At 45.0% G+C, this 144179-nt stretch overlaps 1 protein-coding gene across 3 annotated transcripts; it reads right to left on the bottom strand.

Moving 5' to 3' along the window:
* Positions 1-26578: 26578 nt before the first annotated feature.
* HNRNPA3 (heterogeneous nuclear ribonucleoprotein A3) lies at positions 26579-97895 on the bottom strand. Of its 3 annotated transcripts, XM_029605872.1 has the most exons (11): positions 97740-97895; positions 96682-96804; positions 92744-92890; positions 81667-81877; positions 74515-74601; positions 44303-44377; positions 44081-44170; positions 29322-29465; positions 27184-27324; positions 27034-27103; positions 26579-26941 (listed from the first exon to the last, which is right to left on the bottom strand). In XM_029605872.1, exons 1-10 carry the CDS (start codon positions 97743-97745, stop codon positions 27051-27053), a joined length of 1077 nt encoding a protein of 358 aa, XP_029461732.1. In that variant the 5' UTR covers positions 97746-97895; the 3' UTR covers positions 26579-26941; positions 27034-27050. The 3 variants fall into 3 exon arrangements, with proteins under 3 accessions (XP_029461732.1, XP_029461734.1, XP_029461735.1); XM_029605874.1 differs by lacking the exon at positions 44303-44377; XM_029605875.1 differs by lacking the exons at positions 44081-44170; positions 44303-44377.
* Between the last annotated feature and the right edge of the window lie 46284 nt (positions 97896-144179).

Below are 144179 nucleotides of genomic sequence, written 5' to 3'. Positions count from 1 at the left end.
CAAGGGCCAAACTAAGACAGAATAGAGTCAGATCCTCATGAAGAGCTGGTCCCTGCTTAAGCAGATCCATGTGCAGCAGAAGACGAATAAGGTGGGCCTTCACCAGGAGTCGTAAATCCACACACCATGGACACCTGGGCCAGTTTGGCACCACCAGGAGTACTAACCCCCTGTGGCCTTCAATCTTGCAAGTTATCCTTCCCTTTAGTGCATGAGCTTGGTTGGGTGGTGAACCTGACCAAGAGCAATCTTCAACCAGCCCAGTCAGAGTAATAGTACGAAATAGGGCCTGTTCTTCAAATATGACAAGCTGAACAAACAGCAACAAAAAAATTATTGCCTTTAGTGTCATATCCTTTATAGCTGCTCTAATTGGTTCAAAATGGAGCTTTGCACAATGCCCAGGAAACCAAATTAAGATTCCATGAAGAACATCTTTCCAGAGTGGCGAAGATGTTTCACTCCACTCAGAAAAACAAACAATCACCCCACCAGGTCTTAGAAACATCTTTAAGTCCTGGGGCACCGGCAACAGCTCCCCCTCCTGGTAATGAAGAAATAATTCCCTTAGAAATTCCAGGAAAAATACAAGAACCCCTTAGTGGCACTGAGACATTTGAGGAAGAACAAATATTTAATGGAAGTTCTGCAATTAAAGGGAAAATAATTTTAGATGATAAAAGTCAAGACTCTAATGATACATCTGTCTTGGAAGCATTAGGAGATACCCCTTTGATGCCTGAAAAAGAAAGTACTCCGAAGTCTGATAAATCTAGAATACTTAAACAGCAAGATTTAGTGCTAGCTTCAAAACCTACCACTGTTAAAGTGGCTATTCGAAAACCAGTAAATAACACACTAAAATCCTTGTGGACCTATATAGCAAAATTGGACTCCGCAATCACAAATTTAACTGAAGCTGTTCTGGTAATTAATAACTCCATAAAGGAAAATTCTGGAAAGTTAGAATATCAACAAAAAGAAATGTGAGAGATGGAAAATCGTATAATACAAGTAGAAAAAATTCAGAGCCAGCAGTTAAAAACAGAAAGAGTACCAGAAAACATTTGAAAATCTAGAAAATTCAATAAGAGCTTTAAACTTGAGTTACTAATTTTCCTGTAATAAGACAGATAAGTCCTTTGGAGTTATTTAAAATCTATATAACTCAAATTTTAAAAATTCCAGAACAGTGCCAACCAGTAATTGTTAGAGCCTTTTATATTGGCCCAAGGAAAACCGTTTTAGAGCAGATGGTAGTTCCACAAGAGGAAAAAGAACAAGAAAAGTCAGAAAACAAGATATTAGAATCTTCGATTAATATCTCAGATATATTACAGAAATCAAAAGAAGAACTTCAAGTTATAGATAAAAGGACTTTATTGATCCAATTTGCTTTCATCTCAGACAAGGATAATGTAATGAAATTCTTTTTTCAAATTAGATTGAAAGAATTTTATGGGCAGAGAATCTGGATATTTCCGGATGTGATTCAGAGTACTCTGGAGAAAATTTTTTTTTAGCTCTGAGGAAAGAAGAAATAGATAAGAGGTTACTTAAATACTCATGCCGGTGTGCTATAGATTATAAAGGGAAAAAATCTCTTTACTGATCCTGACCATCTTAAGGGTCTTCTTGTAGATTAAAACTCCGGTTAGATAGTAAAGTAGGAGTAAATTGTACATTTTTTTTCTTATAAATGATTTCCATATATTAAATATAAATCGCTCTATATTGTGGTTATCATTTAGATTTATCTTCGGTTTTGGTAAAAGACTTGCATATGAGAATATTATTATTCAATTAAAAGGTGATTGTATGTATTACAAAACCCCAAAAACAAACAGAATAAGCAATTCAAGATAAACCTTGAAGTTTCCCTCTAACAGGCTATGGCTAATACATAAACCTTCAGAGAATTTAAGACTATGCCTTTTAAACCCAATCTGCAAAAAAGAAAGAACACAGGCATTGAAGCCTTAAAGGGGGAAGCCCCTGCTTCTGATCACCACACCTCAATCACCTTCCACACTCAAATGTATGCTAATGATAGATTTTTCTCACCTGCAAGAGTTTCCACCACCATGTCAATATAACCTTTGCTTAAACTTTCTCCTTTCAATAGCCAGGCCACTAGACAGAAGGAAACTAAATTCTCCAGTATAACCAACCCTTAATGAAGCAGATCTGGAAAATGTTTTAATGTTAAAGGACTGCTTATTTTGAGTCTGATGAGATCTGCATATGATGGACACTTGGACCAATCTTGGGCTATCAGAACAACCTATGCTAGATGCCTCTCTATTTTCTGAATGACTTGACCTATCATGGGCCAAGAAGAAACACTTTAAGAACCAGAGTTGGCCACTGAATCATCAATATGTTTACTCCTGCTAAACTTGATTATCTTCAACTGAAGAAGAATTTAGCTGCCTTAGGTGTTCTTTCATGTGGTCATGAGGTCCCAGGTAGGATGTCCTTTCCTGTGGGTAAGTTGAAGGCAGTCTTTGATAATTCCCATTCTTCCGGATCTTGAGTGTGATGTCAGATAATCCAACTGAATGTCTTGTGCTCCCACTATGAGAGACATTGAGAGCACTTGAAGATGCTTCTCAGTTCACTCAACTAGATCCCTGCTTCCAATGCTTTTAGATGACTTTTTGTGTCTTCTTGGCCATTCACATATGCCACTACTGTGACATTATCTGAAAATATCTGATGGATGTGCCCTGAATCACAGGACAAAAAGGCTTAAGGCTTTTCTTATGGTTCTTGTCTTGAGATAACTGATGATCCATGAACACACTGCTTGAAACCAGAGTCCCTGAGCTGACTGGCCCTAACATGCACTGCAACCAGTTATATTGGCATTTATCTCTACCCAGTCTGACGATTCCACAGACAGTAGCCTTCATCAGGTTCTGCTCTCAAAGTCCCTACTCCAGACTCCGGTAGCCATTCACAATTCCACTCTCATCTTGATATCCTGAGACGGCACGTGCTACAGAGTCAGGAGATCTCTCTATAAACAGTCACATGTGAGACCTCTCTCATGGAACTAGATCCAATGACACTGCCATGGAACCCAGGATCTGCAGATAATTCCAAACCCTGGACTACTTGTACTTTGATTCTTAATTTTTGATGCAAGTTTGGCAACCCTAACAGATATCATCACAGGCCTTCTGCATATCAAAGGCACCTCCAAGTACTCCATGATTTAAAATGGAAATCAACCTGCTCTTTTGAAGGTTTATTAAAAATCCCACAACTACCACCACTCTGGAGGTTGCACTTCTGGCCTCTGACTTTGCTTGCATCAACAGTTGTCCAAATAAGCATGAATAAGAACATAAGAAATTGCCATGCTGGGTCAGACCAAGGGTCCATCAAGCCCAGCATCCTGTTTCCAACAGAGGCCAAACCAGGCCACAGGAACCTGGCAATTATCCAAACACTAAGAAGATCCCATGCTACTGTTGCAATTAATAGCAGTGGCTATTCCCTAAGTAAACTTGATTAATAGCTGTTAATGGACTTCTCCAAGAACTTATCCAAACCTTTTTTGAACCCAGTTATACTAACTGCACTAACCACTTCCTCTAGCAACAAATTCCAGAGTTTTATTGTGCGTTGAGTGAAAAATAATTTTCTCCGATTAGTCTTAAATGTGCTACTTGCTAACTTCATGGAATGCCCCCTAGTCCTTCTATTATTTGAAAGTGTAAATAACAGAGTCACATCTACTCGTTCAAGACCTCTCATGATCTTAAAGACCTCTATCATATCACCCCTCAGCCGTCTGTTCTCCAAGCTAAACAGCCCTAACCTCTTCAGCCTTTCCTCATAGGGGAACTGTTCCATCCCCTTTATCATTTTGGTTGCCCTTCTCTGTACCTTCTCCATTGCAACTATATCTTTTTTGAGATGCAGCGACCAGAATTGTACACAGTATTCAAGGTGTGGTCTCACCATGGAGCGATATAGAGGCATTATGACATTTTCCGTTTTATTAACCATTCCCTTCCTAATAATTCCTAACACTCTGTTTGCTTTTTTGGCTGCTGCAGCACACTGAGCCGACAATTTTAAAGTATTATCCACTATGATGCCTAGATCTTTTTCCTGGGTGGTAGCTCCTAACATGGAACCTAACATCGTGTAATGTATCACAGTCAGCTTGTGATTTAACTACTCTGAATAATTTTGAATCATCCGCAAATTTGATAACGTCACTCATCGTATTCCTTTCCAGATCATTTATATATATATTGAAAAAGCACCGGTCCAAGTACAGATCCCTGAGGCACTCCATTGTTTACCCTTTTCCAATGAGAAAATTGACCATTTAGTCCTACTCTGTTTCCTGTCTTTTAACCAGTTTGTAATCCACGAAAGGACATCGCCTCCTATCCCATGACTTTTTAGTTTTCGTAGAAGCCTCTCATGAGGGTCTTTGTCAAACGCCTTCTGAAAATCCAAATACACTACATCTACCGGTTCACCTTTATCCACATATTTATTAACCCCTTCAAAAAAATGAAGCAGATTTGTTAGGCAAGACTTCCCTTGGGTAAATCCGTGTTGACTGTGTTCCATTAAATCATATCTTTCTATATGCTCTACAATTTTGATCTTGAGAATAGTTTCCATTAATTTTCCCGGCACTGAAGTTAGGCTCACTGGTCTATAGTTACCTGGATCGCCCCTGGAGCCTTTTTTAAATATTGGGGTTACATTGGCCATGCTCCAGTCTTCAGGTACAAAGGATGATTTTAATGATAGGTTACAAATTTTAACTAATAGATCAGAAATTTCATTTTTTAGTTCCTTTAGTATCCTAGGATGCATACCATCCGGTTCAGGTGATTTGCTACTCTTTAGTTTGTCAATCTGGCCTACTACATCTTCCAGGTTCACAGTGATTTCGTTCAGTTTGTCTGACTCATCACCCCTGAAAACCATCTCCGGAACTGGTATTTCCCCAACATCCTCATTAGTAAACATGGAAGCAAAGAATTCATTTAGTGTTTCTGCAATGGCCTTATCTTCCCTAAGAGCCCCTTTAACCCCTCGGTCATCTAATGGTCTAACAGACTCCCTCACAGGTTTCTTTGCACAGATACTCCATAAAACAGAGGCCATATTTTGAATAAGACATATGCTTATATTAATTCTTCCCAACCCCTGAAACAAAACATGTAAGCATCATCACACTGATATAGGATTATCCTTGGATGGTGACAGAAGTTTAAGTGGCAGATACCACAAAATATGATACCAGACACAGCTAGTTAGGCATTCTAGCTCCTTGGTGGCACAGCAGTACTAGGACTACCATTTCCTTGAAAAAGATTCTTTGAATTGCAGCCAAGCCAAAAGGGCAGCAGTTGAAGCTGATAACCCTCAAGTACTGAGACCCTGAGATACATCTAATGGGAAAGAGGAATCTTAATGTGGAGATCCACAGACTGGTCCAAAGATATGAGAAACTCCCCTCTTCTCGCCATCACAATTATGGAGAAAAGAGTGTATCTGAAAATGTGGAACCCTTAAGGCTGTATTTACATGTTTCAGGTTCAGGATGGGTGAATGTGTCTTCCTTTTTTGAAGTCACAAAATACATGCATGCCTTGGCTCCTTTCCTCCCACAGCATTGGGACCACTGCTTTCAATTGAAGGAGATCTGACAAGTTAACATCTTTTCCCAAGAGAAACAAAGGGACTCTACAACGACCTCCATTAATTGGCATGCAAATTCTAAGGCATAACTCTCTAAAGAACAAAATTGCTGAACAAATATACCCAGTTTAAATAAGACAAAGACAACATGAATTTAACTACAGTAAGTCTTGCCTCACCCATGTTACATTTGAAGATGTGAATAAACATGTAGATAAAGGTGAGCTAGTTGCTATAGTGTATCTGGACTTTCAGAAAGTGTTTGATAGAGCACCTCATAAGCGACTCATGAGGAAATTAAGTTATGGATGGGGAAATTTTCTATTGTGGATTGAGAACTGGTTAAGAGATAGAAAACAGTAGGGCTAAATGGTCAATTTTCACAATGGAAAAAGGCGAATAATGGAATGCCTGAGGGATCTCCACTATATGTGACCAAATTTGCTGATACAAAATTTAATGAGAACAAGTGCAAAGTGATGCATATAGGGAACAGCAACCCAACTTATAGATGAGAATTAGAAGCCAAAATGTCCCAATTTTTGGATTCTTTATTGTGAAAATAAATATCTTTAAAAAGCCCGACTCAGGCCCTCTCACAATGGGGCTGCGGCAGGGGCTACAACACACAAACAACTATATAAACAATTTAAATAAAATAAATCATAAAAACACATGAACATCAGACATATAAAATGTTAACATATAAATGTGAAAAATGTGAAAGATGTGTGCAATGTATATCTAGAAAACAACTGTGCAAATATATAAGGACATTACCTCTGCTTCATATAATTGGAATTCTCAATTGATTTCATACAGTGTATTGAGAAGTATCACATGGTCTGGAAGTATAAAAAAAATAAAAAATGAAAATTTTTTTGAATTAAAAAATTAAAAAACTAATTAAAGTAGAGCATAGGGAGATAAAAATGTATAAAAAAATTGTAAATTAAATGCAATAGCAAATACCTCTGGATCAAGACTCCAATAAGTGTAGTGCTGTAGTGAATATTGTTGAGATTGATTACCATACAATAATGGACAATTCAACAGCACACAGTATCTGAAACATGATTGAAATAATAATTTTAAAAAAATGCAACACGAGCAATGTTTCTGCTGAATAGTGGTAAATGTGCTAACTAAAAACTACAATAAATGTATTTCAGTCAAATCCAAACATATACTAGCAACCAAGACCTCCGGAGATAGAAATTCATAACAAAAATTAGATCTCATAATTCATACATATGAAACTTTACTATTGCTAACATTTAAACTACAATGTATCTATATATAACACTGATTCAAGAGTGCAGTGTATCAGTTAACAACGAAGACCTCCGGAGTTGCATGTTTACAAAACTGTACTATCGCTAAATATACATGTGATATCATCTTTAAAGAAAAAATGAAATACTGTTGACTCTTTAAATATACACGCTAGTGGAACCGTGTAAGCATTGTAATCCAAATAAGAAACTCCGATATCACACTATATTAAAACTACTCACAGTGCATACAATTTCCGCCCAAAAAATCTCTTACCATTCAGTGCGTCTTAGAACGTGTTTTCACAAACTGTTCACACTCGAAAAAGGAAACAAAACTTAAAGGTATTTAAACGCTGAAAAGTGCGCCAACAGAAATGTCAATCAAGCAAAAAGAGGGCGTGTCATCAAAATCCCCATATGTGACAGCAGCCGGTGCTCACTGACAGGAACAACAGTCTATCAATCAAATAATTATTTTAGCGATCTTTAAAATAATAAATGGGGGATAAATAACTATTTACATATAAAACCGGAGCAATTTAAACAATTTAAAAAGACTGCCTGACCGGCACTTAAAAACCACAATCAAAACCAAAAAATATATCAATACTGAAACAATACTAACTTGAAAACTACTCGCAGTACATACGACTTCCGCCTAAAAATATCTTACCATCCGGTGCATATCTAGATATGTTTTCCACAATCTGTTCAAGCTCTAGCACACTCGAAAAAAACAACAAACTCAAAAAAGCTCCAGGTATTTAAATGCTGAACAGAAATGTCAATCAAGCAACAAGGGGGTGTGTCATCAGAATCCCCGTATGTGACAGCAACTGGTGCTCACTGACAGGAGCATCAGTCTATCAATCAAATAATTATTTTAGCGATCTTCAAACAAATATATAGGGGATAATAATCATTTATTTATAAAACCGGAGCGATTATAAAACCTGCCTGACCGGCATTTGAAAGTCTGATATTTCACTTTCAATGCAAAGCCAGCATAGCTCTCTGCTTCAATGGCGGGGGGAATGAAGAAAGGTGGATCTATATTCAGGCAACAATCAACAAGGACTGAATTACATAGTCTGAATAAAACAGATAAGCATGGGTGTAGCTTGCTTATTGCGGTGGTTAATACCCCTAATTAAATTAAGCTATTTCACTTAGATGCAGGTCCAGCACTGCTCTCTACATTAATGGCGGGGGTGGAAGGGAAATAGAATAAAAAAAGGTTACTAAGAGCCAATAGAAACATAAGTATGTGAGAGAAAAAAAGTGCGAAAGCTTGCTGGGCAGACTGGATGGGCCGTTTAGTCTTCTGCCGTCATTTCTATGTTTCTATGAAAATTACAATCATACCCAAACAATATGTCAGTACCAAAAAATGCTAACAGATATCAATCAAACAAAAAACAAAGATGTCTAAAAATTTAAAAACAAGTGGCTCTCACTATGGAGAGAAACAGTCTATCGATCAAGTAATTATTATGGTGATCTGGAGAAAAGAAATGACATTTAGAACTCAAATACAGATGGTATGTAACTACTGTCTATGTACTGAATAATGCCAATCTGTGTTGTAAGGTCCACCTATATCAAATATGTGCTGAAAAATAAATAAGTGAAAAAACTAATCATGTACAGGGAAAATTGTAAAAAATATAAAAAAATGAAAAAATAATAAAAATTAGTAGGAAACAATGCTATAAAACTCAAAGCAAATCCAAAAATTAAAAATAAAAAATCTAAACTCCCTAATAAATATAAAATAAATTAAAATATCAAAAACTCCCAGACCATGAACACTGATATTTATAGGAACACAGTATAGTCAATATCTAAATTTAAACCATATGGTTCCACAGTATTGAATTAAAAAATGTATTTTTGTTCCAATTGTAATAAAAGATTATCTAAATTGCCACCTCACCAATTCAGAACCGGCTGTTGTAAAACACAAAATTTATAATCTTCAAATTTGTGATTTTTTTCTAGTGTATGTGAAACCAAAGGTTTAGATTCATTTTTTCTATTCATACTACTTTTATGTTCAATAATTCTTTTATTCAATTGTCTAATAGTTTTACCAATATACATTTTTTTGCATGGACAGAATACTATATAGATAACACCTTTGCTTTTACAATTTGTAAAAGTGAGTTTAAAAACTTTCTCTCTACCTGGAATATTCAAAACAGTTGTTTTCATATTGACATTGCAGATGGAACAATGTCCACATGGACGATGACATGCAGGTCTTATATCTTTCAATCTATTATCTGGTAATGCTGACGGTGAAATATATTCTTTAATATTTTTCTCTTTTATTTGCAATCATCAAGTTCTTGTCTTTAAAGCAAGGTACAATTTGTAATATTGACCAATATTTTTTTTAAATTTTAGTAATTTGGAATGACATGAGTGAAAGTAATAGGACAAACAATGCAATCATTACTTTTTTTGTCTTTAGATTGTAAAAGCTCATTTCTATCATATTTGGCTGCTTTTTAAAAACTTGCTGAAGTATATTTCTTAGGATAAGATTTTGCTAAAAATCGGTCATTTCTGCGGACCTTTTTTGGAAAATTATATCGTCACCACACAAACGTTTGAGCCTTAAAAATTGCGAATAAGGCAAATTCCTTTGTAATGATTTGTTATGGTAACTTTCATAATGTAATAACTTATTAGTATCTGTTGGTTTCCTAAAAATATCTGTTATAAAAGATTAATTCTTAAAATTAACTAAAACATCTAAAAACAAAATGCTGCTGGAATTAAAAACCAAAGGGGCAGATTTTTAAAAAATACGCGAGCGCGTACTTTTGTTCACGCACCAGGCGCGAACAAAACTACGCTGGATTTTATAAGATACGCGCGTATCTTATAAAATCCGGAGTCGGCGCGCGCAAGGGGGTGCACATTTGTGCAACCTGTGCACGCCGAGCCCAGCGCGGCCTGTCTGTTCCCTCCGAGGCCGCTCCGATTTCGGAGCGGCCTCGGAGGGAACTTTTTTTCACCCACCCCCCGGCCCTATCTAAACCCCCCCTTACCTTTGTCGGCTAAGTTACGCCTGCTGAAAGCAGGCGTAACTTTGCGCGCATCGCCAGCAGCCCCACTCCATCCTCCGGTCCCAGGGGCTGGTCCGGAGGCCTCGACCACACCCCCGGGCTGGCATCACTCCCCCGGGCCCGCCCCCAAAACGCCACAGCACGCCCCCAAAACGCCACCTTGTTTCGGGAACACCCCCGGACACACCCCCTCCCTCCCCTTTTCGAAAGCCCCGGGACTTACGCGCGTCCCGGGGCTTTAGGCGCGCCGGTGCAGGGGTTTTAAATTCCACCCCAAAGTGAATTTCAAATTGGGATCTAGAGTTTTCAACCATGTATGAAACATCTGTAACAACTCCCTGCTGCCCTTCCATATTAAAAAGATGTCATCAATATATGGTTTCCAGAAAAGGATATGTTTAAAATCATGGTCAATTAAAAAAGATTCTTCGAACCTTGCTACATATAAGTTGGCTACAGAGGGAGCCATACGAGAGCCCATAGCTACACCTTTTTGCTGCTTATAAAACTTTCTATTAAAAGCAAAAAAATTTGATTTCAACAGAAATTGTGCCAATTCCATCAAAAAATGATTAGGTATTCTTGTGTATTTGTTGTGTTAAGTGTTGATGTAAAATAATATCCAAAGCTGCATCCTGTGGAATATTAGTATACAATGACTCAATATCCATAGTTACCATTAAAATGTCATTAAGATTATTAAAACCATTTAAAAAATTGATAAAATATGTGGAATTTCTTAAAAATGACGGAATCTTCTCTATTTGTGGTTTTAAAAACTTGTCTAAAAAAAAATGGAGAGTGGTTCAAGGAGAGATCCATTTGCAGAGATAATAGGTCAGCCAGGCGGATCGATCTTGGATTTATGAATCTTCGGGAGAATATATATCATAGGTGTGATAGAATGGGTAACTGTTAAAAAGTCAAGTTCCTTATTCGTAAGAAAACCCCCTTCTTTGGCTGTAGATAAAAGATTATCAATGTCCTTTTTAATGCCATTAGTGGGGTCTTTATCTAAGGTTTGATAAAAAGTCCTATCTGCCAATTGTCGGTCAATTTCTTTTATATATTTATCCCTATCCATGATTACTATACTCCCACCTTTGTCTGTAGCTTTGATTACTATTACGATCTTCAAACAAATATACAGGGGATAATAACCATTTATTTATAAAACCAGAGCAATTATAAAAACTGCCTGACCGGCATTTGAAAATTACAATCATACCCAAACAATATGTCAATACCAAAAAATGCTAACAGAGATATCAATCAAACAAAAAACAAAGATGTCTAAAAATTTAAAAACAAGTGGCTCTCACTATGGAGAGAAACAGTCTATCAAATAATTATTATGGCGATCTGGAGAAAAGAAATGACATTTAGAACTCAAATACAGACGGTATGTAACCACTGTCTATGTACTGAAAAATGCCAATCGGTATTGTAAGGTCTTTTTGCATTTTTTAAAATTATTTCAATCATGTTTCAGATACTGTAATGTCCTTATATATTTGCACAGTTGTTTTCCAGATATACATTGCACACATCTATTCCCATTTATGTTACCATTTTATATGTCTGCTGTTCATGTGTTTTTATGATTTATTTTATTTAAATTGTTTATATATTTGTTTGTGTGTTGTAGCCCCTGATGCAGCCCCATTGTGAGAGGGCGAAACTCGGCCTGAGTCGGGCTTTTTAAAGATATTTATTTTCATAATAAAGAATCCAAAAATTGGGACATTTTGGCTTCTAATTCTCATCTTGTTGCCTCCACGGCTTTGTTAGACAGCCTTCCTTGTTGCTTTCTCAACCCAACTTATAGATACACAATGCAAGGTTCCTTATTGGGAATCACCACCCAGGGAAAAGGATATATGTGTTATTATGAATATGTTGAAATCCTCTGCTCAGTGTGCACTGGCAGCCAAGAAAGAAGATAGAATGCTAGGAACTAAGAAAGGAATTGAAAATAAGACAGACTATAATGCCTCTATCACTTCATGATATGACCACACTTCAAGTATTGTATGCAGTTCTAGTCACCACATTAAAAAAAAAAAAAAAAAAAAAAAAAAGATTTCTGATATATAATATCAGAAATAGAAAAGGACAGGGGACAACCAAAATGATAAAGGAGATAGAATAAATTTCTTTATGAGGAATGATTAAAGAGGTTAGGACTCTTCAGTTTAGAGAAGTGATGGCCAAGGGTGAGATATGATGGAAGTTTATAAAATTATTTTTAGGTAAGAGTGTAATGGGTAAACATGACTCTGATGTCTACTTTTTCAAAAAAGTACAAAGACTAGGGGACATTCAATTAAGGTACTAGGTGATACATTTTCTCCTATTTGTCTTAAATGTATTTTTTAATTAACACAAACTCTAGCATTCATTGCTGGAGGATGTGGTGAAAGGCTTTAGTGTAGCTGGGTTTATAAAAAGTTTGATACGCTCCAGTAAGAAAAAACATCCATAAATTATTACAATGGATTTGGGGAAATCCACTGCTTATCCTAGGGTAAGCAGCATGAAATTATCAACCTTTTGGGATCCTGCCAGGTACTTGTGACCTGGATTAGCCCTTGTTGGAAATAGGATACTGGGCTCAAACTTTTGCTCTGACTCAGTATTACAAATCTTATGTTCTTACTATTGACAGCACCTACTGCTTTGCTTTGTAGTAATAGAAACAAGAAACATGACAGCAGAAGACCATATGAATCATCCAGTCTGCCCATCCATCCAATTTACCATTACAGCTCATGCTTTCTTGAACTCAGATACTGTTTTTGTCTTCACTACTGCCACTGGGAGGCTGTTCCATGCATTTACCACCCTTTCTGTAAAGACATTTTCTATTATTCCTCATCACATGACTCCTTGTTCTAGAGCCTCCTTTCCATTGAAAGAGACGCATGGCCTGGGCACGGAAACCTTTGAGGTAAAATTGGGACACATGCCTCCTATTGGAAGAACTAGGGAGTGAGGCCCCTGAATCTCATTGGGAACCTTTAGGAGTGACTCCACTAGAAACACGACCATCCTTAGAGAGAGTTCTTTTCCCTAAACAAAAAGGACAGATTTTCATTTCTACTGTTTTTCTGTAAAGAAAGTCTTACCAAGATGGTAGCAACTTGCTTCTCTAAAATTTGACCTACTGGGATCCCCCTTTTTGGGAACCCCTGGGTCTATCTTCTGGCAACTTCAGACTGGTCACCAAAATGCTTTACCAGCTTCTCCAAAATTCTCAAACACACATTTTCCTTTAAAAATTAACATACTGAACCTTGTCTTTGAAGAAATGCCGCTGCTCAGTTTCACAACCACAAACATTAAGCAGCTGAATCCATGTCTCTAGCTGAAATTTAAATGAGATCAGAAAGAGCAGCCGCCTCAAAAACTACACCAGCCTGCAGGGTTTCTGGCTCCTTCAAACACCAGCAGAAACCCCCACCAGAATCTGCTGTCCTCAACATAAGCAAACCCTGGACATGGACATAAAACTACTACAAACTGCAGCTTGAAGAGCATGAGCAGTTACTTCAAAGAACTGCTTCAAGACCATCTATCCATAGCATCCATTCAGGGTGCACTTACTTCCACTGGAAGGGCGGCTGGCTTTGTAACAGCCAAAACACTCACATCTTCAGAGGGCAATGGATATAAGTTTGACCAGGACTCTGCCCACATGCATACCAACCTCTGGCAAATCCCATTCAGCATTCACCAGGGCTCTAACCATCCTGTGGAAAGGAAGTGTCCTAGTCAGCCTATAGCAGCCCTCTAAAATGGTATTCCCTCCTTCCTCCACAGGCTCTAAGGGCACTTCGTTAATATCCAATCTACAAAGGACTGAGTAAGGAAGGACACTCTTTGCTCCTGCACTACCAGATTACTTGGGGGATCATCCCCTTTCAGTTGGAGGACTTACATCCTCTACAATTGAAAAAAAACCCCAGAAGCCTTATCCAGATTTTCAGGATTTAAATTTAAGTCTCTTGCCCATTCTTTGGTCAAGACCATCTCTCCCCCAAGTGAATAGATCTGTTCCCCCCCCCCCCCCGAGACAAAAAGATGTTTCACAACAAATTCAGAAGAGTGAAGAATGCTCAGGATCCCAATCCAAACCCCATTTCCTCCGATTCTATGTTTAGATTACAAACCTTTTCCGTATGAAAAATTAGTAGAACTAGGGGTTACAAAATGAAACTCCAGGGAGGAAGACTCAGAACTAAGATCAGGAGAGGGTGGTGGATGCCTGAAATGCCTTTCCAGAGGAGGTGGTGAAGAAATGGTGAAAGATTTCAAAGGGGCATGGGATAAACACTGGATCCCTAAAGGATGGAAATATTAAAAAAAAAAAAAAAAAAAAAAGGGGGGGGGGCATAGGGGTAGCTTGCTGGTGTGGTGGTTACTACCCTTAACCAATAAACCTTCATATTATTGATACAACTCCAATATTGTTCCGGCTGCTTTAATTGGGGGGGGGGGGGGGGGAATCATTCAGCCAGCTACCAACAAGGACACTAAATTTTAACATCTGGGAAAACAAAAGATTTGGGTAACTTGCTGATGTGGCTCTAATGACCCTTAACCAATAAGCCCGATATCTTTCATGCTACCATAAGCTTGCTGGGCAGACTGGATGGACTGTTTGGTCCTTTTCTGCCGTTATTTCTGTTTCTATATCTCAAGGTGTAGTCTAGACCCAGCTCTCGCAATCGGCAAGATGGATTAGCTTTGGCTAGTGGTATTTGAAAATCCAAAAATGTCCACCACCATCTTAGATGGTTTCACTCCTTCAGAAGAACCTAATACAGGAGCTACTACCCTTTTGGATCCCACATCCCATCTCCTGGTAGGATAATTGCCAATGGAGACACTCACGCTCTAGATGACTTTCCCTGTAAACAGGCCCAGAACACTCCAGCAACAGATGTGCTCCCGTGTCAAGCCCCAGCATGTCCTGTATTCCATCATTGCAGAGACCTGCTAAGAATATGAACCTGCTGTGATTACTTACCCTGCTAGCAATATTAAAATAAAAACAATTACTGCCCAACACATTGGCTGCCCCCACCCAAAACCTTTTCTCTCTCAAAGGGTAGAGACAAGGTCTCCACTGAGGGAAAGAGGGAACAACCACATGACACCCCCCCCCCCCCCCCTTGCTTGTCCGTACTAGACCAGAAATATAGGTGAAACCTACTGGAAGCAATTTTTCTCTTAATAAATCCAGGCTACAGGATTCAACACCTCTACCATCTGCTGGAGAAAATAGAAATAATGCAGGCTTCACTAAGCCCTACAAGTAACATCAGCAAATCAGTATCTTGTCTCATTTTGCTGGTAGTGGGGTGGAAGCAAGACATGCATACTGGATTGGTCTAGTGAGAGCACAAAGCTCTAAATATTTTGTATTTACAGCACAATCCATTCTATTTTTTATTTTTAATTCACAATGCACAAAGGTAAAAAATCTTTAAAAATTTGGGCACTAACCATTCTTTTAAAATAGCTATTTATAAAAATCAAAAAAGATGGCCCAAGTTCAATGGACAGAGCAGGAAGGCTTACAATCCCTGCTCCCAGTATGTAAGGAAAGTCAGGTAGGAAGCTTTGTAAATCATTTTCTTATATAGAAGCTGAAATGTATAAACTGAGTAGATGAATGGTGGGGGAGGGGGTGTCCTCAAATGATCAACTGAAAATGGGTCACTCAGAACTGAATATTCACTTACCTTTTTAGTAGGCAGTGCAGTCACTGCTACAGGAAAAGATTAAAAGTAGTGCTTTGGTTTTCATGAATTTCAGAAAGAAACCAACCACATCAGATTTTATGCTAGAACTCAAATCCAAAACCAGATGCTTTTTATATTATATCCTGATCTAAAGTTATGCGCTTTCCCTTCTACCAGTTGGAGCTGAGTTTGAAAAAGAAAGAAAAACTGGTTCTTACCTGCTAAGTTTCTTTCCTGTAGTACCACAGAGATTAGTCCAGACTCCTGGGTTTATACCTCCCCTTCCAGCAGATGGAGACACAAAGTTTAACTGACACTGCCATATAGCCTAGCATACCTCCTGCAGTCCCTCAGTATTGACCTGTACCCAAAGCCAAGATAGTACAACATGAATCCATCTCCCCCTAAACGATAGGGGGCAGAGGACAACCTAGAAAACAGACAAACTTGTCCCAATTAAAACATGAAGGACCAAACAAAACCTGTGCCATTCTTCAAACTAAGTACCACAACAGATTGAGCAGAATCTCCAAGACTCCCTTCCTCCACTGGGCAGGACTCTGGGCTGAACTGTTGTACTACAGGAATGAAAATTAGCAGGTAAGACCCAAATTTTCCTTTCCCTGTACGTATCCAGATCAGTCCAGACTCCTGGGATATACCAAGGCTTCCCTAAATGGGCTGGGACCTCAATCCCTAAATGGGCTGGGACCTCAAGAGTCCCACTCAAAATACACTCAAACCCACCAGCTTAAGGGGCCTGGACATCCAAATAATAAGCGTCTGGTGAAAGTGTGCAGAGACTTCCAAGTGGCTGCCCGGCAAATCTCCTGTGGCAACACTCGGCCCAGGACACTGCCTGGGAATGAGTTCGTAAGCCCTCCGGTACTGGACGCCCCTGACAGATATACATGGATCCAATAGTTTCCTTCAACCACTCCGCAATCGTGGCTTTCGACGCCTTATGGCCTTTCTTCGCACCATTCCACAACACAAAAAGGTGATCTGATAACCAGAAGTTGTTAGTAACTAAGATACTGCAATAATGTGTGCTTGATCTCCAAGAGCCGTAACTCTCTAGCATAAGTCACTGTAGCCTCCAAGTTCAAGTCGGAAGCACCACCAACCGATTTACATGAAACAAAGCCACCTTTAGAAGAAAGGCTGGAACCATTAGGTACCCCCCTCCAAGACCAAAATTCTCAAAAAAGGCTCCCTACATGACAAGGCTTGAAGTTCTGAGATCCATTTGGAGGAACAAATCACCACCAAGAAAATCATTTTCAATGTAAGGTCCTTTATGATAGTTCTTTTGAGAGGCTCGAATGGCTCTGCACACACCTTTCAAAACCACATCAAGACTCCAGGAGGGACAGAGCTTCTGAACTGGAAGCAAATGCTTTACTCTATGGAGAAAACGCATTACATCCAGGTGTGAGGACAGCGTTGTTCCATGCACCTTGTGTCCCAGATACACCCCAGAGCTGGCACTTGTACTCTGAGGGAATTGAAGGACAACCCCTTCACCAAATCTTTTTGCAAGAAAATAAGAATATGTGCTACAGAGACTTGCATAGGAACACCACCTTGCTCCTAGCACCAATCCTCAAACACCTTCCAGACTCTCACATACACCAAGGAGGTGGAAGCCTTCCTAGCTTGCAAAAGTAGTAACTACCTCCTCAGAGTAGCCCTCTCTCAAGCACTTCCTCTCAAAAGCCAAGCCACGAGACAGAAGCAATCTGCCTGATCTGAAAATATGGGACCTTGTCACAAGACATTCAGCAGATAAGCAAGCCGAAACAGGCCATCTATTGCCAGATTTACCAGGTCTGCAAACCAGGTTCTCCGAGGCCACTCCAGTGCCACTGGAATCACATCCCCTTGATAGTCCTCCACAAGCCGCAATATCTTGCCCACCAGCAGCCACAGCAGAAACATCGCAGGATGTCCATAGTCCAGGGAATAACCAAGTCATCGACGACTCCTGCACCATGCTCTCTTCTGAGACTAAAGAAACTGACCATCTTGGTATTTTCTATTGCTATCAGGTCCACGTGTGGCACACCCCATCTGGCACTGATGAGAGCCATTGCCTTCTAACAGCTCCCACTCCCTGGGATCCAATTTGACAGCTGAGGAAGTCCGCCTGCACATTGTCGGACCCCGCTTGTGAGAAGCTGCAAGCAATGTCAGGTGTTCTGCCCAGCAAATCAGCTCCTGAGCCACCATTAAAGACTCTTCGTACCACTCTGCCAAGATGATTTAAACCATAGTCGCAATGTCAGTCAAGATCCTGACCAGACAGCTGCGCACAAGAGGAAGAAAAGCAGACAGTGCCAACTGTACTGCCCTTATCTCTAGGCAACTGATTGACCAAGACATCTCTCCTCTGGCGACCTCTGTCCTTGTACAGACCAAACTTAGCAAACAGCTCCCCAGCCAGAGAGACTGGCATATGTGGTGACCATTGTCCACTCTGGGACATCCAAGTCCACCCTGGGACATCCAAGTCCACCCCTCTACACAACTGGTCTCGACCAAGCCACCATGAGAGACTGGACCTGGCAAAATCTGTCACAGGAAGATGAAAATTGTTCTAACTGATCCCACTGGGAAAGAAGCACCATTTGCAGAGGCCTCATATGGGCAAATGCCCAAGGCACAAGCTCCAGTGTGGACCCCATGGAGCCAAGCACTTGTGACTGCAACTTGAGAACTTTCTCCCAGAAACTCCAACTGTTGAGATGGGACAAGATGACTCTTGGCCCAATTTACTATCCAGCCAAGGGATCGTAAACACTGTGGTACGAGATCCACCGCTTGCTTGCAGTGGTCTTCCAATTTCACCCGAATGAGCCAGTCTAGATATGGGTATACCAGTACCCCCTCCTTCCGGAGGGCTGCTACAAACACCACCATCACCAATCCAAACGGCAGAGTGCAAAATTGAAAATGTAGGCCTAGAATTGAGAACCTCAAACCTCTGATGGCGGGGCTGGATGCCTATATACAAGTACACCTTGGTCAGCCTAGGGATACCAAGAACTCCTTGTGCAACACTGTGATCATAGAGCAGAGAGTTTCCATGCGAAAAACTAGGAACTTTGAGGTCCTTGTAATGCTCTTCAAATCCAGAATTGGACAAAAAGTTCCCCGATTGACCCATCCCTTGTTCATTCACAGGAACAATGGCTCCAAGCATCTGCAGACAATTGAGAGTCTGCTTTACCATACGCTTTTCCACATATGTGCAAGGGGAGACCATGAACCAGTCCTGAAGTGAATGAGCAAATTCTAAAGCATAACCTTGTTCCTTCAATGCTTAAGACCCACAGGTCAGTAGTGATTCTGGCCAACTCCATGTAAAACAGGGTCAGACAACCCCCTTTAAGCGGGATGGAGGAGCGGACCGGCCTCGTTTCATTGTGCCGACTTGCCTCCAGAACTGCCTTGTCTGGAGCAATCTTGACTGGTTCCAGGACTGCTGCCTCCCCGAGGCCTGCTCTCTACTCACCATAGGAGTATCTGCCAGGATGAAACCGCCTATTTCCTTGGAATTGCACAAGCCCAGAAGAGGAATACCTCGCCCCTCTGGGCTTATCCTCAGGCAGCTTGTGAACCTTATTGTCCCCAAGATGCTTTACCAGCTCCTCCAACACCTCTCCGAAGAGCAGTTTCCCCTTAAAAGGGTAACACTCCTGAGACTTAGACAAGATATCCGTCGACCAATTTTGTAACTACAGCAGCCTTCTTGCTGAGTCTGCCAACATCATGGTCCTACAGATTGTCCGGATGACATCATACAGCACATCTGCACCATAGGTCACTTTGGCTTCCAGCTGCTCCGCCTCCTGAGAGGACATGGACCTGTTGGGATTGCAGCTGTTGGACCTAACGCAGCCGTGCTCAAAGCATGAAATTGCTGCAAACCGCAGCCTGAATGCTGAGTGCAAACACCTAAAAAAATCTTTTTCAGATGGACCTCAAGCCTCCTGTCCTGCAAGTCCTTCAAAGCTGCAGCCCCAGCCACTGGAAGTCTTTAGTTACTGCCGACACAGCATCTAACCTTGGCAACCTTAATAGCTCCAAGTATCCTCAGGTAAAGGATAATTTATCAGTTGCCTGGCCCACCTTCAGTCTGGACTCCGGAGTATCCTACTTACAAACCACCAAATGCTTAATGACTTATGAAAAGTCCCTCCCTGGGTCCCATAAACCAGGTCCACATCCTCTTGATCGGACTCCTCCAGAAATTTGATCCCCAACTTCTCTAAAACATGGGGAATCATGGGCCCTAACTCTTCCCTACAGAAGAGCTGCACCATCTTCGGATCATCACTGGACAACAGGCTGGCCTTTGTCTTCCCCGGATTTCTGCCCCCCACCAAGGGAAGGATCCATCCAAAGGGCTGGACCAAACCAGGATGTCACCATCAGAACCCTCTGAAAATTCATCTCCTACAGCATGCAGCACAGACTCCCCCAGGACTCACTGAACCCTAGTAGCCTCCAGTCTGCCTGCAGTTCTGGATCTCTTCTTGGGCTGAGGCTCATTGGAAACATCAAGCTTGGGCCCATGATGCCCCGCAGACTTTCAGGCCTCATAAGCATCAATAATTTAAAATCCAAAGAAAAGGAGGCCGAACTGTCAGAATCCTCCCCTGCGAGGTCCTCTGCCAACCCCCCCCCCCCCCGCCATGATGGAATCACCCTCTGCCCCAGGAAGGCAGCAGTGGCCGCTGCACACACAAATGCAGACACCTTTCAAGCTACACAGCATGCTCCCCCAGCAACTGTGCACAGGAAGACAGATGGAGAGAAGCACAAGGGAAAATGTTCAGTGCTGAGCTGTGCTCTATGAAAAAACCTCCTGCCCTGGACAGAAGGCAGATCCTTTCCCCAGCAAGTCCTGCAAACTTTTTTTTTTTTTAACTTACTCCTTCAATCCTCCTGGGGCAGAGGGAGCTGGGTCAACCAGCTTTCTACCCCTGGCTATTGGGACAGAGCAAATAAGGGTCCCCAATCCCCTGCTCATCCACCTTAAGATCAGGAGGTATTGCCTCACCCAGGCTTGCCAACCTCCTGGGAGAAATTAAAAACAAACAAAAACTAAAGTTTAGTCGAGACTGCAGGTATGCACATTACCATCTGCTGGAGACAGAGAAATACTGATGGACTGCAGGAGGCACACTAGGCTATATGGCAGTGTCAGTTAAACTTTCTCTGTCTCCATCTGTTGGAAAGGAGGCATAAACCCAGGAGTCTGGACTGATCTGGGTATGTACAGGGAACCAACCTTAAATGATGGGCTCATGTAGGTACAATTCCCTTGCTGTTCCTGTTTTTCATGTCTGTCCAGATGTAAAAAAAAACCCCAAAAACTTCATGAAATTGCTGTAAGATCCAACAACTGCATGACTATACTATAGTACTCAATTTTTGCAGATTTCAGTTTGATTGCCTAGTGTTGGATGCCATTCAACATTGGGCAACCAAAAAACTGAAATCTGCAAAAATTGAGTACTATAGTATAGTCATGCCGTTGTTGGCTCTTACAGCAATCTCATGGAGTTGTTTTTTTTTTTTACATCTGGACAGACATGAAAAACAGGAACAGCAAGGGAATGTACCTACATGAGCCCACCATTTAAGGTTTGTTATTTTTCAAAGTCAGCTCAGCTGATGGAAGGGAAAGCACATAACTTTAGATCAGGGTATAATACAAAGGAGCATGTTTTTCCTTCAACAGAACTGTTTTATGGGCAATATAGACCAATTACAATAATCCTTTCATCTTTTAATTAGGAATCAAGTTTACTATTTAATGCAACACATGTACATCTTTGATTTCAGCATGTTATATTGTCATGAGTAGCATGCAACAGTCCTCGTCCACTCTCATAAGATATTTCCATTAATGGCAGTGGTCAGGTAGTCCTGAATCTTGGCTACATCTCCCTCTAACAATCTTATCCCAATTGTTTCATCAAAAGTTATACATATTTAGAATAAAAGGGTGTCTCTTGTAAACAGTTTAACCCATATATTTTTTACCCAGTTTCCTCCTGCTCTTATATGTAAGAGCTCAAATATTTCAGTATTTGTGTTTTTATGGATGTGACCTTTAAAGCCCCCTAGAAGTGTCAATAGTGCAGGTTTCAAATTTTTAAATAAAGTAAACAGGACTGGGATCTGGTGCAATGAGCCTTCCTTTTCAATTATCTGGATATTTCTTCTGTCCTCCCAACTTGTTTAGCAGTAACAGTCCCTGGCCAGGAGCCAAGCAACAGGGCTCCTTCTGGAACTCTACAATGGACACTAGTTATCCTTTTGTATGGCAATTTACCATCAGAATTTAAGTAAAAACACTGTCTGAAGCATGGTATAGAAGACCTGTGCGAATATTTGACCTCAAGTGCCTCCACATGGCAATGCTTGGCCACTAAGATGCAACTTACTGTACTCTATTCAGTTGTCTTATCCTAAAATATCAAGCTAGTACTGGAATACAGTTGTTTTTAGGATACCCACAATACATGTAATGGAAGCAGTACATGCAAACCTTACATTCATTGTGGATATCCTAAAAACCAGACTAGGGGTTAACTCTAGTACTAGTTTGAGATATACAGATTTAGACAGCCCTAAACAATTTTCCCATTTCTTTATTTTTGATTTTCACATCTTTTGTCCCATATTTCTTTCATGGATTTTAACATCTTAGAATGCCCCTTCTCTAACCAATTTTATACATTGGAAATATCAATATGCCTACAAGAGTAATTTACGGAGTTATAATGGTAATATTTTATCTGAATGAATATTCACATGAACTAGTAAGAACTAAAAAGGAAAATGCTAGCGATTGTTTTTCCATTTGCTTGTCCTGCTGAACAGTTGCTAATTGCACTTGGTCAAAGCTATGGATGGGCAGCTATACTCAGGTTTAGTCTAAATGGGGTAACTGATTGTGTGGTTAAATATTTCAATTGTTAAACTATTTGGGGTATTTTAATTACATCAAGGGTTCTCAAACCAATCTTCGTGACACCTAGTCAATCAGGTTTTCATGATATCCAAGACAAATATGCATGAGATCTGCATGCAGTGGAGACAGTGAATGCAAATATATATCATGCATATTAATTGTGGATCTCCTAAAAAGCTGTGTCCCAAGGACTAAGAATCACTGAATTACAAGGATACAGATTTGCTTTGATAGGTACAAGAGTTTATGAAAACAGAACCCTAGTGTCAAAGACAGACATGGTTTGGTTTACTGACATTAACAGTGCACTTAACCAGATATGATGGAAAAATTCAGATCCTGCATACACCAAATATGTAACAAACATGGTAGAATTCTGAACAGCAACGTGCACAATTTGAAGTTTCCTCAAGTACTGGAAGACTTAAGTATTTCTAGAAATGAAACCTAGAATCTCGTTTTCACTATTGATATCATCTAAAAATCTTGTACACGTTACTGTTTGTCAAAGCAGAAAACGTTTTAGAGGCCTAAGAAATGTAACTTTTACTCAAGATGGAAAATGTCCAAGGTACTCATTTCCTTAAGGAAAAGTACAAGACTTGAAAGGTTTACTCCATGGAGTACAATTTCCAAAAGCATTTACATGAGCTCAGATTTCCAGAATGTTTGCAAGACATAGGGAGTCTGCATTTGTGTATGTAAGACAAGTGAAAAAAAGATTGTATACCTAAGAGATGGAGGCAAGAGTGGATGGTTCTTTGTGAGAGAAATTGAGGTTGGGTATTTGAAAACTTGAATTTGTTTGTATGCTTTTGCTGGTGACAAACTTCTATTTAAAAAGTATCTAAAAATCAGCATTTCATGACTTTAGTAATAAATTCCAAGGACATTTGCAAGCAGAACTAGAGTTCTTGTATGTTAGTTGAGTATTTTGTTGCTTGCTGTACCATTCCTATTCTGCATTTCCAATCCTAGATCAAGGACTACTCCAGAAATGTGGCTGCCATGTTAGTGCACTTCAAAGCAGATATAAAAAGGACCCCCCCCCCCCCCAAATACCTTTTTATTGGACTAATAATGAATGTATTCACTGGCTTTTGGGAAGTATTTGCCATCATGAGGTCAAAACAAATGAACAGGTCAGAGAAACCTCCCCCTACCATGGAAGTCTGAGAGTCACTTATACATGCAGGCAATTTCTCTTGCTCTGATCTGCTCGCTTTGCTTTGACTGAGAGTAGCTAGTGAACATACGTATTAAACTTAATCCAATAGAAAAGGTATTGTTTTATGTATTTCAGTCTCATTTATTTCTGTTACTACGGCTTAGGTAATGAATCCAAATATGGAATAATCTTGGCTACCGAAATCACTGTTCTTGACTCCCCTCCCTTTTGTTTACCAATACCTACACAGCCTGCACAGAAATGACAATCACATGCCAACATTTATGAAATATTTGAATATATATACTCTGTATGGAATTTTGCTTCTCTACAAAAAGTAGCAAGTCAAATCAAACTTCAAATACTCTCTTCAGACATACAGTATTTAAACTGTAGCTTTAGCACCTGAAGCCCTTTATATTAAAGCCCACAGCCAAGTATATTAACGAACTAAATACTGGGAACTGGGAGGGGGGGGGGGGGTTCAGTGTTTACTCTGCCTCAAATTTGAGATTGTCTGGTGCTGTTTTGGAACTATACACTCTGCTATAAAAATATAGCAAACTAGCTGCCACATACCAAAAAATGAATATGCCTTAGTTATGAAGCCAGCACAGATACTAGGACTGAGCACTAAATTAGTTTCTAAGTAATTAAATATTTTGAAACAGATGCAGAACTGGCATGAGCCATTCTAGCATCGCATATAACAGACATGGCCCATATGACATCCTATAGACTCCACTAGATTATCTATTCCAATCCTGTTCAGCTGGCACTTCCACAAGCAACTTCTACCAAAAGCAGCTTTTCCTTTGCTAAAATATCTTTGCAACAATGTTTCCTCCAAAGGCAGGTTCTGCTGTCTGTAGGACATGCTGTTTTGTCTAGTCTATTGGTATGCCCAATTAAAAAATGTTGGGTGTACTCAATGTGGCATATTAAATAAGTAACTGCTGCCATAAATCTACCTAAAGACCGATTTAAGTGTTATTTGGGCACCTTTACAAAAAAAAAAAAAAGGCTTAGCCACAAAAGCCTAGATCATCTCACCTTTTCCTAGGTAAATACTCACATGACCTGGCAATAAATGCTCAAAGTTATACTGAAAGTGTTACATATAATCTAAAATAGTAAATAATACTCATTACTTGATCTGACATTTACTTACTGTTCAAGTTTGAAAGAAAAACATGAAGGGTAAAAAGGATATTTCCCTATTGGCAATTTGACTGGAAATCAGACAGGTTAAAAATGCTAAGTGCTATGCTCTGATCCAGACCCAATGTAGAGAACCATTGGCAGCACAAACGTAGAAAGGCAAATCTACTTTGGCTATGGATGCTTCACTTAACAGCAACCACAACTAAGCGCATTAAAAAAAAAAAAAAAAAAAAAAAAAAAAGCTACAATAGTGGCTTTTACAGAGAAAAAAAAGTTTTGCAGAACCAGAGAAAGCTCTTTGTGTCAAAGTAGAGACTACTCTGGAGACACCAACTGAGCACATTATCCTGAATTACTGGTTGCTGGGATTAAGACAGCAGATATGTTTTTTGTTATCTCCAGTTGCTTCAATTTTATTATTGGATTCTTTAAACAATTTTAGAATCTCAATTTTTTTTTTTTTAAAGGGGGTTCGGGAGATGGCAGCAGAGCTACCTTTAATTCACTTTTCAATGCATGCTAATAACCAGCACAGCAGCTCCCCATTTTATTTAGGCTCAAAAAAAGTATGGAGATAACAAAGGTGAAGCTTAAAATACCACCCCAGTATGTCTTCAAACCAAAAACAAAAGGAATTTAAAATTGTGCTCAACTGAACTGCAGTACTAGAAAATGTTCTAGTACTGCCTATCAAAAAACATGTTCTATTTATAAAGAACCCTGCCAATACACTAAAACTGGATCTACTAATATTCATTTCATAATCAGTGATGCAGGATACTGTGCTGAATGGAGTGGCACCAATTCCCTGTATTAACAATATTTAAGTTATCTGAAACAAGGAATTAGGAGCATGTTTCCCTATTTAAATACCTAAAAATGGATGGCAGAAATCATGGGACTCCATACATACACTGAAGCTCCGAGTTTCAAACCAATCAGTGTAGATGAAGAAAGTACATTTACTCTGAGTATATTTACTGTTACATCCTTCAATAAAGGGGAAGACAAATTTAATCTCCAGGTACCACTACTGAGTTTTGTTTCTTCTTTAGCACATACATCTTGATTATTCACCCATTTTACCCAGTGAGTTATGAAGTTGCTTCACTCAAAGACTGAATGTGCTATATCCATGCATGGTAATTTTGATAAATTCAGGACCAAGAAACTTTGTACTTGAGCAGTTTTCCTGCTACAATTTTAAAGCTACACTTCACAAAGAGAAATGGAAGTTTAATTGTATACATATTTGAAGAACTCATAGCACAGCAAGAATGACTTAAGACTGTAGGCTTTTCCTCAAATATCTAGCCTTAGAGAAATGAAATTACTACTTTATAAAATAAAAGTATAACTTGCAATATTGGACTATCATGAATATACACTTTCAAAACTACATTTTATTCTTGTCAATCCAGGTTCTCTGTTACTTGAAAACGTGGAAAAACTGAACTACACAAAAAAGCTTAAAAGTTAAAAATTCCTTAATTTTTTATTCCTGGTATCACTAGCACAATTTACAGGGCAATATACCTGATGTAATGGAAAATAAAATGAGACAAAGCTACAACAGATAAAAGACCTCAGGAATGTACATCTAATCAACACTACATTGCATTAATTAACAGCTGCACTTTTCGCAAACTGTGGCTATGACCGTCTGAACAAGAAAGGTTTTTCTGTTTAAGCTGCAGTAACTTTTCTGACTATGGATCCTCGCTCCTTCTGTGGTAGATTTTACAGCTCCTCTAATGCACATGGACGACTGTCTCAAAGTAACCTGCAGCTTTCCTGACAACTCCTCGCACTCTCCTGCTAAGAACTGTAGCCTGTTGAATAATACAGGATAAGAAAATTATTATATAGTTTTAGCAGTAATATATTCTACATTATGATGTTATGCATGTCTAAAAATACATACCCTGTTCTGCTGGATTCTTAAAACCTTCTGCTGCTATATCCACCACTTCCACCACCAGATCCATAACCACCTACAACGTAAACATAACATGTTCAGAGCTTTGACAACGCACTTGAATTTATTCAATTAGTATGCTGCAGTTATAATTACCACCATAGGGGCCACTGCCACCTGAGCTTCTTCCGCCAAAACTACCACCTCCTCCACCTCCTTTCATGGGTCCGTAATTTGACTGCTGCTGCCCACCATAGTTTCCAAAGTCATTATAGTTTCCACTGCCACCATAGTTTCCTATAAACAAACAATTCAGTTTTAGACAGTCAAGATGAAAGAAAATAAGTAGTCCAATTTATCCATTTAAGTCCTACATTTTACAAACTCCAAGATACAAGTGGACATTAAGCTAGTCTAATAATAGTAGTTATTAGCACCTTGTCTCTTATGTTATGCAATTAATCACTTCTAGTGCAAGTCTCTTGGGAAAGAGAACTTATTTGGATTGCACACAAATGTTTTAAAGTTATCTGAATTTTTAAACTCGTATTTAATCAGTTTTACATGATAAAGAACATGTGCTAAAGTAAATGAACCCTTCAATGAACCTTGTGTCCATTAACATGCATCTTCTCAAAGTTGCATATTAGTATGCAATAGTATTATTGCATCCTATTGCAAAAACTGTTATAGTTTGATTTTGTTAGCCTAGGCAGGATAAAGCAAGCTGTGATGGGGTCCACAATTCTTTCCTACTGATGTTTTGGGACATCCTGCACCCTCCCCCCACCCAAATCAAAGTGCCAATGGCCTCAAATTCCTCCACAAGCCTCCCCAATACATCAGGACACAGTATGGCACACCACCAGCCAGCATCATTTTCATCTGGGACTGGGGTAGGAAGGTGCCATACTCCCTCCCCACTTTGATCTTCCTGTGGATGATAACAGAAGGATGAGTGATGAAGGAGAAGGGAAGTGGAACTAGCCATACATCAATGATCAACTTAATGCCTGATGCATTTGGGCCTTGTAATGCATGCAACATAACATACATAATATGGCCTTAGACAGGTAAGAAACCTATTTGTATGGAGGTTTAGTACATCAGGTGTTATGCCAGATGTTAAATGCAGCTTAGTAAATCATGAGAATCTCTTATGCTGCTCTACTGGATCTAAATCTACTGAACAAAATTTAGTTTTTTTGACTACTACCAACAGCCACATGAAACTCCAAGGAGGTAGAATACCTCTTTTGGAAAGTGCTATGTTCAAATTGTATGTTAGTTTTAAGAATACTGATGGAACAACTGTAGGCTAGCAGAGTAATGCAAGAAATCCAATCCCATTTTCTTTCTGTGGGGGGAAGGTCTATTTTTCTGACACAAAACTACAGTTCCCAGTTACAGTAAAGAATTCTGCAAGGCAGGGGTTGGTGTCCAGTCAGTTTTTCGGGATATGTGCAATGAATAAGCTTGAGAAAACATACATGCCCTGTCTCCATTATATGCAAGCCCATCTTAAGCATTTTCACTGTGGATATCCTGACAACCTAACTAGCTAAATGTGTCCCAAGGACTGGGCTCAGATCCAATGCTCCAAGGTATTCCATATTAAATTTGCTTATGCCTATGTCACAGGAATGCTATCACCTATCTGGTCAATGAATTGTTAATTTGACAGTTTGGTGAAAACACCTCCCACAAGCACCACCTCACCCTTGCAATCATAGATCAAGGGTGAGCAACTCCACTCCTCAAGAGTCACTAAACAGGCCTGGTTTCACGATAGCTACAACAAATAAGTATGGGAGATTTATAAAGAGTGCACATAAAAATGCATATTGTGTGGATAGCCTGAAAATTCAGCCAGTCTGCGACTCTTGAGGATCAGTGGGTCACCCCTGAACTACAGATTCAGAACTGAAGTTTTACCTCCTTATAAAATGATTAACTTGGTGTTGAAAAGTTCAGTTACATAACTGAGGGGACCCCAAACTTGATTCTCAAAAGGCCATAATCTAGTCAGGTTTTGAGGATGTCCATAATGAACATGCAAAAGGTCTATTTGCATTATGATGGAGGCAGTGCATAAAAAATATTTCATGCATACTCACTGTGAAATTCTGAAAACCTGACCAATTGTGTCCCTCGAGGACAGAGTTTGGGAACCCCTGCACTAAAGTATGAACACTGAAGACTTCAAAATTGACAGTTAATGTATTAAAACCGGCATTTACTGGCAAATATAAAAATGGTAATACACAAAAATCTCCAAATAGACCAAGTCTTACCACCACCAAAGTTTCCTCCTTCACTGTAGCCATCATATCCACCACTTCCACCACCACCATATCCACTGCCTTGGTTCCCATATCCAGGGCTACTACCGTAACCACCTCGACCACCATAGCCAGAACTACTTCCATAGTTCCCACCTAGCAAGAAATATTCAGGAGAAGGCATGATTTATTGAAGTAGAACTATACAGAATACATAAAGGAATTCTTACCAGACCAAGCATTCTTAAAAAGTATTGTAATCTTATAACCAACACACTAGATTCAGAAGACAACATGTCATACGTTCTTCCAAGAAATCCATTATCTCAACTACTGGAGAAATTACTTACCTGATAATTTCATTTTCCTCAGTGTAGACAGATGGACTCAGGACCAAAGGAAAATTGGTTCTTATCTACTAATTTTTGTTCATGTAATACCACAGATCAGTCCAGACAAGGGGGGTTTATTCATCCCTACCAGCAAATGGAGACAGAACAAAAAAAACAACAACTTTGGGCACTGCTACTTATCCGAGTGTGCCACCTGCAGTCCCTCAGTATTGACTTGTACCCAAGATAATTTAACAAGGCAAATTAAATCCCCTGGGATGGATACCCCTAAACCGGATAGCCAAAGTAAACACCACTTCCAGTAAAACTTTGAAACTTCCAGAAAAAAAAAAAAAAGAACATCCTAACAGATTTTAAAAACCTTTATGAGCTCACAGGCCCAGCAGCAAAACAAGCAGTCTTTTGGCAGAAACACTGAGGGTGGGCTTCTGGACTGATCTGTGGTATTATAGGAACGAAAATTAGCAGGTAAGAACCAAATTTTCCTTTCCTGAACATACTCAGATCAGTCCAGACAAATGGGATGTACCAAAGCCCCCCCCCCATACTGGGCAGGAACCCGAAAGACCCGCTCTCAGCACTCTCAAAGGACGTCACCTCCGGCGCGTGCACATCCAAACGGCAACACTTAGTGAAAGTGTGAAGTGAGGACCAAACAGCGGCCCTAAATATCTCCTGAGGAGACACCAGCCAACATTTGGTCCACGACGCCGCCTGAGCAGGGTAGAATGAGCTTTAAGACCCACTGGAACCACTTGGCCCTTAGCAATGTAGACAAAGGTAACAGTCTCCTTCAACCAGCAAAGCGTTTGACACTCTCTCTGCCTTCTTAGCTTCAAACAAAAACAGATAATCAGATCGTCTGAAAGAATTGGTGACCTTCAAATAGCACAACAGGCACACTGTACATCCAACAGCTGGAGATTCCTACCCATAGAGGGATCATGAGACCAGTCCGGAAACCCGACAACCCATCTGATTCACATGAAAGGCAGAAGAAGGCACTGTACGAAAAGACACCTCGTCGGGAGAAATCCGCAGGAAAGGATCGCAGCAAGAAAGGGCCTGTAATTCTGAGATTTGCCTGGCCGAGCAAATGGCAACCAAAACGTCTTCAAGCTAAGGACCTTTAAAAATGTGCGACTCAAAGGGAGCCTCACAGAGAACTCAACACCAAATTGAGATTCTACTCCGGACACACGTTCCGTAGAGGGGGACGCAAATGTTTGTCGCCCTTCAGGAAACGCACAATGTCTGGATAGGAGACCAAAGGCCTGCCTTGCACCTTCCATCTGAGACAAAGTAGGGCTGAGACCTGGACTCCAAGCGAGCTATAAGCCAACCGGACAAGCCCTGCTGTAAAAAGGACAAAATGTGAAGGGAAGACAGCAGCTGATCCACATTCTGCTGACCACACCAGGTCTCAAAAACCTTCCACACCCTAGAATAAGCAATGAAAGTAGCCAGGTGTTGAGCCTGAAAGAGGGTAGCAATAACTGGCTCCAAATAACCCTTCAGATGCAACCTCTACCTCTCAAAAGCCAGGCTGCGAGACAGAAGCGATCCAGCCAAACTGAAAATATGGGACCTTGACATAGCAGATCCTGCAAATGAGCCAGCCACAACGATTCGTCCACTGCCAGATGTATCAGATCGGAGAACTACAGATGTTGTAGCCACTCCGCCCTACCAGAACCACTGAACCTGAATGCACTTCTATCCGTCTGAGCACTCGCACTATGAGTTGCCACGGAGGGGAAAACGTAGAGGAGAAGCCATGTTGGCCATGGGCATACTAAGCATAGAGGCCCACTGCTCCGGGCCTCTCACCTGCGACTGAAAAACCTTTCAGTCTTGGCACTGGCCCGTGTCGCCATGAGGTCCAGTTGAGGAGTCCTTCAATGGGCACAAATGTGATTCCAGGCTTCTGGGGAGAGTTCCCACTCCCCCAGATCCAACTGTTGCTAGCTGAGAATCTGCTTGAACATTACGTCTGTGATACAAGAGGCTGCGATGCCCCCGAGATAAGGCTCCACCCACAAAAGAGCAGAGCCTTGCAAGCTACAGCGAGACTCTTGGTTCCTCCCTAGCGATTTATGTATGCCACTGTCCAAAAACACTCACCATCTGAAGGGCTCTGCGCACCGCCTGTGTCTCCAACCGATTGATGGACCAGGCCTGTTCTGACACTGACCATCTGGCCCAGACACACTGCAGCTCAGCCCCTGAGACTGGCATCCGTGGTGACCACCACCCATTCCAGGACTTCGAAAGGCATTCCTTTCTCCAAATTGGCAGACATCCACCACGTTAGACTGGATCTGGCCTCCTTCAGCAGAAGGAGAAAAGTACTGCTCCAGCATAGGATTCCAACAGGACAGCAATGCCTTCTATAGCGGGCACATATGAGCGAACGCCCAAGGTACCAGCTCCAGTGTAGAGACCACTGAACCCAGGACCTGCAAGTAATCCCAGACCCCTCGGAACAGAGAAGCTGAGCAAGCAAGCTATCTGATCTTTGATCTTGATCACCTTCAGCTGTGAGGAACACTCTGCCCAGCTGAGTATCAAATCGGGCCCCCAAGTGAGACTGAGAAGGTACCAGGTGACTTCGTCAGGTTGATGATCCAGCGCAGCAACTCCAATAGAGATCATACCTGAACACTGAGTGCAAGCACTCCTCCTGCGACTTCACCTGGATGAGCCAGTCATCCAGATAGGGGTGCAACACCCTATCCTCTCTTAGGGTTGCCGTGACCAGCACCATCACCTTTGTGAAGGTTCGAGGAGCTGTGGCTAGACCGAAAGAAAGGGCCAGAAACAGAAAATGCTTATCCAGCACTCTGAACCGGAGAAACTTCTGATGGTCCTGCCGAATGGGAATGTGAAGGCAGGTCTCAGATCCAGCGAAGCCAAAAATTAGCTTTTCGGATTGCCGAAATCACGGAATGCAAAGTCTTCATCCGGAAGTGCAGAACCTTCAAACTCAGATTCACCTTTTACAGATCTAAAATGGAGCAAAAGGTGTCCTTTGGAACCACAAAATAAGTGGAGTACCTTTCCCTGTCCCTGCTCAGACAACAGAACCGGGAGTATAGACTCTAGGCTTATCAATCTTTGCAGCGTCTCCCCTATGGCTGCACGCTTGCTTTGGGAAAGACAGCGCAACTCCAGAAAGACCGGTCTGGGTGGATGAGTAAACTAAGGCATAACCATCCCTGTCAACCTCCAGAACCTACTGATCGGAGGTGATCTTGGTCCACTCCTTGTAAAAACAAAACACCCTGTCTCAGATTGCTGCTTGCAAGGAGCGGACTAGCCTGACTTCATTGGGAAGATGCGTTTCCGCCTGCTCCTTGAGCAGGCCCTCCTCAAGAAGACTTTCCTGAGCCTCCAAAGGACTGTTATCTACCAGAGGACTGCCTTGGCTCTGTGGATCCAGTACCCCTCACGGAGCGAAACCTGGATCAGGCTGGAAGGGGCTTAAGACGTTTTCTCGTCCTCCGGAAGCCTATTACCTTTGGTCTCTAAGAACTTCATACGCTGATCGAGGTCCTCCCTAAACAGAAGCTTGCCCTTGAAAGGCAGATTACATAGTTGAGACTTGGAAGAGAGATCTGCCGACCAATTATGCAGCCAAAATAGCTATCTTGTCACCACCACAGAAACCATACTTCACGCCATGGTGTGCACGAGATCATATAAGGCGTCTGCCACATACGTGACCCCCGCTTCCAGACATGCAGCTTGGGCAGGTGACAGTGTGTCCGAGGCAGACTGCTCCTGTAGCTTCTGGATCCAACATAAACAGGCCCTCTGCATAGAGACCCAGCGCAGACACCTCAAAGGTCTGCTTAAGCTGAATCTCCAACTTGCGGTCCTGCACATCCTTCAGGGTGGCTGCCCTGGCTAGTGGATGGTGGCCTTCTTAGTGACTACCAACACGGCGGCATCCACCTTCGGTGTCTTAAAATCGGTTCAAATGCTCCTGCAGCAAAGGATAAAGCTTTACCATCGCTCTCCCCCCTTTCAAACCTGAATCTGGGGAGTCTCACTCCTGGCTAATCAGCTTCTGGATTTTCTTCGGGGTGGGGAAAGCGCTGGGGGGCCCTCGCTGGCTGTCTAGCACTAGATTGATGCCCTCACTATACGATTCCTTCAAGGAGAACTTAACCCCCAACTCTTCCAACACACAGGGGCCGATGCAATAAAATTGCATAGAAAGCAGGCGCTGAACAGTCAGTGCCCACCTTCTTAATGTGCCCCAGGTGCCCCCAAGGGTCGCGTTAGCGAGGAAGCGCTAGGGTCGCTTGCGCATGAGACCCTAGCGCCTCTGATCTGTTTTCGTGACCGCTGTACGCCGTTCACGCAAACAGATGCTGAGTTTATCGGCATTGGTTTTCCTTACCAGTAGACAGCCACAAAAACAGACGCTGATAAACCTGGCGTTTGTTTTCATGACTGCCGTTCACCATTAAGGAAAACCAATGCCAGGTTTATCGGCGTTGGTTTGTGGCTGTCTGCCGGCAAGGAAAACAGACTCCAATAAACTCAGCGTCTGTTTTCATGATGGGTCAGGCTGTCAAATTTTTACTTTTATTTTTCATCCAACTTAACATCACAACGATATTAAGTAGGAGGCAGTACAGAAAAGTAGTTTTTTCTGCTTTTCAGTTTGTTTTTTTGATGCGCACACCTATTAAACACCTACTCCAGGCAGGCGTTAATTGATGAAAGTTAAATGTGCGTCCAAGATGCACTTTTTTTTTTTGCATCAGGAGTGAATGCCTAATAGCCTCATTCACATGCATTTGCAGGTGATGAGAGCTATTAGATTCACTCCATGTTGGACGCGCGTTGAATAATGCGCTAATCCCCTTATTGCATTACGGGATTGACTAGCGCCTATTCTATCAGCGTCCTATTGCAGGTTAGTGTGCTCGGCTCAGCACACCATATTGCATTGGTACCCTAGGAGATAAGAGGTCTCAATTCCTCCCTCTTAAAAAGGCATAGCACCCTAGGGTCATTGAACTCAGCCTCAGGGCCCTCTATCGAGACCTGATCGTCCCTAGGGCCATCAGGATCCTAGGGATGCGTTTTGTCCGGGTCCACTGCTGGAGAGAGGTCACCCTCATCCTGAGGGTCAGAGTCCCTCAGGTCCCTTGGATCCAACTCCATGTGTGCAGGATGGGGAACCAGAGGTCACTCCCACTGTCCCATGGACCCCGGTGGCCTTTAAATGGGATCTAAAGGACTATCTTTAAACCTCTGTTTTCCTCCTCATTTTTATTTATTTATCTAACATTTTTTTATATACCGAGGTTCTAGAGATAGAATCACTAAGCACTTCGGTTTACAGACAACAGATGAAATGACTGACTAGAGTCTTACAAAGAACAGGAGATAAGAACTGGGATATAAACAATAAATTCGTAATGAATTAAAATCCTCATGGACCAGGAAAGCCTTGTGTAGAAGGATAAATTCGGGAGAAACCCCCCCCCCCCTCGGGTCCCTCTGGACTACTGGGTCCTGATCCAGGACCCTCCTCGAGCTGCAGAATCATAGGAGAGGAGGGGAAAGGTGCCCGGGAAGACTGTGCCCCCTTACTCAAGTCCCCATCAAATGGCAAAGAACCGTGCCCCTGGGGACCCTGAGACTTAGAACCTTTAGAGCAGGGGTGGGCAAGTCCGGTCCTCGAGGGCTGCAAACCAGTCGGGTTTTTAGGATACCCCTAATGAATATGCATGAAATAGATTTGCATACAACTAAGGCAGTGTGTATGCAGGTCTCATGCATATGTCTTGTTATGAACGCCTTATGCCTGCTGATTTTGTATTGTGCACTATCATGTATATATGTATAGTTACAGTTCATTGCATCTACCCATTGATGTTCGTTATTTGTAAGGGCTCCTCCCAAAAGTTAATTATATTATTCCTAGTTCACTAATTTATCTGTTATATGTAAGGGCTCTGCCCAAAAGTTTTCATTTTATTGTAAACCGATGCGATGTGCGAACGGACATCGGTATAGAAGAGATGTTAAATAAATAAAATAAATAAATGCATATTCATTAAGGATATCCTGAAAACCCGACTGGTTTGCAGCCCTGGAGGACCGGAATTGCCCACCCCTGCTTTAGAGGAAGCCTCCTCCCCCCTAGCACACAAGATGTGCAGAGGGAGAGGGAAGTGAGGAAAGCTGACCAGACACCGCAGGCCCAAAAATGGAACGCCCGTAAAGCAAAGGCGCTGAAATCACAGGTGAGGGGAAGGAGACGACCTCACCAGGCCACAGAGACGCACACGCCATACAGAGTTCCTGCAGGCACGAAAGAACAGTTAGCCTCCGCGGGAAATGCACGTGCCGTCCCTCGTGGCAAAAAAACCAGGCTCCCAAGAAGACCCCCCCCTCCCCAGGGACCCTCTGGTGCCGTGGCCGAAACCGGCACCCCCTCGATCCTCCGGAGCCGATCTCTGTCAGTCCTGATGCGCCGGTCGCTTGTCTGGCTGCTGAACACAGTCCCTGTGCTCTGCTACAAACTCGCCCCTGTTCTTTGACTTTATTTTTTGTTTTAAAACAAACTTTACAGTCAAAAGCACAAGGGCAGAAAAAGGCCCCAAAGAGGGGATACTTTCTGACTCAGCCAAGAGGACAGGTGGGAACTTCGGGCTCCCCTGAGTGAACCAGCACCCTATCACCAAGGGTATTCAACCCCCTGTTCACCCGGCTCGACCTGAGGGATGGCCCTTGATAGGAACCTGGCACCTCGGGTAGCACTAGTCCTCAGATCACTCAGGACCTCAGGTTTTCACTTCTACCATCTGCTGGAGGCAGAGAAATACAGAGGGGCTGCAGATGGCACTCTGATAAGTAGCAGTGCCCAAAGTTTTGTCCTCTGCCTCCATATGCTGGTAGGGATGAATAAACCCACTTGACTGATCTGGATATGTTCAGGAATGGGTTATGCTCCCCTGCCAGCAGATGGAGCCAGAGTAAGGCTGTAAAGCTGATGTCACAATACATATACCCATGCTGTGACCCCAGCCCTCCAGTATTCTCTTCAAAAACCACTGGACATACTAGTGAAAGGACTCGATTAAAAATATGATTCAAAATAGATCATAATTGTACGCAACCATAAATACTGAACTCCAGTAAGAATATAGGTACCCAAATCTATGGACCGGATGAACAAGTCTCTCTAATCCCTTGGCTTTGAGGCCCACTCCACGGAAGAACCCTTGGCACTGTCCTTTGGCAGGATACTGAGTCCATCTCTCTACACTAAAAAACCAAAATCATCAGGCAAGTAGTTTCTCCATTTCCTGGTGTGTAGCCAGATGGACTCAGGACCAATGGGATGTACAAAAGCAACTGAACGGGGTGGGAGGCTGCTCACGGTCCAGTTAACATCTCCCTCGCAAAGGCTGCATCCTCTCGGGCCCCGGACATCCAGGCAATAGAACCTGGAGAAGGTGTGCAAGGAAGACCACATCACTGCTCGGCAGATGTCAATGGAGGACAGTAGCTTAGCTGCCGCCCAGGATACTGCCTGGGCCCTAGTTGAATGAGCTTTAACCTGAAAGGGTAATAGCTTCCTCCCTGCCTCTACATAAGTTCTTGTGATCACTTCCTTGAACCAGCGAGCTATGGTAGCTTGCAAAGCTGCTTTGCCTTGTTTCCTTCCACCATGAAGGACAAACAAGCGGTCCGTCTTGCGCACCAGTTCTGAGATTTCCAGATATGGTACTAAAAGCCTGCTGTGTCTATCTAGGGACGGTAAGGAAACTGATTGATTCAAGTGAAACTCAGACTACCTTGGGCAAGAATGAAGGACCAGTGTGAAGCTGTAATGCTCCTGGAGTCAACCGGAGGAATGGTTCCTGACAACATCTGAATTTCCGAGATGCAACGAGTCGAGCATATCGCCACCAAGAGCAGTCTTCAGCGTTAACAGGTATAGGGATAGACTGTGCAGCAGTCGAAAAGAAGGCCCTGCTATAAAGTCCAATACTGGATTAAGAAAGGGTGGTCAAAGATGTTTAATCCCTTTTAGGAAACAGGCCAAGACCAGATGTGCCGAGAGAAGTGCTCTGTTCACCTCACCTCTAAAAACAAGAGAGCACTGCTACCTGGACCTTCAAGGAGTTGAGGGACAGCCCTTTATTCGGTCTGTCCTGTAAAAATTCCAGAACCATAGGGATTTTGGTCGCCCGAGGGGACACTCTGCGTTCCCCGCACTAGGCCTCAAATATTCTCCAGATCTGCCTGTATACTAAGGACGTAGAGAACTTCCAGGTGTGGAGCAAGGTGGGAAATAAATGCCACCGAATATCCACACTTCATCAGGCGAGCCTTCTCAAGGGCCAGACAGTAAGACAAAACAGATGGGTCCTCGTGAAGGATCGAACCTTGTTGGAGCAGGTCCATGTGCGGTGGGAGGCATAGGAGGCTCTCCACCAGAAGTCTCCGCAGGTCTGCATACCACGAGAGTCCGGGCCAATCCCGGGCTACTAGAAGGGCTAATATTCTGTGGCGTTCGATCATGCGAATGACCTTGCCCAGCATAGATCATGTCTCCCTCTAGTCAAGTTTGAACAAGGGCGTTGATCCCTTGGGAACATTGATCTCTTCTGCGAGTGAAGAATCTGGAGACCTTTACATTGTGAGATGTGGTCAGCAGGCCCCTTCGATCTACGAGGAGCTGAAAGGTTCTGGCCGACAATGCCCATTCTCCTGGATCCAGACTCATCCTGCTGAGAAAGTATGCTTTGACATTGTCTTTTCCCATGATGTGGGAGGCCAAGATCCTCTGTAGATTCAATTCTGCCCATTCCATAAGGGGGGGGTCTATCTCCAGAGACACTTGCTGGCTTTCTGGTTCCTCCCTGGCGGTTGATGTAGACTACTGTTGTCACAGACACCATGCTGACCACCTGGCCCTGGAGTCTGTGGCTGAATTGCAGACACTAATCTGATGGCTTGGGCTTCCGGGTGCTTTATGTTCCAGCTCTCCTCTTCCTTGGTCCAACACCCCTGGGTTGTCAATTCCTGATAGCGAGCTCCCCATCCTCGGAGGCTTGCGATCGTCGTGAGGACTAGCCAGTTGGGTGGGGACAAGCTTACTTCCTTGCTTAGGTGAACTTCCTGTAGCCACCACTGGAACAGAGAACATACTTCTATCGGTAGGTGGAGGCAAATTTAGTAGTCTTGAGACAATGGGTTCCAACTTGACAGCAGGGAGAGCTGAAGTGGATGCATGTGTGCCCTTGCCCATGGTACTACCTCCAGGGTTGATGCCATCGGACCGAGGACCTGAAGATAGTTCCACAACCTGGGGCGCATTGTGCTCGTCAGACGCACTTGGCACATCAGCTTCCTAAGCCTCGAGGGTGGGAGGAAGACTTTGTCCTATCTGGTGTCGAACCAGACTCCCAGATACTCCAAAGACTGGGAGGGCTTAAGACTGCTTTTGTCTATGTTCACAATCCAACCAAGCTCCTGAAGCAGGGACTTCACCCTGCTGGTCACCTGGAGGCTCTCTTCCAATGACTGCCCAGATCAGCCAGTTGTCCAAGTAAGGGTGCCCTAGGATCCCTTCTTTCCTTAGTGCCACCGCCACGACCATCATAATTTTGGAAAATGTTCTGGGAGTGGCAGCCAGGCCGAAGGGCAATGCCTGGAACGTATAATGGCAGCACAATACTTTAAAAGGGTAGGAAACGCTGGTGGTCTTGTCAGATTGGAACATGAAGGTAGGCCTCAGAGGTCCAGGGAAGTTAAGAACTCTCCCGCTTGTACGGCCATGACGACGGAATGTAGAGTTTTCCATGCGGAAAAGAATTCTGTAAACGATTGACGCTCTTGAGGCCAGATGGGGCAAAAGGAACAGTCCTTCTTGGGTACAATGAAATAGATGGAATAATGCCCTGTGCGGAGGTACTGGAATTATAGCCCTCAAATTGAAGAGCCTTATCAAGGTGGATTCCACTGCCAGTTTCATGTGCTGGGAGGGGCAAGGTGATCTCAAATACATCCTGAGAGATGCTGTGAAACTCCAGATTATATCCTTCTTGAATGATCTCCAGTACCCATTTTGTCAGATGTGATCGCGACACCTATCCCTCTATCTCCTTGACCCGTGGATGGGTCAGCAAAACTTCATTGGGAAGTTTGGGCTGAACCTGAACCAGCCCCTCTTTTTGGTTGTCTGCTCCAAAAGGACTAAGACAACCAAGATGTCTGAAATGACAAGTTTCTGTAGGGCCGAAAGTGTTGGGAGCCCGTGGCTTGACCCCTTGTAGGTGATGGGCGCTGTGACCTCATCTTACGGTAGCTGCGGCACTGAGGATTCACCCCACTTACTGGCTAACTTTTCCCAATTTGCTTCTGAATAGGATGGATCTCTTAAAGGGCATCTTTGTGAGGTTTGCCTTAGAGCAGAGCTTCCCAAATGGGGTAAAAAATGCCTCAAAGGGCAGTCCTCTCCAGACATCACCAGCAGCAGTAGTAGTGGAAATCAGCATGGGATCTTTGAGCTAGCATGCTCTCTCAGGTCCTGCCCTAACTTGAGTTTCCACGTTAACAGGAAACCATGTGAGGAGAGACTGGGGCCACTGCAGGGCCTGTGAGCTTTTACTTGCACTCAGATCCTGTGCTGACTTTCATTACTAATGCTGCTGCCAGATGCAGATCAACATGAGGCATTGGACCAGCCATCACTGAACTTACCTAAGAGAAAAATGTTGCCCGTCAGCCTACCCTCTCTTCCCACTAGTTGTCATCCATCCACTTATCGCCTGAGGCCCAAAGGAAAATGTCACTGCTGATCTTAGTCAAGGGGATGTTTGGATGGGGGCTGTTTGAAGGGAGAGATCACATACAGGAACAGTTTGATGGTTGGATCAGTAGAAGAGGGATGCAAAAGAGGAGCTAGGGGTGAGTATCAACTTGGGAAAAGAGGAAGGGGATAAATTGGGGTTACAAAAATGGCATAGAGGAGAGGTTCAGCGGGGATGATGTAAAAAGCTGGAGTAGGTGAGAGGCTAGGCTGGGAAGAGGAGAGGAACTGGGGGATGTAAGAGGGGATCAGCTGGAGTGCAGGAATTGTTCGAAGGTGAATTACAGCCCCGCTAATTAGGTTTGGTTGTCCTCTGGGGTCATGTGAATTTTCAAGTGCTAAAATGGGGTCAAAATGGCTAAAAGTTTGGGAAGCCCTGCCTTAGAGGTCACGTCTGCTGACAGTTTCACGACCATAATTGTCTTCTGGCCGCTACCACTAAGCCCACTCCACTGGCTGAGGTACAAACTAGGTCAGAGCTCGTGTCTGCTAGAAAGGACACGGAAGGCTCCATCGCCTCTCTGGAATGCGCCCCTGAGCTATCTGCCTCTCTCAAGAAACGCAGGCATGAGAGTCACCAGGGCACAACAGGAAACAATCTGTAGTGTTATTGCTGTCTCGTCAAAGGCTCGCTTAAGGATGGACTCCAACTGCCTTTCATGTGCATCCTTCAAAGCTGCACCTCCCTCCACTGGGATAGTTGCTCGCTTCGAAACGGCACAGACCAGTGTGCCCACTTTGGGGAAATGCAGGCGCTCTCTGGCTGTTGGGTCCAGGGCCTCCAATGCTCGACCTCCTTGGCATCCCGTTCCAGGTCAATCAACTCCTGGATGGCTTCCAGCATTGGAAAATAGCAAGAGGCTTTCCGAAGAGACACAAGGATGCGATTCTTCTTTGGTTCTGTCATTGGGTCTGTGCTGGGAACTCAGTCTTCAGGGTCTGGGAGACCAGGGCCGGCAATTCATCTTTATGGAAAAACCGTAACATGGTCTGGTATGGCTCCAAGCCTGGAGGGATTTCCCCATCTTCAGAGTCTGCATCCCCTTTGTCGTCTGTGGTATCTGGGTCCCTGTCAGGGATACCCTTGGTGATACGAGGAATGCTGATAGGACAGAGAAGACAAGGCCTTCCCGGCTGGGGCTCTGTCTGGGCAGGGGCAGCAGCTGACTGCGCCTGAACAAAGGCTTGAAGGCCCTGAAAGAATTCCATCCAACAAAAGGGCGCCAGGTCCATACACAGAACAGGAAGAAATGGGGTAGGTGCTGTTAAAACTGCCTTCTCCAGAGGCAGACGCAGCATTGCTCAGATCAGGGGTGCTACCTGATAAGGTCGTGGCTAACCCATCTTCTGAAGGGGAGGGACCAGACCATGTTACGTGGCTGTGGGTGGAGAAGTTCTGAGTCCAGCCCTCCCTGGGCCTCCTCAAAAGTGCTGACACAGGAAGGATTCTTGGTCAGACTGTGTAGCCCTAATATGGCAGGCAGCACAAAGTGTTGCGTGTGCTTCTTTCCTGCCAGAGCCATAGTTAACTTGTGCGTTCAGCCGGCTAGCGCAATGCATGTAAATATAAGCATCCGGTTGTGCGCAAGTGTACGCGTGCAGGTATGTGCACAGGAAGGGCAGACCCGCACTGCACGTGCCAACAGTCTATAGGGAAAAATGGTACCGCACAAAACCACAAGCAAGATGGCGTGCTGCGCCCTGCCATGGGGCGTGCCCACTGAGCACGAAGCAGGGCCTAGCCCATCCTGGGGGGGGGGGCCCCCACTACCAGCTCGGAAACCCCTTCCCTTGCCAACAGGATTGGGAATGTTGTCTGTATGGCGTGCCGAACAAGAGACCAGAGGAAAGACTTACCGAAGCCCTTTCACGTGTCTGAATCTGAGGAATCCTCTCACTTACCTAGGCTTAGCGCTTACTGGTTGAGTACAGAGGCGGTCTCTGGCTGTGGGGGGGGGGGGTAGAGGGCTTTGGCCATCACTGCTGCAATCAGCTTCCTGTACCTGCTGCCTTTCAGCTGTTTCAGCAGTAAACTGACACCTCTGAGGGATCTTCTAAATCTCCTCAGGAATTCTCAACTGGGGGAAGAGACTTTTAGGTATCACTACAGGAGAGCGGAGCTCAATCTTTCTCCAATTTAAAAGCAAGTTTTCCTTCTAATGAGGACTGCAAGCCCGCTAAACCACCAATGCTGGTGTAGTGAAAGTACATTCACATCTGCTAGGAGACAGAGAGATACTAAATGGCTGAGGTCACTGCAGTAGTATATCTAAGGTGACATCAACTTTGAAACTTGTCTCCATCTGCTAGCAGGGGAGCACATAACCCATTGGTCCTGAGTCCATTTGGCTACATGCTAGGAAATGCAGGATAACAACGAAGGAGGAAGATGTATTAGCTCATTTTTATATTGTGTGTGTGATGGATCAATTTTACGTTAGACCGCTTTTAATTTTATATGTTTTATGTGATGTATATTATAGATAACCACGGAACTGCTTAGATATTCTGATTTGTGGCATAAAATTTTAAAATAAAATATACAAGTTAAATGCTGAATTACTGTGCTCTTCACATTACTGAAGCCAACAGTATGTGATTACACATGCTTAATTTGGGCTACATTATGCAGATTAGTTTTGTTTTAAATGCATGCTGGTCAGGTCAACCCATCTCAAAAAGAAGTATGGTAGAACAAGAGGTACAGAGAAGGGTGCCCAAAACAATAAAAGAAATAGAACAGCTTCCCTTTATGGAAAGGGGAAACAGGTTAGAGCTCTTTAGCCTGGAGACAAGATGGCTGAAATGAAATGTGATCAAGGTCTATAAAATCCTGAGTAGAGTGGAATGAGTAAATAAGGAATTATTTACCTACTGTACTATGGGGACCCTCCATGAAACTAAAAGAACAGTACATTTATCAAAGAAAGCATAACTGTTTAAGAAAGGGTATGGTTAAATTCCTGGAGGAAACTCCATAAGCCAGGGGTAGGCAGCTCCAGGCCATCCATATTGAATATGAAACTAGGTATATTTCTATGCACTGCCTCCATTGTTGCATATATATCTTGCTCATATTCATAATGTATATCCTGAAAACCAGACCTGTTTGTTGCATTGCAGGATGGGCGTTGTCTACCCAAGTCATAAACCACTAGCAGCCATGTATATACTCTGGAAAGCCACTGCTTATTCCTGGTCATGAGCAAGAAAGGCCATCTATTCTGGTGGATTCACCCAAGTACTTGCAACCTGAGACAGGATGTTTGGCTTTATGGATCTTTGAACTTTTTTTTTTTGTATAAGAACCAGAGTTATTAGATTTATTCATGGAGTGCCTGGATTTCACATATGCTGTAGCATATATAAAGCTAAAAATTCCCATTCACCAATGAAATCTCTCCAGATGTATGTGGCACACTATTAGCAATTAAACCTTTATATTCCTTCCATTAAAAAATAATTAGAAAGCTGGATTACAAGAATACCAATAACCCAAAACAGGCAACATTCTGGACCTGTTTTAGGGGGATCAAAAATCCCAAAACAAGTGACTGGTTTATACTCACCATCTCCACCAAATCCATTGTACCCACCATCACCGCTGCCATAGCCCCCTCTGCTGCCACCTCCACTGCCACCTCCACTTCCAAAGCTTCCTGAAGGAGAGCAAAAAATGAACTCATGCATCACTTGTGGTTAATGTCTACACATTCAGCTGCTTAGGTTTGTACACAGACACCATGCTGTTTTTTTGCTAATTTTACATCTATAATTAAAAAATTTCTAACCTCTGCTAAAATTTCCTCCACCACTTCCGAAGTTTCCGCCACGACCCATGAAGCTGCCTGAACCACCTCCACGACCTTTAACACAATTGGAAGTTTTAATTAACTATCAACAAATATTAAAATATATTAGAGCTAGGTTAAAAAACCATATCAAATACAATCCAAATCCCTACCTATGATCACCGTTTCGGAAAAAGGAGTTTTAGATTCCCCCTACCCCAACACAAAAAGGAGAAATTACCTGTTAAATTTTCTTTCCATGAGTCCTGCTATACCAGTCCAATAGAAACAAGTGGGTTATGTCCCCCTACTAGCAGATGGAGACAGAACAGTTTTCCTTGGTGGCATTTCCACTACTTAGAGGTGGTGCAACACAGGAGCAAACTCAGTATTTCTATAACAAAGCACTGAACAGAAACTTTCAAATAGAGAAAACAAGATTCAAAAGCCTCAAAAAAGTGTTTATTGGAGAAGAGATACTCTTATTGTGCACTATTTGTCTGTATCCTGTAAGAAACAGGAATGACACCTAACAAAAGGACAGGTGAATAAAAACCAAAAAGGCTGCCTGCAAGATTTGCTCCTTTGTAAAACATCTTCCTTCTCAATGTGCTCCAGCTTTCCAGAGGATTCTGCACTGGTGCAGGATTAATGGAAAGCCAATTAACAGATACATTTTCTCCTTCCATATCTTCTTCCTACACCAGTCCAGTTGAGGCAAGGGGGAAGGAAGTACAAAGCCCAACTAGCTCTGAAGGCAGCCAAGGCTACATTGAGAATTCTAGCTCCAAAGGCTGCATTCTCCTTGGCAAACGCATCCAATCTAATGTTTATTAGCAAGGACCACCAAGTAGCTACCTTACCAATGTCCACTGGCGCAATAGCAATTACTTCTGGCCAGGAAGCTATAGAATGGTGAAATTACTTACCTGATAAATTTGGAGAATGTTCTGGGGGCGATTGACAGGCCGAAGGGCAATGCCCGGAACTGGTAATGGCAGCCCAGTACCACAAAGCACAGAAAAATACTGGTGGTCTTGAAGGACTGGAATATGAAGGAAGGCCTCCAAGTGGTCCAGAACTCTCCTGGTTGCATTGCCATGACGGAGCAAAGAGTTTCCATGCGGAAGTGGACTGCAGGTGACTTGACGCTCGTAAGATCCAGGATGGGTCGGAAAGAACCCTCTTTCTTGGGTTCACTGAAATAGATGGAACAACACCCTGTATTTACTTGGGGTGTAGGTACCAGAGTTATAGCCCTCAGAGTGATGAGCCTTAGTGTGGATTCCACTGCCAGTTTCTTGTGCTGGGAGTGGCAAGGTGGCATGAACTTGTCCCGAGGAATACTGTGAAATTCCAGAGCATAACCTCCTCGTATGATGTCCAGCATTCATTTGTCAGACATGATCTCGACCCACTGCTGATAGAAGAGGGATAGTCAGCTGACCCTTCTTCTGAATGGGAGGGACTGGACTTGGAGAAGTTCTGGGAGTCCAGCCCTCCCTGGGCCTCCTCACAGTGCTTACAGACAGGATTCCAGGTCAGACTGTGCAATCCTAATATGGCAGGCAAGCAGCACAAAGGGAGTGTTGTCTAAGCTTCTTTGCCACAGAGGCCATAACTTCTGTAGGTTGTGTGCGTAGAACTAAAAATTGGCAGGTTGCACGCCAAGGAGTGCGCACAATTACATACACGTTAGGTGCACAGAGGGCCGGCCCAAGGGGGAAAATGGCGCCGCCATGCATAGCAATGTGGAGAGTCCACCAAGGTGGAAGTGGGGCCTAGCCCATCGGGGCCGCTGAACCTGCTCAGAAACCCCCTTCCCTCGCCGAACAGGATCAGGAACGATGTCTATACGGTGCCCCTAGATTCTCCAATGATTGGGCTAGGACCAGGTGATTTTGCCAAATTGATCACCCACCCCAGAAAACTGAGGGTGTTCATCACATGCTGCACCTACCGACCGCAATACTCTGTTTTTGCTCGAATAAGCCAATCGCCAAGATATGGATGTACCAGAATCCCTTCCTTTTTCAGGGCTGCTGCCACGACCATCACCTTTGTGAAGATTCAGGGGGCTGCAGCCAACCCGAAGGTAAGAGCCCGAAACTGGAAGTGTCATCCCAGCATCATAAATCTGAGAAACTTCAGATGGTCTTTTCAAATGGAAATATGAAGATAGGCTTCGGTCAGATCCAGGGACGCGAGGAATTCTCCTTTGCGGACTACTGCTATTAAGGTACACAGTGTTCTCCATCCAGAAACGTGGTACTCACAAGGCTACATTTACCTTTTGCAAATTCAAAATGGGCCAGAAAGTGCCCTCCTTCTTTGGTACCATGAAATAAATGGCATACCTCCCCTGTTTGCTCAGCAGAACCGGCGTGATGGCCTCTAAGCTTAGCAACCTTTGTAGAGTGTTCTACTGCACCCCTTTTTCTGCGAGACTAGCAGCGGGACTCCGGAAAGGCCTCTGACCAGGCACGAAAATTATAAGGCATAGCCCTCTTACGACCTCCAGCACCCACCGGTCTGCAGTGATCTTGGTTCACTCCTCGTAAAAAAACAGGACAGCCTGCCCCCTACCACTTCCAGCAAGGAGAAGACAGGCCTGGCTTCATTGCAAGGCCTTACCTCCTCTGGTCCCCTAACTGGAGTCTCCTCTGGAGAATCTGCCAGTACCCTGAAAGGGCTGCTGACATCCTGACAACTGTTTCGACCCCAAGGCTGTGGTCCTTCTTCCAGGACAAAACCTCCTTGACTCTGGAAACCAGGATCGGGGTGGGAAGAACTCATCCTTGGGCAGCCTGTTTCCCTTGGATTCCTCAAGGGACTTCATCAGCTGATTCAGCTCCTTCCCGATCAGTAATTTCCCCTTAAAGGGGAGATTGTACAGCTGAGCCTTGGACGACATGTCTGCCGACCAATTGTGTAACCACAGAAGCCGGCGTGACAACCACCAAGACCATACTCCTGGCAGAGATATGCACCAAATTGTACAGTGCATCAGCCACATAGGCCTCACCAGCTTCCAGCCGAGCAGACTGAACGGCAATGATCTTCCCGCTAGACACCTGCTCCTGCGCCTTCTGAATCCAGCATAAGCAGGCCCACTGCATCATGCTGGCACACACTGCGGCTCGAAGGCATAACGCAGACACTTCAAACATGCACTTCAACTGAATCTCCTTCTTGCAATCCTGAACATCCTTAAGCGCAGTGGAACCTGCAACTGGGTTCTTGGTCACTGCCAAGACTGCATCTCCCATAGGCATCTTTAGGCAATCCAAATGTTTCTCCATCCAAGGATACAGCTTTGCCATAGCCCTACTGACCTTCAAGTATGCCTCTGAGAAATCCCACTCCCGGCTGATCAGCTTCTGTACCTTCTTAGACAATGGAAAGGCCATAGGCAGACCATGCAGTCCATCCAAGACCAGATTCACACCTTCATTATCCGACTACTCCTGAATCCGCTTAACCCCCAATTCCTCTAACACCTGAGAACAAGGCTGCAGCTCTTCCTTCTTAAATAGCCGGACTCCTGAGGGGCAGCCCCCCCTCTGGTACGGTCTCATTAAGACCTGGATCATCCTTATTCAAATCAGGAATCTTTCCACCATTGGATCCAACCCCTCCCCCTGCAGCAACACAGGATCCATCATCTCATCAGAATCATTCAGGTCCCTGGAATTTTCATCTGCTCTGGCACAGCGCAGTCCTGGGCGCTTCATAAAATCCCCAGAACTGCCAGATGCCATCCTCTGTCTTTTGGGCAGAATGATGTACCCTGGATCTTGACTCTTGCACGTGGTCGAACAGTCGCATGGCCAAAAACGCTCCGCCAGAAGGCCACACACGAGGGAGCTCTTCAGTACTGCTCGCTCAGGAGCTGTGGCAGGTTGACAGTGCCAAATAAATAAAAAAATCAAGCCACAGCCCATGGTTTCTCCACTGGGGGAAAAAACAAATCGCAGCACTTGCCCCTCCTGCAGTCCGACAGCTCACATTCACTGCGCTGCCGACCAAATCTCCTGGCTGCATGCACTGCTGACACTATTTCTACTTTCTTTTTAAACAAACTTAAAACAAAGTTAAGCAGAACAAAAAAAAGGGTACTTCCCTTTACTGAGGCAGCAGCAGGAAAGAGGAGCCTATGGAGACTAAGAGGGAGCCAGTCCCCTGGCTAACAGTCTCTGGGCACAGACGGCTACCACAGCCAGGGGTGTGCAAGCCACTGTTTGCCCAGCTCCACTCAAGGGATGGCCCACAAAAGAAACCAACAACTCGAGGAGCTGTTGTAACATCTAAGGTCCAGACTCCAACTTTCAGTCAGAACTGCAGGTGGCACTCTTATGTAATAGTGTCCCAGAATTTTCTATGCCTCCATCTGCTGAGACAAGCCACAAAAACTGAGAAGATTCTTGGGCCTCCAAAGGATGAAAGGTCTCATCCAATCCATATCATCATGGCTTTCTCAGCCAATCTGGCACCAATAGGACCATGAAAGAGCTCAGACCCTATTCGCTTTAGAATTCTATTAGTGGCCAGGAGTAAAGTAAATCTCCCAACCCCCCTCTTGGCCAGGGTTGAAACTAGGACGTCTTTGGCTCCGCTCTGACGTACTTGGGCATTCTCGTGAGTTGCCATCAGATCTACCTGACCTAAGTGAGGAACCAGAGAGAGTCAGCCTGCAACAGTTGGAAACTTGAGACAGTATCCTGAATCAACCTTTGGTGGCTGAGCCACATGGAGATACTACAAAGGTATCAGGAATTGCCATAGTGAGCCCCAGAGTCTAACCGAAGGGGATGACACGCCTACCGAAGAAAGCAAGGAGTGAACCTGCCATGCTTCATTGTGAAGAGCTAGCTGTATCAGGCCTTGGATTCTGGGCCCTTGAAAAAGGGCCAGTCCTTTTGCCTGGACCTGAAAGAATAAGAAAATGACAGTTTTCCAGACCAAAAACTATAGAAGGATTGATCTTTTTATCTTCAGAGAGCTTCTACAGATGTCCAAGGATTAATTAGTTGTTCCAATGTCTAAATAAATAGCCCTGCCAAGACTTGGACCACAAATCTGTTGCCCAGTCATGGAGCCAGAGAAGTTGTCTAGTCCCTAAGGATGAAGCCACAATCTAAAAAAAATTGAGGAAATTACATGGGACAGCAGGTAAGAATACAGTGTTCGATTCAATGTTTCTTTATTTTCTAGAAGCTGCTGAATCCATGGTTAGAGTACTCATGCTACCAAACTGCCATGAACAGAAATTCAAACAGAAGGGGCCAGGAAAATAAACATGCTTTAAGTGCAGTTCCATCTGCCTATCCAGAGGACCTATTACAAAGTACAACCTTCTACTGGCATATGGTTCTACTATTAACTGCCGAGGTCAGACTGCCTACTCAAGGCAACTGAAATCAATGCTTCTTGGGATACAATTTAATAAACTTTTTGCACTACTCTGAGGGTACTTCAGGGGAATCCCCTCCAGAAGTTACTTTTGAGAAAAGGAAAGAACTTTAAGACTTATGGACCTGATGTGTGCCTGAGCTTGAGAACATGGAGATGGCAACAGACCCAGAATCCTCTGCTATCTTAGCCTTTCTGGCTATGTGAACTTTAAATGCCCTACTGAGCCTGACCTAGAGGAATTCCAAGGACACCTGGACAGCATTTGACCCTGGTGACAATTTGTGATGCCTAATTATAGGGTGACAAGAGCAGAAGGCAATAGTCAGAACCTCAGGCTAGAATGTAGATTACAGGGGCTTCTGTAGACACAGTCTAAGATAGGATTGCCCTGAGCAGAAAGATTTTAACAGAACAAAGGATTATCTAAAGAGCAATAGTAAATGGGCCCCAACTTGGAGAACTGGTCAGGGTAATGGAGAAATTACGTACCTGATAATTTCGTTTTCCTTAGTGTAGACAGATGGACTCAGGACCAATGGGTATTATGCTCGCCAGATAGCAGCCAGATTTCAAAGCTGATGTCAGCCTACATATACCTGTACAGCATGCTTAGCTCTTCATTGTCTTCGAAAAGCCAGTGTGTTTATATATTGCTTAATCCTTGATAACACTTGATTAACATTGAACTGGTTCAAATGATATATTTAAAACTTTTTGGAACTGGAGACCGCCAGTGCATTGAAACAATAAACGCCGACACCTGGGCAACTGCTGGTGTCGAATTAAAGGGTGGCTGTGGCTTACCCGTACTTGCTCAGTCTCGAGATTTGATATCTGATGTTCTCTATTTCTGGAACAGCTGTGGGCAGGATTGCTGAGTCCACCTGTCTACACTAAGGAAAATGAAGTCATCAGGTATGTAATTTCTCCATTTCCTAGCGTGTAGCCAGATGGACACAGGACCAATGGAATGTACAAAAGCTACTCCCCTGCAGGGTGGGAGGTTGCCCTTGCAAAGCCTGTATCCTCCCTAGCCTGAACATCCAGGCGGTAGAACCTGGATGTTCAGGAACCGACGAGAGGGGGAGCAATTTTAGATCTAATTCTCAGTGGAGCACAGGACTTGGTGAGAGAGGTAACTGTGGTGGGGCCGCTTGGCAATAGTGATCATAATATGATCAAATTTGATTTAATGACTGGAAAAGGAACAGTGTGCAAATCCAAGGCTCTCGTGCTAAACTTTCAAAAGGGAAACTTTGATAAAATGAGAAAAATTGTTAGAAAAAAACTGAAAGGAGCAGCTACAAAAGTAAAAAATGTCCAAGAGGCGTGGTCATTGTTAAAAAATACCATCCTAGAAGCACAGTCCAGATATATTCCACACATTAAGAAAGGTGGAAAGAAGGCAAAACAATTACCGGCATAGTTAAAAGGGGAGGTGAAAGAAGCTATTTTAGCCAAAAGATCTTCATTCAAAAATTGGAAGAAGGAACCAACAGAAGAAAATAGGGTAAAGCATAAACATTGGCAAGTTAAATGTAAGACATTGATAAGACAGGCTAAGAGAGAATTTGAAAAGAAGTTGGCTGTAGAGGCAAAAACTCACAGTAAAAACTTTTTTAAATATATCCGAAGCAGAAAAAGCCTGTGAGGGAGTCAGTTGGACCGTTAGATGATCGAGGGGTTAAAGGGGCACTTAGAGAAGATAAGGCCATCGCGGAAAGATTAAATGATTTCTTTGCTTCGGTGTTTACTGAAGAGGATGTTGGGGAGGTACCCGTAATGGAGAAGGTTTTCATGGGTAATGATTCAGATGGACTGAATCAAATCACGGTGAACCTAGAAGATGTGGTAGGCCTGATTGACAAACTGAAGAGTAGTAAATCACCTGGACCGGATGGTATACACCCCCAGAGTTCTGAAGGAACTAAAAAATGAAATTTCAGACCTATTAGTAAAAATTTGTAACATCATTAAAATCATCCATTGTACCTGAAGACTGGAGGATAGCAAATGTAACCCCAATATTTAAAAAGGGCTCCAGGGGCGATCCGGGAAACTACAGACCGGTTAGCCTGACTTCAGTGCCAGGAAAAATAGTGGAAAGTGTTCTAAACATCAAAATCACAGAACATATAGAAAGACATGGTTTAATGGAACAAAGTCAGCATGGCTTTACCCAGGGCAAGTCTTGCCTCACAAATCTGCTTCACTTTTTTGAAGGAGTTAATAAACATGTGGATAAAGGTGAACCGGTAGATATAGTATACTTGGATTTTCAGAAGGTGTTTGACAAAGTTCCTCATGAGAGGCTTCTAGGAAAAGTAAAGTCATGGGATAGGTGGCGATGTCCTTTCGTGGATTGCAAACTGGCTAAAAGACATGAAACAGAGAGTAGGATTAAATGGGCAATTTTCTCAGTGGAAGGGAGTGGACAGTGGAGTGCCTCAGGGATCTGTATTGGGACCCTTACTTTTCAATATATTTATAAATGATCTGGAAAGAAATACGACGAGTGAGATAATCAAATTTGCAGATGACACAAAATTGTTCAGAGTAGTTAAATCACAAGCAGATTGTGATAAATTGCAGGAAGACCTTGTGAGACTGGAAAATTGGGCATCCAAATGGCAGATGAAATTTAATGTGGACAAGTGCAAGGTGATGCATATAGGGAAAAATAACCCATGCTATAATTACACAATGTTGGGTTCCATATTAGGTGCTACAACCCAAGAAAGAGATCTAGGCGTCATAGTGGATAACACATTGAAATAGTCGGTACAGTGTGCTGCGGCAGTCAAAAAAGCAAACAGAATGTTGGGAATTATTAGAAAGGGAATGGTGAATAAAACGGAAAATGTCATAATGCCTCTATCGCTCCATGGTGAGACCGCACCTTGAATACTGTGTACAATTCTGGTCGCCGCATCTCAAAAAAGATTTAATTGCGATGGAGAAGGTACAGAGAAGGGCTACCAAAATGATAAGGGGAATGGAACAACTCTCCTATGAGGAAAGACTAAAGAGGTTAGGACTTTTCAGCTTGGAGAAGAGACGACTGAGGGGGGGATATGATAGAGGTGTTTAAAATCATGAGAGGTCTAGAACGGGTAGATGTGAATCGGTTATTTACTCTTTCGGATAGTAGAAAGACTAGGGGGCACTCCATGAAGTTAGCATGGGGCACATTTAAAACTAATCTGAGAAAGTTTTTTTACTCAACGCACAATTAGACTCTGGAATTTGTTGCCGGAGGATGTGGTTAGTGCAGTTAATTTAGCTGTGTTTCACTTAGAGAATAGCCACTGCCATTAGCAATGGTTACATGGAATAGACTTAGTTTTTGGGTACTTGCCAGGTTCGTATGGCCTGGATTGGCCACTGTTGGAAACAGGATGCTGGGCTTGATGGACCCTTGGTCTGACCCAGTATGGCATTTTCTTATGTTTCTTAACCTGGAGAAAGTGCATAGGGAGGACCATGTCGCCACCCGACAGATCTCAGCTGGCGAAAGTAGCATGCCTGGGCCCTTGTAGAATGCGCCTTGACCTATAGAGGTAATGGTTTTCCTGCCTCTATGTAGGCTGCATTAATTACTACTTTGATCCAGCGGGCTATGGTCGCTCGCTGGGCCACTTCCCCTTGTTTCTTGCCGCTGTGAAGAATGAACAGGTGTTCAGTTTTGTGCAAGGATTCCGATCTCTTCGGGTATTGGACTAGGATTCTGCCGACATTCAGGTGGTGAAGGAGGTGCGAGTCTTCCGAATCCCGGTGCTCATCTGGTGATGGTAAGGATACGGTTTGGTTCATATGGAACTGGGAAACCACTTTCGGAAGGAAGGATGGTACCGCACGCAGCTGTATGGTTCCTGGGGTGAACCTGAGGAACGGTTTCCGACAGGATAATGCTTTAAGTTCGGAGATGTGCCGAGCTGAGCATATAGCGATCAAAAAAGTTGATAGTCTGATGCCGTCCACTTCGGACCTGAACAGGCCAGTGCTGTGACTTGAGGGACAACCTCTTCTGCATGCCGTCCTGTAGGAATTCTAGGATTGTGGGAATCTTGGCTGTCCTCGGGAGGAGGCTACAGTCTTCACACCAAGCTTCGAATACTCTCCAGATCTGTATGTAAGACAGATATTGAGAACTTGCGTGCCCGAAGCAGGTTGTCAATCACGGCTTTTGAGTAGCTGCGCTTCTTTAGGCTTGTCCCCTCAAGGGCCATACCGTAAGAGAGCTGGGTCTTCGTGTGAGATCGGTCCCTGATTAAGGTCCCTGTATGGCGGAAGACGTAGAGGATTGCCCGCCAATAGTCTTCGCATGTCCACGTACCATGGTCTTGGCCAATCCAGGGCAACTAGTAGGACTAGTCCCCGGTGGTGTTCTATCTTGTGCATGACCCTGCCCAGTAGTGGTCAGGGTGGGAAGGCGTACAGGAGGCTTTCCTCTGGCCAGTTCTGGACGAGAGCGTCAATTCCCTGAGATTGTGTTCTCGTCTGCGGCTGAAGAATCTGGGGACTTGGGCATTGTGACAAGTTGCTAGTAGGTCCATGGCTGGGAGACCCCATCGATTTACTATTAGCTGGAAGGCTGAAAGGCTGTGTCCACCAGCAACCATTCCCCCGGGTCTAGGCTCTCTGAGGTAGTCCGCAGAGATGTTGTCTTTTCCCACGATGTGGGAGGCTGAAATCCCTTGTAGATTTATTTCTGCCCACTCAATGATTGGGTCTATTTCCAGAGACACCTGCTGGCTTTTGGTTCCTCCCTGTCGGTTGATGTAGGCAACGGTAGTTGGTTTGTCCGACATGACTGACGGACTCACCTCAGAGTCTGTGGCTGAATCGTAGGCAGGCTAGCCTGACCGCTCGAGCTTCCAGGTGGTTTGTGTTTCATCCCGCCTCTTCCTTATTCCATTGTCCCTGGGCTGTCAGTTCCTGACAGTGGGCTCCCCACCCTCGCAGGTTTGCATCCGCGGTGAGCAAGATCCACTTCAGTGCGGATAGGTTTACACCTCTGCTTAGGTGTTTTTCCTGTAGCCACCATTGAAGCCGCTCCCGAACATGTCGGTAGCTGGAGGCGAATTGAGTAGTTCTGGGACACTGGATTCCGTCGTGACAGTAGGGAATGTTGTAGCGGCCGCATATGGGCCCTTGCCCACAGAATGTCCAGAGTTAATGTCATGAAGCTGAGGACTTGAAGGTAGTCCCATACCTTGGGGCGGACAGAGGTCAAAAGCTTTTGCTATTGACCCATCAGCTTCCTTCTCCGTGGTGGGGGAAGGTAGACCTTGTTCTGTTTGGTATAGAACTGGACTCCCAGGTATTTTAGTGACTGGGAGGGCTGTAGACATCTCTTGGTTGTGTTCACGACCCACCCTAGTTCTTGTACTGGATTCTTGACTCTGGTGGTTGCATGGCGATTCTCCTCTGGAGACTTTGCCCTGATCAGCCAATCGTCCAAGTAAGGATGTACCAGGACTCATTTCCTCAGTGCTGCTGCCACTACCACCATGATTTTGGTAAAGGTTCTGGGGGCCGGTAGCTAGTCCAAAGGGTAGCTCTCTGAATTGATAATGATGTCCCAGTATCGCAAAGCGCAGGAAGCGCTGGTGGTTCTGATGGACCGGGATGTGAAGGTAGGCTTCGGATAGGTCCAGGGAGGTTAAGAATTCTCCCGGTTGTCCCGCCGTAACGGAGCAAAGGGTTTCCATGTGAAGTGTGAAACCTTCAAGTAACTGTTGACGGCCTGAGGTCCAGGATAGGCCGGAATGTTCCTTCTTTCTTGGGAACGAAAAAAATAGATGGAATAGTGGCCAGTATTTTGTTGAGGGGTGGGCACTGGGGCTATTGCCTTCAGGCTGAGTAGTCTTGCTAGCGTGGTTTCCACTGCCAGTCTCTTGGAGTGGGAGTGGCACGGCGATTTCATAAATTTGTCTGGAGGGATGCTTTGGAATTCCAGCGAGTACCCCTCTCGAATGATTAGGTCCCACTTGCCCGAAATTCTCTCGACCCATCTTTGGTAGAAGAGGGTAAGTCTGCCCCCTATGTCTTCTTCCTGTGGATGGGTCTGTCTCTTCATTGTGGGGTATGGCTAGGGCCTGCTCCTAAGCTTGCTCCTCTTAATATGCCTGTTCCGAAAGGACTGAGACCTTCCTGAAGGACGAGGTGCTTGGGACTGTGTATTCTTGTAAGGTTTAAAGCGCTGCAATCCTCTACCCTTGGATCTTCTGGGGGAGGAGCGCTGACATGTTCTTTTGTTCCTGTTCTCAGATAATCAGGGTACTGGAGATTCACCCCATTTGTTGGCTAATTTCTCCAGTTCGCTCCCGAACAGAAGGGATCCTTTAAAAGGCATTTTGTGAGGTTCGCTTTGGAAGTCGCGTCAGCCGACCAATTTCGGAGCCATAATTGTCTTCTTGCCGCCACTGCAGCAGCGACACCCCTGGAGGAGGTGTGCATGAGGTCTGTGGTAGCATCGCTCTCTGGGCGTGGTTGCGTCTCTGGCGAGGATCAAACAGGAATGTTCCACTAATGAGTAGCAGGAAGCAACTTGTAGCGTCATTGCTGAAACAAAGGACTGCTTAAGGATGGCTTCCAGCCTTTTATCCTGGGTGTCCTTCAGTACTGCTCCCCCCTCCTCTGGGATCGTAGTGTGTTTTGAGACTGCACAGATCATAGCATCCACTTTAGGGAAATGTAGAAGTTCCTTAGCCATGGGTTCCAGTGGGTATAGGGCTTCTAGTGCCTGCCCCCCTTTGAAAGTGGCCTCTGGAGCATTCCATTCCAGGGCAATCAGTTCCTTGATGGGCTCTAACATACGAAAATAGCATGAGGCCTAACAGAGGTACACCAGCATCGGATTCTTCTTTGGTTCCGATGTAGGTTCCGTGCCTGGAAGACCCAGCATCTTCACAGTCTGGGACACTAGGGCTGGTAATTCGTCCTTGTGGAAGAGTCTGAGCATAGTCTGGGTATAGCTCCATCCCTCTGGGAATTTCTCCTTCTTCCAGGGAGTCAGTATCCTCTTTTGAGGTGTCTGGATCCTCATCAGGGATGCTCTTGGCTAGAAGAGGCATGTCTTGAGGAACCCGGGAGGGGCCAGGAAGTGCTTGAGCTTCTGGCAGGGTTTGAGTTAGGTGGGTAGTAGGGGTTGGTTGTTCCTGGACAAAGGTTTGCAGCCCTTTAAAAAATTCCACCCAGGAGAAGGTTCCTGGGTCCATGCTGAACCCAGAGGGGATTGTAGTGGTCATCCCAGAGGAATTTTCCTGTGGAGGCGCAGAGTTGGAAATACTTAGGTCTGAGGTGCCATCAGTGGTTCCAGATCCCTCTCCTGGCTGTAGAGTCTTGATTTGGTTCTCCCTGGGTCTGTTCACACTGCAGGCACAGGAGGGATTCCAATTCAGGCGCTTAAGTGGCAGTCTGGGCAAAGAAAGTGTCCCTTGGCTTTCATTGATGGCGGTGCCATTGTGCGTGCACGTGTAGGTCTTAAAAACTCATCCGTGTGTGGCGTTATGCGCGCAGATGCGCTTAGTTGTGTGCGTCGGGTGTGCGGAAGTTATGGGTACGAAGTGCATGCGCAAGTTGTGCGTGCGGGCAACGGAGCTTGTGTGCACAGCACCGTTATGCGCACAGTTGTGCGAGTCGCTGTGCACTCACCTCGTAGATGAGTGTTTAAGTTAGGCGCTTCGAGCCTCCGGCCTGCCCCACGCATACCGCTGGTCAAGAGAGGAAAATGGCACCAATGACCCTGAAGGCAAATCCCCTGGAGGGTCTCCACGTGTGTGGACCCTCACACTGAACTGGGGCCTGAGTCTTGGAGACCGGAGACTTAGAAGTCAAGGTTTCTTCCTTAGCTGGTCTCGGCGCGTACCGGTCGCGTGCCGGGCAGTCTCCAGTTGCGGGCGGGCGGGGGGGGGGGGGGGGTAGAAGAGGGAAATACCTTCACCACTGCACTTGAATCTGCACCCGCTGCCTTTCAGCCACCCTGGGGGCTAAGTCCATGCCGGGAATCAGCCGTCTGACCAAGGCTCACTTCAGGAAAGTCTCGACTGGGGGAGGGACAGTTAGGTTTCACCGCAGGAGAAGCGGGGCTCTCTTAAGGTAAATTTTCTCTCTTCTTTCTTGCTGCAAATGTTACACTATTCTTGTTTGGGATAGTATCCGCATCTGCTATGGAGACTGAGAAATACTGAAGAGCTAAGCATGCTGCACGGGTATATGTAGGCTGACATCAGCTTTGAAATCTGACTCAGTCTCCATCTGCTATCAGGAGAGCACAATACCTATTGGTCTTGAGTCCATCTGGCTACATGCTAGGAAATGTAGGGATACTCTATCATGCTGTTGACATGACAACCTACGTAAGTGATACTCCAGGTAGTCACACAACTTAAGAATTTCTAACCTAGTACTGAATTGTATTTTACCTATAAATGAAGGATCAGTTCATGTATAGATGATATGCAGGTTAGTCAATTTGTCAGAGAAATGGCATCCAGCATCTCCCAAGAATACTTATATTGCTCAAAGTATAGTATTCTTGTGAACATGGAGAAGCGCCATAAGTGTTTGGTGCATAACAGACCCTAGTCATTAATCCCCTAAATGCTGAGAACAGCAATTCACAGCAATGAAAACTTGTTAGAATAGTGCTCCAATCTTGCCCCTGTGGAAAAGAAACAGCCATGTTGTCGTCCTTTTCCCAAGGGCACTGCTCCCTCCTCAAAGGCAGCTTAGCTAGATTTATATAAGTGCCTTCTCAGTAAAAGAGAAGGGATCCTCTGAATATTTTTTCCTGAACAGTTTACAGGGCACTTAACTCTGGCTAAGGCCTGTAACAATGCCCTAGATGTGCAAATCTCCCTCCACCCCAAGGTTTATAAAAAAAACAAACAAAAAAAAACCCAGAGATCTGGTGCAGAAACCTCCAAAAAAAAAAGATTCAGGAGAAAGATCTGGAGAATGCACACTAAAGGAGATTTGATTTAACATTCATGGAGGGCAACACTTGGGGACTCCCAAAAGAACCAAACCAGGCTGAATCATCCTCAGTGTTAGGAGACCAGGAGACTCACCAAGAAAGAATCCAATAGTGTCCGAATCTACCAAAACTGGCAATTCTGAAGTCTCTCCAGCCTGCACTCTGACCACAGCATGGCTAGAGTCATTCCCCACTGCTTCCACAGCAGCAGCATACAGCTTCAAGGACCAAGAAATGTCTCCGAGCACCTCCCCATTTTGGAGATACATAGCGCAAAATTGGCCTATGACACAGCAGTACACCTGTAGCTACAGGCACCTCACTCGTGGCCATGCTCCACTTTGCTCATGAAGAGGCAGATGACCACCCCCCATAACAAGAGGCTGATGAACAAACTGGAGCTGACTGAAATATCTCCAGTAAATCGCTTACTGAAAACAGGTAGGCCACCTCTTTTTTTTTTTTTTTTAATACAGGGGTTACGCAAAAGTATTCAACCCCACAAAAGTCAGGTGTGTGGATTACAAGAAAGAGATAGTTCGTTATTTCTCTGCATTTTTTGTCAAAATTGAAAACTGGAAAATGCTGCTTGCAGACGTATTCTAACTCTGTGCTTTGGAAATCCTCACAGATATAATACTGCCCTAGCAATTGTGTATAATTGACCACCTGTGAATCATTATAAAGAGTCAGCTATTCTGGATAAAAAAAATTCCTAATTCAGGTAGTCTGATAATCTGAAGGAAAGCAGTGAAAAAGAAGACCAAAGAACATTCAAAGGACATCAAATAAAGTTATAGACCTGGACAAGACAGGAAAAGGCTACATAATAATTTCCAAGTGCTTGGATATCCCAGTGAACAAGTGGATCAATTTTGAGGAAATGGAAGCTGCATTATACCACCCAGACACTGCCTAGACAAGGCCATGCCTCAAAACTCAGTGTTACAGCAAGATGACTTGTGAGAGAAACCACAGAGGTTAACAATCACTTTGAAAGAGCTACAGAGTTCAATAGCTGAGACTGGAAAGGAGGTGCACCAGTCAACCATATCAAGAGTTCTGCATATCAAAGTAGCTAGAAAGAAGCCATTACTGATGAAAAAGCACACCACAAAGCATGTCTGGAGTTTGCCACAGAGTGATCCAGCTAATACCTGGGATAAGGTTTTATGGTCAGATGTAACAAATGGAGTAATTACTTACCTGATAATTTCGTTTTCCTTAGTGTAGACAGATGGACTCAGGACCAATGGGTAATATGCTCCCCTGCTAGCAGATGAAGACTGAGTCAGGTTTCAAAGCTGTCACCACCCTAGATACAACCCTGCAGTGACCTAAGCCCTTCAATATTTTCTTCAAAAGCCACTGTAGGTATACTACTGAAATACCAAAATGACTGAAAACATAACCGTAACTATACTCAACCAAACTAATCCCAGAAAGATTATAGATGCCCTAATCTAGGGACTGGGCGACAGCTTACTCAAACTCTTGGAATCTATATTATTTCAAGGGCAATTCCTTAGTATTGTTCTTGGGCAGGAGGTTGAGTCCATCTGTCTACACTAAGGAAAATGAAATTCAGGTAATTTCTCCATTTCCTAGCGTTTAGCCCAGTTAGCAACGCCCTTGCAAAGGCTGTGACATCTCAGGCCTGAACATCCAGGAAATAGAACCTGGAGAAGGTGCGTAAGGACGACCACATCACCACTCAGATGTTAACGGGAGATAGTCTAGCTTCCGTCCAGAAGACTACCTGAGCCTTAGTGGAATGAGCTTTAAGTAATTGCTTTCCTGCCTTTACATAGGCTCCCGTGACCATCTCCTTGATCCAGTGAGCTATGGTAGCCTGCGAAGCTGGTTTGCCCTGCCTCCTTCCACCGTGAAGAACAAACAGTTCTTGTGGACCGGTTCTGAAACTTCCAGATACGACACCAAAAGCCTACTGACATTTAAATGGCGGAGGAGGTGGTATTCTTCCTTGTGCCTATCTAGGGATGGCAACGAAATGGACTGATTCAAATGAAACTCGAGAGACTACCTTGGGCAAGAAGGGTGGAATGGTATGAAGTTGCAACACTCCTGGAGTCATCCGGAGGAATGGCTCCGGACACAATGCCTGCAGTTGAGATGTGACAAGTCTAGCATATTGCCACCAGGAACTTTCAGGGTTAACAAGCACAATGAAAGACTGCAAAGCAGCTGAAAGGAGGGCCTTGCAAAAAAACTAGATTAAGATTCCACAAGGGAACCGGCCACCCAGTAGCGGTGGCTGGAGGTGCTTTACCCCTTTCAGAAAACAGGCCATGTTCAGATAAGTCGATAGGTGGGTTCCATTCACCTCACCCCTGAAACAGGACCGCACTGCTACCTGGACTTTCAAGGAGTTGAGGGTCAATCCTTTATGCAAGCCGTGTTAAAACTGCAGAACCAGTGGGATTTTGACCGTCCAAGGGGGAAACACTGCATTCCTTGCACCAAGCCTCAAATACTTTCCAGTCCCGCACATACACTAAGGATGTAGAGAACTTCATTGTGCAGAGCAAGCTGATAATTACTGCCGAATATCCACGCTTCATCAGGAGAGCCCTCTCAAGGACCAAACCGTAAGACAGACTAGAGTCGGATCCTCATGAAAGACTGGTCCTTGCTGAAGTAGGTCCCTGTGCAGTGAGAGTGACAGGGGGTCTCCACAAGGAGACTCCACATATCTGCATAACATGGACAGCTGGGCCAATCTGGAGCTACCAGTAGGACTAACCCTGCCCAACAGGGGCCACGGAAGAAAGGCGTATTAGTAAGTCCTTTTCTGGCCAGGTCTGAATGAGTGTTGATCCCCAGGGACCATTGATCTCTTCTGCGACAGAAAAATCAGGGAAACTTCACATTGAGAGATGCGGCTAGCAGGTCGATGGACAGGAGGCCCCAGTGATCCACCACCAACTGAAAGGCTTTGGCCAACAGCCCATCTCCTGGATCCAGATTTGATTTAACATTCATGGAGGACAACACTTGGGGACTCCCAAAAGAACCAAACCAGACTGAATCATCCTCAGTGTTAGGAGACTCACCAAGAAAGAATCCAATAGTGTCCGAATCTACCAAAACTGGCAATTCTGAAGTCTCTCCAGCCTACACTCTGACCGCAGCATGGCTAGAGTCATTCCCCACTGCTTCCACAGCAGCAGCTTACAGCTTCAAGGACCAAGAAATGTCTCCAGGCACCTCCCCATTTTGGAGATACATAGCGCAAAATTGGCCTATGCCACATCAGTACACCTGTGGCTACAGGCACCTCACTTGTGGCCATGCTCCACTTTGCTCATGAAGAGGCAGATGACCATTCCCCAAAACAAGTGGCTGATGAACAAACTGGAGCTGGCTGAAATATCTCCAGTAAATCACTGACTGAAAAACAGGTAGGCCACCTCTTTTTTCCCTGCTTAGAAAAAAAAAAACTGCTCTGTCGTCTTTTCCTGCGATGTGGGAGGCCAAGGTTGATGTAGGCTACCATTGTTACATAGTCAGATATTACGCGGACCGCCTATCCCTGGAGAATGTGGCTGAACTGTAATCATGCCAATCTGACTGCCCGGGCTTCCAGGCGTTTTATGTTCCAGAGTGCCTCTTCCTTGGTCCAATGGCCCTGGGCCGTCAGTTCCTGACAGTGAGCTCCCCAGCCCCAGAGGCTCGCATCTGTCATGAGGACCAGCCAGTTTGGTGGGGGACAGGGTTACACCCTTGCCCAGGTGAGCTTCCTGCAGCCATCACTGGAGCCGAGAACATATTTCCATTGGAAGGTGGAGGCGAATCAAATAGTCTTGAGGCAACAGGGAGCGCTGAAGTGGTCACATATGTGCCCTTGCCTATGGTACTACCTCCAGGGTTGACGCCAAAGAGGACCTGAAGACAGCTCCACCATCTTGGGGCATCTCTCATTTGTCAACTGACACACTTAGGACATCAACTTCCTTATCCACATGAGCGAGAGGAAGATCTTGCCCTACTTGGTATCAAACTGGACTCCCAGATATTCCAAGAACTGGGAGGGCTTGAGACTGCTTTTGTCCATGTTTATGACCCAGCCAAGCTCCTGAAGAGGGATATAACCCTGCTGGGCACCCGGGGACTCTCTTGCACTGACTTCGCCCAGATCAAGCAGGTCATCCAAGTACAGGTGCACCAGGACTCCCCCTTTCCTCAGTGCTGCTGCTACAACCACCATAATTCTTGGAAAATGTTCTGGGGATGGTGGCCAGGCCGAAGGGCAGCACCCGGAACTGATAATAGTGGCCCAGTACCACAAAGTGTAGGAAATGCCGTTCTTGCTGGACTAAAATATGAAGGTAGGCCTCTGAAATGTCCATGGAGGTTTTTTTCTACGGCAGTTATCACGGAGTTTCCATGCAGAAATGAATTACTCTATTGACACTCAGGAGGTCCAGGATGGGGCGAAAGAAACCCTCCTTTTTGGGTACAATGAAATAGATGCCATCTAACACTCCATATTTTCCTGGGGCACAGGTATTGGAATTATACCCCTCAATCTGAGGAACCTTATCAGACTCCACTGCCTGCTTATGCTGAGAATGGCAAGGAGACTACATGAACATGTTCTGAGGATTGCTGCGAAACTCCAGTGCATATCCTCATATAACAACCAGTACCCATTTGATGACATGATCTTGACCCACCACTAGTAGAAGAGGGATAAGTCTACCCCCATCTCCTTGTTCTATAGGTGGGTTGGCAAAACTTCACTGCGGAGATCGGGCCCAACCTGAACCTCTCTTGGGCTGTCGACTCCAAAAGGACTGAGACCTCCGCAAGGACCAAGACCTCTGAAATGTCAAGTTTCTATAGGGCTGAAAACATTGGGAGCCCCTGGATAGACTCCTCATGGGCGAGGGCACTGTAACTGCTCTCTCATATCTTCTGGTAGCCGGGGCACTGGAGATTCACCCTATTTCACTTCCGAAGAGGAGTGATTCCTTAAAGGGTATCTTTGTGATGTTTGCCTTAGAGGTTGCACCTGCTAGCCAGTTTCACAGCCATAGCTGTCTTCTGGCTGCTATTACAGAGGCCACCCCTCTGTCCGAGGTACAGCTAGGTCAGAGCCCATGTTGGCCAAAGGCAGTGGCAGGCTCCATAGCTTCTCTGGAATACGCTCGAGTCATCCACCTCTCTAAACAGGGGCAGGCATGAGCGAGCCCACTAGGGAACGAAACAGGAAGCAATCTGTAGTCTCTGCTGTTGCATCAAAGGCTTGCTTAAGGATGGACTCCCAACCACCTATCACGCGCATCCTTTAGGGCCGCTCCTCCCTCCACTGGGATAGTTGTTCGCTTTGAAACAGCACAGACCAGTGCGTCCACTTTAGGGAAACGCAGGCATTCTCTCACCGCCAGATCCAGTGGATAGAGAGTTCCTAATGCTAGACCACCCTTAAAACTCGCTTCAGGGGCATCCCATTCCAGGTCAATTAACTCCTGGATGGCTTCTAGCACCGGAAAATAGCAAGAGGTTTTCCCATATAGACCAGATTGGGATTCTTCTTTGGTGCGACATACAGTCTCTGCCCCAGGAACTCCCACTGTGATGGTATGGGAAAACAGGGCCAGCAATTCAACTCTACACGTGGCTCCAAACATCTTCCAAGGAATCTGGATCCCCTTCTTAGTCTGTGCTGCCAGGGTCCCTGCCAGGGATAACCTTGGTGAGACTAAGCATGTCTCGAGGCCCATTCAAGGGAAAGTGAAGCAGACTGCAGGCTTGAAGACCTTGAAAACAATTCCACCCAAGAGAAGGCCACCAGGATCATGTCTAGCCCAGGAGGTACTGGGGTAGATGCTGCTGAATTTCCCTCTCATATGGAAGACCCAGCCCCGGGATTAATCAGATCTGGGGTACTTCCAGTTAAGGTTGAGGCCGACCCATCCTCAGAGTGGGAGGATCCAGACTTAAATTCTGGGGAGGACTACTCACCATGCTGGCAAAGAATCAAGGTCAGACTGTGCAGCCCTAATATGACAGGCAGCAGAGAGAGAATGGTGCTTATGTTTTTTTGCTGCCAGAGCCATTAGGAATGGTAGAAGCGTGTTCAGCTGGCTCATGCTTAAAATTTTATGCTCACAGATTTTGGGTACCTATGCGGGTTGCGGCGTGATGCATGCACAGCCCGAGCCCTCGACTTTACCTCAATTCTGCGCTTAGAGGATGCGCTCTACGTTGTGCGGCCAAGTATGCACGCACGGCCCAGTTGTGCGTGTGTAAGTCAGGCGCATCGGCTGACCAGCCTGCCCAGTGCGTACCTCCGGTCAAGAAGGGAAAACGGCGCCGAAGACCCCCGCGTGTAAGATGGAACCTCCCGCTCCCGAGGGTCTCCACGTGTGGACCCTTGCACCAGATCAGGGCCTATCCCAACCAAGGTTGCTCAACCCGATCGGTGCTCCCTTTTAACCTCGCTAGAAAAAGAATTCGGTAAGGCAATCTGAGTTCTGGAGACCGGAGACCTGAATTCAAAGATTTTTTTTCTTACCTGGTCTGCTGATTATCTGGCTAAACACTAGAAAAATGCGAATGAAATTGCGTGCAAAGTTATGCGCACAGGGTGCGTGCAGAACCGGCAGGCACTGCGTGTACCGACATTCTATGGAGGGCAATACAAGGCCCTAAAAAATGCGTGCAAGATGGTGCCGCCGGCCTACCATGCAGTGTGCCTACTGAGCCTAAAGTGGGGCCTGCTCAGCCAGCTCAAAAGCCCACTTCCCCTTACCCCAACAGGACCGGAAAAGACGATACAGCGTGCTAAGCACAGAAACCGGAGAAGTCTCACCGAAACCCCTCCAAAGATTAAATCAGAAGGAATGGAGAAATTACATACCTGATAATTTTGTTTCCTTAGTGTAGGCAGATGGACTCAGGACCAATGGGTTATGTGCTCCCCTGCTAGTAGATGGAGTCAGGTTTCAAAAGTTGTCACCCTAGATTTATCCCTGCAGTGACTTCAGCCATTCAGTTTTCTCTTCAAAAATCATTGTGGACATATTGGAAAATGGAGCTTTCTGGCTAAAATTCAAAATGTGTGTGGTGCAAACCTAACACTGCCCATTTCTTCAAACACCACCCCAACAGTAAAGTATAGGGATGCTTTTCCTCAGCAGGGACTGGGCATCTTGTTAAAATTGCAGGATACATGGATGATGCAACATACAAGGAGGAAGTTCACCTTTCATCAGGACAATGATCCCAAGCACAAGGCCAAAGCAACACAGGAGTGGCTGAACATAAAGGTGAATCTTCTACAATGGCCAAGAAAGTCCAGATCTCAATGCAATTGAGAATCTGATACTATTTGAAAATTTTAGTCCATAAGCATCATCCAGCCAAACTGAACAACCTGAGCAAATTTGCCAGTAAGAATGGGCAATAATCACTCCCAACAATGTGCAGAGCTGATAGAAACTTAACCCACAGATTTAAAGCTCTTATTGCAGCGAAAGGTGGTTCTAACAATTAATAGTTTGAAGGGGTTGAATAGTTATGCATTTCAGTTTTAAATTGTATTTTATGAAAAATGCAGAGAAATTGTGACTGAAGATTTAAGAGCATACAGGTTTGCAACATACTATCTGGAACAATCTTTGTAAATCACACAAATGGAGAAGTTACTTGAAAAATTTCATTTTCCTTAGTGTAGCAAGATGGACTCAGGACTAGTGGGTTATGTGCTCTTCTGCTAGCAGATGCGGAGTAAGATTTCAAAGCTGACATCACTCTAGATATAGCCCTGCAGTAACCTCAGTTCTTCAGTATTCTCTTCGAAAAGCCAATGCTGATATATCTTGCTTAAATAACTTGATTAAAACTGACGATGAGTCAGAAGAACTGAACAAAATCACTGTGAACCTGGAAGATGTAGTAGGCCAGACTGACAAACTAAAGAGTGGCAATTCACCTGAACTAGATGGTATGCATCCTAGGGTACTGAAGGAACTCAAAAATGAAGTTTCAGATCTATTAGTAAAAATTTGTAACCTATCATTAAAATAATCCATTGTACCTGAAGACTGGAGGGTAGCCAATGTAACCCCAATATTTAAAAAAAGCACCAGGGGCGATCCGGGTAACTATAAACCAGTAAGCCTGACTTCAGTGCTGGGAAAAATAGTGGAAACTATTCTCATGACCAAAATCGTAGAGCATATAGAAAGACATTGTTTAATGGGACACAGTCAACACGGATTTACCCAAGGGAAGTCTTGCCTAACAAATCTGCTTCATTTTTTTTGAAGGGGTTAATAAACATGTGGATAAAGGTGTACCAGTAGACTTAGTGTATTTGTCAAATGCCTTCTGAAAATCCAAAGTCCCTCATGAGAGGCTTTTAAGAAAACTAAAAAGTCATGGGATAGGAGATGTCCTTTCGTGGATTACAAACTGGTTAAAAGACAGGAAACAGAGTAGGGTTAAATGGTAAATTTTCTCAGTGGAAAAGGGTAAACAGCGGAGTGCCTCAGGGATCTGTACTTGGACCAGTGCTTTTCTATATATCTCTCTCTCTCTCCATCTCTCTATATATGATCTGGAAAGGAATACGACGAGTGAGGTTATCAAATTTGCAGATGATACAAAATTATTCAGAGTAGTTAAATCACAAGTGGATTGTGATACATTACAGGAGGACCTTGCAAGACTGGAAGATTGGGCATCCAAATGGCAGATGAAATTTAATGTGGACAAGTGCAAGGTGTTGCATATAGGGAAAAATAACCCTTGCTGTAGTTACACGATGTTAGAAACATAGAAATGACGGCAGAAGACGACCAAGCAGCCCATCCAGTCTGCCCAGCAAGCTTCGCACTTTTTTTTCTCTCTCATACTTATGTTACTCTTGGCTCTTAGTAACCCTTTGGTTCTATTTCCCTTCCACCCCCACCATTAATGCAAAGAGCAGTGTTGGAGCTGCATCTAAGTGAAATATCTAGCTTAGTTAGGGGTAGTAACCGCCGCAATAAGCAAGCTACACCCATGCTTGTTTACCCAGACTATGTGATTCAGTCCTTGTTGGTTGTTGTCTGTATAAAGATCCACTTTTCTTCATTCCCCCCCCCTGCCGTTGAAGCAGAGAGCTATGATGGATATGCACGAAGTATCAGACTTTCCATATTAGGAACTACCACCCAGGAAAAAGATCTAGGCAGCATAGTGGATACTACTTTGAAATAGTCGGCTCAATGTGCTGCAGCAGTCAAAAAAAGTAAACAATGTTAGGAATTATTGGGGGAAGGGAATGGTTAATAAAACGGAAAATGTCAATGCCTATATCTCGTTCCACGGTGAGACCATACCTTGAATACTGTGTACAATTCTGGTCGCCACATCTCAAAAAAGATAAGTTGCGATGGAGACGGTACAGAGAAGGGCAACCAAAATGATAAAGGGGATGGAACAGCTCCCCTACGAGGAAAGGCTGAAGAGGTTAGGGCTGTTCAGCTTGGAGAAGAAACAGCTGAGGGGGGATATGATAGAGGTCTTTAAGATCATGAGAGGTCTTGAACGAGTAGATGTGAATCGGTTATTTACACTTTTGAATAATAGAAGGACTAGGGGGCATTCCATGAAATTAGCAAGTAGCACATTTAAGACTAATCTGAGAAAATTCTTTTTCACTCAATGCACAATAAAGCTCTGGAATTTGTTGCCAGAGGATGTGGTTAGTGCAGTTAGTGAAGCTGGGTTCAAAAAAGATTTGGATAAGTTCTTGGAGGAGAAGTCCATTAACGGCTATTAATCAAGTTTACTTCGGGAATAGCCACTGCTATTAATTGCATCAGTAGCATGGGATCTTCTTAGTGTTTGGGTAATTGCCGGGTTCTTGTGGCCTGGTTTGGCCTCTGTTGGAAACAGGATGCTGGGTTTGATGGACCCTTGGACTGACCCAGCATGGCAATTTCTTATGTTAACGAACTGGTTCAACTAATTTCCAAAACTGGAGACTGCCAGGGCACTCAACAAATGAACACAGACACCGGACAAACTGTGGTGTCTTGAACTAGGGGTAGGCCGCGGCTTACCCATATTTGCTTAGTCTTGAGGTTTGCTATCCAAGGATCTCCTTTTCTAAGGCAGTCGTGGGCGGGATGCTGAGTCCATCTGTCTACACTAAGTAAAACGAAGTTATCAGGTAAGATTTCTCCATTTCCTAGCATGTAGCCAGATGGACTCAAAACCCTTGGGATATACAAAAGCTACAACCAGACAGGGCGGGACGTTGCCCTTGGCCCACTTAGTACTGCCCTTGCGAAGGTTGTGTCTTCTTGGGCTTGAACATCCAGGCGGTAGAACCTGGAGGTGGTGTGTATGGAGAACTATGGTGCCGCCCGACAGATCTCGGCAGGCAACAGCAGCTTGGTTTCTGCCCAAGAAACTGCCTGTGCCCTCATAGAATGAGCCTTAACCTGTAGTGGTAAGGGCTTTCCTGCCTCTATGTAGGCTGCCTTGATTACTTCTTTGATCCAGTGGGCTATGGTTGCCCGCGAGGCTGCTTCTCCTTGATTCTTCCCTCTGTGAAGAACGAACAAACAATCCGTTTTGCACACCGGTTCCAATCTTTCCAGGTACCGCACTAGGAGTCTGCCGACATTTAGATGGCGAATAAGGTGCGAGTCTTCAGAGTCCTTATGTTCATCTGGAGATAGTAGTGAGATGGCTTGGTTCAAGTGAAACTCAAACCACTTTCGGTAGAAAGGAGGGAAGGATGCGCAGCTGTATGGTTCCAGGAGTGAACCTAAGGAACGGTTTCTGATAGTGCCTATAGTTCGGAGATGCAATGACCTGAACATATTGCCACCAGCAATACAGTCTTCAATGTTAAGAGGCGTAGTGACAGACCACGCATTGGTCTGAAGGAAGCCCCTGCTAGGAAGTCTAATACTAGATTGAGATTCCATAGAGACACTGGTCACTTTAGGGGTGGTCTGAGTTGTTTAACCCCTTTCAGGAAGCGGGACAAATCCGGATGGGTTGATAGCTGGATACCATCCACTTCAGCTCTGAAGCAGGTCAGTGCGGCTACTTGAACCTTGAGGGGAGTTGAGTGACAACCCCTTCTTCATACAGTCTTGTAGGAACAACAGAATCATGGGGATCTTGGCTGTCTGCGGGAGTATCCCACAGTCCTCACACCAGGCTTCGAATATTCTCCAGATCCGTATGTATAACAGGGATGTGGAGAACTTGCACGCTCGGAGCAGGGTGTCAATCACGGCCTTTGAGTAACTGCACTTCTTCAGGCGAGTATTCAAGGGCCAGACCGAAGAGAATCGAGACGGATCTTCGTGAAGAATCGGGCCCTGCCGGAGAAGGTCCGTGTTGAGGTAGGCAGAGGGTTCCCCGCAAGGGAGTCTTTGCACGTCTGCGTACCATGGTCATCTTGGCCAATCTGGGGCCACTAGTAGAACTAGTCCCTGTGATGCTCTTATCTTGCGGATGACCTTGCCCAATAGCAGCCATATTGGAGGAGGGGGGGGGGGGGGGCGGTGTGTGTGTACAGTAAGTCTTCCTCTGGCCAAGTTTGGACGAGAGAGTAGATTCCTTGGGAGTGTGGCTCTCGTCTGCGGCTGAAGAACCTGGGGACTTGGGCACTGAGATGGGTGGCCAGTAGATCCATGACTGAGAGGCCCCAGTGATTTACTATCAGCTGGAAGGCTGTGGTTGACAGCATCCATTCTCCCAGGTCAAGGCTCTCTCTGCTGAGAAGTCTGCTGAGACATTGTCTTTTCCTGCGATGAGGGATGCAGAGATCCCTCGTAGGTTTATCTCCGCCCATGCCAAGAGAGGGTCTATCTTCAGAGAAACCTGCTGGCTCCTGGTTCCTCCCTGGCGGTTGATGTAAGCAACTATTGTAGCGTTGTTGACATTACTCAAATCGCTTTGCCTCTGAGTCTGTGGCTGAATCGCAGGCATGCTAGTCTGACTGCTTGAGCTTCCAGGCTGTTTGTTCCATTCCGCCTCTTCCTTGTTCCATTGTCCCTGGGCCGTCAGTTCCTGACAGTGGGCTCCCCACCCTCGCATCCGTGGTGAGCAAGGTCCAGTTTGGTGGGGATAGGCTTACTCCTCTGCTTAGGTGGAGTTCCTGTAGCCACCACTGGAGCTGAGAACGCACCTCTGCTGGTAGTTGGAGGCGAATTGAGTAGTCCTGGGACAGTGGGTTCCATCGTGACAGTAAGAAGTGCTGGAGCTTCGCATATGGGCCCTTGCCCATGGGACGGCCTCCAGGGTTGATGCCATGAGGCCGAAGGCTTGAAGGTAGTCCCATACACCGTGGGGCGTGCATTGGTCATTAATTGTCAATTGTTCCATCAGCTTTCTTCTCTTCGGGGGAAGGAGGAAGACTGTTCTGTTTGGTGTCGAAACGGGCCCCCAGGTACTCTAGAGATTGAGAGGGCTGCAGACTGCTCTTGCCCGTGTTCACGACCCAACAGTTTCTGCAGTAGGCTCTTGACTCTGCTAGTCACCTGCCAGCTCTCTTCTGAAGACTTTGCTCTGATCAGCCAGTCATCCAGGTAAGGGTGTACCAGGATCCCTTCCTTCCTCAGTGTTGCTGCCATGACCACTATAATTTTGGAGAATGTTCTGGGGACAGTTGCTAGGCCGAAAGGTAGCGTTCGCAACTAGTAATGGTGACCCAGTATCGCAAAGTGTAGAAAACGCTGGTGGTCCTGATGGACTGGAATGTGACCGTAGGCTTCGGAGAGGTCCAAGGAGGTTAGAAACTCTCCAGGTTGTACTGCCATGATGACAGATCGAAGAGTTTCCATGCGGAAGTGTAGTATCCGCAGATGCCGGTTGAAGTTCTTGAGATCCAAGATAGGTCGGAATGATCCTTCCCTCTTGGGAACGATAAAATAGATGGAATAGCGCCCCGTATTTTGTTGGGGCATGGGGACTGGAGTAATGGTCTTCAGATTGAGTAGGCTTATCAGAGTGGTTTCCACTGCCAGTCTCTTGGTGTGGGAGTGGCAGGGTGACATCAAATTTGTCTCGAGGGATACTGCAGAACTCCAGAGAGTAACCTTCTCGAATGATGTTTAGTACCCATTTGTCCAACATTATCTCGACCCATCTTTGGTAGAAGAGGGCAAATTGACCCCCTATTCTCCTCTTCCTGTGGATGGGTTGGCCCATCCTCAATGTGGAGCACGGCTGGAGCCTGCCCCTGGGCCTGCTCCTCTCTTGGTCTGTCTGTTCCGAAAGGGCTGGGACCTTCCAGAGGGATGAGGTGCCTGGAATTGCGAGTCTCTGCCCTTGGCTCTTCTGGGGAGGGACACAGATCTTTTACTCCTATCTTCTGGTAGCCGAGGCACTGGGGATTCACCCCATTTGCTGGCTAGCCTCTCCAATTCGCTTCCGAACGAGAGAGATCCTTTAAAGGGCATTCTTGTGAGATTCGCTTTAGATGTTGCGTCCGCAGACCAATTCCATAGCCATAGTTGTCTTCTGGCTGCCACTACAGAGGCAACGCCCCTGGCTAAGGTACGCATCAGGTCTGAGCTTGCGTCAGTCAGGAAGGCTGCTGCAAGTTCCATCGTCTCTCCGGTATACTTTCCGGAGTTATTTGCCTCTCTCGAGAGGAGCAAGCAGAAACGTGCCACAAGTGCGCAGCAGAAGCAATCTGCAGTGTCATTGCTGTTGCATCAAAGGTCTAGCTTAAGGATGGATTCCAATCGACTGCCCTGAGTATCCTTCAATGCAGCCCATCCCGCAACAGGAATCGTTTGCTTTGAGACGGCACAGACCATAGCTTCCACTTTTGGGAAACACAATCTTTCCTTGGTCACTGGCTCTAGAGGGTATGGGGCTTCCAAGGCCCGACCCCCTTTGAAGCTAGCCTCCGGGGCACCCCACTCCAGGTCAATCAGTTCCTGGATAGCTTCCATCATTGGGAAGTAGCATGAAGCTTTACGAAGGGACACGAAGATGGGATTCTTCTTTGGTTCTGCCATAGGGTCCGTGCCTGCAATACCCAGCGTCAGAGTCTGGGAAACAAGTGCTGGTAATTCGTCCTTATGGAAGAAACTAAGCATGGTTCGGTATAGTTCCATTCCTGGAGGGATTTCTCCTTCTTCCAGGGAGTCATCATCTGAGGTGTCTGGGTCCCTGTCAAGGAAGTTCTTGGTTAGGCAAGGCATGTCTCGAGGCATCCGAGCAAGGCCAGGAGGATCCTGTGCTTCCAGCAGGGGTTAGGTCCAGGGCACAGCTGGGGCTGATTGTGCCTGAACGAAGGCTTGCAGCCCTTGGAAAAATTCCAACCAGGAGAAGGTCCCTGGGTCCGTGTTAATCCCAGGGGGAGTCTGAGTAGGGGCTCCAGAGGTGCCCTCCTGTGGAGAAGCCATCTCAGAGATGCACAGATCCGGAGAGCTATTGTTGGTAGTAGTTCGGGACCCATCCCAGACAGTAAGGGAGCAGGCTTTGGTTCCCCCTGGGCTTCTTCACAATGCTGACACAGGCAGGACTCCAGTTCAGGTTGCACAGCTCTTATGTGGCAGGCTGTACAAAGAGTGCCTTCTGGCCTTCTTGGGCGCCAGTGCCATTGTCTGTGTTTGCACGCATGTAGTTGTAAACGCGGCTGTACGTGTAGCTGTGCGCGGGTCTGTATTAGAAGTGCGTAAGTTAGGTGCATCGGCCGCTCCGCCTGCACCGCTGGTTGAGAATGGAAGATGTCGCCAATGACCCCTGCGCGTAAGATGGCGCCCCCCCAAGGGTCTCCACATGTGTGAACCCTTGCCCCGGATTGGGGCCTAGCCCAAAGGCTGCTCAACCTGATTTGTGCTCCCTTTTTAACCTCGGAAGAAGAAATTGGTATGGTACTCAGAGCTCTGGAGACCTGAATTTAAAGATTTTTTGCTTACCTGGTCTCAGCACTTACTGATTGTGTGCCAGGCAGTCTCGAGCTGCGGGGAGAGAGGGAATTACCTTCACCACCACGCTCTGTTCTGCACCCGCTGCCCTTCAGCCTCACTGGGGGCTAAGTCCACGCCAGGAACCGGCTATCGGACCAAGGCACACCTCTGAGGGATATCTGAGATCACCCCAGGGATTCTCGACTGGGGGAGGGATCCCACCGCAGGAGAGCGGGGCTCGATCTTCTTTAAGGTAAATTGTTTCTTCTTTGCTGTAATTCTTAACACTATTCTAGTGTGTTGGATAGTGTCCGCATCTGCTAGGAGACACAGATACTGAAGGGGTATATCTAGAGTGACGTCAGCTTTGAAATCTGACTCAGTCTCCCATCTGCTAGCAGAAGAGCACATAACCCACTGGTCCTGAGTCCATCTGGCTACACGCTAGGAAATCTGCAGCTTTTGGGTGGGGGAGAACAGCTAATACTTTTCAAATTAAACCCCCCTTGAGTTTACCAAGTCCCCTTGGATTGATTGGAAGCTCCCACCCATACTAGGTGGCTGGCTCTTAACCACTGCCAAACCTCATTGAAAAAAAAGATAGGAAGAGCTGGTCTAATGAAAATTCTGCTGTACCACAAGTATGTCTGCTGGAGGCAGAGAAGAGTTTGCTTCTATGCTGCACCATGATGTCAAAGGAAAACTGTGTTCTCCGACTTTATCTACTGGTAGGGGGACATAATTCACTTGTCTCACTTGGACTGGTGTAGCAGGATGAAATGAAAACTACAGTTATCTCCCAGTGGGCTTGATTATAGTAGAATGTGGACTGCTGACTCATTCTAAGCTTACATCTATTCCTGACCCACCCACATATTATAATAGTACTCACCCCCCTTTCACCTTACCTCTCTGGGATCCAGACTGCATCTCTTGTTTAGACAGCGCCTTTTTCACTTCACAGTTATGTCCATTGATAGTGTGATATTTCTGAACTGAAAGTTGATTAAAAAAAAAAAAGATTTACTCAATGCATTCTCCTTATGCACTATGATTAATGGAACAAGGTCACAAACCTAGTTAACCATACATTAACATAAATGTGCTTCAAGTTGAAATAAGCATCCTAAAAAAAAAAAAAAAAAAAAAAAGAAAGTCTACCAGAATTAGTGCTAAAGATTACAAAAAGATCATGCAAATGCATTCACCCAAGTCAGTCAGATTTACGCCTGATTGGAAATGACAGCTGTGGTGGATAAGATGCAAAAAAGATGCACATGTTATGTTTTCATATTTGCATCTAGGGAGAGTCAGGTACACAAAAGTCATGTTCAAATCACCTATTTAAGACACCATACTTTTAAACCCCCCCCCCCCCCAAAAAATGGTTTGCATAAAATTGCTACAGTATATATATATATATATATATATATATATATATATATATATATATATATATATATATATATACACACACACACACACACACACACATACATATACTCAAGAGTTGTAAATCAGGTACTATAAAGGAGAAATTCGTTCTTACCTGAATTTCCTTTCCTAGATACCAGCTAGACTGGTCCAAATACATGGATTATGTCCACCATTCAGAGATGGAGGCAGAGATTAACAGGCTTGCTGTTACCTTACATTGGGGTTGGGGGGAGGGGGGGAATGGACGGACAGGGGACACCATAGAATGCCATGTGTTTGGCAGATAAAGGGAAGGTATAGCTGGACGAGAAAAGCTTCTTCTTCCTTGTCATCCAGCCAGACCAATCCAAATGCATGGGCGTACCCAAGCTATACCGTGAGTGGGCAGGACATTGCCAAACCTGCTCTCAAGATCTCAAAAACAAAGGATGCTTCCTCTCTGGTTTGCATGTTGAGACAAAAAGTATCACAAAAAGAATACAAGGATGATCAGGTTGCCACCTTGTAACATTTCAGCAGTGAAACCAACCAAAGCTTAACCAAAGAAGCCATTTACGTCCTGTTTAGGAATGGTAGTTCTTTAACATAGGATGCACTTATGACATCTTTAAATCGGCACGCCAATGAAGCTTTCATAGCCATGCACTTCTTAAATGATCCTACAGGGAGAACAAATGTTCTAATCCCCTAAAACTATTCATGCCCTTAATTCTACAATAGAACACTCCACATTCAAATTTCAAGACAAGACCAGTTATTTTACTGGCAGTCTATGTGCCATTCCTCAAAGGAGCTAAAGATGTACCCTGAACACAAACTACCACCACCATGTGACTTTCAAGAAACTGAAGGCCTTTATCCAGCCTCCTTGCAAAAAACTGCCAAATGGAAGGCATTTTCTCTAAGAAAATCTAAAAGCCACCAAGTCCTGATATGTCAAAGATGTAAAGATTTCCCCGAGAAAACACCAAGGTATTCAGCTGTCAAGAATATCCTCTCTTGCTTAAAACAAGACCTCTGAAGGGCCAAGCCACAAACCAGAATCAAGATCGTTTTGGAACACCAGACCCTGCCTCAGGAGATCTGAGTTCTGAGGTTAAACAGGGAGAAAGGTATTACAACAGCCAGAATACAGAACTGGATACCAAGGCTGCCTTGATCAGACATACCAGAACTACTGATCCTTGAAGAAAGGAGATCTTTTACTTATAGAAGACTATCATAGGCTATGAAGGAAATGCAAAGTAGATGCCGCTCTGGCCAAGATTAAACTAAGGCATCCAGCATCTTTCCTTCTGCTTAGATTCTTTCTACATTTGCATTCCTCTGGGATACCATTAGGTTCAACACCAGCTCCCCTCATCACACCACATGATGAAAGGCTCTGAGTTTCCAGTGCCCAGAAAGATGCAACAGACAATTCACATGAACCTTCTCTACCCCATGTGATGCCCATAATATTCTTAGTTATTTCTCCCCCCATGATCATCATCATCTATACTGACACCTGAGAGCTCTTGGCATCTCCTTGATGAAACATATGCCCCTACGCTGGCACTGTTCGACAAAAACAAGTCTGCTCGATTTTGAAGAACTCATGCAAAATGGAGTAATGCCAGACTGCTCTGGTTACTAACCAGATTTGCCACTTGGCCTTTACTGCTGACCAAGTTTCCTGTGAAAGCAAACCACCCTGACAATGCCTGTGGCATTGTCTAGCACAGTGGTTCTCAACCTTTTTTCGATCAGGACACACCTGACAGATTGTTCTCACGTGTGTGACACTGAACATGTGACCATCATGGGGCTAAATGTAAATATACATTCTGCATCCTCAGGAACTCCCTCGACCCAAAAAGAGTGCAGAGCAGAACTAGGGCATTACCCGTACAGCTCACCATACAAAAAAAAAAAATATATATATATTCTGGATCTGATGACATCTCAAAAGCAAAACAAACTCTTTACTGGCAGACACAATACCCCTTCTTATGAAATGACTAATTTACCACTACAAATATTTAACCAGGCCCTAAATCCTAATACACTTCCCATTAGGAAAACAGAGCAAGCCAAGCTGCTATAGATACCCACTTAGAAATAACTGTAAAAACTATACTAATAAATGTTACAAAACAGCTGCTGAACAGAATATCATCCAACAATTAAAAACTCAAAAATTGTTAAAAATTGTCCAAATATCAATAAATTTCAAAACAGCAGACATTTACATAATACCCAATAATTAAAATGATAGTCAATCAAGAAGAATAAACTTAAAAAGCTGCCCTTACTTACCCTCTCCAGCAACTCTCCTACTCCTTTCCCTTGCAGGCCAATAGCACTCACCAGAAGCAGCAGTGGCTGCTGAAGCTGTCCTCACAGTCCTCTTCCTTAGAGCCCACAACCAGTCACTGTCTCACAGACCAGTAACTTCCCTAACTAGTATCTCTCCCACACACAGACACCAGTCACTCTCTCACACACATGCTCTGTCACTTACAACCACACACACTCTGCCACTCATGCACCCATTCTACCACACACACAAGCTCACATGGAGCCTCTTCACTTTATTTGGCGCAATAAGCCTGGCATCTGCTTATCAGCCGCCGCTGGCGGCGCATAGGCCTCTCTGCTCTTCAGCCCGCGTGCAGCATCTCTCAATTCTTCGGCCCCGCCGGTGGCAACGCGCAGGTCTCTCTACTCTTAAGCCCTGCCAGCCTGGCCTCCAGCAGTGGCGCGCGCATCTCTCCATTCTTCAGCCCCACCCTTAGGGAGAAGGCAAGCACAAGCGGGGCAGGGGAACACTGGGAACTGCAACACACTTGCCGGTGCTTGGCAACACTGGTGTGTCGTGACACACCAGTTGAGAACCGCTGGTCTAGCAGACCAAGTACAATCCAAAACACTTCTGCATTAGAAATGAAAGAAACTGAAACCATAAAATCGCCCAAGTTCAGATAGGCAAATTTAAGGTGCAGCCACTCAAAATGACCTATAAGGTCAATTGGTTTGCTGTAATCTGGAGCAACGAGAATCACTTTGCCCAGATGAACCTCTATGCATCTTATGATCTTGCCTACCAAAGGCCACAAGGGAACACATACAGAAGGACACCCACCGGCCAAGGCAGAACCAGGGCATCCACCACCTCCATTCCTCTCTCTCGGCTGAAGAAATGCGGGGCCTCGGCACTGTGGAAAGATCGCCATCAAATCCACACATGGCATGCCCCATTTCCAACTGATGAGACACATATGCTTCCCTCCGACAGCTCCCACCGAGCTGGCAAAAGTTGGACCGCAGAAAGTCCGCTTGCATGTTGTCCATGCCTATATAGGAGGCTGCCAATCGCTACAGATGTTCCGCCCAAGCAGTCAAATTCTGGGCTTCCAGTGCTATTGCTAGACTCTTGGTGTTCCCGGCTGATACAAGCCACTGTAGTCACATTGTCCGACAGGACCCTTACCGGCCTTCTCACCAGGGGTAGAAACATCTGCAGGGCCAAGAACACAGCTCTCGTCTACACGACTGATGGACAGAGGTTTCCTCTGCAAAACACTGCCCTTACACAGACTGGTTCTGACACGCTGCTCCCCAGCCGGAGAGACTGACATCAATGGTGACGATCATACAGACCTGCACCCAGTCTTAACTTGTCTGGGAGGATCTACCAGGAAAGACTGGATTGAGCACACTCCGAGAGGGGGAGAAGAAGCTGAAATAGCTCCAACAGGTCCCAGCGAGACAGTAAAGCAGATTGTAGAGGCCTCATATGAGCAAACGCCCACGGAACCAGCTCTAGCATGGAAGCCATAGACCCGAGAACTTTTAAGTAATCCCAGACCTCGGGTACCCACTTTTTCAATCTGAGAACTTGAGCTTGCAACTTGGTAATCTGCTCCCCGGTGAAGAATACCTTCCCCATCCTCGTCTTGAAATGAACTCCCAGGAGTTCCAAACACTGGGAAGGGACAAGATGACTAACAAACTGACTATCCACCCCAATGACAGCAGGCGTCAGAGACTAATTCCACTACCTGCAGACAAAGGGTTTCTGATTTCTCCTGAATCAGACAGTTGTCTAAATAGTGGTGGACCAGGACCCTGTCCCTCCGGAGAGTTGCAGCCACCATAACCATTACCTTGGTAAAAGTCCTGGGCACGGTCGCCAGACCGAAAGGCAGGGCACGAAACTGAAAACGTTCTCCCAGAATCATGAATCTCAGATACAGTTGCAGGACAAGTGCAAGGTGTTGCATATAGGGAAAAATAACCCTTGCTGTAGTTACACAATGTTAGGTTCCATATTAGGAGCTACCACCTAAAGACCCATGATCGGACGTGATTCTAGGGCCTCTCATCGTAAAACAGAGCCAACCGGCCCACAACCACTGGAACTGAGGAGTGGACCAGCCTCGCATAATTGGTCTGATATGGCTCCCCCCTCCACCCTGAGAAGAGCCATTTCTGCCAGATCCATGCCCCTGAAAGGTTCCAGGACAGCTGTCTGCTTGAGACCTGCCTCTGTGTAATTCCAGACACTCTGGCTGGCCGAAAATGTAGGCGCCCTCTAAAGCAGACACGAGACAAAACGAATTTTCCCTTTTGGCTTGCCTTCAGGCAATTTATGGACCTTCTCACCAAGAGACTTGATCATCTCCTCCAAGACCTTGTTAGAGAGAGTTTCCCCTTAAAAGGTAAGGCTCCAAACTGAGACTTGGATGAAACGGCCGACCAATTCTGCAACCAGAGGAGACGCTGGGCAGAGACCACCAACACCATTGTCCTGGAGAAGGTCCTGAGAAGACCATACAATGCATCCGCTCTATAAGCCACAACGGCTTCCAGCCGCTCCACCTGGGTCTCAGATTCAGATCTGTTAGACTAACTGCTGCACCCAGCGCAAGCCTGCCCTCAACTGCTACACACAGCCCGAACACTAAGGGCCGACACCTCAAACATTTTCTTGAGATGCGCTTCCAACTTCCTATCCTGAAAATCCTTCAGAGCTACAGACCAGTTAACCAGAATTGTCTTCTTAGTGACTGCCAAAATAGATGCATCAAACTTTGGGACTTTCAGAAGTTCTCACATGTCCTCAGGCAAGGATACAGTTTGTCCATGGCTCTGCTGACCTTTAGACCTGTATCAGGAGTATCCCACTCCCTAAACAGTAACACACTGATGGACTTGTGAAATGGAAAGTACCTAACTGGACCCCTGAGGCCAACCCTGACTGGGTCTACTGATCCAAGTTCGGAGTCCTCCCACAGAACTTCTAAACCAAGTTCCTCCATATCAGCAAGTATCAAGGGGCCTAGCTCCTCTTTGTGGAACAACCGTACTACTTTCGGGTTAATCACTTGACAGACAGGTCCTTCGAAAACCTCTGATCTGGATCAGATCCCAGAGGGTCCCTTCATTGGCTGGTTATCTGCTCCTGAAACTTCGGAGGAGCTGTCTGTGGCAGTACTATGGTCCTCAGGAGCTGCCTGACCCTCATGGCCCCCTCCTGCCTGGATCTCTTGGCCGGCTTCACATGGGCTCTCTTCTCAGACTTGCACTATGCAAACCTCGTAGCCTTATAGGCTTTGTGCAACAGCACAAAGTCTGAAGAAAAAGAAGAGGAAGCAGACATCGCCGGGATTCTCCTCACTTCCTGATTGAGACCCTGGAGGCCGCTACCACCGGAGATAACGAGGAAGGAAAATCCCCCTCCCCGGCTGCCCTGAACTTAGATAAAATCCTGCTGTTTCCACGCTTAGCGGTAAGGGACAGTCAGCAGGCTGCCAGCGATAGCCTCCCAGGCTAGCGGCGCCTGGCCAACGTCACTGTTACCATGCTCCCCGAAGTGCCTTCCTCAGCAGTGAGCGCAAAGACCTCCGGAGGAATGGGGACAAAGACTGAGCTGCTTGAACGATTAAGGAGCAGGGCACAAACTGTCCGTCCCCCCCCCAAAAAAAAAAAATTTAACAGGCTCAGCCCATCCAAGGCATATGAACCAGGACCCCGGGTTTTCAACCCTGTCTGGTACTCAAGGAGCGAGCTTTAAAAAGGGTCCCCAACCCCCCTACTCATCCACATCTTAAATCAGAGGGGATGGCCCCACCAGAAACTAAACACCCCCCTCCCACCCGGGGAAGCTCAAATCTGTAGTCCAATTTTTTTTTTAAACTCAAGACTGCAGGCTTTGCACCTCCACCATTTGCTAGAAACAGAAATACTGAGGGACTGCAGGTAGCACCTAAGTGTAAGTAAAGCTTTGTCTCCATCTGCTGGAGGGGAGGCAAAACCCAGGGGGTCTCAACTGACTTGGGTACATAAAGGGAAAGACATTTTACCTTTCAGAAAAAAAGTGAACTAGTTTCTTCTCTCTAGTAATGGGTGATATTTTATATAGTAGAGGTGTTTTATGGCTTTTGGCAACAGTCCAACGGAAGTGGGTTATATCAGATTTGCTGGGGATATATTGTTAAATGTCACATTTCCTGTAAAATATATATATATTCTGTATTTTATTGTACATGTCAATGTAAATCACACTGGATAACAGTTTTAAATAAAAATGTATGGCTCAAATTCTCCCTGCTTTAGACAAGGTAAAATAAGTTACATACCAACAATTTTATCAACTGTGTCATGATCATCAAACGTCACAAAGGCAAATCCTCTCTTCTTCCCACTCTGACGATCTTCCATGACTTCTATTGTTTCAATCTTGCCATATGGTTCAAAGTAGTCTCGTAAGTGATATTCTTCTGTATCTTCTTTAATGCCACCAACAAATATCTTTTTTACTGTCAAATGTGCCCCAGGCCTCGCAGAATCCTATTAAAAACCCATATGTTAAGACTTTTAAAAAGGTATAAAAAATTTCATACCTACAAAATGAAGTAGAAGCTATCAAAGAACAAAACTGCTGAACATATAAATAGGCATAGCTTAATGGAACAAAGCCAGGATGGATTTAACCAAGGGAAGTCTTGCCTCATTTATTTTTTTTTGAGGGTATAAAACATGTGGATAAAAGTGAACCAGTTGATATAATGTATCTGAATTTCAAGAAAGCATTTGACAAAGTCCCTCAGAGGTTTCTTAGGAAAAAAAAAGAAAAGAAGACATGGGATAGGTGACCGTGTCTTATTGTGGATTGCCAACTGGTTAAGAGATAAGACATCTTCCCAATGGAAGAAGGTGAATAGTGGAGTGTGCCCCAGGGATCTGCTCTGGGACCACTGCTTTTTTTGTTTTAATATATATATTTATAAAAAAACAACCTGGAAATGGGAACAAGTGAGGTTATCAAATTTGCAGATACAATTATTCAAAATGGTTAAATCACAAGGTAACTGAGAAATCGCAAGAGGACATTGAAATCTGGGAGACTGGGCATGCAAATGGCAAATTAAATTTGATGTGGACAAGTAAAAGTGATGTACTTGAGGAAGAATAACCCAAACTATGGCTACACAATGCAAGGTTCCACATTAGGAGTCACCACTCAGGAAAAGGATCTAGGTGTCATTGAAAATACGTTGAAATCCTCTGTTGTGTGTGCAGCAGCAGCCAAGAAAGCAAATAGAATTCTAGGATTATGAAAGTAATGGAGAAATTACTTACCTGAATTTTGTTTTCCTTAATATAGGCAGATGGACTCAGGACTGATGGGTTATGTGCTCCCCTGCTAGCAGATGGAGACAGTCAGGTTTCAAAGCCTATGTCACCCTAGACATACCCTTGCAGTGACCTCAGACATTCAGTATTCTCTTCAAAAAGTCACTATGGACATATTATTGAAGAACTTTATTAGAATCTGGATGCAACTTGATTAAAAACAGGAGACCACAACTGTACTTAACCAACATAAGCGCTGAATCCCAGCAATACTATAGATGCCCTGACCAAGGGATAGGCCAACAGCTTACCCATAACCACATGCAATATTCACCTCATGGGCAATTCCTTGGCAGGATGCTGAGTCCAGTCTACACTAAGGAAAACAAAGTTACCAGGCAAGTAATTTCTCCATTTCCTAGTGTGTAGCCAGATGGACTCAAAACCAGTGGGATGTACAAAAGCTACGGGGCAGGAGGCTGCCTGTGGTCCGATAGGACCGCCCTTGGGGTGATAGAACATGGAGGTGTGCAAGGAAGACCACGTTGCTGCTCAACAGGAGACAGTAGCTTAGCTTCTGGCCTGGGCTCTAGTGGAATGAGCTTTGACCTGAAGGGGGTGAAGGCTTCCCTGCCTCCACATAAGCTCCTGTGATCACTTCCTTGATCTAGCGAGCTATGGCAGCTTGCAAAGTCACTTCACCTTGTATTCTTCCCCAGTGAAGGACAAACAAGTGGTCTGTCTTGCACACCAGTTCCAAGTACCATACTAAAAGCCTACTGATGTTTAAGTGGCGAAGTAGACGGTAGTCTTCCGTGTCCTTGCATCTATTTGGGGATGGTAAGGAGATGGTCTGGTTCAGGTGAAACTCTGAGATTACCAAAAGGTAAGAAGGAAGAGATGGTGAGAAGCTGCAACGTTCCTGGAGTGAACCGGAGGAACGGCTCCCGACATGACAGTGCCTGTAGTTTGGAGATGCAACGAGACGAGCATATTGCCACCAAGAACAGTCTTCAGTGTTGATAGGCGTACAGACAGACTGCGCAGTGGCCTAAAGGAAGGCCCTGCTAAAAAGTCCAATACTAGATTGAGGTTCCATAGGGGGACCGGCCACTTTAAGGGTGGTTGGAGGGGTTTAACCCCTTTTAGGAAATGGGCCAAGACCGGATGCATCAACAGGTGGGTTCCGTTCACCTCTCCCCTGAAACAGAAGGGCTGCCACCTGGACCTTAAAAGATTGTCCTTCAACTCCTTGGTTCAGGCTCTCCTATAAAAAATCCAGAATCATGGGGATCTTGGTCATTAGCGGGGGCACCCCACAGTCCATGCACCAGGCCTCAAATATTCTTGATCCATATGTACACCAGGAACATTGAGAACTTCCGCGCACGGAGCAAGATGGCAATTACGGCTGCTGAATATCTCCGCTTCGTCAGGCGAGCCCTCTCAAGGACCAGACCGTAAGACAGAATAGAGTTGGGTCCTCATGAAAGACCAAACCTTGTTAGAGAAGGTCCCTGTGCAGGAGGGGGGAAGGGGGGTGGGTGCTGAAGGGGACTCTCCAGGAGAAGCCTCTGCATACCATGGGCATCTGGATCAATCCGGGGCCACTAGAAGGACCAATCCTCTGTAGTGTTCGATCTTGTGAATGATCTTGCCCAGCAGGGACCACTGAGGAAAGGTGTATAGTAAGTCCTCCTCTGGCCAGGTCTGGACAAGGGCATTGATCCCTTGGGAGTGCTTATCGCATCTGCGACTGAAGAATTGGGGGACCTTTACATTTTGAGATGTGGCCAGTAGGTCGATGGACGGGAGGCCCCAGCGATCTACTAAGTGTTGGAAGGCTCTGTAGACAACACCCATTCCCCTGGATCCAGAATCTTCCTGCTTATAAAAAAAAATCTGTTCTGACCTTGTCTTTTCCCGCGATGTGGGTGGCAGAGATCCCTTGTAGATTTTTCTCTGCCCATTCTGTAAGGGGGTCTATTTCTAGGAGACACTTGGTTGCCTTTGGTGTCTCCCTGGCAGCTGATGTATGTTGTTGCATTGTCTGACATCACTCGGACTGCTTGTCCCTGGACCCTGTGGCTGAACTACCTGTGCTTCCAGCACACCTCTTCCTCGGTCCATTGCCCCTGGATAGTTAGTTCCTGACAGTGAGCTCCCTAACCTCGGAGGCTCGTGTCAGTCATGAAGGTGCTCCGATTCAGTGGGGGTAGGCTTACACCCTTGCTTAGGCGAGCTTCCTGTAGCCACCACTGGAGCTGAGAACATACTTCCATCGGTAGGTGGAGGCAGATTGAGTAGTCTTGAGACAGTGGGTTCCAACATGAGAGCAGAAAGCACTGGAGTGGCATGTGTGCCCCTGCCCACGGTACTACTTCCAGGGTTGACACCATGAGGCTGAGGACCTAGAGATAGCTCCAGGTCCTGGGGCGCAGCGTGTTTGTCAACCAATGCACTTGGCACATCAGCTTCTTTATCCTCAAGGGATGGAGGAAGACCTTGTCCTGCTTGGTGTCAAACCGGACTCCCAGGTACTCCAATGGCTGGGAAGGGTGTAGGCTGCTCTTGTCCATGTTCACGACCAAACAGAGTTCTTGTAGTAGGGACCTGACCCTGCTGGTCACCTGGAGGCTCTCTAATGAATTCACCCAGATCAGCCAGTCATCTAAGTAAGGTTGTACCAGGATCCCTTCTTTCCTCAGCGCCACCGCCACCATAATTTTGGAGAATGTTCTGGGGGCGGTTGCCAGGCCAAAGGGCAGCACCCAGAACTGGTAATTGCGGCCCAGTACCGCAAAGCGTAGGAAATGCTGGTGGTCTTGACGGATTGGGATATGAAGGTAGGCCTCCGAGAGGTCCAGGGAGGTCAAGAACTCTCCTGGTTGTATAGGTCTTTATGACTGAGCGAAGAGTTTCCATGCAGAAGTGCATCTGCAGATGAAGATTGACGCTAGAGATACAATCGGAATGACCCTTCCTTCTTGGGTACGATGTAATAGATGGACCACCACCCCATGTTTTCCTGGGGTGTAGGTACCGGAGTAATAGCCCTCAAACTGAGGAGCTTTAATGTAGATTCCACTGCCAGTTTTTTGTACTGGGAGTGTCAAGGTGACATCACGAACATATCCTGAGGGATGCTGTGAAATTTCAGAGTGTATCCTTCTCGTGTGATGTCCAGTACCCATTTGTCCGACATGATTGCGATACACCGAGTAAAACCTGAACCAGTTCCTCTTTTTGGTTGTCTGCTTTGATAGGACTGAGACCTTCCCGAGGGCTGAGATATCTGAAATGAGTTTCTGTAGGGCTGGAAGCGCCTGGCCCGACCCCTCATGGGAGAGGGATGCTGCAACCTCTCATCTTCTGGTAGCTGAGGCACTGGAGATTCACCCCACTTACTGGCTAGTTTTTCCAGTTTGAAACCCAATAGGAGGGGGTCTCTTAAACGGCATCTTTACAAGGTTTGCCTTAGAGGTCTCATCCACTGACCAATTTCGCAACCATAGCCATCTTCTGGCTGCCACCACTGAGGCTACTCTGGCTGAGGTGCATACTAGGTTATAGCTTGCATCCGCTAGGAAGGCTGCAGTGGGCTTGATCGTCTCTTTGGTATGCGCCCCTGAGCTATCAGCCTCTCTCTAGAGAAGCAGACCCGAAAGAGCCACCAGGGAACAACAGGAAGCGATCTGCAGTGTCATGGCTATTGCATTAAAGGTGAGCATCTTTCAAGGCCACTCCTCCCTCTATTGGGATAGTAGTTTGCTTTGAGACGGCGCAGACTGGGGTGTCTACTTTCAGGAAATGCGGGCATTCTTTGTTCACCGGGTCCAGAGGGTATAAGGCCTCCAGGGCCTGACCTCCTTTAAAACTAGCTTCTAGGGTGTCCCATTCCAGTTCAATCAACTCCTGGATGGCTTCCAGCATTGGGAAATAGCAAGAGGCTTTCCATAGAGCCACCAGGATGGGATTCTTTCTTGGTTCTGACATAGGGTCTGTGCCAGGAACTCGCAGGGTCTTTAGGCCCACCACATGGAGTGCCCAGTGAGCCTAGCTCATCGAATGGCTGCTCAACCCACTCTGAAACCCCCTTCCTTTGCCCTATCAGGGTCAGGAACGAGGTCTGTACAGCACACCAGCAAGGAAACACTTACCGAAGCCCTTCCACGTATCTGGATCAGAGGAGTTCTTTGCTACTTACCTGGGCTCAGCGCTTACCGGCTGAGTACAGAGTGTCTCCAGCTGCGGGGGGGAGATGGCTTAGGCCATTACCACCACACTCTGCTTCCTGCACCCGCTGCCTTTCAGCTGCAAAGTCCACGCTGGGAACCGGCTACCGGACCAAGGCAAACCTCTGAGGGATCTTAGAAATCGCCTCAGGAATTTTCAACTGGGGGAGGGACCCTTAGGTATCATTGCAGGAGAGCAGGGCTCGATCTTCTCCAATTTAAAAGTAGAAATTTGAAGGTAAATTTTCCTCATCTAAAAAGAGCACTGTGTTCCTGATAGGAGAGACAATCCACATTTGGAAAGGCTGAGGTCACTGCAGGAGTATATCTAGCGTGAAGTCAACTTTGAAACTTGATTCTGTCTCCAGCTGCTAGCAGGGGAGCACATAACCCATTGGTCCCGAGTCCATCTGGCTACACGCTAGGAAAGGAAAATAGATTCCTACCTGCTAATTTTCATTCCTGTAGTATCACAGATCAGTCCAGATTGCTGGGTTTTGTCTCCCTTCCAGCAGATGGCGACAGAAAAATTTTGAGAGCACCTCCTCTTAAACCGGTGTGCAACCTGCAACTCCTCAGTATAAATACCAAAGCAGAAATAAGTAACTATTGAACAGGCATGTCAAGCAAAGGACAAGGAAGAACCATTTAAACTATATACATGTGAACTCTCTGCGCAGGATAAGGTGAAACCTGTACCCTCCTTTGGTCTGTAAAGTAACCGGAAACAAAATACTGCAGCGACAGTTCGAGCAGAAACTAAACACCTTCAAGGGGCGGGCATCTGGACTGATCTTGGGTACTACAGAAACAAAAATTAGTAGGTAAAAACCAGTTTTTCTTTCCCTATACGTACCCGGATCAGTCTAGACTGCTGGGATGTACCCAAGTTCCCCTATCTGGGGTGGGACCCTGAGTGTCTGACTTGGATGACACTGCTGCTGAAGTTGGGGACAGTCTAAGCCTGGACGTCCAAATGATAATGCCTGGAAAAGGTATGCAGAGACTTCTAGGTCGCCGCCCTGCAAGTTTCTTGCGGTGAAACCAACTGACTTTCTGCCCAGGAAGCAGCATGTGAGCAAGTCAAACGCGCTTTAAAACCTGCTGGGACAGGCTGACCGCAACAAATTTAAGCGGAAGCAATGGCCTCTTTCAACCAGCGGGTTATAGACATTTTGGACACTTTTTGGCTCTTCTTAGGGCCACTCCAGAAGACAAAAAGATGACCTGAGAGTCTAAAGGCGAGACCTCAAGATAATGCAAAAGGACCGCACATGAGGTGTCTCCATTTCGGCCTTGGTAAAGGTCAGGAGTTCCATGGACTGATTTGAGTGGAAAGCTGAAACAACCTTCGGCAGAAAAGATGGAACTGTTCGAATAGACACTCCAGAACCCGAAATGCTTAGGAAAGGGTCCCGGCAAGGGTTTGCAACTCTGATACTCTCCTAGTGGATCAGATCGCCACCAAACACACCATTTTAGAGTTAAGTCCTTTAAAGAGGCATTCTTAAAGAGTTTGAAAGGAGCTTTACACAAGGCCTTGATAACTCAGTTAAGACTCCAGGAAGGGCATATGGGATGGAGTGGGGGATTCAAATGCTTCGCCCTGCGGAGAAAACAGACCACATCCAGATGTGCTGCCAGGGTTGCCCCCTGAAGCACCTCAAGGCCACCACCTGCACCCGAAGGGAATTAAACGACAAGCCCTTGCTGGGGCTTTCTGCAAGAATATCAGAATCTGAGCAACAGAGGACTGACTAGGGAGGACTCCCTACTCACGACACCAAGATTCAAAGAACTTCCCTACCCTGACATAAGTCAAGGAAGGTAGAGGTCTTCCAAGCTCAAAGTAGGCTGGAAATTACATCTTCTGGATAGCCTTCCTCAACTGCCTCCTTTCAAAAGCCAGGCCACTAGACAAAAGTGATCCGCATGGTCAAAAAATATAGGGCCTTGACGCAGAACATTTGTAAGATGACTCAGTTGCAGGGGGCTGTCCACTGCCAGACTAACCAGGTCTGCGACCAGGATCTCCGGGGCCACCAAGATTACCTTTCTGGGATGAACTTCTATCCTCCGGAAAATCTTGCCTATCAGAGGCCATGGAGGGAACACAGAGCAGTACTTTGATCGTCCATAGGAGCACAAAGGCATCAAACCCTTCCGCTCCGTGTTCTCTCCTGCGATTGAAGCATGGAGCCTTGGCATTTGAGTCGCCATCAAGTCCAGATGGGGAAGAACCCATCTGCTAGAGATGAGGTTCATTGCTTCGTCAGAGCTCCCAATCTCCGGGTTCTAGCCTCTGACAGTTCAGAAAATCCACTTGCACATTGTCTGTCCCCGCTATGTGCGATGGGGCCAGTAAGGCTAGATGCTGTTCCACCCAGGCCATCAGATGCTCCGCTTCCAAGGCCACCGGACAACCTTTGGTCCCTCGATAATTGATGTAGGCTACTTCTGTTGCAGTGTCTAACAGGACTCGTACTGCCCGGTTGAGCAAGAGTGGAAGAAACACTCTGCAATCCTAACCATACCAACAAGGGCCATGAGCCAAAGAAATCTTTGGTGATCCCTGTGATTCCTATGTGCAGATATACTTCCCATCAGATCGAGGGAGGCCAAGAACTCCCCGCTGTGCACAGCTGCAATGACCGAGCACAGGGTCTCCATCCGAAATGCAGGACTTTGAGAGACTTGTTTACCTTCTTCAGATCCAGACGGAAGGAGCCTTACTTCCTCGGCACCATGAAATAAATGGAAAGATGTTCCATGCCCCACTCCTCCTGGGGAACGGGAAGGATGGCCCCCAGGCATTCCAGCTTGTGTATGGTCTATTTGCCTCTTTACTGGCAAACCGCAGGGAGAGATTACAAAGAGGTCTCTCAGGACGAGCAAATTCTAACATACCCGCTTGCGATACTTAGAACCCACAGGTCCAACATTATCTTGACCTATTCCTGGGGGGGGGGGGGGGGGGGGGAAGCTGTCCACCAACGACAGGGATGGAGGAATGGGTTGGCCAGATCTCACTGAGAGGATTTAGCCACGAGGGAACCCTGGCCGGCTCTATCTCGCCCGCTCGACATACACGAAAGGACTGAGACCTCTCCAAGGTTTACTAGGTGCTCTACACTGGCAGAAGCACCTCTGACCCCAAAACTAAGAGTGGGTTGGAAGAAAACCTCTAGGCCCCTTGGGTTTATCTTCCAGCAGCTTGTGCACCTTATTGTCACCCAGATATTGATCAGTTGTCCCAAGTCCTCACCAAAGAGGAGCTTTCCTTGGAAAGGGAGTGTACTAAGCTGGGCCTTGGAAGAAACATCCGCCGACCAACTGCACAACCATAAAAGCCTCCATGTGGAAATTGCTGACACCACAGTTCTGGAGGAGGTTTGAAGGAAGTCAAATAAGGCGTCCATCCCATAGGCCACTGCCGCCTCTAAGCACTCTGCCTGAGCTGACTCCTGAGGTGGAAGGTCCCTGGTACTCAGCAGCTGCTGCACCCATTTCAGGCTCGCCTTAAGTATGAAGCTTCTGCAGATGGCAGCATGAATACCAAGAGCCGAGACCTCAAAAATGCTTTTAAGATGACCCTCGCGGTTTCTATCCTAGAGGTCTTTCAGGGCTGCTGCCCCGGCCATCAGAATGGTGGTTCTCTTGGTGACAGCCAACACCGAAGCATCCAACAGCTCCAGAGTTTCCTCTGGCAATGGGTAGAGCTTGTCCACAGTCCTCCCCACATACAGGCCTACTTCTCGATTATCCCACTACTGGACTATCAGCTGCTGAACCATTTTATAAAAAGCAACGGTCTTAGCCAGATTACGCAGCGCCGCCAGTACCAGATCCACCATTTCCTGGCCAGGGTCATCTTGAGGGACCGTGATTCCCAGCTCTGCCAGGATGTGTGTAATGAGAGGATTGAGTTCATCCCTCTGAAAAAGCCGAACCATGGGATTGTCCCCGTCCAAAGGCACAGCTTTCTCCCGCTCCTCCCAGGTCCACGTCTGTAAAATGAGAGGAAGTTGAGGTGGTGCGTGTTCATCCCCCAAGGCCTCCACGTAATCCTCCGAGGCCTCTGACCTTCTTGACTCGAACAGGCCCCAGCTGCTTGAGGAGTTTTCTGGGCGGCCAAATAGGCATGGTGCATGAGAAGCACAAACTTGGCCGAAAATCCAGCTGGGCCCAGGGCTATCACTGGGAGCTCATGAAGAGTGTCCTGGGGATCACCAGGAATCAAATCAGCTGGCGATAGCGCACAGGGCGGGGCGGATCTCTTCCCCCCCAGATGTCTCCTTGTCAGCTGAAAATGGCCACCGTTCCCACGCTCAGCGGGACGGCCTCGCTCTCCCTCACAGCTGTTCTTCTGCCCCCACCACAGAGCCTGTCGGCTGAAGCTGCCATCACACCAGGAGGAGCCCTCCCCACCAGGGAGGCAAAGTGAACAGAGGCCTGTGTGGGAGAGCCACAAAGTCAGCTCCCCACAGCAAAGACCATGTGGCATGGTGGCCACAAAGGAAGTGCGCACGACAGGCGCAGTCAACCCCCATCAAAAATGAAGCTGGACCTGGGAGCCTCCACCTAACACACCTCCCTGCACGGCCCGACACCCGAAGGCACGCTGCGCCGGAGCTGCTGCTGCGCTGCTAAGCTTAACAAGCCACTCCGTTATACCCCTGCCACTAAAAACCCTGACTTTTTTTTTAAACCAAAATTACCGGCAAGAAGGGCAAGGGTATCACTGGATCCATGCTGGGGGAGGGAAGGGAACCGGATCACCGGCTATCACCCTCGGCGCTGCAAAAAGAGGAGCAAGCAGTGTCACCAACCCGAGCTCCCTGTCTATGAAAAGGGGGGGGGGATGGTCCCTCTAGGACCTGCCAACCCCCTGGGAGGACTGAGAAATCTTCCTGTCCGGATTGACAGCCATTTGTATGTGTTTGAGAACCCAGAAACTGGTTCAGAACCGCAGGTTTTGTACCATCTCCATCTGCTGGAGACAAAAATACAGGGGAGTTGCAGGTGGCACACCGGTTTAAGAGGGGGTGTTCTCAAAATTTTTCTTTGCCTCCATCTGCTGGAAGGGAGGCAAAATCCAGCAGTCTGGATTGATCCAGGTACATACAGGGAAAACAGAATTATTATGCTTATCACTTCATGGTGCAACCTTGTCTTGAGTATTGTGTACAGGTCTGGTCACATCTCAAGAAAGATATAGGAGAATTAGAAAATTACAGAGAAGGGCAACCAAAATTATAAAAGGGCATGAAAATTCCCCTATGAAGAAAGGCTAAAGAGGTTATAACTGGAGAAGAGAATGCTGAAGGGAGATATGACAGATGTCTATAAAATAATGGAATGGAAAGAGTAAACATTAAATCAGTTGTTTCAAAAATACTGGGGACACAGTTACTAGGTAAAACATTTAAAATTGAGAATTATTTTTATTCAACACATAATTAAGCTCTGGAATTTGTTGCCAGAGGATGTGATGAAAGCTATTGCTGAAGCTGCACTTTAAAAAGGTTTAGACAAGTTCCTGGAGGGAAAGTCTACTAATCATTAACGTAGAATTGCAGAAATCCAATGCTTATTCTTGGGATAAGCAGCTTGGAATCTATCTGCCCCTTGGGATCCTGCCAGGTATTTGTGACCTGGCTTAGCCACTGTTGGAAACAGGATTCTGAGCTTGATGGAACTTTGTTCTGACCCAGTATGGCAAGTCTGTTCTTTTCAGTTATAAAATATACTGTAAGGGTGATTTGTATTGTATCTTTAAAAGAATTACTTTTCTGGTAGCATTCAGTGTTTATTCTTTACGTCGAGAAACATCCACAATACTTACTTCTCTAGAAACTGCTCGCTTTGGTTCTACCACACGACCGTCAACCTTGTGTGGCCGGGCAGACATTGCAGCATCAACTTCATCCATACAAGAATAAGTCACAAACCCAAATCCTCTGGAACGTTTTGTTTGTGGGTCTCTCATTACCTTAAGAATAATAAAAATCCACATATTTAAAGTAGGAATATACATTAGCTAAAGTTTACACTACTTTCATTTATAGCTTGATCCATTCAACTGAAAGTGCCACCATATAATATGTTACGTTAAAATCAAATAATAAAAAACCCACATTGGGCAAACCAGTATGCCATATGCAAAATGACATTTCTATTAACAGAACAGGCCAATGCAATATCAGAACACAAAAAAATGGGTGCTCAAGACTGAGCGTCTGCTTTCCTAAAGTGCACCCATCCACATGATGAAGTAGGCTGAGCTGCGGCATTAAGTGCTAGGGAAGATTGTGCATCCTTCGCATCGGGCGCAAGGCGAAGTGGCTGTGCTCAGGTTAGAAAAACAGATGCTCAATTTTACAAACATCTGTTTTCCTAACCCGTGCACAGCCATGGGTTAGGACATGGACACTTGTAAATTGAGTGTCCGTTTTCCTAGCCTGACCACCATGAAGACTTTTTTTTTTTTTTTTTTTTTTTTTTTTAAATGTTGCTAGTTTCTGTGGTTCCTCTGACTTAATATCACTATATTAAGTCAGAGGAACCACAGAAAAGAAGTATTTTCTGCTTTTCTGGGCAGGTTTTGGAGCACCTCAAGACTTAATGCCAACTCTGGGGCTGGCGGTAATTTTTAAAGTGTTAAAATGGGCACGTCAGGTGGTTTTTTTGTTTTTTTTTAAACATTGGGAGTATTAGTTAATAGCCTCCAACATGGCATTTACATGATGATGAGCATTATTGGCTATGTGCTGGGGTTATGGATGCACATCCAACCACGGGTTAACCTGTACACTGGCCTGAGTACATGATATTGCATCGCCCTGCAAGTACACTATTTATAATCCTACATTTATTGGTTAAAGGCTGTCTTCTGCACCTATTTTAATAGAAGAGTGATCATGCACATGTTTATAATGTCTTAATTTTGTAATTTGATTTCAGAATTTTTCTGGAAATAGCTCATACTATATTTTAGGGAAGTTCCTATCTAAAAAGATATGAAAACAACTATTATATAACATGCCTTCCAGCTGCTTCAGCAGCAAAGTCCATGCCAGGAACCTGCTACCGGACCAAGGCATACCTCCGAGGGATCTCAGAAATCACCTCAGGAATTCTCAACGGGGAGGGGGGGGGGAGGAAGGGACCTTTTAGGCATCACCGCAGGAGAGCGGGGCTCAATCTCTCTCGTAAACGTATGGTGATCCCGATAGGGAAATCCAATCCACACCTGCTAGGAAACAGAGGGATACTGAAGGGCTGAGGTCACCGCAGGGGTGTATCTAAGGTGACATCAGCTTTGAAACCTGATTCCGTCCCCATGTGCTAGCAGGGGAGCATATAACCCATTGGTCCTGAGTCCATCTGGCTACACGCTAGGAAAAGAAATGTATTTGTCTGAAATATGAAACTCCTTCCTTCCCATGCATAGCATATCACAAGTTGGTATGATGGTGGGAAGGAAATTCAGCTCTGTTTCCAGGATTTGCCCATGCTATTTGAATATTACTGTCATACTAGTGGGCCCAGTCTTGTTATTAGTGTCAAAACTAAATAGTGCTAGCAACCTACAGCCATGCCCACAGACTAGAGGATGCTGTGGCAATCTCTAGCAATCTGATTAAGTAGGCTGCAGGTACTTCTTAGCCAGCATCACAGCAAATCAGTACAAAGAAAAGGTATATGGCATATTTATTAAAAATAACAGAGGCCCAGGGGAAGGGGAAATACAAGAACATGAGTAAAACAATAAATAAGGATTACATGAACAGATAATCAAAACATCAAGTTAATAATTCATTTATATTACTAAGGCAGTAATTTTCAACCTTGTGTGTCATGGCACACTCAGTAGAATTCCCTTTATTGAAGCATGCCATCTTCATCATCTTCTCCCCCACCTCTAGCATCACCTTACCTTGTCCTCTAGCCCTCAATATCACCCTACTTTCCCCTACCAACACCTTCTCTTCCCTTCCCCTCCACATTCCTCTACCACCACTTTCTCTTCATTCACCTGGCATTCTCAATTTCCCTCTCTCCACCCCTCTGGCATCATCTGCCTTCCTTCCCTCTCTCCACCCTTATGGCATTAGCTTACCTCCCTTATTCCCCTACCTCTACTTTTACCCCCCTCCCCCATTTATCAGCATCTTTTTTCTCCTTCCACCCAGCCTCTCTAGCCTTTGTAGTCACCACCTTCCTTCTCACCAACCCCCTGACATCACCTCCCACCCTGTGGCATTCATCTTTCACTTCCCCCACACCCAGTGTTGCCAACCTCGCTTATTTACCGCGAGATTGGGCTTCTTTTTGTAGTCATTCGCGGGGGTTTTTTCCAATTCACGGGTTGCTTTTAATTGGGCTATTTTTTCTGCCAGTCACGTTTATTTGGACTTGTGCTCTCAATCATGTTACAGTGATTGGCTGCTGCTGCTGCGATGAAGCCTGTCCATAGCAGGCACACCCTATCCCTATATTGTAGTAGTAAGCCAATCAGAGCAGAGCTGCAAACCTTGTTGATGCACACGACAGGAGCACATTTTGTGGGCAGACAGCCAACACAGCATCACACGTGGGTGGAACGGGGAGGCCAGCAGCATGGCATTGGAGGGCAACAGCAAAGGAATCTTCAGAGTGTGCAGCTACAGCCAGGTATCTGGAGGGGAGGAATTAGTATGTTGGGAAGGGAGAATGAGAGTGTGGGGGCTAGCGATGTGCTCGGAGGGGGGCCAGAGATGTGCTCAGAGGGGGGTGGGGAGAGGGTAATAGGTATGTGAGGGCATTAAATGCTTTTAATCTCACGTGTTTTGGGCTTTTTTTGGGCTTGTTTTTTTGGAAGAAAGTGCTTGTTCTTTCATGAAAACCTGGCAACAGGCCTCACCACTCAACACGCTGCAGGGTCCTGCAGCATCTCAACTTGCTAACAGGTCCTGGCTTCCCCACCATTGATATCTTTCACTGGAAAGAGTCCTAGCATTTCTCCTCCCTGCCAGCCACAGGTTAAAAAAAAATTCCTCCTCCAAGAGCTGAATTTGGCTGTGCGAAATAAAAGTTTAACAAGTCAGCCAAACAAGCCACAGGCCAAGTCTGGCGACCCCAACAGATTCAAGCCAGTCTGTTTCTGTAATTTCCAATTTTATATTCAACTCTAACCTATTTTCTTCCATTACTATCAACCCCATTCAGTGACAAATAGAACATGCATTAATATATTAGCTTGGATAGTAAGTCTTCCTTAGACTTAGACGTACAAACATCTGAAAAAGGATTGAAGTCCTGAAAGCTAAATTTAATTACATCTACCTACAGGGCTTCAAAAATTCACTTGCTTAGGGTGAATAGATATTCACTGCTGATAGGTAAAGTTGAATGTGGCCAGCTCCACTTGGAAGGGGGTGGCAGCAGCCCACAGGAGGTATAGTATATGGCTAGACAGAGGAATTTTTTAATCTTTGCCTGTATTACTCCCAACTAATAAAGTAACCAAAAAGGTGAGTACTAGAACAGCTCATCTTTGTTAGCCTTACAAAAACATGAATGTTTCTGATTTGCAGCAGACAGAACAGAAATATATATAACTATTTAGTACTGGCATATGCATATATCACACCTGTTCATGTATACACACACATAAAATAAAAGTGGCTCATAACAGCACATTGGGCCTGCCATTGCAGCTACATTAGTTATAAAACGCCAGGCCGATGTAGGAAAGGGTAACTCTAAACAAGAAGAGAAGCCTTGATAATTATGGCTTACCACGCAGTCTGTGAGTTTCCCCCATTTTTCAAAGTGTTCCCTTAAGCTGTCGTCTGTCGTCTCAAAGCTCAGTCCTCCGATAAACAGTTTCCTCAACTGTTCGGGTTCTTTAGGATCACGGCCCTACAGACAGGCAAAAACGTACAAAAACAAAGTACACCATAAATACTATCAATTAAATATACTCTTCACTGAATTACAGCTTTATTAAGTTAAAATTGAAATAACGCCATAAATATAGTGTTATAAAGTGGTTCTATTACACAACCTAAAAAAAAGTTAAAAACCTCGCTATCCTATCGTTTCGGTTTCTCAATCAAGTCCATTGTCCGTTCTCTGCCCCACGTGGAGCGCAAAATACCACCGCATGGAAAAGAGAAGGCAAAATGGGGCGGCCCTCGCTCACTTTATGCAACGGCAGAGGGCAGGCGTGGAAGCCCAAGTGCTCACAGCCTCCATTTCCCTCCCATCGGGCCGCCACTGCGCCATTTCGTAGACCTAAGCTAGAGACAGCGAGCGGCCGCCTCCTCCTCCATGTTGCGATCAGAGCGCGCGCGGGTCCTGGCATGGCGCCATGCATCCCGACTAGGCCCTAGCTCCGGCCCGTAGCATCTTACACCCTTCCTCCCTCAATTCTGGCTCTCCTCTCCCCTCTTTAAAAGATTAAAAGTGACGAGAATCGGATTTAGGAATTGGATCAGCGCTACAAAGGCGAAAGCAGCCATTAACCGCCAAAGCGGAAACTGCCGCCGACTTTTATTTCTTTTTCTCCGCGATCACAGGCAATGGGGGGGCGCACGCAACGAAATAAAAAAATCAGGAGGCCGCGTTGGGGCCCGATCAATGCCGTAAGGAGAAGGGACAGGAACGTGGTCGATGGGGTGATGAAAGCGGGAGAGTCCGGATACGGCCTCTCAACACACACCAAAAAGACGAAAAAAAACCTAGCAATACCCACAGCGCGAAGAACCACTACACAGCCCCACTGCTTTCAGTTTACTTTCCGCGTCGAGCTCACACCACGCAGCCTGCGAGAGCGTCCGAAGGAACGTACTTACCTCCATTTCCGCGCGAGTCTCGTCTCTTTCAGCCTCAGCGCGCGAGGAAGACAAGGAGAGAGGCGGAAGAGCTGACGCTGCTCACGTGATACTGAACTTAGCTTCGGTTGGTCCAGGCCCTTTTCCCCTGGGTTATGGGCCCCAATACCGAACGTGCGTGCTCGCCCACGCACAGTTCTCCCGCCTTGCCTCAGTATGAACGCGCGTAAGAGGACGGCGACGTCATATGAACCTGCGCACTTCGTGCTGAGCCTTTGTTAAGAAACCGAATGGGTTTCTTGCCTTTCTTTCTGTCTCCTTTTGTCATTTTAGGTGTTTGAGATTCTACAGTTTTTAGCTGTCATCTGCTACTTTTATTTTGATATTGTCTGTATTTTGAATCTTTCAAGACACACATTAATGCAGCGATCCAAACTCAAACCATCTCATGGGCCCCAAGTTCTAAGCTGTCCCCATGCTTTCTAGAGTTGCTCTTTATTCAGTTTAGTATCATGAGGAAATGTGAGTACCCTCTGTTCTACTTTCCTATAAGTAAATCAGTGATACAATGTTAAATAACAAAAAGCCTCTCATTTTCTGAATGACCATCTCAAAAGGATGAATTCAGCCTTCGTCTTGTTTCTTCTGCATATTCTTTGTATCCAGTTTACAACCTGCTTCCATGGTTTCACAGCCAATCCATTATCAGCCTCACATAGGGCCAGATGTACTAAAGAAGTTTTCCCAGTTTGTATAAGGAAATGAATTGTACTTGTCATGTTAGTCCACGGTATGCAGAAATGAGTCATCAAACAAGTAGATAATATTTTTTGTTGGATTAACTTAATATACTTGTAACTAGTTTTGAATTATCCTTCTTTCATCAGCACAGTTATAGTGGGTTTAAACACTGCAAAGTCATCTAGGTCTTAGACTAAAACCTAGATGATTCTGTATTATTTAGACCCAGTGGAACTGCATTGCTTCTTTGCTGTGCTAATGAAAGGAGGCCTATTTTAAAGTAGGCTGGAGGTGGCAAAGAATAAGCCATTGGGGTCTGATAAAAGGAGACTACCTCTCACATATATTATGTTAGTCCAATAAAATGGATTTCCTACTTTTTCATGACTTCTGCATATCTATTTATTTCTCTTTTATTATATTTTCTATATACATATTTAGAGTATCCTTGCTACAGAAAACAGAATGTAAACAAATACATCATATTCAGAATAATAAGTTTAAAAAGTAAAAGTTTAACTCCCTCTTAGTTTTGGAGCACCTAATTCAGAGGCTATAGCAATGCTTAGGGCCTTTCTTGCCATCCCAGTCCTCTTAGTCCTTCGCTCATGCATCAGAATTCTGACCCTGGGTGCTGGGATTCCACTGGCTGGGAGGAGGATCTAAGCCTTCCAGGGTTCACGGTGTTTTAAGTGTGATTCAGTTTTTCACTCCTCACTCTCAACTTCCACAAGGGTACTCAGGACATCTACCAAACAGTTCTCAAAACCACAATACAGACTGGAAGTGGTGTTGAAAAGAAAAAGGTTTATTGCAATTTAAAAAATAGTATCAAGCAAGGATGGCAAAAATTTTATTTATTTATTTAGGAGTTTTATATACGTGGTTCCAAAATTAGATGACAATGGTTTACAAGATCAGCTTTCATTTATTTTATTTATTTATTTAACATTTTTTTCTATACCGACCTTCATGGTTAAATACCATATCAGGACGGTTTACATCGAACAGGGGTAAAATAACTAGATAAAGGAAGAAAAAAACAAAGTTACATTACAACGAGGACTGTGAACTTGGAAGCTTAGGAAGCTAGAAGAGAAATATAAAGTTAAGTTAAAGGGAGAGAAACAAATTCCGGACTAGAGGTAGTCCAGACTAGAGATAGTCCACATGTTAGAGTCGGTATCCATGCTGTCAAGGTATTCAGAGGAGGGGAGGATCCATTAATCATGGGTAGATAACGCCTAATGTGTATCCCAGGGTTCTGGGAAGGCTTGGCGGAACAGCCACGTTTTGAGTTTTTTCTTAAAAGTTAGCAGGCAAGGTTCCAGCCTAAGTTCTGCAGGGAGGTTGTTCCAGATGGCTGGGCCTGCTGTCGAAAATGCTCGGTCCCTGGATGCGATGAGTCGTGTGGCTTTGGTTGGAGGGGCTTGTAGCGTTCCTTTGGATATTTCTCTCATTGGCCTGTTAGAAGTATGGAGTTTTAATGGAATTTCAAGGTCGAGATAAAGGAGATTATAGATGAATTTGTGTATTAATGTTAAAGATTTGTGAAGGACTCTGTAATTGACTGGTAACCAGTGTAGATTTCGGAGGATGGGTGTAATATGATCATTCCGGTTGGTGCTTGTCAGGATTCTAGCTGCAGCATTCTGTATCATCTGGAGAGGCCTGATGGATGAGTTGGGTAATCCTGTGAAGAGCGCGCTGCAGTAGTCTGGGTCAACAATCCCACTCTGTTTCAATGTTCATATTCTAGGTCAATATTTATTTATTTATAACTTTTATATACCGAGGTTCAATTAACAGAATTAATTAGAACTTCGGTTTACATTATTTATTTATTTATTTAACAGTTTTTTATACCGACCTTCATAGTAAATAACTATATCGGATCGGTTTACAATTTAACAAGAGAATAACTGGAGTAACAATTCAAGTAAACGAAAGATAACAATAGGAAGGAATAAGTCAAAGTTACAATCAACAGGGAGAGAGAACTTGGAAGCTTACAACAAGCTGGAAAGAAGAAAGGCCGGTAATAAATAAGTAGTGTTACCATAGAGCGAACGAATTAAAAGCTTAAAACGGTGCTTTAACCTGAAAGTCTCACAGTCCATTTTTCGTGAAAAAGAGTGCCAGACCGGGTAGGGGTGAAGGACAACTAGTAATTGTCTGGTGGATCGGGGAAGGCTTGGTGAAAGAGCCAGGTTTTAAGTCTTTTTCTGAAAGTTAAAAGGCAAGGCTCCAGTCTGAGATTTGATGGGATGCTATTCCAGATCGATGGGCCTGCTATCGAAAAAGCTCTGTCTTTGGTCGTAGCGAGGCGTGTGGCTTTAGTGGGGGGAACATTCAGGGTGCCTTTGTGAATATCTCTAGTTGGTCTGTTAGAGGAGTGGAGTTTGAATGGTATTTCCAGGTCAAGTTGAAGATGATGATGGATGGTTTTGTGGATTAAGGTGATTGATTTGTATAGAATTCTGAAATTCACTGGTAACCAATGTAGGTTACCAGCCAACGACAACAATGACATAGTCTTGTCTTACATTGTCTTACATTGAACAAGGTGGAGAAACCTGGATAAACATAACTTGGGATAAAACAGTGAACATGTTTTGAATTACATTGAACAGAGTGGAGATAAAACTTGTAAAAACAACATATGGGAGAAGGTGAAGTGAAAGCGTGGTAAGATGTACGCGAAGGGTGAAAAAACCGGTATGGCGGGGTTGGTTAAAGGGGTGAGAAGGGGATGAAAATGGCGGTTTTGTTACAAATACTTAGGATACTTGAGGGAACGCTTAGGTCAGGACAGACAGGTGGGGCTGAGGAGGAAAAGAGTGGTTATGGGAAAGCTTGGCCAAACAGCAGTGTCTTAAGTCTCTTCTTGAAGGTGATTGGACATTGTTCAAGCCTTAGGTCAGGTGGGAGCAGGTTCCATTGCTTGGGGCTGGAAGCGGACAAAGCTCTTTTGCTTAAGGACGTTTTACAATATATACATTATATACATTATATTGTTATAACAAGTGCAAAATTGGCTTGGAGATAACACATAAGTTCTGTTTATCTTTCATCACAGTGCTTTGTCTGTAAAACTGTAACACTTAAAAAGAAAGAAAAGAAATATCTGTACTGTATTCTTGTATACTTACGCTGCTACAATAAAATTTATTGATTACTTCACAAAAGTAAAAGCACTCTATCTCTTTTATATTTATTTTCTATATAATATTTATTACTATATTACTATGTTTAATTGGTTATCTATTCTATTTGTTCCATCATTATTGTTATTGTTCTATTGTTACCTGTTTTATTGTTCAATTGTTCTATGTAAAGCCCCCTACTCTTTTTGGGCATTTAAAAGTTGTATGTAAACCGGATTGATTTGTAGTTCCTACAAGAACTTCGGTCTATAAAAATTAAAAATAAATAAATAAATAACTGCTCCCTTAAAACTTATGAATTCATATTATAAATTAAGTCTTTTAACCTACCTTCCTCATCTACCCTACAGGTAAAATTTTCTGTCCTTGAGTCCTACCAGACCAGTCCAGAATCCCACCCGTTGGCCTGTATCCTGCTCCTCTGGGTACATAGTCTAAAAGCTTACAAGTGGGTCTTCTAGTTATCAACCCTACTTCTGGGAGGAGATTATTTTGGTAGGTTCATACTGAGAGTCTGCAGGTGGCCCAGTTCCTTATGTGGATGAGTTTCAGCAAGAGCTTTGTACTCTGTCTCCACCTGCTGGTAGGGGAGAAAAACCCCATGCGTTTGGATGGGTCTGGTAGAACTCAAGGAAAGAAAATTAGCAGGTAAGTAACCTAATTTTATCATTTCATTACCACTGGTATTCTAAGCGGATTACATTTTTATTGTCCTTTTCTGCATCTTTTCTAGTTCAACTATGTCTTGTTTGAGGTGGGGTGATCAGAACTGCATACAGTGTTCAAGGTACGGTCGCACCATAGCTCTGCTACTATTACTACTACTTAGCACTTCTATAGCGCTACTCGATGTACACAGTGCTGTTCGAAAACATTTAAGAGATAACCCTTCTCAGTAGAGTTTACAGTCTAATCATGACAAAAAATACAGGGAAAAGAGACTGTGGGAATTTCATTTATTAAGGAAATGGTTAAAAATTAATGGGGCTGAAAGTGGGGCAATCAGTAGGTATGATTTAAAAGCAGCCTAAAAAAGGAGGGGTTTTAGGAGGGATTTAAATAAGGCAAGAGAAGAAGCATGATGCACCAACTGAGAAGTCTATACCAAGCATATGACGCAGCCAGGTAGAAAGCATGGAATCAGGAATTGGTGGTAGAAGAGAAGGGCATAGATAGGTGAGGAGGAGCTGAGGCAGACATAGATAGGTGAGGAGGAGCTGAGGCAGACATAGAGGTATATAGGTGAGACCTTCAGGGACATAGTAGCCAAGACCCAACTTCAGACTGGCAGCCCTGGTGCTGCCTTGGAGGAAGAAGGTCTCATGATTGGAGAGCATCAACCTGGTGTAGCAGGAAAGGATCCTGTAGCAAGGACCTGCTCTCCAGGTGATGCACTGTCCTTTCGTACCGAGGATATCTCCCCAAGGCCTACTGCCCAGGAGGGAAGGGTTAGGTCGGCCGTCATAGTTGGTGATTTGATTATTAGGAATGTAGACAGCTGGGTGGCTGGTGGGCGTGAGGATCGCCTGGTAACATGCCTACCTGGTGCAAAGGTGGCGGACCTCACGCATCACCTAGATAGGATTTTAGACAGTGCTGGGGAGGAGCGGGCTGTCGTGGTACATGTGGGCACCAACGCCACAGGAAAATGTGGGAGGGAGTTTCTGGAAGCCAAATTTAGGCTCTTAGGTAGAAAACTTAAATCCAGAACCTCCAGGGTAGCATTCTCTGAAATGCTCCCTATTCCACGTGCAGGTCACCAGAGGCAGGCAGAGCTCCGGAGTCTCAATGCGTGGATGAGACGATGGTGCAAGGAAGAGGGATTCAGTTTTGTTAGGAACTAGGGAACCTTTTGGGGAAGGGGGAGTCTCTTCCGAAGGGATAGGCTCCATCTTAACCAGGGTGGAACCAGACTGCTGGCGCTAACCTTTAAAAAGGAGATAGAGCAGCTTTTCAACTAGAACAAAGGGGAAAGCCGACAGTCACTCAGCAGTGCATGGTTCGGAGAGAGGTATCTTCAAAGAATACTAATGATGCATTAGAATTAAGGCATCCCGACAGTGACGTTCCAATAATAAGAAAAGTAGTCCAAGTGCCTGTAACTAAAAACTCACCTGAGCTAAAATATTCTAACTTATCCCTATCAATTAAAAAGCAGAATGAAAATACAAACAAAAAACAAACTTTGAAATGTTTGTATGCTAATGCCAGAATGATGACATGGATTTAATTGGCATCTGAGAGACATGGTGGAAGGAGGACAACCAATGGGACAGTGCTATACCGGGGTACAAATTATATCGCAATGACAGAGAGGAGCACCCGGGAGGCAGTGTGGTGCTTTATGTCCGGGATGGCATAGAGTCCAACAGGATAAACATCCTGCACGAGACTAAATGCACAATTGAATCTTTATGGGTAGAAATCCCTTGTGTGTCGGGGAAGACTATAGTGATAGGAGTATACTACCGTCCACCTGGTCAAGATGTTGAGACTGACAGTGAAATGCTAAGAGAACTTACAGAAGCTAACCAAATTGGTACTGCGGTAATAATGGGAGACTTTAATTACCAATCATAAACAGAAGCAAACCTTGCACATAAGCAAGTACTCAAGAACACTGGTGCAGGTAAATGAGTGTATTTTCCATTCAATGGTAAATAACTGTTTTATTATGACAAATGTTCCAATATCCTTACTGTGGCAACTCCATACAAAGTAACAGTCAAGAGTTACAGGTCCCCCGACACGGTCCCGTGTTTCGCGGTGGCTGCATCGGGAGGGACCGGATGAAATTCAAAATCTGGAATATAACATGAGTAATCAAACATGGAAGAAAAACAGGCTGCAGAAAAGCAAGTTACAGTGGGTAATCACATACCTTATAGACAATCATCAGGAGCGCGGGCATCCTCTGCATTTGACAAACATTTAAAGGGCAAAAAAGGCGCGAAAGCTAGCTCTCGCGAGATGCTGAGAATGACAGGAAAACACCTGTAATCGGGATAACAAATTAACAAAGACACTGGTGAACCGGTTACAGTAAATATTAACATATCTTATACGCAGGCATCAGGGGAGCGCTCTCAGAGTTAGACAAACAATTAACAGCAGAAGGACACGAAAGATCCGTGCTCCCAAGATGCTGTGAATAACAGGCAGACACCTATAAAACGGTCAGCAAAGATCCTAGTAAAACTGATACCATTCGATATCTTTGTTGAGACCATGAGGGGAGACAGAGTTAAGGGTGAAAATCCAGCGCTGCTCTCTCCGACCAAGCATACCGGGAAAATCTCCGCCTCGTAGAGGGGGTGAGACCACCTCTAATACAAGGAAGGAGAGATCAGCGATGGAGTGACCAGCATGGATCCAATGCATTACAAGAGGTTCGTCAGTTCTAGATAATCTGATGTTGGAGCAGTGCTCGATAATACGTGTCTTAATCATCCGTGAGGTTTTCCCCACGTATATGAGCGAGCAGGGACAATAAATCACGTAAACAACACCTTTGGTGCAGCAATTTGACTGAGAGTATAATTTGAACTCACGTCCAGACCCAGGGTGTTTAAATACTGTCAATGACTCTGTGTGGCTGCACATCGTGCAGCGACCACAAGGGTTATGACCGCCAATGGTTATATGTTATATGTTATATTCCAGATTTTGAATTTCATCCGGTCCCTCCCGATGCAGCCACCGCGAAACACGGGACCGTGTCGGGGGACCTGTAACTCTTGACTGTTACTTTGTATGGAGTTGCCACAGTAAGGATATTGGAACATTTGTCATAATAAAACAGTTATTTACCATTGAATGGAAAATACACTCATTTATCTGCACCAGTGTTCTTGAGTACTTGCTTATGTGCAAGGTTTGCTTCTGTTTATGATTGGATTAGTCCCGCACGATTGAAGCTTTAATGGCTGCGCCTGATGACTACACCTTCAGCTACACAGAGGATGCTGTAAATGCAGTGCTCACTGACACCCTATTCTTTGCTGAAGAATCCTCGGATACTGTTTCCCCTGTTTCATGGTCTGAATTGATCAATACTCAAAAGCGCCTCACTCGGTCGGAATTACATTCTGCTACATTGATTGAATACTGTCGGGTCAGACGAATACCGAGGGGCCTCCGTATACAAAAGGAGCCGAGACTACACACAGACAATACAGCATTTATTAACCGTTGGAACCAGATTCTCAACAAGTGCTCTCTGGACCTGATGGTATTGATCATCGAGACTAATAAAGATTTGCAAGACTCGCTTCAGGACGAAGTTTCACAGAAATTAGATTCAATTAAGCAGTCCTGCTCGGATGACACATTTGAACAGCAGCTTGGAGAATTCCAGGAAAACCTGCAGAAGTTTAGGTCTGACCTTAAAGCGGTTAAGCTCAGCAAATTTCAAAGGGACGCAACGGACTATCAGTCTGGGTACGTGTATAAATGGATGGCCCAAAAACCTTCCAAGAAAGTGACTTTTGCGGACAGTACCTCTTCTGGAGATTCATCGGGAGAGGAGTCCTGCGCCCCCCGTACCCGTGGTCAGACTCGCCGCGCCCGGGGTGCCGCTTCAGCCGACTCCGGACGCTCCACACGTACTCCCCGTGCGCCTGGTATAACATCTACCGATGCTTCTCGTTTGCCGCTGGTCTCCTCTGCCTCACGGTACTCTTCAATTGCGGCATCTTTTTTAGACTCGGGTCAGCAGCCGCCCCAGCCGAAGCAGGACTCTCGACAACTTCGCCAGCGAGCTGCTCCTCCTTTGCAGAACAACCTTCAGAATCGATCATCTCGGCCTCCCCGGACCCAGGCGGATCTCTGGCAATAAAGGAGGAGACTGTGTTCAACCTTTCCTCACGCCAGCTATCCGCGGCTGAACGACATGTCCTTCATCGGGGACTTTCATTTGTTCCCACCCACAAAGGGGATCCCTTTGATCTTCAGGTGCACCTATACCGATTCTTTCGTATACTCAAGTTAAGACTATTTTTTGAAGACTCTCCACCATCTTATGATTCATCTGTGGTGCACATTAAGTCTAAATGGTCTCCCCCTGGGGTGGGGGATGTCACTCTGGGTGCCTTTGAGCGCCTTGTATGTAAAGATGCTGCCATGATCTGTTCACAACCCCAGTTCATTCGGTATAACCTTCCTAAAAGTGAGGCCGCTGCCCTTAGAAACCTTTCTAACGACACTACCATTGTCATTAAGCCAGCTGATAAGGGGGGTGGTATTGTTATCCTAGACAGACTAGACTATGAAGCGGAAGCGTTGAGGCAACTCGGGGATACTTCTTTCTACATTCCCCTTCCCTCAGACCCCACGGAATCCTTACTTCAGGATATCAAATCTGTTGTTCAATCAGCCCTTGATTCCCATATGATTACCAATAAAGAAGCCAAATTTTTGATTTCCTCCTACCCTGTTATGCCTCTTTTTTATACCCTCCCTAAGATACACAAGTCTTTGACACACCCCCGGGTCGCCCCATTGTGTCCGGCATTGGATCCTTGCTCGAACCACTGTCCCAATTTGTGGACGTTTTTTTGAAACCTCTGGTACCCCGTATTAGATCTTATGTCCGGGATTCCTCCCATTTTATGACATTGTTATCAGATATTGTAGTTTCTCAGCCCATTTTCCTTGTTACATTGGATGTGGTTTCACTTTATTCAAACATTCCTCAAAATGAGGCCCTTACGGTTATTGAAAAAGTGCTGAACACACGTCCACCCCACAGGGTTACCACATCGTTTCTGGTACAACTTGCGGAAATTGCACTGACCAAGAATTTTTTTCGTTTCCAAGATGTGATATACCAACAGATCAAGGGTACAGCCATGGGCGCCACCATGGCACCCAGTCTGGCGTGCCTATACATGGATGAATATGAAACCGCTTACATTTATCCGTCTAGATGGTCTCAATTCATCCATGTATGGCTTCGCTACATCGACGATATTTTCATCATCTGGACAGGCTCCAACATACAGTTTTTCATGTTCTTGGATTGGGTGAATTCAATCAACTCCCACATCCAATTTAATCACTGCATGCACCCCTCCCAGATATCCTTTTTGGACATTTCGATCTCTTGGAATGGGGACCATTTTGACACTACCCTGTTTCGCAAGAACACTGATCGAAATACTCTGCTTGCTTATAACAGCTGTCACCCCCCGGGCACTCCGGGATAACATACCGACGGGGCAATTTTTAAGGCTTCGGCGCCTCTGCTCCTCACGGATGGAATTCCTTTCCCAATCAGATGGTTTATTCACCCGGTTTGTTGAAAGGGGATATCCAGCCCGGATTGTGAAAAAGGCCTTTAAACGGGCCTTGTACACACACCGGTACTGGCTTTTTAGTCCCTCCACACAGCCAGATGATATTTCTTACAACTGTATTCTCCCCTTTTCCACGGTCGGAAGATCCATTGTGAACATGATTAAACGTCACTGGTCGGCCCTGTCCCTCACTGATCTGATGCATGGTCCCCCTCGCTTTACTTTCAAAAGAGCTACAAATCTGAGAGATCGCCTTGTTCATACATCTTCATCACCGACGCGATATCACCCACGCACCATTGGCGGTCATAACCCTTGTGGTCGCTGCACGATGTGCAGCCACACAGAGTCATTGACAGTATTTAAACACCCTGGGTCTGGACGTGAGTTCAAATTATACTCTCAGTCAAATTGCTGCACCAAAGGTGTTGTTTACGTGATTTATTGTCCCTGCTCGCTCATATACGTGGGGAAAACCTCACGGATGATTAAGACACGTATTATCGAGCACTGCTCCAACATCAGATTATCTAGAACTGACGAACCTCTTGTAATGCATTGGATCCATGCTGGTCACTCCATCGCTGATCTCTCCTTCCTTGTATTAGAGGTGGTCTCACCCCCTCTACGAGGCGGAGATTTTCCCGGTATGCTTGGTCGGAGAGAGCAGCGCTGGATTTTCACCCTTAACTCTGTCTCCCCTCATGGTCTCAACAAAGATATCGAATGGTATCAGTTTTACTAGGATCTTTGCTGACCGTTTTATAGGTGTCTGCCTGTTATTCACAGCATCTTGGGAGCACGGATCTTTCGTGTCCTTCTGCTGTTAATTGTTTGTCTAACTCTGAGAGCGCTCCCCTGATGCCTGCGTATAAGATATGTTAATATTTACTGTAACCGGTTCACCAGTGTCTTTGTTAATTTGTTAACCCGATTACAGGTGTTTTCCTGTCATTCTCAGCATCTCGCGAGAGCTAGCTTTCGCGCCTTTTTTGCCCTTTAAATGTTTGTCAAATGCAGAGGATGCCCGCGCTCCTGATGATTGTCTATAAGGTATGTGATTACCCACTGTAACTTGCTTTTCTGCAGCCTGTTTTTCTTCCATGTTTGATTACTCATGTTATATTCCAGATTTTGAATTTCATCCGGTCCCTCCCGATGCAGCCACCGCGAAACACGGGACCGTGTCGGGGGACCTGTAACTCTTGACTGTTACTTTGTATGGAGTTGCCACAGTAAGGATATTGGAACATTTGTCATAATAAAACAGTTATTTACCATTGAATGGAAAATACACTCATTTACCTGCACCAGTGTTCTTGAGACTTTAATTACCCCAATATTGACTGGGTAAATGTATAATGGGGACATGCTAGAGAGATAAAGTTCCTGGATGGAATAAATGATAGCTTTATGGAGCAATTGGTTCAGGAACCGATGAGAGAGGGAGCAATTTTAGATCTAATTCTCAGTGGAGAACAGGATTTGGTGAGAGAGGTAACGGTGGTGGGGCTGCTTGGCAATAGTGATCATAATATGATCAAATTTGATTTAATGATTGGAAGGGGGACAGTAAGCAAATCCACAGCTCTCATGCTAAACTTTCAAAAGGGAAACTGATAAAATGAGAAAAATAGTTAGAAAAAAACTGAAAGGAGCAGCTACAAAAGTAAAAAGTGTGCAAGAGGCATGGTCATTGTTAAAAAAATACCATCCTAGAAGCACAATCTAGATGTATTCCACACATTAAAAAAGGTGGAAAGAAGGCAAAACAATTACCGGCATGGTTAAAAGGGGAGGTGAAAGAAGCTATTTTAGCCAATAGATCTTCATTCAAAAATTGGAAAAAGGATCGAACATAAGAAAATAGGATAATGCATAAACGTTGGCAAGTTAAATGTAAGCCATTGATAAGACAGGCTAAGAGAGAATTTGAAAAGAAGTAGGCCGTAGAGGCAAAAACTCACAGTAAAAACTTTTTAAAATATATCTGAAGTAGAAAGCCTGTGAGGGAGTCAGTTGGACCGTTAGATGATCGAGGGATTAAAGCCGCACTTAGAGAAGATAAGGCCATCGCGGAAAGATTAAATGATTTCTTTGCTTCGGTGTTTACTGAAGAACATGTTGGGGAGGTACCCATACTGGAGAAGATTTTCATGGGTAATGATTCAGATGGACTGAACCAAATCACGGTGAACCTAGAAGATGTGGTAGACCTGATTGACAAACTCAAGAGTAGTAAATCACCTGGACCGGATACAGGTATACACCCCAGAGTTCTGAAGGAACTAAAAAATGAAATTTCAGACCTATTAGTAAAAATTTGTAACCTGTCATTAAAATCATCCATTGTACCTGAAGACTAGAGGATAGCTAATGTAAGCCCCATATTTAAAAAGGGCTCCAGGGGTGATCCGGGAAACTACAGACTGGTTAGCCTGACTTCAGTGCCAGGAAAAATAGTGGAAAGTATTCTAAACATCAAAATCACAGAACATATAGAAAGACATGGTTTAATGGAACAAAGTCAGCATGGCTTTATCCAAGGCAAGTCTTGCCTCACAAATCTGCTTCACTTTTGAAGGAGTTAATAAACATGTGGATAAAGGTGAACCTGTAGATGTAGTGTACTTGGATTTTCAGAAGGCATTTGATAAAGTTCCTTATGAGAGGCTTCTAGGAAAAATAAAAAGTCGTGGGATAGGTGGCGATGTCCTTTCATGGATTACAAACTGGCTAAAAGACAGGAAATGGAGAGTAGGATTAAATGGACAATTTTCTCAGTGGAAGGGTGTGGGCAGTGGTGTGCCTCAGGGATCTGTATTGGGACCCTTACTTTTCAATATATTTATAAATGATCTGGAAAGAAATACAACGAGTGAGGTAATCAAATTTGCAGATGATACAAAATTGTTCAGAGTAGTTAAATCACAAGCAGATTGTGATAAATTGCAGGAAGACCTTGTGAGGCTGGAAAATTGGGCATCAAAATGGCAGATGAAATTTAATGTGGACAAGTGCAAGGTGATGCATATAGGAAAAAATAACCCATGCTATAGTTACACAATGTTAGGTTCCATATTAGGTGCTACTACCCAAGAAAGAGATCTAGGCGTCATAGTGGATAACACATTGAAATCGTCGGTTCAGTGTGCTGCGGCAGTCAAAAAAGCAAACAGAATGTTGGGAATTATTAGAAAGGGAATGGTGAATAAAACGGAAAATGTCATAATGCCTCTGTATCGCTCCATGGTGAGACCACACCTTGAATATTGTGTACAATTCTGGTTGCTGCATCTCAAAAAAGATATAATTGCGATGGAGAAGGTACAGAGAAGGGTGACCAAAATGATAAAGGGAATGGAACAGCTCCCCTATGAGGAAAGACTAAAGAGGTTAGAACTTTTCAGCTTGGAGAAGAGACGGCTGAGGGGGGATATGATAGAGGTGTTTAAAATCATGAAAGGTCTAGAACGGGTAGATGTGAATCGGTTTTTCACTCTTTCGAATAATAGAAAGACTAGGGGGCACTCCATGAAGTTAGCATGTGGCACATTTAAAACTAATCGGAGAAAGTTCTTTTTCACTCAACGCACAATTAAACTCTGGAATTTGTTGCCAGAAGATGTGGTTAGTGCAGTTAGTATAGCTGTGTTTAAAAAAGGATTGGATAAGTTCTTGGAGGAGAAGTCCATTACCTGCTATTAATTAAGTTGACTTAGATAATAACCACAGCTATTAGTAGCAACGGTAACATGAAATAGACTTAGTTTTTGGGTACTTGCCAGGTTCTTATGGCCTGGATTGACCACTGTTGGAAACAGGATGCTGGGCTTGATGGACCCTTGGTCTGACCCAGTATGGCATGTTCTTTTCTTATTTTCTTAACTGCCTGATGAGTGGAGTGGATAAGGAGGGGTGCAGAGAGCGATAAGAGAGGAGAAGTAGTGTGGAGCTGCAGGATGAAGGCTCTTGTAGGTGAACTGCATGTGGGAACGGATAGAGCGCCAAAGTGGTAACTTGATGTAGCGACTTTAGCAAAAGATAAGTTGTGCAGCTGAATTTTGGATGGATTGTAGTGGAGAGAAACAGCTCACTGGGAGAAGCTGGTGGCAACAGTTTAGGCAGGAGGTGATGAGAGAATGGATAAGAGTTCTGATAGTGTGCTCAGAGAGGAAGGGATAGATTTTGATGATATACAGAAAGAAATGGCACATTTTAGCAATGTTTTAGATATCTGCAGAGCGGGAGAGAGCAGTCGAAATGACTCCAAGGTTAGAGGCTGAGGGGACTGGAGGTATTAGTGTTATCCTCAGAAATAGAGAGAAAAGGGAAGTGGGCAGGTGAAGATCTGGGACTGGATTCTTGATGAAATTTCTGGGGTAGATATATAAATCTGGGAATCATCAGCATAAAGATAGTAGGGATGTGCATTCATTTTTAAAAATTTGCAAAATGCAACGAATAAAGGGCAATTCATTTCATTTGGGGGGCCATGAAATGAATTGAGGGAACCCTCGAATTAAATGAATCTTATTTGTTTAAAACCTCTAGTCGGGCCTAGGCCTAGACCTTAAGCCAGAGCCTTGCCTAGGGTGTAGGCTGAGGCCCAAAGAAAGAGCAATGCTGTACAGCAAAATGGCATCCTCTGCTGAGGAGGATGTGCTGGAATTAATTTACTCCAGCGCGACCCCAGCGGATGGCGTCATTAGAAGAAAGAAGAGAGAAGATCTAAGAAGAAGATCTCCAAGGCTTGGCCTAGGCAGATGTCAAAACCTGGCCTCCGGGTTGGGCCCTGGCTTTAGGCCTGGGTCTGGGCTAAGGTCCTGGCATCAGGACCTGGCCTCCGGGCCAGGCCGTGATGTTGAGCTTGAGTCCAAGCTTTGGCTTAGGCCGAGGCTCAGGTATTGGGACCCAGCCTCTGGGCCAGGCCCCGGCATCAGGCCCATGCTCCAGCCTCACCTGAGGTCCCGGTGTCTGGTTTAGGTCCCAGCATCTGGCCTAGGCTGAAGTGTCCTCCAAGTCTCAGCCTTGTGTAGAGCCTAGGCCAAGGTCGAAGAGACCTACTAGGCTGAGATTTTGGCCTGGCCTAGGCCAGGTAAGTGGAGGCTGGAGGGATCCTGGGTCCGACATTTTTCCAGGTGGGAGGGATGGGTGGAGGGGGCAGGAGGCCCCATTTCCTTTTTTTTTTTTTTTTTAATGTTTTGTTTCATTTTTTTTAAACAACAACAAAAAACCCCAAATCAAACATTAAATGAGTCGAAATTCATGGGGAGAATACCTCCCGAAAATGAACTTAAAAACGAAACAAATTTTATATGCCTGCACAGCCCTAAAAGATGATATAACACGGGTACACCACAGGAAGGACATAAATATAGTACTAAACAATAACCATCCCAAGACGAAATATTATGAGCTCTATATGGCCATCATAATAGGCCCTTCCAGTACAATTTTACCTTCTTTTGCCTTATATTTAATAATCAGCCAGGAATAAACAAATTTTTAACTTTTCTCTTTTTTAAAAATTTTGCATATAAAACTTAGCTTAGTCCAAATGGAATATTGATTCCCCGACATAAGTCCTGTTTCATAGTACTGCAATAGGGGGATCTCCTTATAGCATCCATAAAAGATGGCATTGAAAGTCCTGATAGGAAATCAAAGCACCACGGGAATTAGTATACAGAGAGAAGAGAAGAGGGCCTAGGACAGAAACCTTTAGGAGCACCATTTGATAATGAGATGGCAGCAGAGGAGGATCTGCTATAGGAAACACTAAATGTGCAAAGGGAGAGTTAAAAAGAATACCAAGATAGGAGAGAGACTCAAAATGCAAGTGAGGAAAGAGTATCAAGGATTAGGTGATGATTAACAGTTTCAAAAACAGCAGATAAGTCAAGAAGGATAAGGACTGAGTAAAGGCCTTTGGTTTTAACCATAAATAGATCAAGGGAGACTTTGGCAAGGGTTGTTTCTGTGGAATGTAGAGGGTGAAAACTAGACTGGCATCGATCAAGATTGGCTTGAAATGAAAGAAAGTCAAGACAGTGGCAGTGAACAACATGTTGAAGTAGTTCAGAAGCAACAGGGAGGAGGGAGATGGAACGATAGTTCGCAGTTTAGGTAGGGTCAAATAATGGGTTTTTGAGAAGCAGTGTGATCACAGCATGTTTGAAGGCAGCAAGAACAGTAGCAGTGAAAAGTGATAGATTGAGGTTGTGATGGAAGGTATGACTACAGTGGAAATAAAACTGAGGTACTGAATGGGAATGGGGTTAGAGGAACAAATAGTGAACTTGGCAGAGGAGGAGAGAAGATGGGCGGTTTCCTCCACTGTGATTTCAGAAAAGAAGAGAGTGGCAGAGACCAGGGTAAGGGTAGAGGGAAAGGGGATGAGAGAGGTAGAGATGATCTAGTTGAGAAATCAAGACTAATTAAGTGAATCTTGTTGTTATGACTTGTAGGTGTGTGGACCCTGGGCTGAGGTGAGAGATGGTACTGCCCACAGGGAGGAGCCCTGTGAGCCTCACCGTCGGGAGGCACGGTCTCAGGGGACGTCAAACACAGCTGTGGAATAGTCTTTATTATAAAAGTAGAAAAGGCACAGCCCGCGGAGCGGGGGATGCTGGAGGAGAGATAAGGTCTGAGAAGGGGTACACCCAGAGGGTGTACGAATATCCGGTCATGGTCCGCAGAGCGGGGTACACCGAGGAAGTCTCTTTGAAGTGATGATGCGGTAGTGGCCTGCAGCGCAGGGAACACCGAGGGATTCCTCACTCAGAGATGGTATTGAAGTGGTCCGGGGTATGGGTACAATGGTGAGAGACCTGTAGCGATGATGTGGCAATGACCTGCAGCGCAGGGTACACCGAGGTGGTTCCTTACCAGAGCTGGCACGGTAGTGGCCTGAGACCCAGGATACACCGGAGAGGGCTCTGTAGCAATGATGTGGCAATGGCCTGCAGTGCAGAGTACACTGAGGTGGCTCCTCACTAGTGCTGGCATGATAGTGGCCCGAGGTACGGGGTACACCGGAGAGGATCTCACAATAAGCTGGTTCAGTAGTAGTCCATGAAGACAAGATACTGACAGAGTGATAGTTCCAGGAGAGATCCCGGGGTACAGGAATCGATCGTAGTCAAAGGCAGAAGGCCTTCTGAGGACCGGATAGCCAGATACGAGAAAGGGCCCCCGAGGAGTGGGTACCCAGAGCGTCTCTCGCCGAAGTGCAGGAACTGGAACAGGAAGTCTATACAAGAGAAGCGGATTCAGCAATGAGGGAACTCCTTGCTAACCCATCGATAGGCAGGGCCAGGCAGCTTAAGTACAGCAGAGAGTAGACGTCATCCAGAGGGGACGTCCCCGAGGTTTCCGCCATGACATGTATAATACTGGCCCATGCGCGTGCGCGCCTAAGTGATCCCATGAGCAAGTTGGTGGTCGGCAGCGCCCACGCTGTCCCGGGAACGCCAGGGAGATCGACAGTAGCTGGCGGAGGCCGCCACTTTCCCCAATGATGTCAGGGCTGCATAAAAAGAGGTGAGCATTAGTGGTCACAGCCATCTGCAACCAACGGGTGTAGCATTACCCCCCTTCTTAGGGCCCCTCCCCGGGGGTTTTGGTTTCCGAGGATGAGAAGTGTGGAACTGTGTGATTAGTTCCTTGTCGAGGATGTTGGCTGCAGGCTCCCAACTATTCTCCTCGGGACCAAATCCTTCCCATGAGATGAGATATTCCCAACGCCTTCCGTGCTTCCTTACGTCTAAGATGTCTTCTACGGATAGCTGATATCCTCTTCAGCCGTTAGAGGTTGGGGTTCCAGTGGTTTCCTTGAGAACTCAGGATGAGCGGCTTTAAGAGAAAGATATGGAAGGCGTGGATCTTAAGTGAAGTGGGTAATTGAAGGCTATAAGTAATTGGACCCAGGCGGCGAAGTACTGGAAAAGGCCCGATGTATCTGGGCGCAAAGCGAGCTGAAGGCAGTTTTAGGTGGATGAAGTGGGTACTGAGCCACACTTTGTCTCTGGGGTTCAACTGGGGAGCTGCCCAGTGATGAGTATCGTAGAACTTCTTAGCCTTTTGACCGGCTTATTAAAGAAGTTGTTTGGTGTGCTCCCAGAGTTGATGTAGTTCTTGTGCCAAAGCCTGGACTGCAGGAGATGACACAGACAGAGGCACTGGAAGAGGAGGCAGAGGTTGGCGTCCGTAGACAATTTGGAAGGGCGAAGATCCAGTAGAAGCAGAATGGTGGGAGTTTAAAGCAAACTCGGCCCAGGGAAGGAAATCGGACCAGTCACTTTGGCTTGAGTTGACGTATGCCCAGAGAAACTGTTTTCAAGTACGGTTCGTACTCTCTGTCTATCTATTGGCCTGTGGATGGTAGGCTGATGTGAAGTCCTGTGCTATGTCAAATGTTTTGCATAATGACCTCCAAACATTTGCCGTAAATTGTATGCCTCTATCAGAGAGGATGTGTCTTAGGAGGCCATGGAGGCCTCCTGAGTGGCGGATGAATAGTTTTGCTAGTTCTGGGGCTGAAGGTAGACCAGGTAGTGCCACGAAATGAGCCATCTTTGAAAAGTGGTCCACAGTGACCCAGATGGTGGTGTTGCCACAGGAAAGAGGTAGATCAACAAGGAAATTCATGGCTATGTGTGTCCACGGTTCGCTGGGTGCAGGAAGTGGTTGCAGAAGCCCCCCAAGGACGGCCTGCTAGCGGCTTTTGACGGGCGCAAGTAGGACAAGATTCCATGTATGCATGAACGTCTTTCTGCATGGTTGGCCACTAATAAAACCTTTGCAGAGTAGAAAGTGTTCTAGCTTGACCAGGATGGCCTGTAAGCAGAGAATCGTGCACCCATCTGAGGGTCTTTCTTCTTAGTGGTCGGGAAACCACTGTCTTCCCAGCTGGGACTGTGTGTGTAGCAAAGAGGAGCACCCTCGTAGGGTCAATGATATGGTGTGGAGTATCTGGAACATCTTCCGTGGTAAATGAATGGGAGAGTGCATCGGCTTGGGTGTTTTTATCAGCTGGCCGGTATCGCAAGAGGAAATTGAACAGGGTAAAAAATAGAGACCAGCGGGCCCGTCTGTAGTTCAGGCATTGAGCATGATGTAAGTACTCAAGGTTGTGATCGGTGTAAACCGTGATTTGGTGTTGCGCTCCCTCGAGCTATGGATGCCATTCTTCGAAGGCTAATTTAATAGCCAGCAATTCCTAGTCCCCTATCCGATAATTATGCTCCGCAGGGGAGAAGTGTCGGGAGAAGAACGAGCATGGGTGCAAGGTGTGATTGGCTGAGTGTTGACTGAGGACTGCACCAACGCCGATGTCGGAAGCGTCCACTTCGACGATGAAGGGTCGTCGGGGATCCGGGTGGCGCAAGAACGGCTCTTGTAGGAACGCCTTCTTGACCTCTTGGAAGATGGTCACTGCTTCAGGAGACCACTGTGAGGGGTTGACTTCCTTTCGAGTCATGGCTGTGAGTGGGGCGGTCAGAGTCGAATAATGGTGGATGAACGACCTGTAGTAGTTTGTGAAACCCAAGAATCTTCGCAGCGCCTTCAGACCTGTGGTTGCGGCCAATCCCGAATGCTCTTGGCTTTTTGTGCATCCATTTGGAATCCCTGGCTAGAGACCACAGAGCCTAAGAAGGGAACAGACTCCTGGTGAAAGGAGCATTTTTCCAGTTTGGCATAAACTGGTTGTCCCTCAGTCTTTGTAAGACGCTGGCGAAGTCCAAATGATGGCTCTGTAGGTCTTGCAAGAAAACCAGAATGTCATCCAGGTATACCACTCACATCTGTAAAGCAAGTCCCTGAAGATTTTGTTCATCATATTTTGAAATACTGCCGGGGCGTTGCAGAGGCCAAATGGCATTACTAAATATTCAAAGTGGCCGTCGCGGGTGTTAAATGCGGTTTTCCATTCATCGCCCCAGTGTATCCTGACCAAGTTATATGCTCCTCTGAGGTCCAATTTATTGAATATTTTGGCCCCTTGGAGCCTGTCAAAAAGCTCAGAGATTAATGGCAATAGGTAGCGGTCCTTCAGGGTGATCTCATTTAAGCCTCAGTAATCTATGCACGGCCGAAGGGAACCGTCCTTCTTTCCCACAAAAAAGAACCCGGCTCCAGTGGGAGATTTAGAAGGCCGGATGAAGCCTTTCGCCAAATTCTCTTGTATATACTCAGACATCGCTTGGGTTTCCGTCAGAGAAAGTGGGTACACCCTTCCTCTGGGAGGTTCGGTGTTGGGTAACAAGTTTATGGCGCATTCAAATGAGCGATGAGGTGGTTGAGCATCTGCCGCTTTCTTGGAGAACACATCACTAAAAGAGCAATACTGCCAGGGAAGACCCGGAAGAGAAGTGGTAATCGTCATACAAGGCATAGGAGTTACGACTTCTAAGCACTTCCCATGGCAGGATTTGCCCCATTGGGACAGTTGTAAGGTGCTCCAATTGAACTGTGGTGTGTGCATTTGTAACCATGGCAGTCCAAGCACCACAGGGTGTATAGCCTTATCTAAGACCAAAAAGAAAATGCTCTCCATGTGTAGAGACCCGGTGTGAAGTTGGATTGGTGTGGTGGAAAAAGTAACTTCGCCCAGTAACGGCTTGCCATGAATTAAAGACAGGAGCAAGGGTGTAGGTGTCTGGATGGAGGGGATTTGTAGGTGTTCCACGAGTTGTCTGAGTATAAAGTTCCCACTTGCCCCGGAGACAACCAGAGCTAGTGTACGAAAGTCTAAGGCGCCCGAGTTAATGGAGAGAGGTAGTGTTAGTGGAGGAGATGGTGCGGTCAGGCCTAGGAGGAGTCCTCTGGCTGGTCCTAGGCCTGGGAGTTTCTCGGACAGAGGGGACAGGAGGGTACCGCATGACCTGGCTGGCTACAATACATGCAGAGACCTGATCTTTGCCGATGACATCTTTCTTTCGCAGATAGATGGCTGCGACCCATTTGCATAGGTTCCTCCTCTTCGGTGCTGGGTGATGGGACTGGCTGAGTGGTAGGTGTTTGGTGAGCGCGTGGAACACCTCATGACATCCTCTTGGATTCTCTAGCCTCGTGCGACCTCTCACGCAGATGACGATCAATGCGACCGGCCAGGTCAATAAGGGAATCCAATGCCTCAGGAAGTTCACATGCTGCTGATTCGTCTTTGATGCGTGAACTTAGCCCTTCCATGAATATTATTTTTATTTATTTATTTATTTAAGGTTTTTATATACCGGCAATCATGAGCACATATCTTGCTGGTTTACATGAAACGGGAGTGCGTTAAATACAACAAACTAGAACTGTGGTGCGTTAAATACAACAAACTAGAACTGTGGTGATCGAAAGTACAGTTACAATTAACAAGGGTAGCAGAACTTGGAAGAGAAGGAAGAGATAGGAAAGAATAAATGGTTAAACAATATACAAATTAACTTAAATTAAATGCTATGTACAAATGGCATGATTAATGGCTGAATGTTATGAGGAGTCCTTGGATTGTGTGTGGATTGTGTCATTGGATTGTGTCTGGGAAAGCTTGCTTTCCCAGACACAATCCAATGGCACGCAGGCACGCAATGGCACGCAGGCAGCCCAGATCCCAGTGTAATTCTGAAGAAAGAGTCCTAAACTCAATGACATATTCGGTCAGTGACCTGGAACCCTGTTGCAAATGCAGGAGTGCAGATCCAGCAACTGTCCTGTGAGCGGGGTCGTCAAATACAGAGCGAAACAGAGCAAGGGAGTCTGGCAAGTCATTGAGAACTGGATCCATCCGTTCTCAAAGGGGAGATGCCCAGACCAAGGCTTTTCCATTCAGGAGGGATAAGATGTATGTAGTTTTGGACACTACGTCGGAAAAATATGCAGGCTGCAAGGAGAAGTGCATGCTGCACTGGTTCAAAAAGCCCTGCATAACAAGGGGTCACCTGTGAAGCGACGGGGTGACAGCAAGGGCACAGGAGGCCGAAACGGCGGTGCAGGTGAAACAGGACTTGGTTTGGCAGGCATCGAGGCAGAGTCCAGCTGAGTGCTTAATTGGTTGATGGCGTTAGCCAAAGTCTCCAATACATTTTGCTGCTCTGAAATTCGCTGGGCCAGGCCAGGGATGGCCTGAATTGCTGATACCTGTGCCGGGTCCATGGAGTTAGCAATCTGTTATGACTTGTAGGTGTGTGGACCCTGGGCCGAGGTGAGAGATGATACTGTCCACAGGGAAGAGCCCTGTGAGCCTCACCATCGGGAGGCACGGTCTCAGCGGACGTCAGACACAGCTGTGGAATAGTCTTTATTATAAAAGTAGAAAAGACACCGCCCAGAGAGCGGGGGGTGCTGGAGGAGAAATAAGTTCTGAGAAGGGGTACACCCAGAGGAAATGCCTCAGACGAATATCCGAAGTGATGATGCGGTAGTGGCCTGCAGCGCAGGGAACACCGAGGGATTCCTCACTCAGAGATGGTATTGAAGTGGTCCGGGGTATGGGTACACCGGTGAGAGACCTGTAGCGATGACGTGGCAATGACCTGCAGCGCAGGGTACACCGAGGTGGTTCCTCACCAGAGCTGGCACGGTAGTGGCCCGAGACCCAGGATACACCAGAGAGGGCTCTGTAGCAATGAAGTGGCAATGGCCTGCAGTGCAGGGTACACTGAGGTGGCTCCTCACTAGTGCTGGCATGATAGTGGCCCGAGGTACGGGGTACACTGGAGAGGATCTCACAATAAGCTGGTTCAGTAGTAGTCCGTGAAGACAGGGTACTCACAGAGTGATAGTTCCAGGAGAGATCCCGGGGTACGGGAATCGATCGTAGTCCAAGGCAGAAGGCTCTCTGAGGAGCAGATAGCCAGAGACGAGAAAGGGCCCCTGAGGAGCAGGTACCCACAGTGTCTCACGCCGAAGTTCAGGAACTGGAACAGGAAGTCTGTACGAGAGAAGCGGATTCAGCAATGAGGGAACTCCTTGCTAACTCGTCGATAGGCAGGGCCAGGCAGCTTAAGTACAGCAGAGTGTAGACGTCATCCGGAGGGGACGCCCCCGAGGTTCCTGCCATGATGTGCATAATACTGGCATGCGCGTACCTAAGTGATCCCATGAGCAAGATGACAGTCGGCAGTGCCTACACTGTCCCGGGAATGCCAGGGAGGTCAGTGGAAGCTGGCAGAGGCCGCCACTTTCCCCAATGATGTCAGGGCTGCATAAAAAGAGGTAAGCATTAGTGGTCACAGCCGTTTACGACCGACGGGCATAACACTTGTCATGGAAGTACTCAATCATAGTCTGGGCAGAGAGTGGGAAGGGAGACAAAGGAAGTTTGAGGAGGGATTATTGTTTGGGAAAGAGACAGCGACGATTGGATGCAAGAGACTTTATCAGTCTGCAATAGCAGTCTGGAAGATCAGCATGAATTTGAAATATATGAGGTCTGCGTGGACACGGGATTTTAGCAAGAGATGTTCTGCAGATTGGACACAAGAAAGTAGGAGGCAAATTCTAGGGATGAGACAAAGCTGAGTTTGGTGCACCTTACAGGAAGGGTAAGGAGAGGGGCAAGATTGTCTATAGCAGAGGAGAATATACTGTTGTTAGAAGAAACTGCTTTATCAACTGACTTAGATAATGTAGTGGAGGAAAGGAGAAGATACAGGGTTTGACAGTCTGGAGATTCCTGAAGGTGTTGGTGATGAATGGGCAAGGCTGTGGGGAAGGGTGGTTTAGTGTGAAAGTTATCAGATGATGTTCTAAGAGAGGAAGAACCAAGATGGAGAAGCCTGAGAGCAGTTAGAGGAAAGGTTTAGATCAAGGCAGTGGCCGTGCTTGTGAGTAAGGGCAGTAGAGCAGAGTTGGAGATCAAATGAGGAGTTTAAGGAAAGGAGTTTTGAGACTTAAGAGTCAGAGGGATCATCAACATGGAGGTTAAATTCACCAAGAATAAGGAAGAGGAAGGGGTCAAGGAGGAAGAAAAGCCAGGAATTAAAGTCGGTGAGAAAGGAGGAAGGGAATTGTATCAGAGTGTCGATAAATGACAGCTACCAGAAGAGGTAGTGGAGTGAATAGGCGGATGGAGTGGGCCTCAAATGAAAAATAGATTAAAGAAGGGGTTGAAACCTACAGGAGGGGGAGAACAGCCACCCAACACCACCACCATGGCCTACTGTGTGAGATGTATGGGTGAAAGATAACTTCCATGATAGCAGCAACTGAAGCAGAGTCCTGAGAAGAAAACCAGGTCTCAGTGAAGGCAAGGAGATGAAAAGTAAGAGATAAGAACATAAGAACATAAGAAATTGCCATGCTGGGTCAGACCAAGGGTCCATCAAGCCCAGCATCCTGTTTCCAACAGAGGCTAAACCAGGCCACAAGAACCTGGCAATTACCCAAACACTAAGAAGATCCCATTCTACTGATGCAATTAATGATCACCAACCAACCTCTTTCCCTTTTCAATTAATTCGCCAACTTCAACCTCCCCAAGGGAAACCGCATCTGGTGGGCTCCCCTGCACGGAGGCCTCCAACAAGGGCAACCAACCTGCAGCCATCCCCCTCTCCACCTCCGTCCACCACTCCTCTATCAATCTCCAAAGACATTCACCCCTCCTGTCCCTCTGTCAACTCCCAAAATCCCTTCTCCCCGGCAGCTTCACCGACCCGCCTCAGCCCTCACCCCCATACTCACCAAGGTTGCCGCCCCCATCAATGCCCACGGGTACGGAGCCGCTCGTCCGACACTGGCCATGCCTCGGCACCCCGTGCCCGCATCAGGGACCGTAGGAGAACTCCACCGCGTCCCGAACCGGCCTCACAGCATCCGTGCCACCCCAAACACACAACAGCATCCATTCACACAATACTCTACAAAAACATCACCCTCAACTCCAAATGTACCACCACCCTCCCAACAGAACAACCACCCACTCCCCAAGACGCTCCATGTCAAATGTGCGACGCCCCCCGCGTCCGTCCGAGCGCCCCACCCACTCCGACACTCCCCACATACCTGCCTAGGGCACCCACCTCCCAATCCCCCCCAGATCGAGGCCGCCACAGGTCATGAATATAGGCATGCTTCTTGGAAACAGAGTGGACATTTCATAGTGAGTACAAGAAAGGAAGAGTGAGGGAGATGGAGGAATAGTGACAAGATTGGAGAGTTAAAGGTCTGATATGCACCGATGGGATGAAAGTTGCCTTGGAGGGCCAAGATTGAGATTGATATTCCAGGCTGAGAATAGGAGGAGGAGCAGCAAGAGAGTACGTAGAAGAGAGGCTGAGTTATAACAACAGCAACAAAGATGAGATGCTGTCAGGTAGAGTGGAGATGGCTGAATGAGAAGAAGAAAACTATGAAGTTCAAGAGCAGTGGACAGTGCAGATAACAGAATGTAGGGAATGGGCAAGATGGACTTGGTGATAGTAGTGGTTTGCAGCAGGGAGTAACATTGGGTAATATTAGTTTCAGAAAAGGAAAATGTGGTGAAATCTTAGGAAATAAACAGAGGCCTGCAACCTTTCTAGTACCTGGCCAGCTGCTTAAGGAGCACAGGGTGTGAACAGTTTAGACCTAAGCTGGAATGTGACAATTTCCAGAGTCAACCACCAAGACAGCCGGGAAAAGTTTGCAGAGAGGCTGCAACCTGCCCAGTACCTGGCTGCTGCTTGAGGAGCATGGCATGGGAGTAGCTCAGGCCTGAGGTGGGTTGTGGTGACTTCTCAGTCGACTACCAAGGCAGCAGGGAGATGTAGATGGGCTGTAGAGTCTCCAGTTACCTGGCTGGCTGCTGAGCACGAGGTAGGTTGTGGTGACTTCCGGAGTTGACATTTGAGGCAACTGGGAGAAGTATGCAGGATGGGTTGCGACCACCTCAGAGGCAATATATTTTACATTTTATTCTCCATTCCTTTTCAGATGACACTAAGATCTGCAACAGAGTGGACACACCAGAAGGAGTGGAGAGAATGAGACGGGATTTAAGGAAACTGGAAGAGTGGTCGAAGATATGGCAGCTGAGATTCAATGCTAAGAAGTGCAGAGTCATGCATATGGGGTGTGGAAATCCGAAAGAACTGTATTCAATGGGGGGAGAAGGGCTGATGTGCACGGAGCAGGAGACAGACCTTGGGGTGATAGTGTCTAATGATCTGAAGTCGGTGAAACAATGTGATAAGGCGATAGCTAAAGCCAGAAGAATGCTGGGCTGCATAGAGAGAGGAATATTGAGTAAGAAAAGGTAAGTGATTATCCCCTTGTACAGATCCTTGGTGAAGCCTCACCTGGAGTACTGTGTTCAGTTCTGGAGACCGTATCTCTGAAGGGACAGAGACAGGATGGAGTCAGTCCAGAGAAGGACGACCAAAAAGGTGGATGGTCTTCATTGAATGACTTATGAGGAGAGATTGAAGAATCTAAATATGTACACCCTGGAGGAAAGGAGGAGCAGGGGTGATATGATACAGACTTTCAGATACTTGAAAGGTTTTAATGATCCAAAGACAATGACAAACCTTTTCCATTGCAAAAAAATCAGCAGAACCAGAGGTCACGATTTAAAACTCCAGGGAGGAAGACTCAGAACTCAGACTCAGATGATGAAATGCTAAGAGAAATCAGGGAAGCAAACCAATTTGGCAGTGAAATAATAATGGGAGATTCACAATTACCCCAATATTGACTGGGTAAATGTAACATCAGGACTTGCTAGAGACATAAAGTTCCTGGATGTAATAAATGATTGCTTCATGGAGCAATTGGTTCAAGAACCAACAAGAGATTAGATTTAATTCTTAGTGGAACGCAAGATTTGGTGAGAGAAGTAACGGTGGTGGGGCCACTTATCAACAGTGATCATAACATGATCAAATTTAAACTAATAACTGGAAGGGGGACAATAAGTAAATCTGCAGCTCTAACACTAAATTTTAAAAAGGGAAACTTTGATAAAATGAGGAAAATAGTTAGAAAAAAACTGAAAGGTGCAGCTGCAAAGGTTAAAAGTGTTCAACAGGCTTGTACATTGTTTAAAAATACAATCCTAGAGGCGCAGTCCATATGTATTCCGCGCATTAAGAAAGGTGGAAGGAAGGCAAAACGATTACCATCATAGTTAAAAGGTGAGGTGAAAGAGGCTATTTTAGCCAAAAAACATCCTTCAAAAATTGGAAGAAGGATCCATCTGAAGAAAATAGGATAAAACATAAGCATTGTCAAGGTAAGTGTAAAACATTGAAAAGACAGGCGAAGAGAGAATTTGAAATGAAATTGGCCATAGAGGCAAAAACTCATAATAAAAACTTTTTAAAATATATCCAAAGAAAGAAACCTGTGAGGGAGTCGGTTGGACCATTAGATGACAGAGGGGTTAAAGGGGCTCTTAGGGAAGATAAGGCCATTGCAGAAAGACTAAATGAATTCGTTGCCGCTGTGTTTACTAATGAGGATGTTGGGGAGATACCAGTTCCGCAAATGGTTTTCAGCGGTGATGAGTCAGACGAACTGAACGAAATCACGGTGAACCTGGAAGATATAGTAGGCCAGATGGACAAACTAAAGAGTAGCAAATCACCTGGACCAGATGGTATGCATCCTAGGGTTCTGAAGGAACTAAAAAATGAAATTTCTGATCTATTAGTTAAAATTTGTAAACTATCATTAAAATCATCCATTGAACCTGAGGACTGGAGGGTGGCCAATGTAACCCCAATATTTAAAAAAGGATCCAGGGGCAATCCGGGTAACTATAGACCAGTGAGCCTGACTTCAGTGCTGGGAAAAATAGTGGAAACTATTCTCAAGATCAAAATCATAGAGCATATAGAAAGACATGATTTAATGGGACACAGTCAACATGGATTTACCCAAGGGAAATCTTGCCTATCAAATCTGCTTCATTTTTTTGAAGGGTTTAATAAACATGTGGATAAAGGTGAACCGTAGATGTAGTGTATTTGGATTTTCAAAAGGCGTTTGACAAAGTCCCTCATGAGAGGCTTCTTCGAAAACTAAAAAGTCATGGGATAGGAGGCGATGTCCTTTCGTGGATTACAAACTGGTTAAAATACAGGAAACAGAGAGTAGGATTAAATGGTCAATTTTCTCAGTGGAAAAGGGTAAACAGTGGAGTGCCTCAGGGATCTGTACTTGGACCGGTGCTTTTCAATATATATATAAATGATCTGGAAAGGAATACGACGAGTGAGGTTATCAAATTTGTGGATGATACAAATTATTCAGAGTAGTTAAATCACAATCAGACTGTGATACATTACAGGAGGACCTTGCAAGACTGGAAGATTGGGCATCCAAATAGCAGATGAAATTTAATGTGAACAAGTGCAAGGTGTTGCATATAGGGAAAAATAACCCTTGCTGTAGTTACACGATGTTAGGTTCCATATTAGGAGCTACCACCCAGGAAAAAGATCTAGGCAGCATAGTGGATAATACTTTAAAATCGTCAGCTCAGTGTGCTGCAGCAGTCAAAAAAGCAAATAGAATGTTAAGAGTTATTAGGAAGGGAATGGTTAATAGAACGGAAAATGTCATAATGCCTCTGTATCGCTCCATGGTGAGACCGCACCTTGAATACTGTGTACAATTCTGGTCGCTGCATTTCAAAAAAGATATAGTTGCAATGGAGAAGGTACAGAGAAGGGCAACCAAAATGATAAAGGGGATGGAACAGCTCCCCTATGAGGAAAGGCTGAAGAGGTTAGGGCTGTTCAGCTTGGAGAAGAGAAGGCTGAGGGGGGATATGATAGAGGTCTTTAAGATCATGAGAGGTCTTGAACGAGTAGATGTGATTCGGTTATTTACACTTTCGAATAATAGAAGGACTAGGGGGCATTCCATGAAGTTAGCAAGAAACACATTTAAGACTAATCAGAGAAAATTCTTTTTCACTCAACGTACAATAAAGCTCTGGAATTTGTTGCCAGAGGATGTGGTTAGTGCAGTTAGTGTAGCTGGGTTCAAAAAAGGTTTGGATAAGTTCTTGGAGGAGAAGTCCATTAATGGCTATTAATCAATTTTACTTAGGGAATAGTCACTGCTATTAATTGCATCAGTAGCATGAGATCTTCTTAGTGTTTGGGTAATTGCCAGGTTCTTGTGGCCTGGTTTTGGCCTCTGTTGGAAACAGGATGCTGGGCTTGATGGACCCTTGGTCTGACCCAGCATGGCAATTTCTTATGTTCTTAATCAGGAAGTATTTCTTCACGGAGAGGGTGGTGAATGCCTGTAACGCCCTTCCGGAGGAAGTGGTGAAGACCAAAACTGAAGGATTTCAAAGGGGCTTGGGGTAAATTCTGTGGATCCATAAAGTTTAGAGGATGTGAATGAAAAGAAGAGGTATGGGGGTGGCTTGCGGAAATGACGACTACTACCTGGAGATTAATACCCTTATTCAATAAACATACACACGGTTAATGCGACTCCAACATTGCTCTATGCTTCAACGGCAAGAGGAAATGTGGAAAAAAGGATTTGCATCCACATAAAAGCAGGGGAGTGGCTTGCTTTTACGGCAGTTACTACCCCAAACCAATTAGCTAGATACTTCACTTAGATGCAGCTCCAGCACTGCTACCTACATCAATGGCGGGGGTGGAAGGGAAATAGAACCAAAATGTTACTTAAAAGGGACAAGAGTAAAAGAAAAGTATGAAAAAAATAAGTGTGAAAGCTTGCTGGGCAGACTGGATGGACCGTTTGGTCTTCTTCTGCCGTCATTTCTATGTTTCTATGTAGATCATTCCTATCATTCTATATGCTTTTTTGACTGCTGCTGTTAACTAAGCTGAGGATTTCGACGTATTTTCCACAAGGACTCCAAGGTTCTTTTCCTGAGTGGTGACTCAATACAGAACCCAGCATTGTGTACCTGTACTGAGATTATTTCTCACTATGTGCATCACTTTGCAATTTTCCACATTAAAATTAATTTGCCATTCAGTTTTAAGACACTGATGGTTGTGACTAGTTTTTTATGCCCTTTGCCTTATTTTTTTCTAAAGAAAGGGTTTTGGGCCAAATGAGCAGATCAGATACAAATAAATGTTTGCTCTTGCAAAAGATTTCAGAACTCCTTAAATAAGCAGCTATTTTGTAATTACTGGGTTCTACTTTTTTTTTTTTTACAAGGGATATTAGAATTTATAAGGTTTATGCATGGATTTGCACAGCTTTACCAGATACAGTGCCAAATCTCAGCTTCAAACTGGGTGAGCTGCAGTCGTTTAGATGAAACGGAGCAGTTCAAGGTCAAGAAAATTCAGTGGATTCCAGCAGTCGTAGTGAAAAATGGAGAAGGAAAACATTTTTTTTTCCTTTCAGTCCTTCACAAAAGCGCTGACTCAGGAACCCATGCCCTCAAAACAACACAATGTGGTGTCAGGGCCTGATCTGTCTACATAATAGATTTAGCTACAGGTACCCAGCATGCTGTTGTGGGCATGTGGTTGAATCTGAATGATTTGTTAAGTATCTTTAAAATGCCCTCTACACTTGCCAAGCTTGGTTTTTCAATTAAGCGACACTGTGATTAATGAGGTCCAAATGGATGTTTGTGAGGATGTCGAATCTCAGGTTGGTGCTTACCGTTCAACATTTTACCTCATTGGGAGGAAATGAGCAGCCTCTGCTCTTCATATTTGGGAATCTTTTTTGTTTCTGCTAGAAATATGTAGAATAATGTAGAGTAATTATTACATTGAAAACATTTTTTTTTTACTATGTTCAACTTCCTTCACTCGAAGAGTCAGATTTTCCCAATGCAAAACACAGCAGGTTGCTTTTGCCTGATTACTGGCTTCATTCTTTTAAATGACAAATTTGAATGTAACTGCATTTCTTGTTTTTCTGTACATTTGAGAGCATTTACATGTTACAGATAGGGTTGCCAACTGGCTCCAGATTTTCCGGACAGGTTGATCCAGACCTGGATTTACTACCCTGCGTGCAGGTACTTACAGTCTTGATTTTCTTAGGCAATGTAATAGGTAAATCAGAATAAGTCCCAGCATGCAATGGGGTACAACCAACGCTGGATCAACCTGTCCTTAAAATCTGGAGCCAGTTGGCAACCATAACTACAGATATTTCAATTTGTATAAAACATAGAGGGGAAAATATGAAAGGATGAATGGTGATGGTAGGCAGGGCAAGATTTGCCTTTTGTGTGCTCCTAGGTACAGGAGTCGTGTGGGTAGGGTGGGGGAGGGGTTTGGAGGTCTCCCTAAGCCAGGAGTAATATATGTGTGTGTGTTGGGGGGGGGGGGGGGGGGGGGGTTGGATGTCTCCCGAAGGAAGATGAGTGAAAAGGGGGCGGCTCTTCTGAAGGTTCAGTGTGATCAATGGACAGCTCTTTCTCCTTCCTCGCTTAGTGTCCCCTTTAAAGGCTCATGGCACTTTCTGGATAGAAAGTGCCCCTAGACAAATATCTACTGTGCCTAATAGGGAACTCTGGGTTTGGTGGTGGGTTTAAGGGAGATGACATGAGCTGGATATGTTCAGATGCCCTTCTAGCCATCAGGGGCCTGATTCACTAAAGGTTCTCTCGTTCTGGGTCTATGGTGAAAAAAATATAGTGAATCAGACATAATGGGGGTCTGTTTACTAGAGATGTGCACAAATCTTTTTTTTTTGGTTTGTTTTCAGGTTTGGGGTGGACCATTTCGTTCCACTCCCCAAACCCGGAAACTTTTTTCATTTCGTTTTCAGAAATGGACCGAACCCCCCCCCAACCCTTCAAATTTACTTATTTACAACCCCCCCACCATCCCGATCCCCCCCCCCCAAGACTTACTAAGAGCCCTGGTGGTCCAGCGGGGTCTCTGGAGCGATCTCTCCCTCTCGGGTCGTCTGTTGCCACTAATCAAAATGGCGCCGGTGGCACTTTGCCCTTACCATGTGACAGGGGCTACCGGTGCCTTTAGTCAGCCCCTATCATACAACAGGAGCAATGGATGGCCCATGCCATTTTCTAAGATGGCGCCGGCCGTCCATTGCTCCTACCATGTGACAGGGGCTGACTAATGGCACCGGTAGTCCCTGTCACATGGTAAGGGCAAAGGGCCACTGGCGCCATTTTGATTAGTGGCAACCGACGACCCGAGAGGGAGAGATCTCTCCAGAGACCCCGCTGGACCACCAGGGCTCTTAGTAAGTCTTGGGGGGGGGGATCGGGATGGTGGGGGGGTTGTAAATAAGTAAATTTGAAGGGTTGGGTTGGGGTTTTTTAAAAAATAAATGTGCCCCTTCCCCCCGCTCTAACCCGAAAACAAATGTTTCCTGAATTTTGGAAAAAATCCGTTTCGGGATTTGGGTCTCCCGAACCGGGACGAATTAGGCAATTTCGTTGAAATTGCTAATTCGTTCTAAACGAATGCACATCCCTATTGTTTACTAACTTGCAATGCATGTTAATGTGCATTATTTACCATGGCTTCCATGATTAGCAATGGTGGCCTATTCACTAATAACATTTTATGTGTCAGTTTAGTAAATAGGCCCCTGTATTGTATGGTGATTGAGAATAAGGTAAAGGTGGGAAGAAACAACAGAATTTACAGCTGTTCCAGTGCCTTCAATCCTTTCACTAAGTTCCTGATTTACTATACTTTTTTCCCCCATAGATATAGTGGAGGTAATTTTGTAACAGCCTGCAGAAATTATATCACTTTTGAAAGTAAACTTAGACTTTGAAAAGTACCCTGTCAAAATTATTCAGACTGAAAACTGCTAATTTTTGTGGGTAGTTTTGCTGAGAGAAGCATATGGAATGGGCAGTTTTGTTTATGCTATTTCTGCACCTAAAACAGTTTTACGTGTAGAAATTACATTACCCCCAGAATGAGTAAAAAGCCTTAGTAAAGTAAACTAGGCCCCACATATATTTATGAGTTTTGAAACTTTGATGTAATCTAACCAATACTTTTCTTGTATTTATAGACAACATCTTTAGTTCACCGGGTTTAATTCTTCCTAGTCATGGCCTCCCTGATTTATTTATTTATTTATTTATTTATTTAACATTTTTATATACCGGCATTCGTAGGACACATCATGTCGGTTCACAATTAACTGAGAAAGGAAATTACATTGAACAAGGGGGGTTTAACTGGGAGAATTGGATAATAATTGGATAAAAGGAACAAGGTAAAAAGCGAAGAACGAGAGAAAAGAGAAAGCAAGCATGGATAACTTAATTGGAAAGATATGGGTTTAAAATTACATATTACATATGTGAACTTATTTACAACGTTGGGGGGAGGGGTGAGGGGAGAGGGAAAGGGGGGGAGAAAATATGCGAGAGGGGAGGTAAAGGTAAAGGAGAGATTGATATGGTAAAGAAGACGGGGGGGGGGGAGGCTGAAGAGGCTAAGAGGCGGGGGGGAGTTAGGGGGAGCATGGGGTGTGCTGGAAGGGTTACCAGGGTGGGAAAGGTGGGAAGGGCTGTATGGAGAATGCAGGTTCCTGTATGCGTGGGAGGCCTAGGGTTGAGAGGAGTTGGGGTAGGCCTGTTTAAACAGCCATGTTTTTATTCCTTTTTTGAAGTGGCTCAGGGATGGTTCTAGTCGGAGTTTGGCCGGGAGGGAGTTCCAGAGGGAGGGGCCTGCGATAGAGAAGGCTCTTTCCCTGGTGGCGGTGAGGTGCCCAATTTTGAGTGAGGGGGTTTGGAGGGTGCCGGCGAGGGCGTTTCTGGTGGGGCGGTTCGATTGTTGGAATTGAGGCATATCTTCAAGCCAGGGGAGCTGTTTTTGTATAGAGTGTTATGTAGGATGGTAAGTGTTTTGTATTGGGAACGGAATGCAATGGGGAGCCAGTGGAGATTTTGTAGTATGGGAGTGATATGATCGGATTTTCTTGTGTTTGTTAGGATACGTGCCATGGCATTTTGGAGGATTTGAAGAGGTTTAGTAGTAGAGGCTGGGAGGCCTAGGAAAAGGGCGTTGCAATAATCGAGTTTGGATAACATGGTGGTTTGCATGACGGTGCGGAAATCATGGGCGTGAAGGAGGGGCTTCAGTTTTTTGAGGGTTTGGAGTTTAAAGAAGCCTCCTTTTAGCAGTGATTTAATGTGGGATTTCAAATTTAGTTGGTTGTCTAGGTAAACTCCTAAGTCTCTGACGCTATGTGGTAGTGATTGAGCTTGTGAGGCGTTTTGGATCGTATGGTGGATCGAGTCGGAAGATTGATTTGTTAGGATAAGGATTTCAGTTTTGGAGGTGTTGAGTGCAAGGTGGAGATTGGAGAGGAGTGAGTTGATGGAGGTCAGACAAGTTTCCCAGTACTGCAGGGTTTCGTTGAGGGATTTTCGAATGGGAATCAAAATTTGTACGTCATCTGCGTATAGGAAGAATTTCAGTCCTAGTTTAGAGAGTAAGTGGCAGAGTGGGAGTAAGTAAATATTGAAGAGGGTGGATGATAGGGAGGAGCCTTGTGGGACGCCCTGCGTGAGGGGAATGTGAGCGGATTCGAAGTCATCGAGTTTGACTAAGTACATTCTATGATCTAGGTATGAGGAGAACCACGATAGGGCTGTGTTTGATATGCCTATCTCGGATAAGCGTGATACTAGGATTTGATGGTTCACAGTATCAAATGCGGCTGAGATATCTAGGAGGGCAAGGATGTAGGATTGGCTGTGGTCCATGCCCTTAAGGATGGTATCTGTTATGGCGAGTAGGAGTTTTTCGGTGCTTCGGTCTTGGCGGAAGCCATATTGGGAAGGGTGTAAAATATTGTTTTCTTCTAGGAATTCTGTGAGTTGGGTGTTGACCACCTTCTCCATGATTTTGGAGATAAAAGGTAGATTCGATATGGGTCTGTAGTTTGCAGGATCATTGTGGTCAAGGGTGGGTTTTTTTAGTAGGGGCTTTACAATAGCAAGCTTAAGGGGGTCGGGAACTTTGCCGGTGGTGATGGAGCAATTTATAATGTCTGCTATTGGTTTTGCAATGGCGGTAGGAATGGTAAGGAGGATTTTTGATGGGATGGTGTCTGCGGTGTGGGTGGCTGGCCGCATCTTTTTTAGTATGGATTCAATTTCCTTCAAGGAGGTGAGGTCAAGGGAGCTGAGGGTACCTCCATTGTGGAAAGGTAGTGGGGTCTGTAGGGGCAGGGTTGGATGGGAGCCGAGTTAAGATTTTGGAGATTTTATTTTTAAAATAGTCGGCAAGCTTCTCACATTTCTCTAAGCTGTTTTCATCTTGGGGGGAGGGAAAGGGGGATTTTGTGAGATCTGAAACGAAGGAGAATAAGGCGTTGGGGTTGAAAGTGTAGTTATGGATTTTGGCTGCATAATAATCACGTTTGGCGAGGAGAATAGCTTGCCGGTATGTATGCAAAGTATGCTTGTAAGCCATATTGAGGGAGGGTGTGGGTTGTTTACGCCAGGTGCGTTCCTTGGATCGGAGCTCTTGCTTTAGTGTTCTTAGTTCATTTGTGTACCATGGTTTTTTTTTTTCAGTGCGTGTCGGTGTTATGGTTTTGTGAATGGTGGGACAGAGGGCATTAGCGATGTCGGAGATGGACTTATCCCAGGACTGTAGAGCAGTATCTGGATTGGTGAGGTCGAGATATTCACTAATATTGTTGAATGCTAGGGAGAGTTGCTCAGAAGGACATGGTTTACGGAAGGAGATCGTTTTCTTTTTTAGTGGATTTGAGATCGGTGTGTTGGTGTTGATAGTAAGGTGGGCATTGATGAGAAAGTGGTCGGACCAGGGGATGGGGGGTGGTGGTGGGTGCGTGTGGTACTATGATGTCTGTATTTACGAAAAGGAGGTCGAGTGTGTGACCAGCTTTGTGTGTAGGCTTGGAGATAAGTTGTCTGAAACCCAGGGCGTTTAAGGTGACGAGTAGGGTTTCACAGGCAGGCGTTGCGGGGAGGGTGTCAATATGGAGATTGAAGTCTCCGAGAATTACTGCGGGTATATCTGGTTTTATGTTTTCAGTGATGTATTCGATGAAGGGGGATGGGTCCTGTTCGAGTATTCCAGGAGGGGCGTAGATAAGGCATATCTGCAGGGATTTCGATTTAAGTAGGCCAATTTCAAGTCTTGGTGGGGGGGAGATGGTTTGTAGCTTAAGGTTGAGGTGTTTCTTGGTAGCTAGGAGTAAGCCTCCTCCTCTTTTTTTAGGCCTTGGGATTGAGAAAATGTCGTATGACTGTGTGGGGAGTTGGTTGATAAAAACATGGTCAGACTTTTTTAACCAGGATTCTGTGATCGCACAGATATCAGGGTTGGTGTCAGTGAGCAAATCTTGGAGTATGGGGGCTTTTTTAAGAATGGATTGTGCATTGAAGAGGGAGATGGCGAGCGTGGCTAGGCCTAGGAGTTGTGTGATGGGGGAAGTCATGATGGGGATTAGGGATTTTTGTTGGGTTAGGAGGTGAGGGTGTACTTGGCGTAGGATTCGCCGGTTGGGATGGTGTATGATAGGTATAGTAGGGAAACACATTTTTTTTTGGGGGGGGGAGTGAGGACAGGTGGAGAGGAGGACAAATTTTGAAGTGTTGGCACAGAATGCAATTAAACAAATTGTGAAATGTGGGCACAGAATGCAGATTGTGAAATGTGGGCACAGAGTGCAATTAAAACAGAATGCAATTTTAAACAGTTTTACAGCAATTGTAGCAGGTTACTGCAGATGCATGCAGCGTACTGCAAAAGAACAGATTAAGGCAACTTAAACAAATTATCGTGGTGTAGCAGGAGTATGTAAGATGTAAATTTAACAGCTGAAAGCAGTTGATAAGAGTGAACCAGGTGAAGCAGTTGATAAGAGTGAACCAGGTGAAGCAGTTGATAAGAGTGAACCAGTGAAGCAGTTGATAAGAGTGAACCAGGTGAATGGCTTAATGCAAAATAACAAACTAAAAGCAATTGAACATGGTAGGTAGGCATTTAAATAGCATAGTTTATGAATTGCAGATACTGTTATGTCCATTGATTGAGAGGAGTGAAAGTGCAGGACACACTTACGTTTGATGCGCTTGATGTGAGGAGCACGAAAAAGGAAGCATTTAGCATGGGGGGCAGACCTTAGTGAGCTGTTCATGGCCTGTCCTTAGTGAAAGTGTTCTCTTGGTGTTAGTTCTTGTCTCCACATGACAAGCGTCGGATTTTGACGGGGTGTTCTTGGCCTTAGGTGCCTTGCTGGATGCAGGGCGAACCGAAGGGGCGAAACAAAGGGGCAGGCCCCTTTGTTGCGCTCCTTCGTGCGCGCGACGCTCGGCGCGCGACGCCAGGGAGAGGGGTGATTTAAATACCCCGCTGGTCGCGCCTCTGACGTCACCGCAGCGCCGGGTTCGTGGGCGGAGCTTGGTCTGTGGTCGGCGGTTCGTGCGAGGGCCTACGGCCCGGATCGAGGCCGGCTGGAGGCGAGGGCTCGTGGCCCTGATGGTCGTCGGCTGTGGGAGGAGGTTCGCGGCCTTGCAGGTAAGGACAGCGGCTGGACGGCAGTCGGGTTAGGCCGGCGATCGGCTGGACGGCAGGCGAGTTAGGCCGGCGATCGGCGAGGGAGCTCGATCGGGGTGAGCGGAACAGGAGGCCTTACCCCGACGGGCTCCAGCGCCGATTGCGCAGGCCAAGTTCACCGCTGGATCACCTTTGAGGCGCCGATGGAAGAAGAGCCTCAAAGCCTCTTCTTTGTTTTTGCTTATGTGTCTTGTCTGTCTGTCTTGACTATTCAAGTAGAGTCTTTTTCTTATATGTCTCCATACAGTGGTGCATACCCCTGGAGCGCTATTCAAATGATTATTAATAACAATAATAATAATAATAATAATAATGAAGAGCATATAATTCTCAAGAGACGATCACTAATTCTTTAGATTAGTCCAATAAAAAAGTATTATTTGCAGCTTGTATGCTGATCATGATTTCTAAGTAGAGTGTCTTGAAATGAGGGGTATTTGTGTCTTTATCTTTCCACCTGATATTGTTCATTAACATCAGAAATGTACTTACTATTTCCTGAATGTTGTATGTAGTCCTGGGGGAATTCTGAGCTACTGAGGAGTGCAGAATTTGTGCAGAATTCTCCCTCTGTGCAGAATTGCCAAATTCTGCACAGAAAATGGCAGCGGAGACCCTGGCATGCCGCTAATGGTGCGCGCGAAGATGAAGGCCCCGGCGCGCCGTTCGCGGCAAATATGAAGGCCCCCGTGTGCTGGGGGACGTGCTCCACTCGCGGGGAAGATGAAGGCCCTGGTGAGAGTGAATTTGTGTGTGAGAGAAGAGGGGGGTGTGAGAGGAGGGGGAGAGCAGGGAGAGGGATAAGAGAGAGGGGAGGGGAGGGTGAGAGCAGGGAGAGGGATATGAGAGAGGGGAGGGGAGCATGAGAGAAAGAGCAGGGGGGTGAGCAGGAGGGTGTGAGAGAGAGCATGGGAGGTGAGAGAGCGGGGAGGGGGTGCTTGAGTGTGGGTGCCAGAGAGAGGGAGCCTATATGACGAGATTGTGAAGGAGTGAATTTCTAGGGAAATTCTGCTCAAAATATTTAAAATTCTGCATCTCTAAGTAATAACTTTTTTCTGTATTAATTTAAAATGTAATTACTTAAACACTGTCATGTAAATTGTGTTATTTTGACCAATATAAAGTTTGCAGAATTTTAAGTTTTTGTGCGCAGAATTCCCCCAGGAGTAGTTGTATGGTATAATTTAACATTAACAATGTAAGTGGGAAGCCTATTCCTAGAATACAAGAGTACCTTGGTTTGATAAAACAGCACCTGTGACATGTTTAACCCAAGAGGAGTCATCCCAGCCTAGGTCAGCAGCAGTATACAAACTCTAGGTATGTTAGTATCTGCTGTATACTGTCATAAGATTTATAGAACGGCTGTAAGTGGGAATTAAAAAGTCAAGATATCACAACTGAAAGCCTGAAGAAAACACTGAAAGACCAGTGCTCACTTCTGAGTATAGGATGAGTTAAACAGTCTGTTAAAGTACTTTTGGGTAATTTTTTTTTAATAGCTTTACTTTTCTTAAGCACAAGTTGTAATATGATTATATTGAACATAACAACCTTTCAGCTAATGACTTTCCTTGCTGAGAAAATGTACCGCTGGTGACCTTCATCTGCTCTTGGAACTCATTCTGACTTTCTGCAATAGCAACCCCATTTATCACAAACTTCCCTTTCTTGGCCTTTGACAGCGCTTTGACTCCTTGCTTGTTTCCTTGTGCCTTAAAAAGAACTGTAAAAAATGGTTTATTACCAGAACTGGGATTCAGTTTCTTAGTTTAATAAATAGTTCTTTTAAATATATAGGACTTGATTTATGAAGACTTTTCTCCCATTCTGTGTCTGTGGGAAAAGACCTTGATGAATCAGCCTAATTTCATTAATATACATATGATATTTATAAATGTGTTGCACAGATAGTACCACGTAACTTTGTGGTCATTTTTGGCTTCCCTTTCTCATTCTGTACATGCTTCCAAAACACTATTTCTTTCATTAAAATCTGTCCCTTCCTGTTTGAACACGTTACTAGAACCCTTATTCACACTCTCATCACGTTCTGCTTAGACTATTGCAACCTGCTCCTCACAGGTCTCCTGGAGAACAATCTCTTTCCACTATAGTTGCGTGTCTTATCTTTTGGCAATGTTGCTACTTCCATAAAACTCCTTTTCTCAAGTTTCTATGTTGGCTCCATCTGTTTCCGCGTACAGTTCAAGTTCTTATTACTCACCTACAAGAGCCTCCACTCCGCAGCTCCTAACCATCTTTCCTCTCTTATTTCTCCCTACATTCCTCCTCATGAACTCCATTCATCGAGCAAGGCACTTTAACTATGTTCTCCACTGCCAAATCCTGTCTTCATGTTTTGCATTTTGCTGCACTGCTTTCACAGAATTCCTGAGTTGGTGTGTCAGGGAAACGAGAAGGGGAACTGTATTAGATCTAGTTCTCAATGGAACGCAAGAGATAAAGGTGGTGAATCCGCTTGGTAACAGTGACCATAATGCAATACAATTTGAGATAATCACTGGAAGGTGAATACTAAGAAAAACTACTGCAGTAGCATTTAACTATAAAAAAAAAAGACTATGATAAATTAAGGAACTTTGTTAGAAAAAAACTGAAAGGAGTAATCCATAAGGTTAAAAACTTGAAGGAGATGTGGACACTGTTTAAAATTACCATCTTTGAGGCTTAGACAAAATGTATGCCATACATTAAAAAAGGTTGAAGGAAAACCAAATGACTGCCAACATGGTTTAATAGTGCAGTGAAAGAAGTAATTAAAACCAAAATGGTATCATTCAAAAAATGGAAAGCAGACCCAAATGAGGAAAATAGAGAAGAGCATAAGCCCTGGTAAGTTAGATGTATAAAAATAATTAAGCAGGCTATGAGATAATTTGGAAAGAAGCTTCTCACAGAGGTAAAAACATTTTCAAGTACATTCAAAGCAAAAAACTTGTGAGGGAGTCAGTTGGGCTGCTAAGTGACTGAGGGGTAAACGGTGGCCAGGGAGGACATAGAAACAGCAGAAAAACTAAAAAAATTATTTGCCTCTGTCTTTACTGATGAGGATGCCAGGTTCATAGAAACATGATAGCAGAAAAAGATTGTATGGCCTGTCCACGCTGCCTATCCGACCAATTAATTTGTCATTATAATTCTCATCACTTCCTTAGAGATCCTCTGTATTTATCCCATAAGAACATAAGACTTATTTATTTATTTTTTTATGCAATTTTTATATACCGTTGCACAGAACACAAGATTCTATCTCTACGGTTTACATAAAGTCAAAAATCATCATAAAGGGGCGGATTTTAAAAGCCCTGCTCGTGTAAATCCACCCGGATTTACGCGAGCAGGGCCTTGCGCGCCGGTGCGCGCAAAGCCCCGGGACTCGCGTAAGTCCCGGGGTTTTTCGAGGGGGGCGTGTCGGGGGGCGTGTCGGATCGGCGTGGCGTTTTGGAGGCGGGATGTGGCGTTTCGGGGGCGTGGTTTCGGCCCGAGGCAGTCCGGGGGCGTGGCCGCACCCTCCGGAACCGCCCCCAGGTTGCGTCTCGGCGCGCTAGCGGCCCGCTGGCGCGCGGGGATTTACTTCTCCCTCTGGGAGGCATAAATCCCCCGACAAAGGTAGGGGGGGGGTCTAGATAGGGCCGGGGGGTGGGTTAGATAGAGGAAGGGAGGGGAAGGTGAGGGGAGGGCGAAAGCAAGTTCTCTCTGAGGCCGCTCCGATTTTGGAGCGGCCTGGGAGGGAACGGCGGCAGGCTGTGCGGCTCAGCGCGCGCCGGCTACACCAAATCGGCAGCCTTGCGCGCGCCGATCCAGGATTTTAGCGGCTACGCGCGTATCTACTAAAATCCAGCGTACTTTTGTTGGCGCCTGATGCGCCAACAAAAGTACGCGAAGGCGCGCTTTTTTAAAATCTACCCCAAAGTTAGAAAAAGAGCAAAAATAAAAGTTCAATATAAAATAATATAAAAACCATATAACTAAAATATCTACTTATTAAAAAAGAATAAGAATATAAATACAGATAAAAGGATAAATGGATAGAAATTCTTTGCTTCCATGTTTATTAATGCTTCCGTGTTTACTAATGAGGATGTTGGGGAGATACCAGTTCCGCAGATGGTTTTCAGCGGTGATGAGTCAGACGAACTGAACGAAATCACTGTGAACCTGGAAGATGTAGTAGGCCAGATTGACAAACTAAAGAGTAGCAAATCATCTGGACCGGATGGTATACATCCTAGGGTACTGAAGGAACTAAAAAATGAAATTTCTGATCTATTAGTTAAAATTTGTAACCTATCATTAAAATCATCCATTGTACCTGAAGACTGGAGGGTGGACAATGTAACCCCAATATTTAAAAAAGGCTCCAGGGGCGATCCGGGTAACTATAGACCAGTGAGCCTGAATTCAGTGCCGGGAAAAATAGTGGAAACTATTCTCAAGATCAAAATTGTAGAGCATATAGAAAGACATGATTTAATGGAACACAGTCAACACAGATTTACCCAAGGGAAGTCTTGCCTAACAAATCTTTATTTTTTTGAAGGGGTTAATAAACATGTGGATAAAGATGAACCGAGAGATGTAGTGTATTTGGATTTTCAGAAGGCGTTTGACAAAGTCCTTCATGAGAGGCTTCTACGAAAACTGAAAAGTCATGGGATAGGAGGTGATGTCCTTTCGTGGATTACAAACTGGTTAAGAGACAGAGAGTAGGATTAATTGGTCAATTTTCTCAGTGGAAAAGGGTAAACAGTGGATCTGTACTTGGACCGGTGCTTTTCAATATATATATAAATGATCTGGAAAGGAATACGACGAGTGAGGTTATCAAATTTGCGGATGATACAAAATTATTCAGAGTAGTTAAATCACAAGCAGACTGTGATACATTACAAGAGGATCTTGCAAGACTGGAAGATTGGGTATCCAAATCGCAGATGAAATTTAATGTGGACAAGTGCAAGGTGTTGCATATAGGGAAAAATAACCCTTGCTGTAGTTTCACGATGTTAGCTTCCATATTAGGAGCTACCACCCAGGAAAAAGATCTAGGCATCATAGTGGATAATACTTTAAAATCGTCAGCTCAGTGTGCTGCAGCAGTCAAAAAAGCAAACAGAATGTTAGGAATTATTAGGAAGGGAATGGTTAATAGAACGGAAAATGTCATAATGCTTCTATATCGCTCCATGGTGAGACCGCACCTTGAATACTGTGTACAATTCTGGTCGCTGCATCTCAAAAAAGATATAGTTGTGATGGAGAAGGTACAGAGAAGGGCAACCAAAATGATAAAGGGGATGGAATAACTCCCCTATGAGGAAAGGCTGAAGAGGTTAGGGCTGTTCAGCTTGGAGAAGAGACGGTTGAGGGGGATATGATAGAGGTCTTTAAGATCATGAGAGGTCTTGAACGAGTAGATGTGACTCGGTTATTTACACTTTCGAATAATAGAAGGACTAGGGGGCATTCTATGAAGTTAGCAAGTAGCACATTTAAGACTAATCGGAGAAAATTCTTTTTCACTCAATGCACAATAAAGCTCTGAAATTTGTTGCCAGAGGATGTGGTTAGTATAGCTGGGTTCAAAAAAGGTTTGGATAAGTTCTTCTAGAAGAAGTCCATTAACGGCTATCAATCAAGTTTACTTAGGGAATAGCCACTGCTATTAATTGCATCAGTAGCATGGGATCTTCTTAGTGTTTGGGTAACTGCCAGGTTCTTGTGGCCTGGTTTGGCCTCTGTTGGATACAGGATGCTGGGCTTGATGGACCTTTGGTCTGACCCTGCATGGCAATTCTTATGTTCTTATGTTCTTAAATAAGAATGTTCCCCTCTTTCATAGATCTCCTGTTTCTCAGTTACCCTCTTTGGAATTGGTTCCATATGCTTGTTGAAAGCACCATGTTTTTAAATCCTTTTTGAATCTCTTCAGATTGTCTTGTACTCTAAGTTCTTGTGGTAGACTGTTCCAGAGTTTTGGCCCTGCAACTGAGATAGCCCGGTCTCTGACTTCGCTAAGACGAGTGGATCTGACAGTAGGTACTGAGAGTAGCCCTTTCTTCGCTGACCTGAGGTCTCGTTGAGGTACATGAGGTACTTGCCATACTGGGTCAGACCAAAGGTCCATCAAGCCCAGTATCCTGTTTCCAATAGTGGCCAATCCAGGTCACAAGTACCTGGCAGGATCCCAAAGGGTAGATTAATTTCAAGCTGCTTATCCCAATAATATGCAGTGGATTTCTGCAACTCTACTTTAATAATGCTTAATGGACTTTTTCTCCAGGAACTTGTCCAAACCTTTTTTAAATATAGCTACACTAATCTTAAATTCAGATACTGCTTTTGTCTCAACCACTTCCACTGGGAGGCTGTTCCACACATCCACCACTCTCTCTGTAAAGAAATATTTCCTAAGATTATTCCGGAATCTACTTCATCTCATGACCCCCTCATCCTAGAGCCTCCTTTCCATTGAAAAAGGCTCATCTCCTGTGAATGGAAACCTTTGACATATTTGAATGTCTCTATCAATATATATTTCCCCTATCTCACTTTTCCTCTAGAGTATACATATTTAGATTTTTAAGCCTATCCCCATATGCTTTAGAACGAAGACCACTGACCATTTTAGTACCCAAACCGGAAACATTTTTTGATGGTGATGAGTCTGAGCAACTAGCTGGAATCACTGTAAAATTGGAGGGTGTAATAACTCAGACTGACAGACTAAAATAAGGGTAGGCCACTTTTTTGAAGTGATGTGCCAAAATTTAAATCGGGGATAGGCCACAAGTCGGTCGGCACCCTGATCCGCCAGATTCCTTTCACATAACTCTTGAATATTAATTTTAATTGACAGTTTTCTGTGAAAATGTTCACGAGTTATGTTAAAATATGATTGAAACTGATATGTTTTTCCTTACGTAAAAACAAAATTATAAAAGGAGAAGACAAAAATGTCTCTCCTTCCCTCCCCATCAACACCAATACATTCCCTTTTAGGAAAACAGTCCAGGCTGCTTTAGTTCCCTACACAGAAATTACACCCTACCTACCAGAATACCTTTCCTCAGTCATACATGCAGAACCTCAACAAATAAAGAATAAAGTGACCATAAAATATTATAAATAGAAACATGCAGACAATAACTAAACTGGAAACTGCAACAAGCCATATTCTGTATGCAATACCACAATGGAAAAACAGAAACATTACCATGCCTCATAAAACAGCAAAATTAAGATAAATAAAACATCATAACAGTAAATAAAATATTATAATAGTAAAGCAGTGCCAATAAAAATAATAAATATTTCAAAACAACATGAATAGAATAGCATCCAATAATTAAAAACTCATACACAAATTTTTTAAAATTTTCCAAATACCTTAAAATATTTTAAAAAAGCAGATACATCAAATAACACTCAATATTTAAAACTTCTAAGAATAAAAAAATATTGCCCTCTTTACTCAGGGTAAATGGAAATCAAAAGTTTCCACGATTGTCATAAATTAGTTGGGGTGGGGGAGGGAACACACAAACTTTCTTCTCTCTTTCTCTCTCACATATACACACTCTGGGGTAGATTTTAAGAATTTGACTGATTCCCAAATTACTGGGTACTCCAAACTTAAATAAATCAACTGAAAACTATATAATGGATTGGGACGTGGAAAGAAACTCCCATCCAAATAAAAAGACTCCATGGAGGCATCAACTTAATTCATAGAAAAGTCAGAGGACAGCTAAAGCATGCTACCTCCTCAACAGAAAACAGGGAATCCACAAGGTAAAATGGTGATCTGGATTTATGAACCACATGGACACATTATGTTGCATTTGGTGGTCTGTGGGTTCCTTGCTTGAACTGATACACCCATCAGGTTGGGCCTCGCCTCTTATCCCTTGGCACTGGTGGACTGCGCTGCCCTCTAGCATGGCGGGATGCTCTGCCTTGGTGTAGCAGGACGCTACCGGTGATCTTCGTGGTGGGATGCTGCTGATTCTCGCACCAAGCTCCCTTAAGCGTGCATGTTCCCAACATCTCTTCTTTTAAAAGGGCACATGGCGGAAAAAGGTCAATGGCACCCCTTGATGACCTCACAATGCCAGGCATATAAAAGGCTTCCACTGCATCCTTTCCTTGCCTCAGCAACAGGTTTTCCTACATCTTTGTAGTGTGAGTTGCCTCAATGTTCCTTGTCTTCGTTATCCAGTGCCTGTGTTCTGTGTCTTCAGTTCCAGTGGTACTCATCATTGTCTCCAGTTCCTGTGTTCAGATCTTCAGCTGTTTAGTCCTTCAGTTCATCCTTGTTTCCTCGTCTGCCCACTTGTTCTGCTCCTTGCTTCCCTGAACATATAAATAAGCCTAGTTTAATGGGACAAAGCCAACATGGATTTAGCCAAGGGAAATCTTGCCTCACAAATTTACTACATTTTTTTTGAAGGAGTTGGGAATGTGGACCCTTGAGCCAAGATGAGGTTGGCGCTATCACCAGGAGAGGGCCCCTGGTAGTCCTCTTTGTCGGGAGGTGGTGCAGGCTGAGAAGACCCAACTGGAGCTTCACTGTTACAGCCCACATTCCCCGCAGGTTGAGCCCTTGGGTACCGGGGCCGGCAGGACTTAGGTGCGGGTCTCTCATGGTGTGAAACCAGAGGAGGAGGCTGAAGCAGCGTCGGGCAGGCAGAAGTCAGGGCAGGCGGCAGACAGACAGAACCAGGAGCAGGCCAAAGGTTAGGACAG

The sequence above is a fragment of the Rhinatrema bivittatum genome, chromosome 6 (assembly GCF_901001135.1).
Source record: "Rhinatrema bivittatum chromosome 6, aRhiBiv1.1, whole genome shotgun sequence".
Classification (NCBI taxonomy): Eukaryota; Metazoa; Chordata; class Amphibia; order Gymnophiona; family Rhinatrematidae; genus Rhinatrema; species Rhinatrema bivittatum.
Note: the sequence above shows the minus strand (reverse complement) of the source record. Positions and strands in the feature narration are given on the sequence as shown.

What these genes read in the sequence shown, in the direction of transcription:
- HNRNPA3 (XM_029605872.1), bottom strand. An exon ending in GCAGTCTGGATCCCAGAGAG is followed by an intron (nt 44,378 to 74,514) that starts GTAAGGTGAAAG and finishes ATTGTGTTAAAG; the next exon opens with GTCGTGGAGGTGGTTCAGGC. An exon ending in CAATGGATTTGGTGGAGATG is followed by an intron (nt 29,466 to 44,080) that starts GTGAGTATAAAC and finishes ATTTCTTGCTAG; the next exon opens with GTGGGAACTATGGAAGTAGT.